Source organism: Sphaeramia orbicularis, chromosome 11 (assembly GCF_902148855.1).
Source record: "Sphaeramia orbicularis chromosome 11, fSphaOr1.1, whole genome shotgun sequence".
NCBI classification, from domain to species: Eukaryota; Metazoa; Chordata; class Actinopteri; order Kurtiformes; family Apogonidae; genus Sphaeramia; species Sphaeramia orbicularis.
Window position 1 is genome coordinate 9,914,692 of NC_043967.1, and position 144,179 is coordinate 10,058,870.

General features: G+C 38.6%; 3 protein-coding genes across 3 annotated transcripts; 1 reads left to right on the top strand and 2 right to left on the bottom strand.

The window, feature by feature from the left end:
- Nucleotides 1–5,114: 5,114 nt before the first annotated feature.
- On the bottom strand, nt 5,115–78,412 carry LOC115428835 (A.superbus venom factor 2-like). The gene is made up of 42 exons (XM_030148059.1): nt 78,321–78,412; nt 77,956–77,994; nt 75,926–76,115; nt 67,982–68,147; nt 64,366–64,436; nt 64,116–64,207; nt 63,216–63,298; nt 63,038–63,125; nt 62,671–62,773; nt 60,826–60,940; nt 56,856–56,971; nt 56,560–56,709; nt 52,940–53,155; nt 46,458–46,658; nt 45,047–45,202; nt 39,532–39,661; nt 38,489–38,557; nt 37,169–37,483; nt 36,098–36,347; nt 34,306–34,391; nt 32,069–32,208; nt 31,674–31,883; nt 28,684–28,744; nt 26,382–26,465; nt 26,098–26,301; nt 25,098–25,173; nt 23,849–24,011; nt 22,909–23,022; nt 20,260–20,413; nt 19,201–19,364; nt 18,005–18,160; nt 16,322–16,384; nt 14,234–14,324; nt 13,115–13,166; nt 12,944–13,031; nt 12,240–12,329; nt 12,016–12,121; nt 8,899–8,988; nt 8,697–8,780; nt 7,526–7,606; nt 5,415–5,562; nt 5,115–5,259 (listed from the first exon to the last, which is right to left on the bottom strand). The coding sequence occupies exons 1-42, from the start codon at nt 78,410–78,412 to the stop codon at nt 5,115–5,117; spliced, it is 5,292 nt and encodes a 1,763-aa protein (XP_030003919.1).
- Nucleotides 78,413–88,604: 10,192 nt separating this feature from the next.
- Nucleotides 88,605–93,689, top strand: cfap300 (cilia and flagella associated protein 300). The gene is given in 7 exon segments (XM_030148060.1): nt 88,605–88,726; nt 91,267–91,348; nt 92,005–92,074; nt 92,187–92,365; nt 92,450–92,628; nt 92,723–92,789; nt 93,558–93,689. Coding segments are annotated over 7 exon segments (819 nt in total). The 5' UTR covers nt 88,605–88,616.
- Nucleotides 93,690–94,193: 504 nt separating this feature from the next.
- LOC115427982 (potassium voltage-gated channel subfamily KQT member 4) lies at nt 94,194–123,352 on the bottom strand. Its single transcript, XM_030146742.1, has 13 exons — nt 123,263–123,352; nt 120,367–120,493; nt 120,070–120,245; nt 117,888–118,013; nt 116,210–116,320; nt 116,011–116,106; nt 115,830–115,918; nt 114,435–114,560; nt 108,761–108,990; nt 108,577–108,676; nt 100,616–100,747; nt 99,863–100,001; nt 94,194–98,952 (listed from the first exon to the last, which is right to left on the bottom strand). The coding sequence occupies exons 2-13, from the start codon at nt 120,482–120,484 to the stop codon at nt 98,749–98,751; spliced, it is 1,647 nt and encodes a 548-aa protein (XP_030002602.1). The 5' UTR covers nt 120,485–120,493; nt 123,263–123,352; the 3' UTR covers nt 94,194–98,748.
- Nucleotides 123,353–144,179: the final 20,827 nt, after the last annotated feature.

Consider the following 144,179-nt stretch of genomic DNA (forward strand, 5'->3'; position numbering starts at 1 on the left):
CAGATGTTGCAGCTCTTTCATAATTCATAGTTTGAGTTATTGTTTGTTTGTTCAGTATTAATTGTCAGCCGTGTAAATCCAAGCTGGACTGACTGGACATATCCTGACCAAGGAAAATAAAATCCTCACTTTGTGCAGTAATCTACACCTGGCTTTTCTGCCTCCGTCCATAATAATATACATTATATAGACTAAATGTTGTCTAAAATTAACGTTTATTTGCAACATAGTGGAGCAAACTATCATATGATCAAAAACAAATAAATTTTAGCAAAAAAATGTCTCAGTTTTGAATGTCTAGGGTCACCAGAAATGTGTGATATTAAAAGGGGTCATGAACCATAACAGGTTGGGAACCACTGGTTTAGTGAGTTGTATTCATGACATTCACATGTAATGTTTTTCCCGCCAGCAGTTGGCGCTGTCTGGAAATGTTCATCTGGAAGATATTTTTACTGAGTTATAAGTTATAAAGATCAGACTTAAGTTTTGGATGGTCAATAACCTTCAGTTTTCAGAGAATAAGTCAGTCTGTGTTCATAGAGTTTGTGTGTTAATGAGGCCAGAGTTCATTACAGATCATCCATCTGTGATCTTATGTTTGGTCCAGTCCTATTGACGACTGTTTTAACATTTAGGGTGTCACTGTGGGGTCATGAAGTCAGTGTAAGTCCATGTACATCACATGGCTCAGGAGATGATGGCGTGTGGCAAAACCCCTGGTGGGACGAGGTTATGGTGGAGCATGTTTGTGAATTTGACAGGATGACAATTCAGTTCAGTAAGTTGGAGTTAAGACAGACGCATTGGCTGATGCTGCTTTATGATACTTGATGAAGCGGTTGACAACAGTGGACTCAGAGAAGGCTTTAGTCTGTCAGGAAGTTTAGCAGCAACATCAGTTTAATAACTGAAGTTAAGTTAAGTGTTGCTTATGGTTTTTTAAGTGAATTCTTTCTACTCTCTATATTTCACACCTCCATCTCCAAATGTGTCAAACGTCTGATAGGGAATATCTGTAGAAGGTGTAGAAGACGCTGAAGACCGAGGAACACTCAGCCTCTCTGGATGTATTATAATATAGGAACAAGTTCCTGCTCGCTACAGGAAACTGAATCTAGTTCACTGTCCAAAGTTGTGCCGTACAAATATTAGATGGTCGTAACTGGTCATATAATACAAATACACCTATAACTTAGTTCTGTACCAAACCTTAAGGAAAACATAACAGCTGACACATATGCACCTTCCTCCAGGTCCAGGAGACACAAGCAGATAGTTTAGGCTAAATCTGTCTATGAACATTGGACTGTAGACATCTGGTCTGCAGATCCACATGGAGGACAGCACACAGGGCAGAGTATGGAGACAACAGCACATGATGGCCTCACAGCGAAGATGGAGGAAACTAGGAATTATGTTAGAATTTCACTAACAGATACCTCTTTTTTGTTTGAGAGACAAACACAAGATACAGAAGACAACCATTGAACTTTTTTTTTTTGACACTTAGTTTTTATTAGTTATTTATAGAGATGCACTGATCCGATACCAGTATCAGACATCAGTTCCAATACTCAGTGTGTGTACTCGTAAAAGTAATCAGATACAAATGCACCGATACCACTTATGGCCGTGTGACATTCACAGTTCAGTGCAGCAGGTAAGCGACAGTGGAATAATGTGTGGGGAGTGTGAAGAGTGTGGAGATTTTTCAAAATAAATGACGGTGATAAAAGTAACACTGACTGCAAGTAACATTAAAGACACAGACAGATACGGACGCAGCGTTCTGTCCGTCCTCTGCGTACATTCCATCCGTTTACCAGGTGCTGGTGGATGCGTACCCAGACAGAGAATACCAGCGGGAACCGTGGAGGTAAAGGATCTGTTCAAAGAGCCACTGTGTGAGTTAGAGAAAAACTACTGACACATTTAGGACAACTACCCAGGGCTGGGCCGGTTTCCATCCTACTTATAATACTATGGGGGTACGGAGCGGGGCGGACCACTGCCAGCGGAAGTGAAAACCAAACTTATCACTCATTTCTCTTTTCTCTACCTGCTGAAGCTGAGCTTTTAAACCTTACCAGCGAAAACGCTGCAATATTAGTATCGCATTAGTGTTACCTCTGTCGTCTCCATGTTTGTCATTACTGACTTTCTTCTTCTCATAAAACTTTACTCTTCTTTGTGCTATTTGTCCAGTATGGTTAATTAAGAGCAGCGCCCCCTGGTGGATTAATTGAGAAATGCTCATTCCAGCACATTAAATGTCAGTAGCGGCACCTTGTTCCAGTCAGACTAATGACAACAACAGTAAAGCACATTTACAAAAGGAACGAAGAATTGGAATGGGATTATTAAGTACTCGTATCGGTACTTGGTATCGGCAAATAGTCAAATGTAAGTACTTGTACTCGTACTGCAAAAAAGTGGTATCGGTGCATCCCTAGTTATTTAGAATTTTTTCGTACAGAACATAACATATAGCATAACAAACAACCATCGGCAACAGATATAAACACAATCTAATAGTAAAGACAATCCAGGTTACATTCATGAAATAGTAATCAAGTTACACAATAAAATTCTTAGAGCAGCAGCCCATACAGCACTTCACAGGACCATGAGACAAACCACACATCCCCAAATGAAACAAGGAACATTTTTAAAGAAAAGTGTGTATGTATGTGTGTGTGTATGCATGCGCGCATCTGTATCTGTGTGTTTTAACTGATGACTTCAGGTCAATTTTGTGGAACGGAATGGATAAATCCAATATATCAAATATGGGACAATCCCCTAAAAATGTTTATACCCCCTGATATTATCAAACTGTAGTAGTTAATAATGCTAATAACTAGCCAACAGTTAGCTACGTATAGTCAGTTAACTTTGAATACACTCTAGTAATGTTATATCCTCTTGCACTAAATATATAAGATTGTACGTGGTATATGCAAGAATTTCAACAAAATGAACAGTTCACCAAAGAAAACTGATCACTGATTACCTTTCAACATGTGCGCTAGAAAAGAAGCAAGGAAGTTTGGACAACTGATGAAAGTCAATGTCACACCATTGCCATCTAGTGGTCAGTTATGGTAAATCAAAAAATCCTTAATGAAAAAACTATCTTCAAGAGTGTGTTCCATATCATACATGTCATACCAGGGGCCATTCTAGGATCAGAGGTTTAGGGGGGCTGAGCACCCAGAGTGCTGCCTGGTCAGGCAAGAGAAATTTCCCTGTTTTGTACATTTTAACTCAGTTTCGGACCGTCATTCCTACATTTGTGAAAGAAAAGCATAACATTTTTTGGGTATGAGAAACTCTGTGACTGATCCATCAAATCTGATAAAAGTTATTTAAATGCTGAGCCACAGTAAAAGAGGAATGGACTGGAATCATAAAAGAAAAATACACTAACCCTAATTTCTGGTGGAAGACAATCCTCTTTTTTGATACAACAGCTCCTCAACATATACATGTACGAGAGAATGGGTTTAACTCCAGAGGAATATTAGTGTCAGAGCTACCAGATCTACTTCAAACAGTCTGTACATTACAAGACATGGACTGCACAGGTTCTATCAGTGGAACATTTATAAATCTGTTTATAAATGGACAGAAACCAACATACCATCATATACCGTCAAAACATTAGCAAACCAGTTTTGGTCATTTGTTTTCCAATTAATCTGATTAAAATACGTAACATTTAGCACATTTAATCTCTGAGGCAGATCATTTGTAAAAAAAAAAAAAAAAAATTGTAGACCAGTGTATATGTTAAGCGTCTCTCTGCTCTCCTCTCTCTCTTCGTGCTTGAACCAAAAGGCAAATAACCAAACAATGTGTTTTATATCTAATAAGAGATATAAACTGGTACATTTATTAATTTACAACATCATTGTAATAGAATATTTGGTTGCTGTGGAAAATGAGGTTACATGAGTTGATCTTAGAATCTTACCTGAATCTGGCTCTTTTTTTATTTTTAGAAAAAAACAAACAATTGTACGTCCATGATGAGGCTGGCTGTCTGCGTGCGCACACACACACACACACACACACACACACACCTACACACACACACACACACACACACACACACACACACACACACACACACACACACACACACACAATAGGAGTTAATGGACATCCAGTCAGATAAAGTCAGTAACACCTTGTCTTTAATATTAACACATGACACAACAGCAGCTTCTCTCAGTCCAGTTCAAACAGAGGACAGAGGTGGACTGAACCACATGGAACATTTCCTAGCTAGAAAAAACATCAGCTAACTCCCACCTAAGAGCATAAAAAGTGATCTACGTTTCAATGCAGCAAAAATAGGGACAGGTGATGATAATAATGTGCTGGTATTAAGTGGCTGAAGTAAAGAAATGTGTCACATGTCCTGGTTTACACCAGGTACTTACACTACTACCATATCCCAACTCTGGAAGGCAGCGCCTGTGCACTGCTCTATACAGGTGGAACGCTCAGAGTCTGAATCAAGGAAAGGGGGGAGGGACGGGGAGGATCAAACCATTTTCGAGGCAAGGTGGGGGGTGCTGTATTTTTGTTGCTAAAATATTACGTTTCAGCAATGTACTGCGTACGGTTTTGACATTTTTCTAGCATGTTAAGAATGGACATAAAGTAAACAAGAAAAAAGAAAAATTTCACATTCTTAAAATATTTTAGGGGTGCTGGGAATCAATTTAGGGATGCTTCAGCACCCCCAAAAATGGGCTAAATACGCCCATGTAAGACAGTGTAATTTTGACTGTTTTAGTTCAAAGAAGAAAACATAATGACACCATAATACAAATGTGAATAAACAATTAGCTTTCTACTTTATTCAATGACCAATACAGTCTGTGGAGATCCAGAATTAATTTGCTGATTTAAGATCGAGTAGGTCCTTTGTGTTGTATGTGATGTAAACTTGCCTCTGAACTGACCTCTGCCAGGGCAGTTCAGAGCTTTTTATTGCTTGCAGTGGTATTTATTTCCTTCTCATGATAAATATCACAGCAGAGTAAAAGCCACAGGATTCCTTAGTAATGAACAGCTGTACTTTAATTCACTTGAATTCTCTACAGTCTGCAAGCGTTGACAGACAGTTCATATGCAGCTTCGTCAAGATTAGTACACTTGATCATCAGGTTGGGATTACTTTCACAGTCTGCAGGCGAGGGCCAGCGCTCCACCCAGGTGTCCTTTCCTAACATGTACGTATATCTGACACACAAGGAATGAAGCAGATTAAGTCATTTTTAACCTTTATGTCACAGTGTTATTAATCCAAGAATCTGAAACCTCCACTTCACCAGACTTCCCATTGTTTTCTAACAAAAACTGATGTTTTTTGGTTTGGTTTGGTTTGCTGCTGTTACCTGTTAGTGGTACTGTCTATGTCCCACTTGTCCCGCTGGGGGCCGATGATGAGGTACAAGGACCCCTCCTGCAGGTTGAGTCCATCTCTGCAGCCTCCATGAGACATGAAAAACCTGGTTTGTCCTGTTTCAACTCCTGCCTCCTCACCTGGAAAGAAGAAATATAGCATCATCCAGGTGAGTCATATTAAAATAAAACAATAATGAACCATAAAAGAATTAATACACCAGGATGAAATCAGAGTTACAGGGCCTTTAAAAGAGGCCAACAAAACATAACTCTACTGAAGAAAATGCAAACAACAGTAGACATCCACTCAACTAACAGACCTGCCAGACTGAGACACTGGGGCAACATATGTACTAATGGATCAAACCACTGTTAACGTACAGGGGGAAATAAATAAACATTAACTAAGACTAACACAAAGACACCCACCCACCCCCACTCCCCCGATGTACAAGCTCTTGGTCTGGTCCATGGGAGGGAGCATAAAACCCAATTCCGCCCATAGCCCCACCTTTTGTCTCCAAGCAGGAAATGCCACCCAGCAGCCAGGTCACTCAAAGAAAAGAAAATGAATTAATAGTAGTGGTGGGCAGGTGAAGCCTCATGAAGCACTGAGGCTTTCATGACAAATGTACCGAAAAAGATCCAAAGACTCAAGGCTTCAGTGATGGTGACATCTGGTGGACAACTGAAGCCATAGCAACCTCTCAAGAGCATGACTGAAGCGCTGACACTGTTTCAATCCCATGTCAGCAATGAAAGTTCAGAAAAGACTGTGTGGTCATTCAAGTGTTTGGTTCATTCAGACCAAATAATGATTACATCATCATTACACACAAGTACAACTAAAATCTTTATTAAAAGGAAAAAAATAAATATGCAGACACTCTCACCCATACTCTAAAACACATTCCAGATTAACCCAAAGAATAAATCTAAATGATATGAAGGGTTAAATGTTGGTTTGGCTCAGAATGTATTGAAACACTGAGCCAATGAAACACACTGAAAGACTATGAGCCAATGAAAAGCTTCGAAACATTTTGAAGCAACAAAGCACGAAGTGATGCAGTGATGATGTTTGAAGCTTCAAACGTCATCGGTCACATGCCACTGGTGTTACATACAAGCTCCGACACAGTGTTTCAAATCACTCCGCTTCAGGAAGAGTGACACAAGCTCCAAAGCCTGGGTATCATTTGCCCATCACTAATTAATAGCAAAATGACAAACAATGTAAACTAAATGTGCATGCTCCATCTAGCAACAGTGTATTATCAAACTGCTAATAAACCAATTTTAAACAAAACAAACTATGAGTGTTGTGTGTAAGCCAAGTGACTGCAGCTCAACATAACTCAACATGTGGTGGTGGTGTTTGTGTATGTGACTGCTTATACCTTTTCTGTGGCAGTGGGCACGACCATCACATCCAGCCTCTTGAAGTCAATCTCCCCCATACACTAAGGTGTAACTTACAATTGTGTGCACAATGTGTTTTGGTGCTTGTTTTGTAAACATATATTTAATAGGGTTGTCCAAATTAACACATTAATGTGGATGAATCCATCATCATGATTAATCTGATTCAAAATTTGAATGCAATTAACCCATCTGCAATGCAGAATGACTCTGAATGTCTCTGCCAATACATTTGACGCAGTTAGTCCAAGTACAGTTAGTGTTACGCATGAACAAATTGGCAGTTGATCCAGTAGTGACAGGCAGAAGAACCAACCCATAAAGATGGAAGATGCTAAACAGCACATTGGCCTTCTGAACGGAAATACGAGTTCAAAAAACAAAGATGGAACAGTTGGTTTAAGTTGTTTTGTTGAAGGTGTTTAATAAACATGTTAAGTGCATATATATTCCTTTCTGTCTTGAATCTGTTTGCTCATGCAAAATGGAACGCGATTAATATAGATTAAAAATTAATATTTAATCATGACTAATCCAAATTAAGCCACAGCAACTTTGTGATTAATCTGATTAAAAACGTAATTGATAGCACTAGTATTTAGCATCAATCACACCCATTAAAACCAAATGCGAAAAGCCTTGTTTTGAGTTTGTCACACAAATCTCAGCAGACACTCACCCAACTTGATAACTTGCGTTATCTCCATCTCATACTTGTCGTAGTAACTCCTGCTGACATTCAACACCTTCACCTGGAAAACTGAAGCAAACAAATAAAAGTAATGGTACCCTTCTGTTCCCTTCAGCAGGTCTGCTGAAACTCTCAGTTCTTTAAAATGAAGGTTAAGGACTTTTTTTTTTTTACAGCTGCCTTTGATTAGAGTATTTTTTAATTTAATGTAATTTTTTATTTCTAATATCTGCACTGCAACTCACAATTTTAACTCTTTTGATTGATTTAACATTAAATTCCTAATTTTAATGAAGACTGTTTTTAGCTCTTGTTTTAACTGGCTCTTATTCTTGTTTTAATTTCTTTCTTTCCCCCACTCAGGTTTCAAAGTGTGTGGTGTACCAGGTTTAAAGGCGTTAGCAGGCAGTTCAGGATGCTGCCAGGGTGTCACAATTAGTGCAGGGGGAACAATCGGATTGGGTTTCAAGATTTTTCAGACCCATGACAGCAGGGTTAACCCGCTGTTCACACAGACGCTATTATAACAACCGGTTGAGCTTCTGGGATTCTTTGAGTCCCCGGGGGCGCAAGTAGAGAATTGTGCTTACGATGAGGCAGGTAACCCATGTGGTTTCTGTTGGAGTGGAGCATCTTTTCTGCACTTCCTTGTTGTTTCATGTTTTATTCTGCTATTGTCCTATGGCATTTTATATGCTACTATGCCTTTGTAAAGCACTTTGAATTGCCTTATGTATGAATGGTGCTATACAAATACATTTGCCTTGCCTTGCCTAAAATTGTTTACATGAGAAAAAGTAAGTTTTCAGATTATATGTTGTCAAAGAGCATAATAATTCATTATTTGAAAGTGTCATTTCAAAATGGACACATTAACATTGATGAACATATATATATAATATATCTATCTCTATCTATCTATCTATCTATCTATCTATCTATCTATATATATATCTATATCTATATATATATATATATATATATACACACACACACACACACACACACACACATACGTAATAAAATAAAACATGTACCAAGATGGAGCCAGAAAATACATCCACTGATGCTACTGATCCTATTGTTCAATGTTTTTTTTCTCAACTGTGTGTGCATGTGTGTGTGTGTGTGTGTAAGTGTGCGTGTGTGTGTTTTATACCATGGTGTAAGCTCATGCAGGCAAATGTCTCTCTCTCCTTATTAGGGAAGTTTTCACTGTCAGTTTTGGCAATGCAGCAGTCACCTGATACACATAGTAAATGAATAGATGACAAACAACAGACAACATTAACACACATACTCTACTGTTTACATTTGATTGATTGACTGTAGTTTTTAATGAATTGTGTTGCAGACTTTACCCTGTGTGCAGCGGCAGACGTTTTCCCTGCAGATCTGAGTGAGCTCCTCCTTATCCTCAGTGGGAGTGTATGTCCGACTGCAGCGATGGTCTGACACACACACACACACACACACACACACACACACACACACACACACACACACACACACACACACACACAGCATCCTTTAGCTTTTTAACATTTGCCTTTTCTATTTTCTTGTCTTTTTGAGGCACATTATAACTTGTAATGTACAATCAATTTGTACGTTATACCGTCCTCAGCACTGTGCTCGTTTGAACATGTAAAATGTTGAAAAAAAATGCAAGCATTCGAACATCATAGACCTTTGCGTTACTTACTGAGCTATCCATCCACATGTACTTTGGGGTGCAAATGTATACATCCCAAGGCTCTCATATCTCTTGTATTGGGAGGGCGATGAGGTGGGGGGGTGGGATTCTACTGTGTATGTGCTATTTATGACAAGAGTCTGTATGTAACTCAAAATAAATACAGGAATCATGTAACGCATTACAATTCTGAGGCAGTAATATTGTAAAGGAATTACTTTGAAATAACAAGTAATTTGTAATACATTACAGTTTGGAAGTTGTTTCCAGTACATGTACGTGGATGGAAGATATTTGGTCCAGTCAGATTTCAGTGTCTCTGTGTTGCTAGGCAGGATTACTCTAATCTGCCCTGGTTCTGGAACTGTAACTGTATAGCATCAGGACTGTTTCTTTACCAATCAGATTCTAGCAAGCTGGTCCTCAGTGTCGTCAGCATTTATCCTTCTTCTGATTGGATGGTAAGAGTAAAACTTTGTTGATATAGATTTGACAATATTCTTTTGGATTCATGGGAAAAACGTTTATTTTATTTCCGAGTGGACAGAGGAACCTCTCAGCCTTGTCCTCCATGGACATAAAAAAGGACTTATTGATAAAACTGACACCCATAGATCACCTCTATGACGGAGTCAGGGAAGGGTTCACAGAAAGGGGGTCAGATTTATATAGAAATAACGATCATCTCTGGTGAGTAGGATGTGATGTTTTTGATTGAAATGTTGTATGTTTTTGTCCTGTTATTAGATAAATATTGATTGTGAACTGCTCCAGAGGATGTCCATGGTCCAGTTGTGGTTGTAGTGTAAAGGTTTGGAGTTGTCTGAACTGGGTTTACAGCTGTACTCAAAATAGGATTCACTCTGAATATGGGAAATGTCTCTCTCTCTGTAATGTCCACGCCTTCTTATTTAGCATTTTTTGCATAATATTGATGGTGTCTATAATTGTGACATATCATACCATCATAGTGGTGGTATTAAGAGGTGGACTAAGTCCAGTAAGTCCCACTGAAGTACCAGGGACCAAATGCACAGCCTAATATTGCTATGGTCAAAGTCTTGCATTTTTCAGCCCCAGTAGGTTTAGCTTTTGGTGGAAAAACCCTGATTTCCTCCTGTCTTTTCCACCAGTCTTTCAAAACTGTTGATGTTTCATTCACTCTTTGGCTTTGTCTGAGGGATTGTGACCATCCATCTTCCTCTTTTATCATTCATGAGTTTTTCAGTCTGGTTCTGGTGTAGAAACTGGGAGTGGTTCAACACTAATTTAATGTATATAGATAGACCAATATCAAAAATCACAGATTCACCACAGATTCAGAGGGATTTTCAGTCTGCACAATACAACACCTTCTGTCCTTAGATGCTTAGTTCAAGTGAGGAGGGAAAAAAACTTTTAACCTGCTCTGGGCAAATTGTTTGTAGTGTGGAGTCATTTCAATGTAACACAAACCGATGGATTAGCCAATAGTAGAAGCTTCATTCATATGAAACCAAGTTATGATCAGAAAACAGCAAAGGTAAGATAATATTTGTCATCATCACTTCATAATGTGACCATTATTCTTGCACTTCTTTGGCTCATTCAGTGAGTTTTAGTAGTAAAGAAATAATATTTCTATTGTTGGATCTGCATGGTGTTAGCTTAGCGCTGCAAATTTTGTCACATTGGGCTTTTATTTTAGGAAATTCGTGACATATGCTGGTCATAGACTACTGACTTGCTTTAGATATGCCCATTGAAGTGTTGTTTGAATTGTGTTCAGTTGCCCAAAATTGTTTTTGTTGAGCTTTTAGCTGACATTTTTCTGGTTACATGGATGTTTAGCATGTGTGGCTGGCCAAAGGAAGGTTAACGTCTAGATCCAAAAATAAATCTAAAATCACCTTTGGAAGACTTATATATTTTGAAAGTACATTACTTCTAGTTTCCAGCACAAGTTTTATTTTTAAGAAAAATGTTTTTAAAATATTTAGATGGCATTATATTCAGTATAATGTCTGTTTACGTTCTTTGTCTATCAGTGGAATTCAAAACATAACTTTGATCCTCCTCTATTGGACCTATATTATATTTATGATAAGTTGTAAGGTCCATTTAAAAACCTTTTGCTACTCTTTTTACAGTGGTTGCAAATATCTAATAAACTGAGATATATATGTTAAAATGTATTAAATTAGTTTCTTAAGGTATCTGACCTTGCAGATTTTTATATGCAATGTATATGCTAATAAATATGCTGAATAAACCATTGAAGCTTGTAATTATTCTTCCTATTATTATTCTACCAAAACACTTAGCAAAACTCTTGCTATTTTATGCCCTTAAATATTGAAAAAGTACAAACTGTTTACTGTTTTGCAAAACAAACACCCTAGAGGACCAAGAGTAACGATTTGACAGTTTTATGAAAATTGGAACTGCACTTTAAGGTAGGTTTTATAAAGTGGTCATAAACAGATTTAATTAATTTTCTGTCCATCTGTTACCGAGGGGTTTTTACAAATTGAGGTATCATTCATCTTTCTACCATAAACAGTTGGGCAAACAAAAATGTAGTAAGGCTGTCCATCCATTAGCGCTTGGCCAGTCTCATGTGTATATGCTACAAGCGTTGCATAGCATTACCATGGAAACACATGCAAGCAGAGGACAAAGCATGCAGGAAAAGCCACAGAGAGATCCCTCCCCCAGGTCTCAGTAAGTCTTATAAGGACAGGTTCGGTGTGAATATATGTGAATATACAGTAGGTGCGATTTGGCGGTGAGTAGTTCATACCTGGGTTGTAATACTCATAGACAGTAACTGGTGACGGCTGGAGGAGGCCCACTCTGAAGCTCTGCTGAAGTCTGAAGATCAGGATCTCAGGTTCTTTGTGAGACACCTGAAAAGGCAGGTCAGTACGAGTCCATACGGTATATTCTCATGACTGTTACAGTCTTTTTCTTCAGTCTACTTGTGAATTTTAACATTTAAAACTACTTATTATCCACAGTTGTTACCTTGAACAGGTGGACGATCAGGGAGCCTCTGTCACTCAGGTTATCAACAATCTGGAAGTTACTGATATATCGATCCACAGAGTTGGACAACTACACAGACATTAAAAACAATAATAAGTTCTCTGCACAGGCCTGTTATGCTCTCAGAAGGTAAAACATGACTGAATATGAATATCAATAACATTTGGGAAGGACATGTGCATGATTTTATCTGTCATGTTGCTGATTCGGATCTTTTCGGTATTAAGATTCATTTTCATTTATTTGTTCAATTTATTTTCTACTGCATCTGACAATAAAGCTTGTGTGTGCATCCTAAAATAATTCACAGATGAACAGAACTTTTAACTGCAGCTATACTTTTGCAGACTTGAGCTTTACGTCAGTATTTTGTTTTTTACAGCTTTATACTTATACTCCATTATGTCGCAGAGGTCAATATTGTTATTTTAGTCCCACTTCTTTTTTGGTCAGCTTTAGTCGTTTCCTTCTTGGGGTGAGTTAAAAATTCTTCTTCTTAAGCTAAATAAACTCTGTAAAATCCCTTTAGGAGTTACTTAAAATGCATGGTGTTGAAGCTGATATTTTACTGATAGTTTAAATAAAGTACCTCTTCTTTTTATCCTTTTAATAACCCTAAATCATTCTATATGACTACATTCTCTGCGGTATGTGGAACAGCAGTGGAGCTGGAGGCTGATTACCCGCTCCAGGTCAGCGTTTTCTGGAGTGAAGCCAGTGGGGAGGCTGATATCCAGAACCACCATCCGCACATCTCTGGAGCCCAGAGCCCTGAGTGAAAATAAACCCTGAGTATCAGCCAAACAAAATCTGAGTAAATATATTAAAATGAATAAAATGTGACAATAACTCACCTGACTTTGATAGTGAACTCATAAGACTTCTCAACATCTGCTGGAGGTTTTTCTATCACAATGAGAAAAAAATATGATATAATAATCATTTTATGTTACTGTTAATTGTATACTTATTTTATAAATGTTTTTCACACAGTGAGGTGTGATAGACAGTTAAGTGTCTGTTTTACTTTAGAACATGATATTTTATTACATTTTAGATTACATAACTACATAAATTACATTAACTTATTTTATTTTATTGCATCATATTAATGTACTGGTTTAGTGATCCACCCCAATATGTACTGTTTTAAATAGTATTTAAAATCATGTCTAATTGGATTATAAAATCAGAGATAAATAACATTTCCAATGACAACTCAAGTCCTTCAAATCCTTCTAAAGTATTAAAGTTATGTAAATAATCTAATTTTAATTCTTACCATTCAGATACCAGATAAACTGTACTCTAAGGGTGAAGACACACCAACCCGACGGCCAGTCATCGTCAGTAAAGGTAGCCCGACTGATCAGTTGGCTCCCGTCTCTCCGACATGGTCAAAAAAGTATGAACAACACACCAAATCGACTACCAACTGGCGTGTACGTTCTGTGCTTGTGCAAGACATAAAACCGGAAATGACGGAACATCTTTCTAGACCAGAACACAGAGCTCGCTGTCGTCAGTCATTGTCAGCAGAGAGTGTTGAGTAGTCAAGAAGGGTTGGTGTTGTACTTGTTGAAAGGATGGATAGTAATAAGAAGATACCGGCGTTGTCAGCTCTTGGGCTTCTTCTTGCGGAAGAAGAAAGATATCACAGGCAAAAACTAAGGAGAAATTGCACTATGCTAATAATGCTAACTTCTGAATTAGGTATTCAGAGTCTATTATTTTTTAATTCTGAGTGATACAGTGTAGGCAAGTAATGCCTTTTTCCTTCTAAAATGATGAGTGTAGAGGTGTTGTGAAGTCATGGTTTTTCCAGATTGGAGAACAGGGAGATGGTGTACGTTTTATAGCTTTAAAAGTAGATGACATCTTCTCAAAAGGACTAAAAACAACAGCATCTTCCAGATCGTTTGTAAAGACTTGGATAAAACCCTGATGTGATGCAGAACGACAGCTGTACTTACCACTGGATTCTGCAATGGAGACGTTGAGCTCAAAGTTGTTGCAGGGCATTTGCTCATCCACCTCAGGCAGCTGGTTGTAATGGGTCACGACCTTGGGTCAAAGGTCAGGAAACAGGAACAGACGTGAGAGAGGAAACACTAATGATTAGAGATAAAGCAGTATAGTTCCACATACGGTTTTAGACATTTACTCACTGCAAAAAATGTTACATATCTATATCATAATACTGGAAGGTCTCAGGACATCTGTGTGTGTGTGTGTGTGTGTGTGTGTGTGTGTGTGTGTGTGTGTATCTGCACGGTTCTGAGAAATTGAGATGTTTTTCACTGGCCAATTTGCTACCTGCAGTTGAGGAATAGTCTCATCTCCACATTGAATATCTCGGCAAGGTGATTGAACCAATATTTGGGGACATATTAGTAATTTTGGAATACAATAGCCTTACAATTACATTGCTATGGCTATGATGGTTGAAAGGAAGTGCAGTACCACACTGCATGACGGGAAATGAAGTTAAAACAAGGAATGACGCATTTACTGACTTCAGTCCCTAGATATCGGTATTAATATACCTGCTAGTATTACAGGGTGGGGAAGCAAAATTTACAATATTTTGAGGCAGGGATTGAAAGACAGTGTATGACCAATTAGTTTATTGAAAGTCATGAGAATTTATTTGCCACAAGAAAATTTACATAATAGAAAATGTTTTTATGCTATGTGTCCTCCTTCTTTCTCAATAACTGCCTTCACACGCTTCCTGAAACTTGCGCAAGTGTTCCTCAAATATTCAGGTGACAACTTCTCCCGTTCTTCTTTAATAGTATCTTCCAGACTTTCTCGTAATAGTTTTGCTCATAGTCATTCTCTTCTTTACATTATAAACAGTCTTTATGGACACTCCAACTATTTTTGAAATCTCCTTTGGTGTGACGAGTGCATTCAGCAAATCACACACTCTTTGACATTTGCTTTCCTGATTACTCATATGGGCAAAAGTTTCTGAAAAGGTATGGATAATAGTGTTAGGTATGATTATGACATCAATATGTTTGGTTTCAAAACAATTGACGTAGTGCCTGCTGAGAAAAAACAACTAAATGTTCATTGTAAATTTTGCTTCCCCACCCTGTACATATATATTTCCAAAATTCAGTCTGGACAAAAAAACAAAAGAGTCCAACAGTAATGTTTTGTTTTGGGACCTTAAAGTTAGATTAAGTTTGTTATGCCTACACAACACATTTATTTCCATCCATAGCTTCTTGTATTGATGATAGAGCATTGGACCACTGTGTAAAGTCCTCTTTCTAAATGGCGTTCAGGTCTGGACTCTGTGGCGTGAAAATGACGTCTCATGCTCCTTAACCATTCATTCACTGTCTGATCCTGATGAATCCTCATATTGTGTTCTTGGAATACGTTTGTGTCGTCAGTGAATAAAAAAAATCCACTGATGTTCAGACCTGGTTATTCAGTTTATTCAGGTTCAGCTGAACTCATGTTATGGACACATAACGTTGTGAACCTAGACCAGAACCAACTGAACCAACCCCAGATCATAACACTACCCCCACAGGCTTGTACTGTAGGCACAAGGCATGATGGGTAAACCCTTCATTCACCCACCACTGTGGAACAGGTTCAATTTGGACTCATCAGACCACATGACCTTTATCCATTCAAACACAGTCCAGTCTTTATTCTCAATCGAACTGATGGTTGTTTCAGAAATGAGAAGCTCCTCACTGCACCGATTAAAGGGTTAAAGAACTTGTTGCAGCTGAAACATATTAATTGCTGCTGTAATTATCCAGTGGAAGGATCTGAACTATTTACTGAGTTGAATCCAGGTGGAGACTGTTTTTGTCCAGGCTGTGTGTATTTTAATATGTAATAAGTTTTTGTTTCATATCATCCAGCCTGTACAGGGTCGAGACTGAACACCAGTATGTGATGAGTGGGGAATGAGAGCTGGTGTGATTTGCTGATCATTGAACCTCATATAACACATAGTCCCGTTAAATTAAAAGAATTTAGGAATTTCATTTTGTTATATCTGTGAGAGGTGCATTCATCCACCGTACCTCCAGTATTCCCTGTCCATTTCCTCGAGCCTGTACTGCAAGATCTGCATTAAGGGCAGGTAACTACAAAGAAAGCACCAGAGAAGAAGAAGGAGGAGGAGGAGAAGGAGAAGACCAAGAAAAGGAAGAAGAAGAAAATAAGAAGAAGAAAAAGAAAGAGAAGGAGGAGAAGAAGAAGAAAAAGAAGGAAAAGAAGAAAAAGATGGAGGGAGAAGGAGGAGGAGAAGAAGAAGAAGTTAGTGATGTCTGTGCATCTGAATGTACGCAGAAGGACTTTGAAAACTCTGATGACAGTCTTTGACAGTGTTTCATAGTGAGTCCATCTTCTCCAGAGGTAACTATAGTAACAACAGTGACTCCAGAGGTAGCTATAGTAACTACAGTGACTCCAGAAGTAACTATAGTGACTCCAGAGGTAACTACAGTGACTCCAGAAGTAACTACAGCGACTCCAGAGGTATCTACAGTGACTCCAAGGGTATCTACAGCGACTCCAGAGGTAACTACAGTGACTCCAGAGGTAACTACAGTGACTCCAGAAGTAACTACAGTGACTCCCGAGGTATCTACAGTGACTCCAGAGGTAACTACAGTGACTCCAGAGGTAACTACAGTGACTCCAGAGGTAACTACAGTGACGCCAGAGGTAACTATAGTGACTCCAGAGGTAACTATAGTGACTCCAGAGGAACCTATAGTGACTTCAGAGGAAACTATAGTGACTCCAGAGGTAACTACAGTGACTCCAGAGGTAACTATAGTAACAACAGTGACTCCAGAGGTAGCTATAGTAACTACAGTGACTCCAGAAGTAACTACAGTGACTCCCGAGGTATCTACAGTGACTCCAGAGGTAACTACAGTGACTCCAGAGGTATCTACAGTGACTCCAGAGGTAACTACAGTGACTCCAGAGGTAACTACAGTGATGCCAGAGGTAACTTTAGTGACTCCAGAGGCAACTATAGTGACTCCAGAGGAACCTATAGTGACTCCAGAGGAAACTATAGTGACTCCAGAGGTAACTACAGTGACTCCAGAGGTAACTATAGTAACAACAGTGACTCCAGAGGTAGCTATAGTAACTACAGTGACTCCAGAAGTAACTATAGTGACTCCAGAGGTAACTATAGTGACTGCAGAGGTAACTACACTGACTCCAGAAGTAACTACAGTGACTCCAGAGGTAACTACAGTGACTCTAGAAGTAACTACAGTGACTCCAGAGGTATCTACAGTGACTACAAGGGTATCTACAGTGACTCCAGAGGTGACTACAATGACTCCAGAGGTAACTACAGTGACTCCAGAAGTAACTATAGTGACTCCCGAGGTGTCTACAGTGACTCCAGAGGTAACTACAGTGACTCCCGAGGTATCTATAGTGACTCCAGAGGAACCTATAGTGACGCCAGAGGAAACTATAGTGACTCCAGAGGAACCTATAGTGACTCCAGAGGAAACTATAGTGACGCCAGAGGAAACTATAGTGACTCCAGAGGAACCTATAGTGACTCCAGAGGAAACTATAGTGACGCCAGAGGAAACTATAGTGACTCCAGAGGAAACTATAGTGACTCCAGAGGAAACTATAGTGACGCCAGAGGAAACTATAGTGACTCCAGAGGTAACTACAGTGACTCCAGAGGTAACTATAGTCAGCCTTGTGGTCCTGTTTCTCACCCTGGTGGAGCGAGCGGCGTAGGCGGTGCTGGGGTTGAAGTGGTAGCGGAGGCCGCTGCGTCCCACGATGTTGACGTCTACATCCAGTGTGAGATCCACAGGAGGAGGTCTGTGGATCATGTACTCAGACAGAGCATGGAGAACCACCATGGTGGGCTGGAAGGGAAAAGATGGGGATATATTCAGATCCAGGAAATTCACAACTTTATCCTGTTGTTTTTCAAAGACCAAACACCAGTACTTCCATTTTATTTAACTTTAAAATCATACTACATTACATCTTAAGTTGTGCTTTTTATTTCTCTATAGTTCCTTTTCAAAACACAGTCTTTTCTTCCAAAACAGCAGATACTGAAGGTATTTTTAAATACAGCTACAGAAGAATCACAGAGAGGATATTTTCATGAAAGAAAAATAAGGTAAAAGTTCCAGAAACAACTTAAGCTGCCAAAAAGTCAAAATTCCATAATCAGAGTCTTCAGAAAATACTTCATCAGTTATGAAGTTGGTGAAGGTGTGTCTGAACAGTCTACTTTATTTTTTTAAATGACAATAAAGAAAGAAAGAAAGAAAGAGAGAGAGAAAGAAAGAAAGAAAGAAAGAAAGAAAAGAAAAGAATGGATGTAAAGAAAGAGAAACAAACATAGAACAGACAGTAGTACAGAGCTGACAGGGACCAGTACTAGTTCTCTATTGTGTGCGTAATTTATTTTACGTATCACAGCTTGTGAGTATTTTTTTCTTGAAATACCAGTGAGTTTCATACTTGCCACCACTAGTGGGTTCTGAACTGACCCCAACAGAATCAGCCTCCGCTCACTCACTTCACGAGTTCATCTTATTGACGATCACGATCGTCTATATCTTTTGCACTTTCTTTTATTATGTTTCTATAATTGCTATTCTCTTTCTAACTGCACTCTGTTTTAAAACCCCTTAAAAATAATTTGGGATGTTTTTTGGGGGTTGGAGCTGATCAACTATGTTTCAATTAATTTCAATGGGAAAAACAAGTAAAACTTGTAAAATAAGTAAATCACAAAACAAGCTCAGTGCTGGTACAAATTGAATTCATACTGCGAGGTTCTACTGTAAGTACTTTTACCTTTAAAGTCTGACTTCACCTTTGTTCTTCACCCACTACATGACCAGACAGAATGAACAAGAAGGAGAACACCACCCTTGAATCCTTTTACCTGAGTGGACCCAAAGCCGCCGCCCCTCCTCCGCTGGCCGTTCAACCAAAGGAAGGGTGCCGAAGCCTCATCCATCCGTCCCTGCTTCACCAAGGCCAACAGGGCGTAGCCTGTGGCCTCCAGGCTGTACAGTGTGTTGTCGCTGTCGGCCCAGTGGCTGCCATCTGAAAGAAAGAGACCAAACCAGCTCCTGAGTGAATGGATGAGATGACGTCATATCCTCCTGTACTGTGACTCAGTCCATGTGTCTATAAAACCCCTCTGGGTGTACTTTCTGTGTTTGGTACTGTGCAGAATGATGGAAGCAGTGTTTGAATGTTAATGAACCTGTGCTGCTCATTAGAACTTTGCACTAGTTTAAGTAAAACCACTTCCTGTGCTCCTCAACCCTCAAAGACCAAACTTCCAGTCCTTCCTCCCTACCACACTACAATATGTTTGAACACAGACAGTGATTGAGGGAATCCCACACAGTCAAACACAGGCCTATACCTCTACTGGATCCTGTTGGTTCTCATCTTAAATGATTTGAAATGTAATGGAATTCAATACCATAACTGAGTCCAACCTTATTAAAATTAACTCTTTGCTTTGGTTCATAAATTGATCACATTAGTGAGGTTCAATTGGATTAATTTTTATTCTTGTATGATAATTTTTTTAAAAAAATATAAAGTTTTATGTGATTTGAAGCATTTATAATGTTAATTTGGCTTTGCCTTGCTCCTTGAACCCCCACCGGGGCTCCAACCCTGGACCCTACCATCCTCCTGCCCCCCCCTTCCATTTTTTCTGGATCCACCACTGCCAACCATTGTGTTAATTTACCTTTGAATGGACTGATTATTTCTACAGGTAGAGCGTATTCCTGTCATCTTACTACAGTAGGTCTTCAGCTTCTCTTTCCTCTTTTTTTGGTTTTATAGCAGGTTGCATTCAGTGTCAGTGTACATTAGTGTCTTCTATGTCTGGGTAAAAAAAATCTAGCATTTTTTAATGAGGTTGCTGACTTCATAAAATCCTCTATACTGTAACAGTAAAATATATTATTGAGGATACCTGGAGCTGCAGCTTTCATTAAAGCTGGTGTAGAGTCGAAGGGGTACGTAGTTCTCATCAGAGCCAGTGCATAGGAAGCGATGGCCACTGTGTACGGCCTCCTGGGGATCTGCAGCGCCCTCTTCAGATAATCTGCTGTCTTACGCATTGCTGACTACAACAAAGACAGCAGGTATTTTCAGGTACAGAGGAATCCTAACATACACAAGCAGAACCATTATCATTAAAGAGAGAAAGGCCAAAATTCCATGATCAGGGTCTTCAGAAAATACTTCATCAGTTATGAAGTTAGTGAAGGTGTGTCTGAACAGTCGACTTTATTTCAATGACAAAAAGGAAAGAAAGAAAGAAAGAAAGAAAGAAAGAAAGACTACAATGAACAATCCACTAAAACAAATGTGTTTTTCATTCCTCCTAAAATATTAATGGTTTATAGTGAACAAGAATAAAATCAGGCCTTTCCTGTTTTCTGTTCAACATCCTCCATCCTGTCATGTTACTCAACCTTTTCAGCCCCTAAATATACCTCAATATGAAAACTAACAGTAAAACAAATTTTTTAAAAAATCTGTTGTGCAAAATAAAAATAAACTTCTTATGCATTTGTAAAAGTAACAAAAACTTAAGTGAAATGAAAGCAGTCAGACTAAATAAAAACCACTGAAAAATTCAATAATACAGGGTTATTCAAAAAGAATGAACTTATTGCATGACACATTGCTTCAGTTCTCAAGCATCATCATGGAGTGACCATTTGAAAGAGGAGTTTTGTAAGTTTTGAATGGCTGCCATATAAATATATATATATATATATATATATATATATATATATATATATATATATATATATATATATATATATATACACACACACACATATATATACACACACACACATATATACACACATATATATATATATACACACACACACACATACATATATATATATATATATACACACACACACACACATACATACATATATATATATATATATATATATATCTATATATATATATATTCAGTTGGGATTCTTGCACAGCGCTTTTTACTTTTTTGTGTGTGAATTGAAACACATTTTTTTAGTGACCAGACATAGTTTGATTTACATATGGCAAAAATGACAAAAAAAAAAACACAGAAATATCCTTAACTTTTTGTTTGTGGTCTATATATTATCCTTGGGCAATCAGCCAGCTAAGTGTCTAAGTAAGGCCCACTGGCAGTCGATACCAGTGGTTCCCAAACTTTTTTGGCTCTTGACCTCATTTGAACATCACATTTCTGGCGACGGCACACATTAAAAAACCGAGACATTTTTTTGCTCAAATTAATTTGTTTTTGATCATGTAATTGTTTGCTAGTCTATGTTGCAAATAAATGTTAATTTTAGACAACATTTAGGCTATATAATGTATATAATGCACCTTTTTGGTTTCTACTTCTCAGTTTCTCTTGGAGATGTCTTAGTGGAGCCAGGCGGGCAAAGAAATCTTTCCATTCTCTGTTCAGTCTGGTTTTCTGACTGCAACTGTGTCTGGGCAGGTTGAAGCGTAGTAATGCACACAGTCACATGATCAGGTCAATCAAGATATGCCCTCTTAGATATTATACCCTGCATTTTATTTGAACTTGATTTTTATTAGGAAAAGTGTGTGATGTTTTAATTACAAGGAAATATTTATTGAATCATTAAAAAAAAAAATTTATTAGTGATTTTTTTTTTTTTTTTGATCAGTTACTAGAAATTTCAGGCAACCCCATTTGAATTTCAGGCAACCCCAAGGTTGAAAAAGCACTGGTCTATACCGTCCCTAACCCTGTACAATGTAAGTATGTGTGCAAAGTGTCTGAATTGTGCATTCTATAGAATGTTTTCTTGACTCACAGATTTTATTGGCTGTTTTATTTATTGCTCTTCTTGTTTTTATTTCTTTTTTTTTACCCTTTTGCACTGAAGAGGGGAAGCTTTACACAGTTTCGTTGTATAGCCATTGTACATTAAAATATATTCTATTCTATTCTATTCTATATAGCTGTTTCATTGCTGCATCCTGGTCCAATGGTTCATGTGATCTGATAAGACTGACTTTTTCCTCTGTTTCATGAAAAAAGACATCTCAGTCAGTTTAGATGGAAAACAACATTCTCTGTCATTAAAGCCATCACCTACTACTCCAAACCAGTTTATGGAGGTGCACAATCTGTAGTTTTGTTTTTGCAAATTTTTCAGAACTCACAAACTTTGCTCCAAATTGACATTTTACGGAAACAGCCACTGTGCGAGTAAGAGTAAGTAATGGAGAAAACATTTAACAGCCTCTTTCCTCTCCAGAGTTGAACTTTCTGAAGAATATGCACTAATGTGAAAAAAAATGGCAGTAAAATGATTATGTAACCAAAAATATATGATATGAGAAAAGGCTGACAGTCCAAGAAAAAGCAGGACGTGTTAAGGTTGTGGAGATGTTTTGAATAAAAAGATGACTGTGAAGTGAGAGATAAATAAAACAAAAAAAGGGAAAGTAGATCCTCTACATTTATCCAAACATGTAACAGGAAAGAATATTTTGCAAAAGATGAGAGATATCATTTTGATCTGGTAATATCTCCAAACAATGCCACTTCTGGTGCTCCTTCTGTTACCTCCACATTCACGTCTGGGCTGTTGCACTGGATCCCCGCCTGCTTCGCCTCCGCGAGTGCTATGAAGACGAAGGCCGTCAGGGTCGTCTTAGGGTCGTCACCACGGAGACCACCCTGTAAAGAAGCACAAAAAAAAGAGGTCTTTATTGAAATGAAACTAATGTTAGGATAAAAGTTAACAGTGAGCCATCACCTCATTCACTTTAAGGTTTGAGACACTAAAGGTCTTTTACTTGATGATTTGAACAGTAGTTGTCATTCTTTTGTGAGGAACTCAGAAAGCATGAATATATGCATTCTGATTTACTAAAAATATCTGTACTGAATCAGGCATCAGTTCATTTGTTATATGAACACCTGACATGCAGACCTGGTGACTAGTTCATAAAACCTTAGATAAAATATATTTTGACTGGTGCATTGACCGGGTCCCAGATCCTGGACTTCATTATTGTCAACACCGAGGGCGGGATGTGAAAAGGGGGGGTGTTTTTAAAATCCACATCCCCACCCTAAAGGCCAACATCCCGGTCCCCCAGCATGGATATGTGTTGTGTATTCAGGTATGCTGTTCTGCATTCGTCCAGCAGTCACCACCAAAGCGTTCACATGATTCTGGGCATAGCAACATGATTATAAGGCTACTGTATTCCAAAATTATCTCCCATAATTATTTCCCAAAATATTGGTCCTATTAATTTGCAGTTTTTTTCTAGTCTCTTCCTTGACCAAAAATATGTAAGTATGCCAAACTGCAGCAGTCAGCTCTTTACAGATCATGTGTGATGCCCGAGACACACACACAAACAGAGGTCACTTCCCTTTTAAAATATAGATTGAAAAGACAGCTGAGTTTTTGTTACTCTGTAGAATCTAAAGGAAAACATGCCTAGTGGAGGAAGGAAGGAACAACACTGACTGCATTGAAAAGTGTTCTTACAGTCATGGTGGTGTCGTAGACTGGATTATCCTCTACGAAGTTCCCCTCAGAGGCTCGGTGTTTGTTCTTCAGCAGGTAAAGCAGAGGCTCGCACACCTGCTGCTCATTGATGCCAATAATGGAATGAGCCATGGAGAAAACCTTCACCACGTAAGCTGTGATCCTGACATTCAGTTAGACAGTTATTAATCTCAGGCCACTTTAAGAAACACATGAAACTTTAAAAACACACTTCATAGAACAACAAAGTACACACTGCTCTTGAATATTTCCTGTTCGGCATATGACTCAGACTCAGCTTTATTGTCATTTGATCACAGAAATGATCAGAACAAAACACCATTTCCCAGGTCTCAGTGTGCAGCATGAATGAACAGGATAAAAAAAAAGAATAATATAAATAATAATAATAAATAATACACAACAATAGGTAAAAATAGATTTAAAAAAAGGTTAAAACAAAAGAATAAAAACCACAATTAAAACCACCCAAATAAATATAAAAAACTCTGAATCTGCACAATATACAGTAGCAATGACAGCTTAAGGTGGTGGTGTATGTACAGCAGCAACATGAGAATGGTAAAATATCTAGAATTAATTAAATGTATTTGTTTCTGAATGATATGAAAAATGCCACAGTCATAACATGACGTTTAGTGCTTGTTTTGCCGTCACTCTTAGTAATTATGACAGTAATGAAGTCTGGCTGGATGAATGGATGAACCTAACTGAAGACAATGAAATAATACCAAAAAAAGATTGATAATATACACAGTGGGATGGACATAGTTTGGTTTGGCAAAGTTTAATGTGCAATCATCCACTGTGCTGCAAACAATTTATAATTAGAATTAAAGTAGTAGCACAAAAAATATGCACCTGAAACAAAATCATGCAGTGGAATAGAGCCTTTGTATGGCTCCATAATACTACTGTTGTTTTATTTTAGTTTAATATATTTGTATTATTAACCATAAAATAATAATACAAATCATCATAAATGATACTGTTTACTTAGTCTTTGCTAATACTGCAGATAACTTAAAAAAAAAATGAAAATACCTTCCACTCCACTGGAAATAAAATAACTGCACCTGTGCTTTTTGACTGTATCTTTGTACTAATCGGGCCACGTGTTTTAGGGAAAAGCCTTTTTAAACTTTTCTTTGTCTGTAACTATAATAACGAGCTGTTGTAGCAGTTAAAGATGTAAACTAAAGTAGATATAATTTAGTTTTGACAATACCATGTACTTGCACCTTCTTTGCTATAGGGGGGGTAAGAGCCGTCACTCTTTCTGTACACCAGCTGTTTCTCATATCCTGGAAACAAAAAACGAGACATGTTCTGTACATGAATCTATGATTTATACAATAAAATGTCACTTAACAAACCTGTGTTTTATTCAAATCTGTCTGTTTTACCTATCATCTATCATCTGTTACCAGTATTTTACAATCATTAAATTATCACACTTTCAATGTCATGTCCACTTCCTCAAAACTCTTCACTCTGTGCAGGACATTTACTGGAACATTCCCATTCCCTTAAACATTCAAGAAAACAGGAAAGGTAAGCAGCTAAGCAGCTGTCCAAACACTAACAACCCTTTTGGTCAATGGTTTTGTCTGTTACTTTACCACAGATATTCTCCTGGTTGGGGTAAACTGCAGTAAATGTACTTACATTCTTGGGTCATTTAGTCCATTTCAATTCCTTTAACATATACAACAGTAAGAGTGGAAAATTAGAGACAAGAAAAGCTATATTTGCATTTGTAATAATTAGTAATTGTTTCTATTTGTTTTCTTTTTTCCCTTCGCTGATGCTGCTTAACTACAGTCCCTACAGTCAGTACACACACTTACATACACACTTACTTACACAGTAACAGGGTTGACCTCACCTCCTTACTGAGCTAAAGGTTTGGTCCTTTTGCTCCTGACTTCTTGTTTCACATTTTTAGATTCCTGTTATTCTAAGAATGCTCAGACTTCATTCAGCCTCCGTCCATGTCAGGGGTGTCCAATCCTGGTCCTCGAGGGCTGGTATCCTGCATGTTTTAAATGTATCCCTCTTCCAACACAACTGATTCAAATGATAAGCCTATCGTCAAGTTCTGTAGAAGCCTGATAACGGCTGTCAGGTGTGCTGGAAGAGGGAAACATCTAAAACATGCAGGATACCGGCCCTTGAGGACCAGAGTTGGACATCCCTGGGCCATGTCGTCTCTCCTTCTGACTCACCTCTCCGGATGTATCGCAAAGCTTCGGCCTTACGCTGCACCCCCACGCTCTCCCAGTCATTGGTTCGATCCAGGTAGAGTGTGGCGATGAGGGGCAGAGTGATGGACGCTAAGTTCTGCTCCACACATCCCCCAGGCATCCGGATCAGAGACGCCAGAGAGTCCTCACTGATAGAGTTATCGATGCTGTCTGCCAACACGTTGCCTGGATACAAAACGAGGAGAGGAATCGACATCTACACATTCTTTTTCATTTTTTTATATATTATTCTGCTTTGAACTGACCTCTGATATTGAGGAAAGTCTCTGGAACAGAGTTCGGAACAACTGATCTTAGTTCAATCTTGCCCATATGAACATTCTGCGTTCCTGCGGTGAAAAAAACACAACTATGGAATTAAAATTACTTCCTTCAAAACACTCATCCAGTCATAAAAATCTAACACACACCTCAATAGATGAATTTAAGTCCAGAAGACCAGCATTGTCTGACTATTTTAAATGCCATTCCAATGCCATTCCACCAAATGGGCGCTATTTCCAGCCCATGACAATACATGTACAAAAATTAACAACACAATACATTTAATTCTGTTATTAAGCAAGGTATCAAGCATATTAAAAAGTTAAATCTAGATAACTAAAATAAAACCTTCATGAAACCTACCTTGAACACGCCCTCTAATAAACCATGAAATATAGCAATTAATATCTTTCAGAAATCTCATTTTTATATCCCGAAATCGACTTTTCGGGGATATAATGGTTTAACCCCAAATGCCGCCACCACTGCCGCTGACGGATCTCCTAGGTGTGAAGCAAGGTAATAATCGTTCTGGATTTTTCTTTGAAGTTTACTTTTATTTAGTTTTGACTATTTTTTTCTCTAATTCAGTTAGTTTTAATTAGTTTTTAGAGCAGGCTTGCTAATTTTTATTAGTTTTCGTTTTTTCCTACATGCTTAGTTTTAGTTTTTTCATATCTTTTATCTTCCTTGCTGTCGTATTCACAGAAATCCCATACAGGATTCTGGTGCTTTCTCCCAACTTTAGTCTCCATGTTGCCAGATAGAGTGGGGGTGAGAAGCTGACTCTAAACGACAAGTGACAAGAAGTGACGGACCGTGAAGTGCCGTATGCTGCTGCCACCTAAAATTGCACAAATGAAATAAATTGATTTCATATCAATCCGATATTGACAAAGACGAAAACAAAGGGAATTTTATCCATAATTTTTATAAGTTTTAGTTTGTTTTGTAAGCACACGATACAGTTTGTTAGTTTTCGTTTTTTTCTTTTAATTATAGTTTTAATTTGTTTCAGTTAACGAAAATGTTGTTCTCAATTCTAGTTTTTGTTAATGATAATAACCTTGGTTTGAAGGGAATAACTAGGACAGATATGGTTGGATTTCTTCTTCCCTGATAACCAACATAGTGGACCCCTAGTGGAAGAACCCTATCGATTTCAGCTTCTCAAAGAGTATTATAAGTCATCCAAATGGGGGCGCTTTAGTTGAAAATCAGTTTTTTGGACATAAATCAAGCAATCATAGGCCGTTTGAGATAAAATTTGGTCCATATTTATCGTCTTACAAATGTCCATTTCCTAGCTACCATCCAGAGTTCATATGGTGTCATTTTCATTCACAAGGTAGAGTTCTGTGGGGAAAAATTGGTTCTCTTATTATTATCATTATTCTGCCACTATCAGGTTGACATAGCTCAAATTGAGTTCATATCGACTGTCTAACAATTATCGTGGATAAGTTTATATACAGCTGAGGATTGGGGGGATTTCAGGGATTCGGGGTGTTGTTTTTTAATTCTATTTCCAATTTTAACTATTTATCACTATTCAACAATTTAACTGTTTTCCATTACAAATCCACAATATTTCAGTTTACATGTACATTTTAACAGTGTCCTGGAGTTTTCACTAAGTACTGTTCCCCTAACACATTCTCCACTCTAAAGCATTTAAAACTTTCCATAAGTAGCATGTTCAGACAGAGGTCACATCACCATGGTCCTCTGAAGGTCATGGGGAGATGAAATGTCAATTTTCTCAATTTCTAGTCTGTATTTTTGATTAATTTTTCATCTATGACTTAGACCTCTTTTTATTGTCTCTTTTTAGAGACAAGTTAAATTCTAACCAGAAAAGCAGATTGAGAAAGAGAAGGAGGAGTCAAGAAGGAGTCAACGCCGCAACATTTCCATCAACAGCTGCACCTCCCATAACACCTAATGGTGTTCCACAAGGCTCGGTGCTTGGTCCTCTTCTGTTTATCCAGAAGATATTTGGTCATGTCATATGCTACGCTACTACACTGATGATACCCAGGTCTATAACCATGACCTTTCTTCCTACCTTTCTCTCCACCCCCACAAACTGCCTCACCGATTTAAAAACCTGGATGACCAGAAACTTCCTACTGCATTATTATCATTATTATTTATTATATAGAATTAGATGGTGCATCAAATATAAGCAGAATTATTTCATATTAGAGTATAGGTTGGAAAAGAACATGAAATCTGCCAAAAATGTGCCAGGAACATGAACATCTCATGCATTTCTCTTACCTCCTTCAGCGGTAGGGTTTAAAACTGTACTCCAGACTTCAGTCTTCTGCACACCCTCCAGCTGTTTGGATTACAACATACAAGTACATCACAAACATTTTTAGAGTAAAAAAAAGTAAATTCTAAACAGTTAAGTGGATTTGTACAAAGTTAATCCAGCACAAATTCTATAGTTTTTTGATATTACAAACAAATTTGTCCATCTTGTCTCAAAGTATCAGAATCCTGGGCATTTTGAAGCCAGTAGAGAACTTATTTAGACAAAAGAAGTGGAACTGCTGGAGTGCAAGGGGTCATGGGTATGCTACTGCTTAATACCCCTTTACTGACCTGTGAAAAACTGTAAACTTATACAAGGCTTGCTTCACAAAGTCACTTTACAGTTCTGTTAGTGGAATGTATTGACCATAACTACAGCTGAGCTGTCAGGAAAAACTGGCAGATGGTCAAGTGGCCATACATTCCTCCTGCACCTAAAAATCACAAATCTAATTATGGGAAAAATGTGAACATGAACCACTTATTAGAGTGGTCCAAATAAATTAAATCAGAAACAATGCCTGGAAACATATTTATGACTCAGGATTTTTGGTTAAAAAAAAAGTCAATTTTAAGTCGTGCAAGGGCTTTTTTAAGCATCAAGTGGCCATCAGAAGTGTTACAACTTTAATATGCCTCAGTATTGGCTTCAGTTTGGAGCCAAGATCCTTGCTCCTTGGATCATGTCATGCCACTGTCTCTGATGCTATTCTGTTTGATTTATCCACATGGAAGGGCAGGGAGGTGTGCATTTCTTTCTGTCTGCAATCCATGTATATGCATTCAAAACCAGGAAGGTCCTGGGAAAGCGACATGCTGCCAAATATAGTTTACTTTAAACTGAGAAAAAGAATATTGAGTAAAGCTGTCCTGACTGATCTGCAGTTGTGTTGGAACTATACAAGTCACCAGTTCAATTCCCTGGACAGGCAGAGAGTTGTTGGCTGATGTGCCCTTGAGCAAGGCACATAACACCCCCCCCCCCCCCCCCCCATTTGCTCCCCAGGCACCCGATATGGTGAGCCCACTGCTCCTACTATGCAGCGTGTGATGCATACATGCATGATCTAGTGATGGGTTAAAGGCAGAAGGCATATTTTGGTGTGGTGCATGTGCATCTTTACGTGTGTGAGCTCCTACTGACAAAATAAAGATTCTTAGGTTCTTAATCAGAATAATTATCTTTACATGTTCCAGCTCCTGCAAATTTTCAATCCTGGTGGTATTTGTTCAAGTTTTAACATATCTTATCATATTGTGCTATATTACAGTTCTTTTATGATGAAATGAAAACAGCAAGTACCAAGTTACCATCCTCCTGTCTCTGCAATCAGTCCTACAAAAGCCTGCTTCTCTGTTTGCTAATGTTAAGCACAGCCTTTAAGCTCTAATGCGTATTTGACATTATGACAATGTATGCGTATGAATAATTTCGGATTAATTTCAACTGTGTAAAATATTGTAAACATCTTTAACTTTAGCATTAGTTATATGTACTAGTATTAGCTTGTGTTGCATTAGCACTAAACACTGGCTGATTGTATTAGTAATTTAGCATGGGATACTGTCAGTTCTCTGAATGCTACGTTTTACTTTACATGAGTAACAACTGAGGTTGTTTAGTTCAAGCATATAATTCATTCTATTAATCTTCCATGGGTATAAGTGTGTACATTGGTGATGTTGTTTTATACCTTTCTTTCAGTTTTGACTCCGTCTTTTGACTAGCATGTGGAAAGTTCATGAAGGAGAACTCTTCTGATGTGTCATCAGTGGAAGAGTTAAAGTTTTTACCTCCTCCGGAAGAACAGAGAAATCTGTTTGTTTTCTCAAGGTGGCAAGAACAAGAACAAAGTTTGTTTAGCCAAGACATTTCATAATTCACGAGAAACTCAAAGGCAGAACTCCTGAGAAGTCCTCCACTTTTCCTCATTAACCACACCCACTTCAAATTTATGACCAATCACACAATAGTTGTCAGATACTACATAAGAAAAAAGTTCTGCCTAGATGATGTGTTGAGAGAAGGCTGTAAGAAAAAAATGATGTTGTTCTTTTCCCCCAGCCCTGGAACAGACAACAAATTTGTCTGTTCTTTCAGAGTATGTACAAACCTTTAGGGTTAGCCATCTCCAGAGCTACGTCCAGGTAAGCAGTGAGGGAAGAATATGTTTCATGGCCAATACAGACAATATTAATTCTGTAATTTTCAGCTGATTCAGACTTCATAACCATTAGAAATCTTTCAAAGCTATCTCTTAAAAGTTATCTGCTTAACTGATTTCTATTTTGGTTTAAATTATTGTTTGTTTGCTAGAATATCATTTTGAGATATGTAAATTCATAATTCATATTGGTGGGAATATTACTTAGTTCATCACTGTGAAGTGCATTTGTTCATTGGACCACTAGGTGGAGTGCAGTTAAAGCATGCAATGTGCATCACTTGACATGTGCATTTCCTCATTAGGAGACAGTCAGGTGTGGAGAGATACAGTTTTTCTGACCAACCACCATCAATTATGACCAGGGAAAAGCTTGAATTGTTACCTCCGCCAAGGAGGTTATGTTTTTGTCAGTGTTGGTTTGTCTGTTTGTTTCTCTGTCTGTGTGCAAGATAACTCAAAAAGTTATGGACGGATTTGGAAGAAAATTTCAGGAAATGTTGACACTGGCACAAGGAACAAATGATTAAATTTTGGTGGTGATCGGGGGGGGGGGGGGGGGGGGGGGGCACTGATCTGCCTTGGCAGAGGTCTGCGCTGTCCGAATGCTTTTCTAGTTGATTCTATATTTTTTGTATCTGAACACATTTATAATGAAAACCTTTTGAATGAAGAACCTTGAGTTTTGGGAATTGTGTCGCATCAGACTGGTTTCAAGACACCAGCTCCGTTAGTGGTGTACAGAGGTAGAAGAAGTTGCCACTACAGCCATTAAAAGTGACTAACCACCACCCGAAGTAACTTCTGGATGCGGTCTTGTCCTGTCATGTCCCTGTTCACCACCATCACCTCAATAGGAAGCTTCCCCACCACCTGAGGTACGATGGTGTAAGGCACGGCTACAGATGAACGGGCTGGAACTGATATTTCCTGTGTGTGTCGGTCTTTAAAGGCGATGCTGCACATGTCGTTTGTCTTCATCAGCACCACCCTCACCTGATAAGAAACCCAACACAAACGTACCTCAATACATACCTCAGTAATATTCAGCCACTAATTCATTGGTTTTAACAAAGGTTACTCAAGTTGTTTCTGTTGTAGATGAAGTATTTTGGTTTCATCCATTTTCTCCACTAAGAAGAAAACAGCCGTATTGACCAGAGTGGAAGTGAATCTCTTACATGCAGGTCCATGTCCAGGTAGTTGTGCACCACTGCTTTTATCTCCACTTGTTCATTCCTTGCGACCGAATACGGCAGCTTCAGGTCCACAAAGAATTTCTTCACCGCTTTGACGTTGTAAGGGTCAGCAACACAAAAACCTGCAGACATGACCATCAAAACAATGGGTAACTCTTTGAGACTTGCCTACTTTTTTTAGGTTTTGAAGGAAACTGGTTAACATATTTAGGATAAATATTATGCCATAATTTAAAACATAACTTGAAAATAAAGCTTTGAAAGCTCGAAATCGAAAAAAAAATAATAGAGTTAAGTTTTGAGGGCTTAATAATATTCTAACAGGCTTAACATTACATACATGTTTAAGCATTAGTCTGTACTTGAGTTTTCGTAACATTTGTTGCTTTTCTTCTGCTCTGAAAAAATCTTGCAAATTATGAAATTTTTAAAACTGGTCCTGAAGCATTGGAACTTGAGTTTTGAAAGGAGAATCTTTAGGAAATCTTTTGAAAATTCCGCTGATGTAAATTTGTACTCATATTGTACAGTGTACTTTCACAACTAACTTTACAACACTCATTTTTGTTGACAGCTGTGAGGTTGTGGGCCATGTTTTTTTAGGCCTTATTTTTGTAGGGAGGCAAACTCCTGCTCCATGGAACCTCATTCCCGGAAAAACAACATGTATTACAGTAAATCATGAGAGCCAGTCATTCTTGTCATCTTATTTACTTGTTGACTTATATGATGTTTGCCATTTAATAAGATAATTTTACAAGTAAAGGGGGGGGTAGATAAATCCGCCAGGTTTACCCTAACCTTTTCAGTAGCTTCACTTTTCTTTAACCTGGCCTTTTCTGCTCCACCTGGCCTCGTCCTGCCCCCCATCACCACCCACTGACTCGCACTACCACTTCAGAAAAGACGACTCGTGGACCAAACCAATTTAAACATTTGGGAAGGAAGAATTCCCTCAGATGGTAAAACCCATCGAATCTACTGCAACGTAGGGGCTGCGCTGTCAGATGACTAGAAAATGAATGCACAGTTATATGGAGAATGAATGCAAGAAGAAGTGACAGATAAGTGTTTTTTCCATCCAACCGGCCCAAAGTCCAGGTTGACATGTGCCGGCCCATCGGGAATCCTCCCGAATCTCCCAATTAGCCACTCTGCCATTGCTCTCCACGATCTGGTCAGACTCGCTGAAAATATATGACCAGACTGCAGAGATTTTTGACTCTGTCGCTCTTTTACTTGCTTGTGTTACATACAGTGATCAGTCATATCAATATGACAGGTAAAGTGGTATTAAGGTTGATTATGTCATTATAATGGGACATATCAGTAGGTGGGATATCTTAGACAGCAAGTGAACATAGCCCTTGAAGTCGATGTGATGGAAACATCAAAATGGGCAAGAGCAGGGATCTGACTGTGACAAGGGAGAAATTGTGATGTCCAAATTCCTGGGTCAGGGCATCTCCAGATGTTGTTGTTCAGTTCCAAAGTAAAGTGTTTAGTACCAACCAAAAGTATCTGAAAACCAAGCAAATCTCAACCAATCCAGCATCTATGGGACCAGAACATGATTCCCACCATTCTAATATAATGTAGAATGTATGTTTTCCACAAAAACAGCTTTCACCTTAGGCCCAGACTCCACCAGATCACTGCAGGTGTGTGTGGTATCTAGACCAAGATGTTGGCAGCAGATCCCTGAAGTCCTAGAAGTAGACAGGTGGACTTCCATGGATCGGATCTATTTGTCCAACACCTCCCACAGATGATCAATTGTCCTGAGATTGGGGCGTCTTTACTTAGTCCCTTTTTGGTCGGTACTAACCAAACTAACCAGACCAGGAACACCCAACTAGACCTGCAGTTGTGGAGATGCTCTGACCCAGTCAACACCATTACAATATGGACCTGGTCAAAGTCACTCACTTCCTCATGTTATTCATTTTGCTGCTTCCAACACACCACATCAGCAACTAAATGTTCACTTGCTGCCTCATATATTCAACCTAAGGTAAAGGTACCATCATAATGAAATGATCAATATTTTGACCACTTATCCCGTCAGTCACAATGTGATTCCTGCTCGGTGTACATGAGGTTTTAGATGTAATTTTTGTGTATTTTTCTATGTCATTGTGTTAGGTTAAACCAAAAAGACACTGAAAACCATCATGAATTACATCCTCCCACCTCAGCACTAGTACTCTTTTTCTCACCTGTATGAGGGGATGAACTAACAGCCAGAATCCCCCACTCTGTGATGCTGTCAGGTAAGGGGTGGTCCACAGTCTTAGACGCCAACCTGTTCATCACATTCATGTTAGGGATTTTCTCCAACTCCTTTCCAACAGATGCAGTATACATTCAATCAGGGCTATTTGATCAGCATTATGGGCCCCCGCACAAAGCAGTGTACTGGGGCCCCTACGATAACTACTCACAGGAATTATTATTGGCTTGAAATAAATGGTCTTCAGGATTTCATTTTCTATGCACATAAGCAAAAGCCAGTTCAAATGATGCTGCCCCATTGGGCTACAAGTTTCAGTCTTGAAAAACAACGTTTTCCTGTTCAGATGGTCACCTTCATACACATGAACACTCTGAGTAACATTTCAACATCTGGGAATACAGATTTCAAATTGTCGGAAAGGATTTTTCTGTACAAATTCTAGTACAAATTTTTTTTTTTTAAAAATCTGTGAAAAAAAAAAAGATTGAAAAATAGTTAAGTCAAATATGAACATGGGGTAGACAGTGACAAAGGCTCAGGTCTGATTCAAATACATTCAGAACGCAAACATGGATGTGACATTTACACAGACATCTGCATCAGAACAGGTACATGTCCACACTCTCAAGCTCAGCCTAATATTGGTGTTTGTTTAAAGTGGTGACAGTGCTGTTTATTCAGGGCTTATCACTAATCAAACACAATGATCATGATGGAACCTGGGAATGTACAGAGGTCTGATCCCACATAATAACATGGAGTCTGACCTTTGAAACATCACCAACATCAGTGGTTCCCCAGTTATTTTAAACATAGTTTTCTATTCTATTCTATTCTGTTCTATTCTACCTTGATATCCAAAATGATGAATTTCTTTAAATTTGTAAAATTCACAAATTGCCACAATATTTACATTTTTACTGGTTCTTTCATTGTTCCAAATTTGTTTGTTTACATCTTTTAAGTCATTTTTGGGTTGTTGCAACAGTTTTACTGCATTTTCATCTTGTTCCATCTTTTATGGTGTGTGTTTTTTTCCTTTTTTTTTCACACGCTGTTTTTTTCCCATATTTTTTCCAGAATTTTTCCCGCATTTTCATCTTGTTACATCTTTTATGTAGCTTTAATCTGTTTTCATGTGTTTTTAACATGTCTTTCCATCACTTTTTACTTCTTGTATCTATGTTTTCTCTTATTGTCTTTTTCTTTTTCATGATCACTTTCATGATGTTGCAACTTTTATATTTTCATGTTTTTTTTCCAGCACTTTGGACTATTTTCCTTCATTTTTGTGTCTTTTACATTGTTTTAGTTATGTCTTTTTTCCATGATATTTCCTTGTATGCCATCTTGTTGCATCTTTTTTTTCATAATTTTTATGTGTTTTTTAACATAATTTTTAAATATAATTTGTCCATCATTTTGTTTAGTTGTGTTTTTTTCCATCATCTTCATCTTTTACATAGTGTTAATCCCTTTTTATCTGTTTTTTAACTTAATTTTTTACATAATTTTTGTTTTTTGTCCTGTTTAAAAATTTTTCTATTGTCTTGTTTTGTCTTATAAATCATTTTCCTTTTTTTGCCTTTTCAACTCAGGCCTCTCCTCTGCTTTTCATATGATGTTGATAAGGTCAACTTTTTAAAAACTCATCTGGAGAATAGTCTTGGAACATTTTTTAAGGAAAATCAGTTCTAAGGTTACCATAAAACGGATGTATGAATGGAAACAATGAGAATAATCCATGAAACAAATGTGATGATGACAATACTCACCCATCTCTGTCAACAGTATTGGGCAGGTCAACATCCATCCACAGCCAAGACTCATAAAACTTGGAACGTAGATACACCTGAGTCTCATCCATGTCCTCCCACTCTTCCTCTTCTTCTTCCTCCTCCTCCTCTTCCACCTCCTCCTCCTTAAAAGAATGAATCTCAACACGCTCTACAGGCTTGTTGTACATACGGTAGCTTTCTTCTTTTAAGGGGACTTCTGCCATTCCAAGGAGTCTAGGTTCCAGGCCTATGTGAAGGTATTCAGATGATTATAAGTTGTTTACCTTTTATTACATTAAATCTGTCAGGTGACAAAATTAAATTCAACTATTATTATGGAAGCATTTTAGCACAGATGCTAAAATATAGCTAATCTTCAAGTGCTTAAAGTGTTAAGACTATTCCTGAACATGCACTGAAACTGTGGGGGAAAATAAATAAATAAATAAATAAATAAATAAATAAATAAATAAATAAATAAATAAATAAATAAATAAATAAATGAATGAATGAATAAATAAATAAATAAATAAATAAACTAGAAAAGCACTCGGAGAGCGCAGACCTCCGCCAAGCACAAAAAATTCCCCACATAATCGGTGATACAAATCCTACATTTATTTTTTAAAATAAAATCCGCCTTCTGGATCAGATCCGGATCAGCCTTTGAAATGTGATAGAGGACCCCATTGTCAATTCCTGAGTTAAATTTCATGAGTTTTGGTCAATAATTAAGTGAGATATTGGGAAACGAAAATTTTGGCCCCATTTACCACAATGTTAACGAAAATTTCAAAGTGATCCAGAATCCAGGATTTCTTCCAGATCACCCCCAAAAGTTAATCATTTCTTCCTTATCCCATTTCCAACAAACCCTGAAAATTTCATTAAAATCTGTCCATAACTTTTTGAGTTATGCTGCACACTAACGGACAGACAAACAAACAGACAAACAAACCCTGGCAAAAACATAACCTCCTTGGCGGAGGTAATAAATAAATATATGAAAACCCTGCTAACTCAGAAATAGACATGATAGTCAAGGCTGAAGTGAAGTGCAGTATTTACCAAAGCGTGCAAAGTTAACTCGTGGAGCTATGTCCATTGGACTGAAACTAAACATGCGTCGTCTGCTTGTGGTGGTGGGTGCTGAGGTGGTGGGTGCTGGGGTGGTGGGTGCTGGGGTGGTGGGTGGAGGGGTGGTTGGGATTTCAGTGTCAAACACTTGGTCCCGGTAGGTGGCGCAGCAATAACGGAATGCCCGGATGCATTCCCATCCCTCTGTAATGTAGAGGGAGCGTCGTGTGCAGGAGTACGGCATGGGGATTTCTCTGAGGCCATCCTTACAGCAGCGACGCTGCAGCTTTTCCGTATAGAGACTCTCTGGAGGTAGAAAAATACAACCAAGACAAACTGGACTAAAGGATCTGAATCTTAAAGAAGGTATGTTCTAAACACCAAGGGGAAGACGTGTATCAGAAAAGGCTTTGATGATGTTGAAATAGACTGAGTTAAATTGACACAAAGGCCTAGATGACCACTAGAGGGAGTAGTGAGTCATTCTGCCTGTCTCTCACAGAACCATTAAGACACAACTTTTATAGTCAAAGAAAAGAAGTAATATAAACTAGAATCACTGTTGTTTCTGCACTGGACTCAGCTGTCAATGTACAGAATGCAGTTGGATGGTGAAATGTCAGTGTTTCTCCTACACAGGTGAGTTTGATTATGAGGCTTATGAAGGTATAAAGTTATTATGGCATCTTCTTATCTTTGCTAAGTTGTCATTTGCTGATCCATAGTTCAGACTAAACTGTGACAGTTCTGACCTTGTTTGCTGAATTCCAAACAGATCTTTAGTTCAGTTATTGACAACACAAACCGAACAGAAAACGGAGGTGATTTGTGGTTTTACTGTGGTTTTCAGTCTGAAAACAAACCTAAGCTAACAGAGCTAAGCTAACAGACCTAAGTTAATAGGCCTAAGCTAACAGAGCTAAGCTAATAGACCTGAGTTAATAGACCTAAGATAACAGAGCTAAGATAACAGAGCTATAATGTAAACTATCAGCTGACGCAGCACGTTAACATTATGAGACAGTGTTTGTTTAGTGACTGTTAAAATAAGCGTCTGTTAGTTTTAATTTGATAAAGGAAACTTGATGATCCCATAATACAGATGTGGAAACACTGAGCTTTATACTTTATTCAATGACTGATACAGTCTGTGGATACATAGGGTTGATTTGTTGGTGGTTTTGGTACCCGACTGACCTCTGTCAGTGAGAGTTTGGAAAACCAATATTAAGCATCTAATACATGAAATGTATATTTATATATTTATATATTCATAATTTGGTCTTTTAATCATGACCATTATCAACTGACCTAACTGGGCTTTACGTTGCAGCAGATCCACAGAACGCCTCCTTCTGGTACTTCCTGGACACTGCAGGACTGTAAAGACAAGAAAATCATTCATTCATTTAGTTTGTCTGTCTGTACAATAACAACCAAGATTAATACAGTAAAGGCTGACATATCTGACAAAGTCAATATCATAAAAAGTGAAATAATTCTAACCTAATATTTAGACAGTATATGAAAGCCTTCTAATTCTAAACTGGCTTCACAGCTGAATTCTTTTTTTTCTCTCCTTAGATTATTTCCATACAGAGACATACCACTTTTGAAACAGCACAACCATGAATAATAATGGATTGGATTTATGTCGCACTTTTCTATTTGGTGCACTCAAAGTGCTTACAATACAACCATTATTCATTCACTGGCAATAGTAAGCTACATCTGTAGCCACTGACAAAAATGTGGCTGCCAATCTGCACCAACAGACTCTCTGACCACCACCAAACATTCATACACACTAGTGTGAGTGGCACTGAAGGCAAACAACATACGACTGGGATAGAGCAGGATTTGAACCAACAAACACCTGGTTATTGGATGTCCTGCTCTACCGCCTGAACCACAGCTGCTCATTATTTTACCTTCAGTGTTTACTACTTCAGTGGCACTGATAGTTTCAGTTGGTCTTATCATCAAATGCTGTCAGGTCCATAAGTATTTGAAATGAAATAATGAAATTGTGACTGAAGTGTGGATTTTCAACTTTAATTAAAGGGTTTTAACAAAAATATTGCATTAACCAGGAATCAAAACCATTTTAAACAAAGTCTCAAAAGTAATTATAGATAGATAGATAGATAGATAGATAGATAGATAGATAGATAGATAGATAGATAGATAGATAGATAGATAGATAGATAGATAGATAGATAGATACGATGAGTTTCTTCACTGTCAAACATGTCAAATACACAATGAAACACTCCCAACCTAATTCACTTCGTATGTCTCTACCTGTATGTACCCTGGGTTAGGTTTAGGTTAGGTTACTGTTTGTACTGTACCCTGCCTGCTTGGTGTTTTAAACCCAGAACTGGAGTCGTAGAGCAGTCCTGCATCGGTGAAAACCCTCCTGGCATCTCGGCCTCCACCTCGGGTGCAGCCGAAGTCTCTGTGCTCCACAACATCCCAAATCTGACAAAAAGTAAAAAGAGTACATGAAGAGTTAGTGTGTCAGTGCAGCACTTAAGATATTTTTTTTTCAATCAGAAAATACAATTTTATCCACACTGTAAAATATGACAAGTTGATCTTACTTAATGGAATCTAGGAAACCGGTACACTCAAAAAACACAAGTAAACATGATCATTAGTCTTAAGTTCAGTTTACTTCATATCTACTAGTGAAGTTTATTTAATTTACTTAAAAATATCAAGTATAATTAATTATTTTTATTCAAACAAAATACCATAACAGCAACACACATACATGCCAGCAGTACATGGGTAATTTTATACAGTTAGGCAAGAATGAAGGTAGGAAGGAAGTGAAGGGAATAGGACAATTAAATAGTTTTAATGTAACTTGGAATGGATCTCTATTTAGTTTTGAGTTTGTCTTTTTCACAAGAGGCTCTCATCAAGGGAGATGAGAGAGGAGGGTTTTCCCCAAGGGAGAGGCCAAAAGGTCTAGGATGAGTAGGATTTCTACATTAGAATGAGCGGTTCCACACTGACTCATGGTGTTTCAAAATGGCCACCCCAAGGTGTTCTGGCGGATGACACCTTCAACCACATTGGTGGAAGAGCTTAAACACACCTGTGGAGCCTGATTTCTCTGTGAAACTTAAAGTAAGGAACCTTGACATGTAAGCAGTGGTTCAAATCAGTGTCTTTGTGCACGTTACAGCACAACACTGTAGTACGTGTTTGTTTACTTCTGGGCTTCCTCAGAATCCTAATGCTTCTTTCTGTCTAAAACTACCTTCCACGTTGCCTCAGAAAACTTCAGTGCTCCTCTCCAGTTCATGGACAGTCACTAACTAAGCGCCTCCTGTCTTCTTCTTCTGTGGCATTTTTTATGGTTGGCAAACCTCCTTAAAGGTGCTTAAAGAAGTAAATTAACGCCACCAACTGGACTGGAGTGTGATCCAAGAGGGTGTTCAATATATGAACATAAAGTTTCAAGTCCAGTTTTCTCAGACGAACATTATACACTGTAAGCTCAGATATCAAATATACTTAAAAAATATATATATATTACAATGCACTTAAAAATATCACTAGAAAATATTAAGTATAGTCAACTCATTTGTAGATATAGTCAAATGTGTGAATAAATGAACTTTTTAAGTATATTTAACTTAAAATCTTTTGTAATATCAACTGCTTTGGGTAGTTATTATTACTAAATATTTTTAGTTAAATCAACTTAGACTTCAGTGCATTAAACTTGATTATTTAAGTGTAATAACTATGCCAAGAAGTTGATACTACAAAAGATTTTAAGGTAAATGTACTTCAAAAGTTCATTAATAATTACTTTACTAATTTTTTTTAAGGCAACCACTTTTCTCAATTTTTTAAATAAACTCATCTTATTCGGGCTTACACTGTACTTCTTTAGGCGAAAATTAGTGAATACATTAGTTAAATGAACAAGATAGTGAGAAATAAGTAACACGCTTCTGTCAGTCTGCCCCAGGGCAGCTGTGGCTACAGATGTAGTTTACCACCACCAGAGGGAGAATGTGAGCGCGAATGAATAATGGGTCAATACTGTAAAGCGCTTTGGGTGTCTAGAAAGGCGCTATATAAATCCAATCCATTATTATTATTAAGTAAAATATCCTAATATGATTTAAGCAACTACAAGTATTACCTTTTAGACTGCAGCACTTCGTGACATGAACACAAATGCAATCTAGTTGTGTTTTTCTGTTCATTTTACATCACTGGTATTACAGAGGAGTAGTAGGGCCAAAAATAATACATTTTTGTAATAAAGTCATAATAGTTTGACAAAAGGGTCATGATATGATGATGATTATACAATTGTACTTAACACAATATTATGTATGTATGAAAAAGATATAAGGAAAAGGCATCACCACCTAGATTTAACAACAAAGTTTGGTGTAAAGAGGTTTAACAAACTGATAAAATCAGTTCCTTTTCATTTCTTAAACACCCATCAGTTTGTAGAGAGAATAAAGGATGGACTGTGATTCAATGGATGAAGGTCATGTGGTCTGATGAGTCCAGATGGACCCTGTTCCAGAGTGATGGATGCATCAGGGTGAGAAGAGAGGCAGATAAAATGATTACCCATCATGCCTACTGCCTACAGGACAAGGCTGTGGGGTCAGGGTTATGATCTGAGGCTGCACGAGTCGGTCAGGTCAAGGTTCAGTAACCTTATGTGTCCATAAAATGACAAAAATAAATGTTGTGATATTGCGTAAGCTTATTGAAACAATGTCACTGTGAATGTGTGTTAGAATTCAAGCTACAGGCTAAATAAAGCTAAAGCTAAATGTTACACTGTGGAACTTTGTGTTTTGGCCAAACTGTATATAACATCTGATTAGATTACATAAAAAGTAGGTTTGTACTAAATATTCAGATAGTTGATCTACCTACATATTGTGTTTGGTCACCTGGAAATATTTCTAATGATTCATGATTTTTTTTTTCCTCTCAAAACATTACAACTTTATTGTCATGATATTTTGAGTTTGGTCTTGAAATATTATGACTATTATTGTGTTTCAGATTATTGATTTTGCTGTTTATTTATTTTATTTTTATTTCTTTATTTTTATTCATTTATTATTATTATTGTTATTATTATTATTATTATTTATTTTTTATTTACTTGTATTTTTATTTATCTATTTTCTTTTCCCCCTAAGCTTCTTTCTATACTATTATTTCAAACCTTTTTCTGATTTCTCGCTTCTGTATACCCATATCCTTTAACGTTTACTTATTAGACTGGCAATTTTTTTCTCATTCTCACTTCTGTTTCCACCTGGATATGCAAAACCCACACAAAAGGAAAAAAATATATCATAACCATATATATATATATATATATATATATATATATATATATATATATACACACACACACACACACACACATATATATATATATATATATATATATATACTTATGTCACAGTAGAGATTGAAATCCAGTAGGATTCCTAATTCTACTAGGACAGATTGAAATTTTAGTTTGTCCTAGGACAAACTGAAATCCTACAAGACATTAGGATCTGAAGATTGGAATTCCAATCTGTCCTAGGAGAATTTGCAATCCTACTAGGACAGATTGTAATTCTATTTGGAAGTGGGATCTGAAGATTGGAAAAATATGGCAAAAAATATAAGAATTCTGTCAGGACAATCTCGAATTCTATTAGGAGAATGTCAGATTATATCAAAATGTATGGAAAATAGACTGAATCATTTCACAGCCAAAATTCCAGTCAATTTCAGCATAGGTAAGCATACAATTTCGCCATCACTATTCCAGCTGAATTATTTTCATATCTTTCATATCTATATCAGTGTAAGGGAAAACCTTTGTAGTATTACTTGTTTGAAATTTTGAAGTTAGCTGTAGACTAACGTTAGTGTCACTATTGAGTAGTATGTAGCACATTTAAGTATTAGAAAAATAACTGATAAAACCTCTGTAGTATTACTTGTTTGAAATTTTGAAGTTAGCTATAGACTAAGTTCATTGTCACTATTGAGTAGTATGTAGCACCTTTAAGTATTAGAAAAAAACAACTGACAAAACCTCTATAGTATTACTTGTTTGAAATTTTGAAGTTAGTACTATAGACTAAGGTTATTGTCACTTAACTAGTGAGTAGTATGCAGCACATTTAAGTCTTAGAAAAAGTCTTTGAAGCTTAGCTATAGAATATTAGATTCAAAGTCTGTGTAAATTCTGAATAAAATCACGGTTTGTAAGAATATTGTTGTTTCTATAGAACATTAGATTCAAAGTCTGTGTAAATTCTGAATAAAATGATGGTTTTTTAAGAATATTGTTGTTTCTATAGAATATTAGATTCAAAGTCTGTGTAAATTCTGAATAAAATCATGGTTTGTAAGAATATTGTTGTTTCTATAGAATATTAGATTCAAAGTCTGTCTAAATTCTGAATAAAATCATGGTTTGTAAGAATATTGTTGTTTCTTTTACTTTTAACCCTACCATCTAGACCAGGGGGCAGCAAAATGCCAACTTTAACATTGTACATTTTCTGAATGGCTTGGCAACAATTAGATAATAATAAAATAGTATGTTGCCATGGCAACGGGTTGTTTACAGGTACGTTTTTCAAATTCTACCGATTTCTGAATACAAATGTGTCTCATTTACATACCAATGACAGTTACAAACGGCCATTGAATAAGGTTGGACCAGATAGGACAGCTGGCATCCTGGTTACAATGTGTATTGACCTAAGGGCCATATACTGTATCTAAGATATGAAAATAATTCAGCTGGAATGGTGATGGCGAAATTGTAGGACAAACTGAAATTCCAAAATTCCAATCTTCAGATCCCACTTCCAAATAGAATTACAATCTGTCCTAGGAGGATTGTAAATTCTCCTAGGACAGATAGGAATTCCAATCTTCAGATCCTAATTTCTTGTAGGATTTCAGTTTGTCCTAGGACAAACTGAAATTTCAATCTGTCCTAGTAGGATTACTAATCCTACTAGGACAGATTGAAATTTTAGTTTGTCCTAGGACAAACTACAATTACTATCTGTCCTAGTAGGATTAGGAATCCTACTGGATTTCAATCTCTACTGTGACATATATATAAAAAGAAATATGACTTTACCCTGGTAATAGTGTGAGATTTTTGTCTCTTGAAATCTGAAAGTCCCCAAATGAGGATTAGGCGCCATTTATAGACAACAAACACTGGAAAAATAAGTTGTTGTTTTCCTTTTAGGCTTCATAAAAATAGCATAGATTTAAAATTTTTGACTTCACTACTGTGTTACGGTGCCAGTCACAATGTGTGATTATCTTAAGGCACTTAATATGTTAAGGATAAGGCTTTAAAATATTAAACAGAAAAGAAACCCAATTAAACCTCTGAGAGAAAACACATGGCAGAACCACAGAGAGAATCGAGCTATGAGGAAATGCAATCTAACCCACTAGTTAAAGCGAGCGGACAGATTGACATAGATAACTAAATGTCCAAAGCGCATTACTGAACTATAAGAAGAAATGAGTGATAATAACAGGTAAAAGTAGAATTTAAGTGCCTTATGGTGACAGTTATACAACAAGGTGACATCACTAAGAGAGGACCAGTCAGATGTCAGTGTAAGATCATGTGGAAATAGCGTTGATTTCTGTTAAATTCATCCAGATGTTATTGCACAGATAATGGAGACGATTATCATTATAATGCAAATGTTATAATCTGATAAATCCCAATAATTGCAATAATCCATTTACATAATAATCGACAATTTATAAAAAAAATATACAAGTACATTTCCTGAACTCTTTGTCATTTACACACACCTTTTTCTGTGTAAGTCTGTCATTTTTCAGCAGATACACGGCGTTGTCCACTGCCACCAGGCTGACCTTTGACCCCGGATCTCCTCTGAGTTTAAAACCGAAGCTGCGCCCAGGGCTGTAGTCTCTACCTATGCCATCCACTGGACCCACACTCAGCTGTTAGAGAGAAAGTATAAGGATGTGTTTGGGATGACAACATTTAGAACTCAAAATTTAGGAGAAAAAAAAATAAAAAAAGGAACTAGGACACCCTTGAAAAAGAGATGGTGCATCTCAAGGGACTATCCTTAATAAAACTGAAAACAAGATTGAACAACTGAAGAAGAGGAAAAAAAAAAAACAATCACTGATCAGGTTGGTAAAATATTTAAAATGCTTCATCAAAGATCAGAACAGATGAGTTAATGTGGGTGTTACTGTCTATCAACCTTAAGCCAATTTTTTCAAGAACACTGAAATTTTGACAAGTTGTATACAGATAAATTAAATCATCCAATGAGTGGTGTCAGTTTGAACTGGACCGAGACTACCTCTTTTAGTTGGACCAAAGACCAGCTATCAGGCCCATGCTGTGGTCCAGGACAGATTTCACATTTGCTAATTTGGGTTGAATCAAAGTAACTCTGGTACAAAAAAAGTAAGAAGAGCAGAACAGTAAAAACTGTACTAAACAAAATAAAACTAACACTACTTTATTGTAAAATGAATCTGAACCCAAAAATAACACTGTGTCTTATAATCTTCATGTGTTGGATCAGCTGATAGTTTACATTATAGCTCTGTTAGCTTAGCTTTGTTTTTAGAATGAAAACAGCCACAGTAAAAACACAAATCACCTGTGTTTTCTGTTCAGTTTGTGTTGTCAGTAGCTGAACAAAAGATCTGTTTGGAATCCAACAAACAAAGTCAGAACTGTCACAGTTTAGTCTGAACTGTACATCAACAAATGACAACTTAGCAAAGATAAAAATATCCCATAATAACTTTATATCTTCATAAACCTCAAAATTGAACTCATCCATGTAGAAAGAACACTGACATTTCAGCATCAAACTCCATTCTTTACATTTATGGCTGAGTCCAGTGGAGAAAACAACAGTAGTTCCAACTTTTATCACTCACTTTCTTTGAATCTAAAAGTTGTTTCTTTATGGTTCTCATCCAGTCACCTTCTGATGCTTTGCTTGAAGGTCCTGTGCCGTTAGTTTTCTTTGCTACAGTAAACTGACAGAATGACTCACTACTCCCTCTAGTGGTCACATAAATCCCCCAGCCGTCACTGTGAATAAATTCAGTTCGTATCAATACAATCCAATACATTGGCAGAACTTTAGCGCTCTTTATTCTAAACACTCCAATGGTAATTTTAGCCCCTGTTCCTTGTGATAGTAGTTTGTTGTGGACCACTCACCCCTCCAACACAGGTATCAGACACATCCACCCAGATGGAGTCTGCCACGACCTCCTCACCCCTGGTCCAAGGAATGGTGTAAAAAGCTACAAACCGAAATGATGGCATCATCTGAGGGGTGACCATCAGTGTGACTCTGGTGAACACCTGACCAGTCACATCCACACGTTCAGCACTGACCATTTTGCCTTTGCTGAGCACCTGAAAGAGTTCAACGCATCAAGACACACATCAGTTTTGTTCTTTTTTTATTTCAAATATTCCATTCCTTTTTTTTGTAACTTTCTCTTTATTGAAAACCACAGGTTATTACATGACCCTTAATTACAATCTGACAAAAAAGAAAAAAATATATATACAGTGGCATAACACAGTTGTTGTTGTTGTTGTTGTACAAGACCGTATAAAGAATAGATTGGTTGACACAATAACCATAATCCCATAAAGAGAATTCCAATGAATTACATTAGGATTAATTAAATAAATGTAAATATATATATATATATATATATATATTGAAGCATTTGCGCATGCGTGGCGTCTGTCAAACCGCCGGCGGATCTACTCCTAGAAATCCAGCCTTTTAACTACTTATTTCTTGCCTTTCAACGCTTACTCACTTGAACCTAACCTCTTAACCGTGTCTTTTTAACTTGACGCCATCAATCCAAACCTTCATCAGGACAGGTTAGTATTGTCAGTGGATCCTTACCTCTGGTTGTCACCCATCGCTTCCCGCGCTCTGCCCGGTATCTCGCTGTTTCCACCATGGCGTCATCCTCATCAGCCGGAGATAGTCCTCTTGTCGAAGCCAACAAAACCCTGGTAAAGGCTTACCAAACTATCGCGGATCTCAAAGAGGAAATACTGCGCCTCTCCGCAGAACTCGAGGAGAAAAATGCCCAGCTCTGTGGTTTCTCCAGCCGCCTTCCCACACTGTCCAGTCTGTTTCTGAAAAGCGCAGAGAAGCCCAAAGCCTCCTGTGATGATACGGTGTTATGGGATCCTTCCTCTGCCTGTTCTCGCCCCCCGTGTTCTACACCCTGGTCTGAAGTGGTGATTCGTGGCCGCAAAAAGAACACCAGCAAAGACTCACCACCGCCGACCATCAGCACATCAAACCGCTTCGCCGTCCTGTCCGTGGAGGACGCTCCGGCTCCTCCCCCCGCGGCTGGTGTGCCCCCCATCCCACCTGGCTCTGTCCCGGAACCGGCTCCTGCTGACTCCGTGGCTGCCACCGAGCTGATTACCGGCGACGGTCCTAAAGCCGGTCCTCCTGTGAAGCCGTCGAACAAGGGTCCCCGCTCCTCGGTCCGCTCCTCTGCCCGGCGCCGCCTCCTCCGAGAGGCCGTCCGCCGTCACTCCGACGGTCCACCCGTGGAATGTCCACCTAGAGAGACCAGGAACCCTTCACCTTCAACACTGTCTCCTCGACCACTTTTCCCTCCGACCACCGCTATCCTCGGGGACTCCATCATCCGTCACGTCCGTTTCTTTAACGCCATAACCAGGTGTTTTCCTGGTTCCACCGTCACCTCCATCCTCCATGAACTCCCTCAGCTGCTGCTCTCACTGCCGTCCACCGTTACCCGGATCATAGTTCACGTGGGCTTCAATGACACTTCTCTTCAACAGTCCGAAGTGACGAAGGTTCATTTTAAAAACCTCTTTGATAAACTGAAAAGATCCGGGAAGGCTGTTTTCATTTCCGGGCCCCTCCCCTCCTTTGCCCGTGGTGTGGGCCGTTTCAGCCGCCTCCTCAGCCTGAACACCTGGCTCCAGTCCGCCTCTGCTCTGAACGGCTTCAGTTTTATTGATAACTTTAATCTGTTCTGGAACCGCTCCTCCTTCTACAAGTCCGATGGCGTCCACCCCTCTACACTAGGCAGCAGCGTCCTGGCTCAAAACATTCAACACGCTGTCCAGACTAAAACCACTCCCACACCTATGTGACTACGCTCCCCGTCTTCTGCTGCAGTCACCTGCTCCCCCTGCTGGTCACATCAAACATCACCACGTTCAGAGTCTCCTGTACAGTCTGTAGTCAGACTGAATACCACCCCAGCTGATCTCTCCTCCTCTCCCAGCCCCTCACTAATGACAGTTACACCCCTCACTCACACCAGCTCACCTTTGAGGAACAATCTCTCTACTGGTCACCATCCTATTCCTGTTATTTTCAGTTCACGTATGGGGTTTCACACTGCTAAAAGGCATCGTAATATCACCAATCTCCGCCCATTAATATACACCGCAGTCATTGGTGCGTCCTTCTCTATAGGGTTATGGAATTGCCAATCTGCAGTGAACAAAGCAGATTTTATTGCTGCCTATGCCAACCATCACACACTGGACATCCTGGCTCTCACTGAAACCTGGATTACGCCTGAAAACAATGCAACCCCAGCCGCACTTTCTATCAGCCACACATTCTCTCATACCTCTCGTCCATCTGGACGAGGAGGTGGTGTGGGTCTGTTAATTTCCAACAAATGGAAACACAATCAACTCCTACCTTCAGTCAAATACAACTCCTTTGAATACCATGCCATCCTAGTGACAGCACCAGTCAAACTTTACATAATTGTCATTTATCGTCCACCAGGGCAACTGGGTGATTTTCCTGATGAGCTTGACACTCTGCTTTCCTCCATCCCAGAGCATGACTGCCCCATGCTAGTCCTCGGTGACATGAACATCCACTTAGACAATCCCAGCTTCTCAGATTTCATGTCACTAATACTCTCTTTTGAGCTACAGCGGGTTTGCAGTCCTCCAACCCACAAAGCTGGTAAAGAGCTCGATCTCATTTTCACCCGAAACTGCATCACAGATGCCCTCACAGTCACACCTTTACACCTGTCTGACCACTATTTCATTCAGTTCAGTGTGTCTCTCCCTGAAAAACACTCTGCTCCCTCCCCCATGGTCTCTTTCCGCCGCAACCTCCGCAATTTGTCCCCCACCCACTTCTCCACTGTCGTAGCCTCCGCTCTCCCTCCCCCCAGCACTTTTTCCTCCTTAGAGGTTAACGATGCCACTGAGTCTCTGTGCTCTACACTTAGCTCCTGTCTGGATAATCTGTGCCCTCTATCTACTAGACCCGCTCGATCCTCCCAGTCCCACCCATGGCTCAATGATAACCTCCGGTCGCTGCGTACCAACCTCAGAGCCGCAGAGAGAAAATGGCACAAAACAAAAAGCTCTTCTGACCTGATCACATTCCAGTCACTATTGGTATCCTTCTCATCCAGTGTCACTGCTGCGAAGAAGGCTTACTATAATAACAAAATTCATTCTGCCACCGACACCAAGAAACTATTCTCAACCTTTAAAACACTACTCAACCCTCCACCTCCACCGCCCACTACTAATCTGACAGCAGACAATTTTGCTTCATTTTTCACAAATAAAGTGTCTACTATCAGCAGTCAGTTCACTGATCCACCCATAGACTGCACGCCTCCTTCTTCAACATCATCATCATCACACACTGCTTCCTCTCCCCTGACTATGGCTACTACTAACTCAACTGATAAAAGCCCAACTGCGTCATTCCCCTCATTTACTCCCCTCACAGAGAACGAGGTGTCTAAACTCCTTTCCTCTAGCCGTCCTACAACATGCTTGTTGGACCCTATTCCATCCAACCTCTTACAGTCTGTTGCCCCTACTATCACAGCACCAATCACACATGTGATTAATGCTTCACTGACTTCAGGAACATTTCCTACAGTATTTAAACAAGCGCAGGTGACACCACTACTCAAAAAACCTTCCCTCACCCCCACTCAAGTGGAGAATTATCGACCAGTCTCACTCCTCCCATACCTTTCTAAGATCATCGAAAGGGCTGTTTTCAAACAGGTCACAGAATTCCTCTCCCAAAATAACCTCCTGGACATCAACCAATCTGGCTTCAAAATCGGCCACTCCACTGAAACGGCTCTGTTGTCTGTGACAGAAGCCTTGAAAGAGGCTAGAGCAGCAGCCAAGTCTTCAGTACTCATTCTACTGGACTTATCAGCAGCATTTGACACTGTCAATCATGATATCCTGTTATCCATACTCTGGAACATGGGCATCACAGGCCACGCACACTCCTGGTTTCAATCTTACCTTACTGGTCGGTCCTTCAGTGTGTCCTGGCTAGGGCACACATCAGCAGTTCACCGCCTCACCACGGGGGTCCCCCAAGGCTCTGTGTTGGGCCCCCTCCTTTTTGCCATATACACCACCTCACTCGGTCAGATCATCCACTCACACGGCTTCTCATATCATTGCTATGCTGATGATACCCAGCTCTATCTGTCATTCCCACCTGATGACTCCACAGTCTCAGTGCGGATCTCAGATTGTCTCTCTGACATATCTGCATGGATGAAAGCCCATCACCTTCAGCTGAACCTGTCCAAAACTGAACTGCTGGTCTTCCCAGCTAAGCCAACCATACAGCTGGACATCTCCATCACTATTGACTCCATACCTCTGGCTCCTACCAGTGTAGTACGTAACTTGGGAGTCATGATTGATAATCAGTTGACCTTCACGGATCACGTTGCCTCTGTCACCCGATCATGCCGTTTCACTCTGTTCAACCTAAGAAAGATCAGGCCATACCTAACCGAACAGGCCACCCAGCTCCTGGTGCAGACTATGGTTATCTCCCGTCTTGACTACTGCAATGCTCTTCTAACGGGCCTCCCAGCTTGTGTTGTCAAACCACTACAGATGGTCCAGAATGCAGCAGCGCGTCTGGTCTTCAATCAGCCTAAAAGGGCACATGTCACCCCCTTACTCATTGAGTTACACTGGCTACCCATAGCTGCCCGCATCAAATTCAAATCTTTAATCCTAGCCTACAAAATTCTCCGTGGGTCTGCTCCTGTCTACTTAGGTGCACTAATAAAAGCTTATGTCGCCCCACGACCACTCCGCTCGTCTGGGGAACGTAGTCTGGTGGTCCCCAGACCTTGTACAAGACAATCCAGGCTCTTTTCATGGGTCGTTCCACGTTGGTGGAACGCTCTACCAAGTGCTACAAGAACAGAGTCATCCCTGCCTATCTTCAAGAAGCTCCTGAAGACCCAGCTCTTCCGAGAGCACCTCCTGTCCTAGCACTTTCAAACATTCCATTTTAAATATTCTAATAAGGTTTTTCCCAGGACAACCACAGATTCTTTCACGATTATCTCTGGACCTGCTGCGGTGGTCCGGCCTCTTCCCTGCCCTCATCATCACCACTCACTTATCCTCAACCGCCTCCATGTGTCTCCCCCTACTCCCCCCTTCTCCCCCTCTCCCCCAGTCCCTATCTCTATCGCTCTCTCTTTTTCCCCTTCTCTACTCTCTCTCTTTAACCCCAACTGGTCAAGGCAGACGGCCATCCTCCAGGAGTCTGGGTCTGCTCGAGGTTTCTGCCTGTTAAAGGGAAGTTTTTCCTCGCCACTGTCACCAGTCACAAGTGTTTGCTCCTGGAGGATTCTGTTGGGTTTCTGTAAATTGGCTTAGAGTCTGGTTTTGACCAACTCTATATATAAAATGTCAAGAGATAACTTTCTTGTGATCTGGCGCTATATAAATAAAATTTGATTGATTGAGTGATTTAATTGGTTTTCCCCTGTAAGTCGCTTTGGAAAAAAGCGTCTGCCAAATGCGTAAACATAAACATAAACATAAATATAAAACAGTCAAAGGTAAGCATTACTATGAACAGAGGTTAGGTGATGTATATGTTTCTAAAATTCCAGGATATTGCCATTGTATATCTTCTTGCAGCCTGATTACCTAAAGTATCTACGTACGAGCACATCCTTTTAACTTAGATCTGGCCACATGTATTGCCACACCATAAATCTTATTGAGAGAAAAAAAAAAAAAGATTCAAATAAACAAATGAATAAAAAAGTAAAGATATTTGACTCTTTTCCAAACTATCAACTGTATGGGCATGCTGGAAAAACCCAGCTGACCTTATAACCTCATAGGTTAGTTATCTCTTTTTTCTCTTTTTTTTATACAATAAAACAGTGGTTCTCAACCGGGGGGGCATGGACACTCTCCCAGGGCAAGAACAGGACAGGAGGAGGAAAAAAAACTCACAAAAAAATCACAGAGTCACTGGCTATTAGTACAAAGGAGATGCAGCAGATTCCCCCCATATCAGTGGCAGTACCCCCGTGTAGGCTCTGATGTATAACAGAGGCACATACTCCGCCCCTCCTCCCTTACGGATTTAGGTCTATTGTGTAATAAAGGCATATCCACTCCCATCTGATTTCAGCCATTTTTTGGTTATCGCCTTCTTACTTCCCACCACCATTGTCCTCCATATGTACTTGTCTGCCGTACTTGTTACTATCATGGTCAATTTGGCCGAGTGCAACATCTCAATAGAGAATGGGACCATGATCCCCAGTTCTTTCTCTATGCACTTCCTGAGCTCATGCTTTTTTTATTGTTAACTTTTCCTTTGGTCTCACCATATAGGTAATGTGTTGGATGAAGTCCCTGTGGCTCTGGTCTGCAGTATTGATGGTCAGCGTCACAGACAGTTGGTCTCCCACGGACACTCTGTTGACCCCCGTGGAGATGTACAGGTAGTTTTGTTGCTGGCGGTTAAAGGTCATGTATGGTACAACACTGATCTGCTTTTGGGCCTGTTGGTCTTGTCTAAGGCCAGCCTCAGTGGTCACAACCTAGGACACAATTTTTAAAAGTAAATGCAGTTTTTAACAGAAATGCTGTAAAGAGTCACATAGAAAAAGACAAATGATTTATACATAGATATTAAAGTTCATCATGGAGGATTTGTATGTGCCTGTGACATGTTCTTTCAAAAAATCTAATGTGGATATTTTACAAAACATATTTTTTAGATGTTTGGACCTCTCATCCACACTGTTTTAGGTCACAAAAACTATCATTTTTAAAACTACAAAGGGTAGAAAGAAAAATCCAAGGCACTCTCTTTAAACATTAAAATGCCTTGGATTTTTCTTCCAGTTTGATATCTACTTTTTGAATCCCTTTTTCCAAAGAGCACCTCGAACAAACCCTTTTTTGGTCTGAGAAGCATTCCTTCCCATGAATATTTGAATTTTTTTTTTTACAAAGGGTAGGATTTTTAAACTCCAGTTTGTGTGTATTCATGTATGAGAATAGAAAACAATGGCATCCATATACCATTTTACTCATGTCTATTATTTCTTTGTGTAATGAAGCTATACCTGAAACATCAAATCCAGGTGCATACATATGACCTGCATGGATACCTGTGGACCTTTAGGAGATGGACCGGATCAGCATTATGGACAAATCCACATCATGCAAAGAATACATTGATTGACATTGACTCTTATACTCATGCAGTAGTAGTGCACATCAACACCACCATTGACAGTGTTACCACTGAGAAACAGATCACCACATACCCCAACCAGAAGCCTTGGATGAACAGGGAAGTGCAACTCCTACTGAAAGCACGTAATAACGCGTTCAGATCAGGAGATGCACTCGCTTACAGTGCATCCAGAGCAGAACTGAAAAGGGGCATCAAAAAGGCCAAGCATGAACATAAGCTCAAGGTGGAGGAACACTTTGTGAACTCCGACCCTCGTCGCATGTGGGAGGGCATCCAGGCCATCACAGATTACAAGAACAGCAACACCTCATCAGCAACCATAGATATGTCCTTTCTAAATGAACTGAATGACTTTTATGCCCGTTTCGACAAGGACAATAAAGAAAAGGTCATAAAGCTCACACCCTCTGAAGACCTTCAGCCACTCACCCTCTCACACACAGACGTCCAGATCGCACTAAGCCGTATCAACGCACGCAAGGCTGCTGGCCCTGATGGTATTCCAGGACGTGTGCTCAGGGCTTGTGCTGAGCAGCTCTCAGGAATATTCACGGACATTTTCAACCTGTCCCTGGCCCAAGCAGTAGTACCGGCGTGCTTCAAAACCACATCCATTGTACCGGTGCCAAAACTCTCCTTTCCAAAGTGCCTGAATGACTACCGCCCTGTGGCACTGACTCCCATAGTGATGAAGTGCTTCGAGCGGCTGGTCCTGACACACCTCAAAGATTGTCTGCCCCCCACACTCGACCCACACCAATATGCCTACCGCAGCAACAGGAGTACAGAGGATGCAGTCTCCACAGCGCTGCACTGTGTACTCTCACACCTGGACAATAAAAACACTTATGCAAGAATGCTGTTTGTAGACTTCAGCTCTGCATTCAACACTGTCATCCCCGCCAAGCTAATCACTAAACTCACAGACCTTGGAATCAGCACCTCCCTCTGCAACTGGATCATGGACTTTCTGACCAACAGACCACAGCATGTTAGGTCAGACCACATCACATCCTCCACCCTCACACTCATCACTGGTACTCCACAAGGTTGTGTGATGAGCCCCTTCATCTACTCCCTCTTCACCCACGACTGCAGACCTATGTATGAATCCAACTCCATCATAAAGTTCGCAGATGACACCACTGTGATCGGACTAATCAGCGACAATGACGAGTCGGCATACAGAGCAGAGGTCAAACACCTTGCTGCTTGGTGTGCGAACAACAACCTACTCCTCAACACCAGCAAACAAAAGAAATCATCGTGGACTTCAGGAAGGAGAAAGGAGGCACCCACACCCCCCTCCACATCAACGGCATGGAGGTGGAGCGTGTCTCCAGCTTCAAATTCCTGGGGACCCACATCACAGAAAACCTGACCTGGTCCACCAACACCTCCCACCTGATTATGAAGGCCCATCAGCGTCTCTTCTTCCTGAGAACACTGAAGAGGAACCAGCTGTCTGCTGTCATCCTGGGCAACTTCTACCGCTGCGCAATAGAAAGCATCCTGACTAACTGTATAACAGTGTGGTATGGTAACTGCTCTGCTGCGGACCGCAAAGCACTCCAGAGGGCGGTGAAAACTGCCCGATGCATCATTGGTGCCCCACTTCCGGACATTGAGAGAGTCTACAAGAAGAGATGTGTGCGCCAGGCGCGTAGCATCCTCAGAGACTCTTTTCACCCAGCCAACAGACTCTTTCAACTCCTCCCCTCCAGGAAGCGATTCAGGAGTCTGCTGACCAGAACAAGTAGATACAGGAACAGCTTCTTCCCCACAGCCGTCACCCTACTGAACTCTGCCAGCAGATGACTCCACACCCTCCTCCTACCTGTGTTGACTCTTGGCGCACAAATGCACTGATAACTACACATCTGGTTCCATAGCTGTACACATTCATCAATACTCCTTACTGTTAAATCTATATCACACAACCAATATTACATGTGTGTGTATATATGTATATGCTTACATCCACACTTAAGCTTTGTGTGCATGCATAGGTGTATATATGTATGTATGTATATGTGTATATTCTGTAATGAACATCCTATTTATTCAACTGTATATTCAACTGCACATTCAATATTTAATTTAACCACCTTATTTGCACTAGTTGTACATAACTGCACTTATCTGTACATATTACTTACCTGTACATATGATATTTAACGGTATTATACTGCACTTCTGCTGTTTTGCACTTCTGATTGGATGCTAACTGCATTTCGTTACCCTGTATACTGAGTAATGACAATAAAGTTGAATCTAATCTAATCTAATCTAAAATACACTTCCACAACCACAACCAACACTTAGGGAAAATTAAGTTTAGAACTGAACTTCTTGTTGCTGCTTCCCCTTCATGACAGATTAAAGCTTCCTTGTCTGCTACGCCCACAATTACCCATGTTGTCCACAGGTTGAACAACACTAATTATGGTTTATCTGAGCATTTGGACAAGTTTTGGAGTGATGTTTTGCTCTGTTTGTGATATTTTGTAAAGTTAAGGTCATGCGGACATAAAAAAATAATTAAAAAATGGAGGAAGAAAACATTTGTTTAGAAAACTATCAATGTTAGTGTGGACAGGATATTAGAGAGTCCTTTTATTGTGACGTTAGATGTGATATTCTACTTTTCATCCATCCACATAATGTTCTGGATCCTTCTGGAGAAAACAAGTGAAACCCTTCACATTCATACACTGTACTGGCTTTGATCATACTTACTTTGATGACTTGGGGGCGCTGGATGTTGGGCATATTGATGGAGGCTCTTGTCGTCCCTGAAGTGACCACCAGGGGCAGGACAGTCGCCTGTACAGTCAACTTGATTGGGACGTTTCTGGCTGGGGAACCATCGTGGTGACTTACCTGGATCTGATATGTGATGTTACACATTTCATTTCACTGACAGCAACTCAACTGAACTCAGAAATACATTAGAGTATGAGGAAATAATAATGATGTAAAATATTTGTACAGTTTCACGATACAAATGCAATGCAATAAAAGATGTTTCTTACCGTAAAGTCAAAGGGTAGGCCAGGTTTAAAGTACTCTGGCATGTCTCTGAATGACACAACATAAGGAGACTCCACAACTTTAATGCCAGTCTTTTCAGCTTCAACCAGGTCACTGCCTGTGAAGGGTCACAAGTCTGAACATCAATCCCCATCATTGTTGAAACCACTATCAAATCAGAATTTACCGTAATTTCCGGACTATAAGCTGCAACTTTATTCACACACTTTGAACCTTGCAGCTTAAACAATGATGCGGCTAATTTACTGTAAATCAAACGCACTCACACTAAATTCACATCAGTAATTTTGCGCATTATGCACACACCCTCGTCATGGCAAACACATGAAGAAATGCATATGAGGCAGCTTTCAAGTTAAAGGTGATCGATCTGGCTGTCGAAGAAGGAAACAGAGCTGCTGTACATAAGCTTGGCATCAATGAATCGATGGTGAGATGTTGGAGACAGCAGCGTGCGGCTTATATTCAGGTGCACTCAATAGTCCGGAAATTACGATACTTCTAAATAAAGGTATGTAGGTTTCTTTTACCATTAAAAAATAAATCATTCAATGTATCTACATAAATAATAACTTCAGCTTTACTGCTTTCATTTTTGTAGATACCTGTTATCAAAAGATATCAGATAAATGAATGATTCATGCTGCATGAAAGGGTCATTTGTAAACTAAAAAATTCACCACAAACCATTTCTTCTATTTCAAACACAGAGGGCTTGTGATAGTATCAGTCTTATGTGAATCATCATCTCTGTGATTTCATGTAATTTGTAACATCTTTTTCCTCAGCACATTCATTCAGCCTGTATCCTGAATGACGAAAAGGAGGCTTTACCTGTCATAAATCCAAAAGACTCAACACTTACCAGCAAGTGGTTGCCTAACAAACAGCAAGCTTTGTCTTCAGGATTGAGCAATAATTTCAGAAAAACTGAGTAAAAATAGACCTATTTTATCTCGTCAAATGGGCTGTTGACTCATGTTAGAGCAATACTTCCCATCCTGATTGATAGTCTTTGAATATTTATAATAAGCAGCTTACAGACAGGACATGAATCACACCTTTTGCAATATTTGTACTGAAATTAAACAGCTTCTGAAGGCAAACGTACAGACAGTGCTAATAAATATTTTACAGCAGTATCGAAATGTTTGCTGAAATAATTAAATGTTCTGGTTTTTGCACATTTATTTTTGAAACTCAACCCATCGATCACACTCTGTATACGTGGTGCAATTTAAACTATTCCAACGGCAAAATGTTCCGCTCATTTAGGACATTAGGGCTATTATCTTTAACACTTCTGCCTGATATACTTTTTGAAATATTAAGCATTATTTTGTCCCACTGAAAATTAATAACATAAGACACGATACAATACAATATGATACAATATGATAAGACTTCATTCATCCCACCATCATTGGTCCATCAGGGCCAAGGCCTTCTCTAAACGTTTCATCTGAAACACTGACCTACATTTACAACCTAAATCCTAATATTTGATCCATTAAATTGTATTCATTTATTCCTGATAGACTATTCTCTTCATTTCTTAGTGTTTCTTGTGGCTGCTCTGTTTCCAGTACATGTATGTGGATGTTAGATATTTGGTCCAATCAGATTTCAGTGTCTCTGTGTTGCCGGGGTTAATCTAATCTGCCCTAGTCCTTCAGAATCAGTAGTGAAGGCTCATGGAACTGTAACTGTACAGCATCAGGACTGTTTCTGTAACCAATCAGATTCCTGCTAGCTGGCCCTCAGTGTTGTCAGCATTTATCCTTCCTCTGATTGGATGGTCAAAGCAAAACTTATTTGAAATAGATTTGGCAATATTCTTTGTAATTAATGTCAATAAAGGTCATTTCACTGAATTGAATTGAACTATTAATACATTTGAGGTAGATGTTTTTCTGCCCACAACGGCTGACAGAGGAGAGGAAAATGATTTGGATTGGGACAAAAACTTATACATCCATTTTCTAGGCAGACTTTTTCAGAAAGGCCAGACATGGTGAGGAGAGGTGTTCCAACCCCGATGCAAGCTAGCTGGTGGAGTGGACATTGTGTGTCCTCCAGAGAATCGAAACTTATGTGAGGAATCCGAGTGGACAGAGGAGACTCTCAGCCTTGGCCTCCATGGACATAAAAAAGGACTTATTGATAAAACTGACACCCACAGATCACCTCTATGACGGAGTCAGGGAAGGGTCCACAGAAAGGGGGTCAGATTTATATAGAAATAATGATCATCTCTGATGAGTAGGATGTGATGTTTTTGATTTAAATGCTGTATGTTTTTGTCCTGTTATTAGATAAATATTGATTGTGAACTGCTCCAGAGGATGTCCATGGTCCAGTTGTGGTTGTAGTGTAAAGGTTTGGAGTTGTCTGAACTGGGTTTACAGCTGTACTCAAAATGGGATTCACCCTGAATATGGGAAATGTTTCTCTCTCTGTAATGTCCACGCCTTGTTTTTTTGTGGTTTTTGTATAGTATTTATGATTTCTAGAATTGTGACGTCATAGTGGTGGTATTAAGAGGTGGATTAAGTCCAGTACGTCCCACTGAAGGACCAGGGACCAAATGCACAGCCCATCACTGCATCCCACCATGGGGAAATCACACAGCTGACAGCAGCAAACACAAAATAGAGTGCAGGGAAGACAGGAAACAGAAAATATACAGAGTAATATTTTATAAATCTAAAAATAATAATGGAGAGTGTTAAGAGTGGTGATGTCACACACACTCTAGCTTTCAGTGGCTCGGCTTTCAACAAAACTTTCTCACTGAAACTTTTATACCTTTCATAAATTGTACTTATTCAGCATAAAAACTTAGAGAAATGTGTGCAATTTCAGGAAGGGCCAAGTTTAAAGCTTCATACTTGTAGAGATTTCATTAAGCCCAAAGCAACAAGCAGTGCTCACGTCTGTTTCCCCTGTGCTCACACACAAGTTTCATTGGCTGATTACACTGCACACGCTCACAGACTTCAGCTCAAACACACACCCACACACCCACCTAAGTTCTCAGAGTAAATCCAATGGTTAGTATATCAAACCAAGACGACTGAAGCGAAAGTGACTTTTTTCAGCTTTCAACCGAATGTAATGCATCCACTGTCATTGATCCAACTCCATGGGTTTTACTAGTGAATCAGTGTTGTAGAAGATGATGGTGTTTCCATGGTAACTACCGAGCCTCTGAATATCCAAATGGGTCATATCTGCTGACCATGAAAAGATGACAAACTGTATTTTACTTCAGGTATTAATAAGATCAGTGGTTCAAATGTTATTATACGCTTCAGATCAGTAGCTGCTTTTGGTAGTTGTTCAGACCTTTAAGGATTAAACAGGAGCACCCCCCCCCCCCCATTTATCTAAACATGTGACGCAAGAAACAAACATGTTAAGTTTGTCCAGAGGTTTAAAGGGCATATTGAGTCATCTGGCATTGGAATATCTTACAGATAGTGGAGTCCAATTGCAACATATAGAACGTCGTTTTCAAAGTAAAACAAATACAACTTCCAGAGCATCAGCTGAACCTCATGATTATCAGCAGCAACACAAGACAAGGTCTGGCCATTGTTTGTCTATTTTAGAACGATTACTGCTGGGATCTGATGGTGATTTAAAAGTTCTAGTCTTATTCCTCAATTACAGACTGTTTCCTCCAATGTATTATTATGGTTAAGGGACATGTCACCATTCCTTAAATTACAAAAATAAACTTCACAGCCAAGGCCAACTTGACAACTTTCAATCAGAAATGGGGCTGGGTTTGAAAAACAACGGAAAAAGTAAAATATGGGGAACAGTTGTGAATTGATGTTGCATGTATATAATGTTTTTTTTTTCCTCAATAAAAATATATATTTTTCAAATTTTAAAGTTTCTGGTTGCAGTACCATTGATAAATCTGGTGTAATATTTACTTACCTGACGTAGTGAGAACTGATGCTTTAACATACAAAGAGTGTCCCACCAATTGTCTGATATTAGGATAAGCTGCTTTTATCTCCTCCATACTCAGTGTGACAACTCCTCCATCCAGCTGCAGCACAACAACAAAACAAAAATAAATTAAGAAAAAGGCTAATTTGCACATTTTAACAGAGTCAAGGCATTTAAATTTGAAAACAAATTGGAAATACTGTACATTTCTTTGAAAAAATCATGAGTTACTAATTTTAAAATTAATCTTCTTCAATATGATGGCGTTGAGGTCTGAATAAAAGATTCAGAAACCCAGTCCAGTCCAAAAGACAAAATAAACAGCAAAGTTTTTCAGGCAATACGATGACAACTTCTAAAACTGTGTTCTAACCAATTACATCAGAAGCTGATCAAAAGAAAAACGTTCAAGAGGTTCTTCTTGGTAGTTCTTCTATGTTCAACTGGACTGGTCTTGCTCTTTGAAACGTTTCATCTCTCATGAAGTCTCTCATCCAAGAGACTTCTTCAGACTAAGTAGTGAGGGAATCTATATTATAAAAGCCAAGTGGCCTCTGTGTGTGTGCGTGTGTGTGTGTGTGTGTGTGTGTGTGTGTGTGTGTGTGTGTGTATGTGTCTGGGGATTCATACAAATTCCAGAAAGAGCTGACTGCTTCAGTTTGGCATTTGTTTGTATTTTTAGTCAAGGAAGAGACTAGTGAAAACAGCAAGTTGATAGGACCAGTATTTTGGGAGATATTAGTTATTTTGGAATACAATAGCCATAAAATCATGTTGCTGTGGCCAGAATGCTTTGGCAGTGACTGTTGGACAAATGTGGTACAGTAAACATGAATACACAACAGCATAAAAACCACCACATCTAGAACCTGTGGATCCCAACGGGTCAACGCGCTAGTTGGACTTATAAACCTGCAGGGGGAGTGGTCTGTATAGGTGTTAATCCAGATGCTAATGAACTTAAAGCTGCATAGGACTTTTGTAACCAATTTTTCATCATATCTGTAAAACTCCAGTCATAGCCTTAGTATCACGAATCTGTAAGTCTTTCCGTGATTACTGACCTGAATCTCTTCCCTCACGGTGAACAATTTCGAAATGTACTCCACCATTAATAATCCATTTTTTACAAACAAAGCTGGTAGGTCAGTCAAGCATTTTCAGTACGTACATTGTGGGAAGTGGAGCTCCACGCAGCTGCATTATGGCCTCAGCGCCGACAAACAGAAACAGCTTTATTGCCTTTTGTTACTGCAGCTGCGTGGAGCTCCACTTCCCACAATGCACGTTGCGACAGATTTCCAAAAATGCCCAAGTGACCTACCAGCTTATGAAGGTATAAAGTTATTATGGGATGTTCTAATCTTTGCTAAGTCATCATTTGTTGAATCACGGTTCAGACTAAACAGTGACAGCTCTGACCTTGTTTGTTGGATTCCAAACAGATCTTCAGTGCAACAACTGATAACACAGACCGCATGGAAAACAGTAGTGATTTGTGGTTTTATTGCTGCTGTTTTCAGTCTAAAAACACGGCTAAGCTAACAGAGCTAAGCTAACAGAACTAAAATGTAAACTGTTAGCTGACACATAATACAGATGTGTGTAAACGGTGAGCTTTAAACAACTACTACTGCTACTATAATAATAATAATAATAATTATAATAATACTCATAATCATAATAATAATCATAATAATGGGTTGGATTTATTTAGCGCTTTTCTTTTGTACAAACTTAAATCACTTAGATTTTATACAATGAGTGACACAGTCTTCATAGAACCCATTTAAAGGCCTTTCAACATATTCAGACTGAGCAGTGACTTACATCTGACACCTGCTTCACTGTAGGTAACCTCCTCATGTCTTTGTTGATCTTTACTCCAAACACCACATAGGCCTTCCCCTGGACCGGCTCCCCGAACAGATACCTGATCACACAGGTTTACATCATTCAGGTTATTCATAGTTAGCAGCAGTATAGTATTAGCTGTATTATTTACTTAACAAAAATGAAGCTGAAACAGAGAAGCAGTGCATGAAAAATAATGAACACATATGTAAACATTTTGTTTTTGGATAGTCAAATCAGATAAAATTTGACCTGAACAGTAGTAGGATGGACTTAAGATATTTTTCAGCTCCTAACTGTTGAAGAGGCCGATTTGTGTGTGAACAGCTGTTTTCAGTCTGACCTGGCTGAAACCTCTACTTCCAGTTGGTTGTCCTCCAGGTTGAGGAAGGACTGCCTGGGCGTCAAGGTGACGTTGAAGGCAGGAAGCACTGAAACACAGCACCAAAGAGTGTAACAGTAACCCATACAACAAATTCAGAGAACTTGGACTCATATTAGCACAGTTTAACCCAACGTACCATATTTTTTCACCTCAAAGTGGGAGGTGAATGTGTTTTGCTGCCAGTGGTCAAACTTTGCAATCACTGTCCATGTTCCTTCACTGATAAAGACATGAGGAAAAACAGGAAAGATTGCTTTTTAGATGCTTGAAAAATGTAAAAAATTATGACAAATTAATTCTGATGTTGTTGTACCTTAGAAGGTGAATAAGGTAAAGAAAGAAACGTCTATTACTGCCGTTAAACGACCTCGATGTAGTATTTCATTTTACTACTAGAAAAGCACTCAAAGAGCGCAGACCTCTGCAAAGGCAGATCAGCTTATGTACAAGACATCTGCAGCACAAACAAATTTAATGTCAAACTAACATGGAGATCATTAACCCTTTAAGACCTATAACTATTTTTGTGGCTTCCAAATTAATTTTTCTCCACATTTCATCTTCCTTAAGTGATAATAATATTATGCAATGTATTTTGCATTTGTTTGTGAAAAGCAGGTATTTTTCAATATTTAAATTACTGTAGACACTTATGAATTGATAGGATCAATGGTACAGAAGGTATTAAACATTAGAGATCAGTAGTTGCGTTTGTTTGCTTGTGGCTGTTTGGATGTTGCAGGGTTAAAACAGTAAATGACTTCCCCCATATTTGGTGTTGAAGTTGGACTTGAATAGACATTTTTACTGCGGCAAAACAATTCCTAATCACAGTGTTTCCTCATTTGATCCATTTCATACACCATACAAATAACTAAGATGAGGACATTAGACATTTTGTTTTGTTTGACCAACAATCCAAACCTCTAATTTTCCTAAAACATTTTCAACTTTAAAATTTCCAGTAATCCATTCAATGAGTACATAGATCTCTGCAGCTCTACTCAAATAGTTTTCTGTTGATTACTCTTCTTACTTGACAATGTCAGACAGTGGAAAAGTGTCTGAGAAGATGCCATTGACAGCTCTCATCCTGGAGGTTTGTTTAACCACAACATCGTCAGGATTCTAAAAAACACAGGATCGTTTTAGACATTATTTATCAGCAGAGCTGAAAAAAAAAAAAAAAAACTATGATAGCAATCAGCTGTCTGGGTTGAGTGAGTGTTGAGTAAGTGTTTATGGATTTATCTGCACCTGTAATAGTGTAATAATTATCAGTTTACCTTGATATCAACAGTGATGGTGCTGTCAAAAGCCTTAAAAGACGGATCGGACACGAAGGCTCGGACACGAACTACAGAGGAGCAAAAAGACAGAAAAGAATCACTTGTGAAAAAAAAAAAAGTTTATATATATATATATATATATATATATATATATATATATATATATATATATATATATATATAGGGTGGGGAAGCAAAATTTACAATGAACATTTAGTTGTTTTTTCTCAGCAGGCACTACATCCATTGTTTTGAAACCAAACATATATTGATGTCATAATCATACCTAACACTATTATCCATACCTTTTCAGAAACTTTTGCCCATATGAGTAATCAGGAAAGCAAACGTCAAAGAGTGTGCGATTTGCTGAATGCACTCGTCACACCAAAGGAGATTTCAAAAATAGTTGGAGTGTCCATAAAGACTGTTTATAATGTAAAGAAGAGAATGACTATGAGCAAAACTATTACGAGAAAGTCTGGAAGATACTATTAAAGAAGAACGGGAGAAGTTGTCACCCGAATATTTGAGGAACACTTGCGCAAGTTTCAGGAAGCGTGTGAAGGCAGTTATTGAGAAAGAAGGAGGACACATAGAATAAGAAAATTTTCTATTATGTAAATTTTCTTGTGGCAAATAAATTCTCATGACTTTCCATAAACTAATTGGTCATACACTGTCTTTCAATCCCTGCCTCAAAATATTGTACATTTTGCTTCCCCACCCTGTATATATATATGTATATATATATATATATATATATATATATATATATATATATATATATATATACATACATACATACACACACATATATACGTGTGTGTGTGTGTGTGTGTGTCGAAGAGCCTCTTAAACTGACATTTTTTAATGCTGTTGGATGAGTCAGTTATTTTGTTATCTCAAAAATAACAAAACTTGTTTCATCATCATTATGCAGAATATACAGCATCATCGATCTATCTTTGTTGTTATGATGTTCATGAAAACTAATAAGTAAAATGTAAAACAAATTAAATGCTTGTCGATTTCAGGAAGAATGCCCCAGTTCCTTCCCCTGTTATTACAGGATTATAACGATAGAGGCAGTGAACCAGTGCAAATTCCTCAGCACTGTTATTGATGAGAAACTCGATTATGCCATGTGTGAACCGGATGTTCTCTCTTAGGAAACCAAAAAATTTAAACGCTGACCAGATATTTATCAGAATGTTCTATTGTTGTTTTATGGAAAGTATTATTTCCCTTTCATTTGTGTGTTGGTATGAAGCCCTCTCTGTTAAAGTATGAATAGACTGCAGACTCCTCAGGAGGGAGAGCAGGTGGACCAATAACCAGAGGGTTGGCAGGTCGAATCATGTGCTGTTGTGTCCTTGGGTAAGACACTTGACGCAGTTTGCCTTCAGTACTACTCACACCAGTAATGTGTAGTCTGCCTCCCCTGTCATCATGAACAGAAAAAAAAACAAATAATGATAAAAAATAAAATAAATGTTGATATTTGTCTGCTGCTCTGTTCTGTAAAAGTATTTTCCGTGCGATTTCAATAATTTTGATTAGTTTTCAATTCAAAATTGCAGAATTTCCACATTTCCCATTCAAGTGGCTACAGCGAAGAGATGCAGAGGAGACTGTAATTGTATGGCATCCCATGTAATTAGAGTGTTTCTGCCTCTGTATATCACCAATAAAGTAGCTTCAAACACTCTGATTCTATACCCTGACTTTCCATAGTCTGGATAATGTATAAATGTATGTGTGTAACATGTTCAGTCGATCAGATCAATCATAAAACCACATAAAAAAAGGCACTCAATGAGGCAGCGAGTACTCCTGCCTCATGGCAGAGGGCGCTACTGAGCACACAGGGTCAGTGTTGCCAACTTGGCGACTTTCTCGCTAAATCTGCCAACTTTTTTAATCTTCTTGCTGGCTTTTTTTTTTTTTTTTTTTTCAAAAGTGACTAATGGCAAATCTTGTAACTTTTTGTGGTGCTACTGGAGACTTTTCTCATGTTTTGGAGACTGATGGGAATGTACGTATCCGCATCGTTGTGCGGTTACTGTCCTCAACTAATAGCAGGTGCTGCCGTAAGCCCCTCCCCATCCCAAATAGGTGGTCAGTCTCACAGTAGCCTCATGCAGCAGTCTGAGCAGACCCACACCACTCCACGTCCACACTGGTAATGAACAGCGCGTGTGCAAAGCCACGCTGATCCCGCTTTCACAGAGAGAGATGTACATGTAAATGTTTCTCCACTGTGACACTAAAATAAATCACTGCATTTGAGGAGGGGGGTCTGAAAACAACAATGAACCTAAATTAGGGCCAGACCAGTTACCACCATTTCTCACATTTTCATTGACAGTGACTCTTTTTGGACCATTTAGATTATTATTGTTGTGAAGTTAAAACTGTTCATACAAAAAAATGTTACAAATGTTATAGTTTTGGCAAAAAATGTTCATATTTTACTGTGACTTGTTGTAGGCTCCTAAGTGCAGCATAAGGTTAGAAACTAAACCAAAGTTAAGAAAACAAAAACCCTAAGTAACTCTGCTAGAGGGTCTCTTTTGGGTCACTTTCCTGGCCCTAACGCCAGATAGAGGGTGAGGGTTAGACATAGAGCTAGCATTTACACCTCACATAACAGACTTTTGATTAAATTTGATATTCTAACATATAACAATGCAGGACAAATTGATTTAAGGAATGTGGGTCTAAACAAAGCATTAGTCATAAAATTATTTGAGAAGTGATGGCCTTTTTAATGGCAAAATTAAAAAAAAAAAAAAAAAAAAAAAAAAAAAAATACAAGAATCAACAGAAGAAAGTTCATTTGTAGTTCTAAACATATTTAGGGTGTTTTTCACTCACTTTTTGTCCCTCCCACGATGTTATTCCTACAGCATCCATTACTATTACATGCAAATGTTCGGTTATGCAAATTTGGCAATGACATCATTCTAGTGACTTTAAGGACAGCCAATAGCTACTTTCCTTACTGAAGAGTTGACAACACTGCACAGGGTCTTCTTGCTAATGTGCGAGCTAAAGTGTACTGTCAAGTGCAGTGACTGGTCTATTTTTCCCTCTGGCCTTCATCTCAGAATGGAAGATTACATATCCAACATCCAATCCAATTTGACTGAAAATTAAATTTTGACTATAAATGAAATATACATATGTGTAAAGAATACAGATATAAGATATGAAACATAACCTGTTAACTGTTGACAGTCAAATGGTGAATCAGATCCTCTGATGGGATCATATATTTGTAGATCTGACTCTGAAAGACTCAGTGTCTCAGCAGTTGTGAAATGAAACTCACCACACGTCACTGACTTACACTGGCGTGTGTGTGTGTGCGTGCGTGTGAATATTTGGTGGTGGGCCATGCTTCCCTCAGCCCAGGGCAGCTGTGGACACACATGTCATTTACCACCACCACAGTGAATGTGTGAGTGAATGAATAATGGATTCAATGTAGGCGCTTTAGCGTAAATAGAAAATATAAGTCTAATCCATCGTTATGGCTGCACAGGGAATGATAATGATGAGAATGATAATAAAGATTCCTGAACTTGAACTTATATCCAGTTCTCACCTGTATCCCCAGGATTGTAAATGGGTTTGTCTGTCTGGATGAAGATGTACCCAGAGTGGAAGGACACCATCAGCACCCTTTCCTCTGAGTAGTGGCCCTCAAAGTCTACCTTCAGATACACAAACTTATTCTTCTTCTCTTCTCGATTCAAATCATCTGAAGGTAACTGAAATAAAGACAGAGATGGAGACGATGACTATGAGAATTAGAGCTGGTCGATGACAAATTATTCCTAACGTCTTGTCATTCTTCATACTTGTCTTGATGAAAAATTGTCCTCTGACCCAGACAGGTTTTTGCAGCAGTGAAGCGACTTTCAACATCCTTTATTTAACAGAGCTGTGTAAGTAGTCTGCTACAAATAAAAGTACATCTCACTTTACAAAAGACTTGACGTTACAGTCGTTAGTGTCACCTTTACATTTTGCACACTTTGCAGCTGCTCTCACTGTGCAATGACAATAAAGCTTATCCTGTTCCATTCTATGCTATTCTATTCTATTCTATTCTATTCTATTCTATTTAGTCACCATCACTTTGTTACATTCTGGTGAATGTGACAAGTTACAGATGGGCCTGGTCAAGGGGAGGTACGAGGGCTGTTCAATAAGTTCATGGCCTCACCCAGAACAGAACAACACAGACTGATAATTTATATTATATTTTTCAACATAATCTCCATTTACAGCAATGCACTTGGTCCATCGATGTTCAAGCATCACTATCCCATCACGAAAGAATGTAACATCCTGTATTATAACAACCAGTATTTCTGGGCGAGGCCATGAACTTATTGAACGGCCCTCGTATATATGTGTGGTAAAAAATAGATTATTATTATTGCAGCTCTATTTTAGCAAATGTTGTCTAGTTTTTGGATCTGTTTTTGTTTCTGAAAAATTCCTGTTGACAAAAAAGTTGCAGCCATATGAAGACGGGCATATCTGCTCGGTAAAAGCACATCTCAGAATTGCAGTTTTCTATTTTTTTTTTTTTTAAATATTGTAAAAATTTTAAAAATGTATATGAAGGCCTTTTTTCCATATTTTACTTTTTATGTGAATCCAACATACTGTGTTGAGATTTTTATACTACCTTTTCAAAAAAGTAATTTTTATTGTGTGTAAAGTTCTGGGCCTGGAGAAATTAGTGCTTTTTTTTATGGTTTTACTTGGAACTACAAAATGAAAATTACAGAAAATAAAGATATTTATACCTACTTTAAGGTACCTTATACATTTTTTAAATTTTTTTATGAATTATAGATAAGTATATGAATTTTGCGTGTCTCTGTTTGGTCTGTTACCAGTGATTATTATACTTGCATTAAAGGTGCAGGAGACTTTCGTGACGAATTTTTCATCAAATCTGTAAACCTCAGTCATAGCCTAAGTATCATGAATCTGTAAGTCTTTCTGTGGTTACTCACCTGAATCTCTTGCATTACGGTGAGCAATTTCGAAGTGCCATCCACCATAAACAAACCCGTGTGTTTACATTCAGAACCAGAAGGTAACTCGGGCATCTTCGGAATTTTTTTGTCGCAACGTGCATTGTAGGAAACGGAGGCTCACACTGCCACTGCAGCAGAGTCCTGCACGGGTCCACTTTTCCAAACCTGCACCCGCCCGTACCCGCAAAGCTGTTTAACACAACCTGAACCGCTAACGGCATTTTTTTTCATGTCCAATCCACACCCGCCCGTACCCGTGTATATTAGGCCCTAAACTCGACCCGACCCGTGATTAAACATATTGGGCCGGATCTACTAAGATCCCAGTTTGCGTGTACTATTTTGCATGCGCAATCTAGAATTTTGCGTATGGGGTTGAACCACTGTTTGCGGGTGATTTACTCAGATCGCTTGCACAAATGTCAACAGGTGCAAAGTCTTGCAAACCGTCCTATTTAAATTAGGATTTTGCGTGTGCTAAACTGCTCTGGGATACGCCAGCACTAACAGGGCGCAGAATGATATAGATGCACGGAAATGTACCGTTGGAGGAGTTTTGTCATAGAGGGTATGGCATGATTCATTTATTTTTCATTTTAAAAAGTGTGTGTGTGTGTGTGGGGTGGATTGAATGACTGTCAGGCGCACAGAATTTAGTCCCACTGTAACCTAATGTCTGCGTATTTTTAAGTGGAGGGGAAAAGAGTCCCATAAAGTGTGTGTGTGTGTGTGTGTGTGTGTGTGGGGGGGGTGGGGGGTGGGGGGGGGGTGGGGGGGCATATGTCCCAATTACAGTCTACTCTCGTTAAACCGCCCGCCGTTATACCGCCATTTCCGCTTATCGCCATCCGCCAGCCCAGTTCCATGCACAAACAACACTTATACCATTGATTTCCCGACCGTTATACCGCCAGCGTCGCGGCACGGCACCTCCGAGGTGCGCCGCGAGGTGCGGCTCCCAGTGTTGTCTTTTCCGTGGAAACCGGGTCGAAATGGCTCTTTGAGTGTTAAAGGTTGCCGATCCCTGCCTTACAACATAACAGAATCAAGATTTATTCAGAAACGCAATTAGAACGGGTTAACGGAGGCAGCATAGACATCATATAGTAAAGACATGCACATTATGGACGCAACCCGTTGTAACGCCATTTTCGCTATACCGCCAATTTGGCCGTGAACGGAAGTTGGCGGTATAGCGAGAGTAGACTGTATTTTTTCGTCACTCCAAAAATGTTCACACGAAGGTGCACCTCCTTTTGAGACGTGGTCAATATAGATGCAGCTTCTATGAGCAAAATTACTTTCGGGTTTGATAAATTTCTTTGTGTGTGCTAAATTAATATATTTACATTTTCTCCTCCCAGCACACGTACAACTGCGTGTAAATGCCCCATATTGCATATTCATTATGGTAAACGTACTAACTGGATATAGATGTGCTATTTTGCACCTTTGAAGGACGCAACCCTTAGTGCACACTGTTAGTAAATCAGTTTGTACATTTTTTTGCATGTGCAATGAGTTTGCATACGTTTTAATATACGCAAACCTTTAGTAGATCCAGCCCATCATCTACACAATAACTCACTTTTAAGGGCTTATTTCTGGCTAAAACGCATGCCATTAATAAATGTCTAATATGTTACATATATATCGTTCACAAACCAGAGCAAGCACGCACTTGGCAAGAAAAACATTTTAAAAAAAGCCCAAGTGGCGATACACAGTCCAAAAGTGCAACAATAAAGGAAAAGAAAAACTGTCGGTCTCCATCAACACATTTTGTCAAAGAACAGTGCGCTAATTACAGAGGGAACACTGTCAGTGTTCAGGATTGAATCAGAACAAAAAACATCCTTCTTGTGATTGAATGACATAACCTATATGCAGCAGCAGCCTACCTGCCTCCTAAACATCCGACTTGGCCTTCGAGAATGGATTGTCCACAATTGTATATTCGTCGCTGGTTATCTTTGTCTTTATATCATCCATTGTGATGCTCTGGCTCTGAGTCACAACCTCCTCAGTGCTTTTATTTTTCACCTCCAGTACAGACTACCTGTCTGCGCTGCTCAATGACGTCGTTGGCCGGATGTAAATAAAGGTGAAGTTCTCTTCAAAATAAAACAAACCAGATCAGATGATCATCATCATTAAATGTCCTGCACATTGTTTTCATCCATGAATATTCTTTTATTTTTTCACTTCCTTCCTTCCTTTATTCACTTCGCTACCCACCCGCACTTCGTGTAATTTTACCCGTGCTCGTACCTGTGAAAATTCTTCTTATTTTTTTTATTCACCCCCACATGTTTTTGTAGGTTACCCATCAGGTATCCGTGGATACCCGACCCGGTGCAGGACTCTGCGCTACAGGGAGGTTCGCACAGCCGCCTGCAGTGGCAGCGGCAGCACAAGCCTCCGTTTCCCACAATGCACGTTGCGACAAAAAAATTCCGAAGGTGCCCGAGTTACCTCCTGGCTCTGAGTGTAAACACACGTGTTTGTTTATGGTGGATGGCACTTCGAAATTGTTCACCATAAAGCAAGAAATTCAGGTGAGTATTCACAGAAAGACTTACAGATTCGTGATACTTAGGCTATGGCTGAAGTTTTACAGATTTGATGAAAAATTCGTCACAAAAGTCTCCTGCACCTTTAAATTGTATAATAACACGCCATCCTGCGCACATGGTTACTAAAATTTAAGCTCATCAAGTGTGGACAAATATGAATTAACATCAACTTATGTATTGATGAGGAACAGCGTGTGTCAGAATTAGTCAAATACATTTCCTTTTTAGAATTTATTAAGTATATGTAACAAAAACATTGGGTGCATGTCCAACAGAAATTTTGGTTCAAGTGAATTATCTAGAATTTTTTTACCCAGTTTATATAAAAATGCCCTCACAAGAATACCTTCATGATTTATTCTGTGATATGATTTCATGGCCTTTTAGGTACGTACAGGAAGTAGTGGTTTCATTATTCATCGTTCGTCACACTCCTACCAAATGAGGTAGAGAATTGGGTGGAGGCTTCTATGTCTGACTTTATCTGATCTACTGAATGTTTGAGTTCCCTCTTGAGGATATGATAAGTGAGTTTGAAGTTCCAGCAGAATGCACATACATTTTGTTAACAATGTATGATAAAAGAATGACATCAAGATACTCAGTTTAATTACATACAGTTACTTGTTCCTGGCTATGTTGTACATAATAAAGTTGTAACTGGAAACTTACGTTTGTTTTCTTCAAAAAAAAAAAAAACAGTCTGTGCTTTTGAGACTATAGTCTGTTTTGATCCATTACTTTTTTAGCCCCTAACGAATTTTTAATTTTGGCACATTTTTGCTACAAAACTTAACTGTTGTTATAGAAACACATATTAGTTAACACATTTAATTATATTCTATGTGAAGTGTTGTCGGGAACAGGGTATTTTAGCCATTTGCGTAAGTTTGAAAAAAATGTTCTTAATTTTTTATCTGTTACCAGGCTTATTTTACCATTTTTTACCACAAATATATCATTTAAGTAAGTCATCATTCTTACCATATAAAAGTACTTATAAATACCTACCAATATATGTTTTATAAGTTACTTAATGTTATTTAGTTGAAACAATATACCCAATTGAACAGCAATTTTTTGGACCAGTTACCGCTTGACCAGGCCCAGATGTATTATCAGCAAAATGTTCCTAAAATATGAACATTTTAAAGTATTAACAAGTTTGTTCATAAAGTTGTCACAGTGCAGGGTTTAGAAAATCTACACTTTGGGAAGCATTTTTAAACATAATGTGCTGCGCACTTTTAATACCCCTCAGCAAAATATAGTGTAAGATTCTGTGCAGAATCAGAATCAGAAAAGCTGTATTGTCTATTGTGACAGAAATGAGTGACGTCTTAGACGTCACTTATGCAACAAACAGCACAACACAGAAACATACAATTCCTAAAAACCTAGTGAGATAAAAGAATACTGAAGCATAAACAATTTATAGAGTTCAAGTAAAACTCTAAAATGTGCAACTTGGTGAAGTGCATGTACTGGAGATTATTTATGAGCTATTGTTTGTTTAGAATATTGTAAGTTGAAAGTTACTGCCCTAGAATTTAGATTAAAATGTCTTTGTGTAAAACTTATTACATACATATTTATATTTGAAAGCAGTCAGATTTTATAACCGCACAAGGCCATTGGACCTTGAAAAAGTAGGTCAAGGTCACCTATTTTCTATCGGCTTCTTCTCCGTGCCACGATGCATCCACAGCATAAATTTGGTGCAGATATGTCACTGTACATTATGTATGTACATTATGAAAACCATCATCTGCAATTATCCCTAAAAAATGTGAATAACATGAACAACCTAAAATGTGTACAACACATTTTAACAATATTCTGCCTCAGTTTATCGTTTCCACATGTGCATTACAACATACAAATCACAATGGATCTACAAATACATCAAACTAATAACAGAATAGTGCACTGACTTCTCTTCAGACATTTCAGGTTTTTCATATTTATTACTGTAAGTCACAGTTTTTTGTTAAAGGACAGTTTATAAATGTAAAGATTTTACGTCACTTGAGTTTTTTTGTTTTACACCAAAACAAAGAGTTACTTATTATTCCATATCGCATACCTATTACTTATTATTACTTACTATTATTGTACAGTATTTCAGGAGTTTGAGCTTCATTGAGGAACAATATAACTGTGCAATACAGATCCTTTAACGATGGTTTTTATTACTGATCATAGTTTTTATCACTGAAGCATAGTTTTTTTATATTTGACACATAGATTTTATATGCATATTTATTTGATCTTGTATATACAGTATAGTGTCTGTTTTATGCTGGCTCCTGACCTAATTGCATTGAAATGTCATTTTTATTTTAGGTGTTGTCCCAGTTTGCTTTGCTGCTGTCTCCTCCCTGACCCTGCCTCCTCGTCACTAACATTGGTTTCACCTGGGACTCCTGTCTGCCATCCTCTCCCTCACCATTCCACACCTAATCAGGCAAGCCCATTCCACCTGTCTGTCCCAGCTGTGCCCAGTCAGCAAACCAGTATTTATACAGCACAGATTCACCCACCCAGGGCCAGATTGTCGTTGTATCCTGCCAGACTTTCCAGCATTCATCCTAATCCTGCTTTCCTGTTTCCAAACCTGCCAGATTTTGACCACCTCTCTTTGTCTCAGCTCTGGTAACCTGACCTGTTTTCAGTCTGTGACCTGAGTCCTGTGATTCTGGATTTTCCTGGTTTTGACTACCTGGCCCGACCACATCGCTTTGCCTTAGCCCCGGTAACCCAACCCACCACACTGTCTGTGACCACGATTCTGGATTTCCTGAGCCTTATGTCTGCAGTCGCAATTCCATTGACCCTCAAATTGCCTAATATAACTTGCGCGTAAAAATTTACCTAAGGAAAAAACAACTCTCATTTTTCGATCAAAAGTTTTTACACTGGCAAGAGGGGGGTTTTCGGGTGTAGCGCAATGAGTGTATCATGCAAAACTGCAATGGAAAGACTATTTTTCCACAACTAGAGTCATGTGAACAAAAAAAAATCAATCTTGATGAACATTACAACAAGTGGAGAAGAGTTTTAAAAGTAACATGGCACAGTATGCGTGGACACACCAGGAAACCAAATCAAGTTTAGCAAGGGATAGAGGGATGATGATAATAATAACAATAATAATAATAATAATAATAATAATAATAATAATAATTTACAGTTATTATTAACACAATATTTACATTCGTTGCCATGTTCATGGAATGACTTCCTGTCTCATCTCACGATAATAAATAAGAAATCATCACATTTGTGCTTTAATAGAAAAAACAACTATACAAACTCCTGTTTTTTCAACATTTAGTAAATATCAATAAAGTTTTACTAATGTCTAATGGAAAAGTGTCTTGTGACTACATGACATTTCGCCAATCACACAGCTGTTCCAAGGTGAGCCACTGACCCAGTGCTTCCATTTTGCCTAGTGGTAACGACAGCGGTGGTCACATCTGAGCTTCGGGTTCGGGTCCAGGCAGCGCACCTGAGTTACACTGTTCCAGAGCTCTACCCATGTCTAAGACTGTCAGTCTACATTTGAGCTTTTGTCTGCCCTCATATTAAGACCTTTTTTTAAATAAATCTACCTCTAAACTACAAACAACTGTGCTGCATTCAGGTCCTAACCCCGCCCCCGTAACAGGTGTAAGTCTGAAATGACAAAGTCTGTGTTACTGGTCTGACCCACTTCATTTCACATTTGTCTGCATGTGGATCCTGAACTAAAATTATTTTGGTACAGTTGATTAACATCTTCAGTGTAATTTTTGCATTTCTCAAATTCATCCTCTAAGCTGGTTTTGGCCGTCAGGCTGTATGTATGTGAACTTGCTTGATGAAACGCTGTGTGCTGGTCTAACGTTGCCTCAGATCGTGGTCAGTCACCTGGATGGTCTTGAGGGTGTGGAAGCCATTCTCCTGACTGAGTGTGACGGACTCCAGGAGGAGGGGGATGTTGGAACTGAAGGGGCGGATGGAGATGGCGACGGTAACCGGGTTGGACAGACCGTCAGCCTGCAGATAGATGTTCTCTGGACTGTCGGTCCTCAGCAGATCTGGAGCCAAGAGAGTGAACCTGTAGGGTTCAACAGTACCATCAGTATCCCCATTAGTACGACTGACGCACTTCCACACACCTCTGTGACCTCTGTTTCAAATACTGTCACGTCTCATCTAATTCTATAGTGTAAAGCCTAATAATTCTAATTTTGTGTACATGACCATGACATGACAAATTACAGACAAACTGAAATGTCATCAGATAAGAGTTCAATTACTCACAAAATATAGTATCTTATAACGCAACCTGATCAATATATGTGTGTGTGTGTGTGTGTGTGTGTGTGTGTGTGTGTGTATGCAGGGTGTCCCAAAAAAATGTATACATACTTTAAATAATTGTAAAGTAGGTGTTTATTACAATTCATTTAATTTTCAAAATGTAACAGAATTTACAAACATTATTTTATTGTTTTGTCACTGCCTGTTCTCAAACTGACGTCCATACTGGTCCAGACACTGCTGACAAAGCGAAGCAATGGAATCGCACACACAATGAAACAATTCCGTTGGCATTTACGTGCATTCACGTTCCATGGGTGCTCTCAATTCAGCGACTGTTGTAGGTCTCATAGTGTAGACTTTGTCTTTTAGGTATCCCCATAAAAAAGTCTAGTGGTGTGAGGTCTGCTGAACTTGCCAACAGGTGGATTGGATGGAGGAGTTTATAGATGGATACATTTTCTTTATTCCTTTGAAAACATAATTTTAATATGCTGTATTTGGGCCAGCTGTTCTTGCAGAGACTGCTGTCCACTACAGAAAACTGAAATGCTGTTTCTCTTTCATCTAAGTAATAAATGGCATGCAATTTAAAAAAAAAAATATCAAAAAGAATAACAATAAATGAAGTGGTGTAAAAGATTAAACAGAATATAGAAGATATAAATTACACCTATTTACAATAGTGGTGCTGGTCCAAATACAGTAACACTAACGGAGGGTGAAGAGGTGCATAATAAAACAGTTCATGAGACATATAGATAGTCATGTAAATAACCAGCAGCAGATTTGGCAAAAGTGTTCTGTGGTGAAACATGAGGCATGCTGCTTCTGTTGAACCCTCAAAGATCTGAACAACCATCAGTGACCAAAAGCATCTACTGATCTTAAAATATGTAATACCTGTTGATCCACCAACCCTATGTCAAATATGTCAACATGTCAATAACTGGTGTTAAATATCGGTTTGTCATCTTTTCATGATCATCAGATATTGACCCCTTTGGACATTCAGAGGCTCCATAGTTACCGTGGAAACACGTCACCATCTACAACATTGACTCACCAGTAAAACCCATGGGGTACACAAACATAAACAACTTTAAATAAACACATTTAACCCTTTGACTGAACAAATATGAGTCAAGTCCAAGTGTTGATACAGTGACAGGACTTTGACCTTTGTGTTGCAGTTTGACCCCAGTTCCTGCCTTGAACCCTGTGACTAATTTAGAATAGAATAGGAGAAGAGAAGACAAGAGAAGAGAATAAAATAGAATAGAATAAATAGAATCAAATAGAGTAGAACAAGATAAATAGGATAGACTAGAATAGAACAGGATAAATATAATCGAACAGAATAGAATAGAATAGGTCTTTATTGTCACTGTTACAGGAACAATGAAAATCAGTTTTGCAGCTCTGTTTCTGTTTCTTAATATAAAAATATCACACAAAACTATAGTGAAAATATAATCAGAAAAATGCTGGCAATATATAAAACTACAAATAAATTTGAAAACATACAAAAGGCCATATTTATACCACAGATAGAAGAAATATATACAACAATATATACAACATATAAAGGATATATTGAAGGTAAAATTAAAAACAAAATGCTGTAACTGTACCTTGGCGATGAACTTGTTGTGGGTTTAGAGGCCGGTGAGCTTAAAGAGCAAAACAAAAATGTATTAATGTTTATTCAGGAAACAAACAGTGCCAACCAGAGAAAAAACAAACAGGACAGATATAAAAAATACTGTACAGAGACTGGTGAACTCTCAAGCAGTTTCCATTCAACACTAAAAACAACTCATATAACTTGTGAAAACTACTCTTTATACTCTTTATATAAAGTTGTCAGAGATCTAAAATTAAAACATGTATTCTTTTTATTTTACACATTCTTGTCTCACCATGGGTGGTTTGTGAAGAACACAACTTCATTTTATTTACACAGTCAGAAGGAAAGAGGTGAAATAACCCAGCTTACCGTCTTCCAAAGGTTTTTAAAATGGTAAATTGTCCCTCAGAGACGCAGAGAAACATGAACAATAAAATCCTGCATAACATCCCCTGACCCATGTTGACGAACAGGGAGAACATTTGGATTGTGGACACAGAAGAAGCAGATGAGTATTATCACAGACCAGATACTTTAGTCAACAGGAAGAGCAGGGGCTGCTTCCTGATCAATAATAGTGACAGAAAATGAACTCAACTCACATTTCAACCAGTTTCAGTCTATTAGGACCCAAAAGTTCAACATAAGATACCATTAGCCATATTAACACTTGTCTCATTTTCTTCCTAAATACAAATATCAATTTTAGAGGTCATCTTTAAAAGCTATCCTTTTTTTTTTTTTTTTATTAATCTTTTTATTGAATTTTTTGCACACACACAGCAATATCTGGCATGTATAGTGTTTCCAGGTAATCTAGTTGAAAGGTAGTAGGGAGTTGTCTTACACAATGTATATTGAGAACAACAGTTTTAATCCAAGCCAGAACGGCTTCTATGAATGAACCATAATTAACGATTATCCATTCCCACCCACTATTAAGAGATAGAAGAAAATAAAACAATTTTATATATAAATAAAATAAAACACATTAAAACAAATAATTAAAATGAACAAGAGGAGGAGTGGGGGCATCTAGTCACACTGGGTGAATAGTAATTCTATCTAAATAGTCTATGAAGGGCTGCCAGGTTATGTTGTAAACATTACTCAGACCCGTTAGTAAAAATCTAACCTTCTCAAGTTTGATATGAGTTCGGACTTCTCTAAGCCAGCTACTGTGTGAAGGGGGCAGAATATGTTTCAACTTTAGCAAAATAAGGCGTCTGGCCAATAAAGTCGTGAAGGCCAGAACCTGGCACTTTGTCACAGGGAGAGTGGGTGTTTTAAAGTGGGGGAGAACCAAACAGGGCCACGTATGGCTCTGGACTAAGGTCCATATCAAGCACTATTGCAAGTATATCAAAAATGTGGCGCCAAAAGCCTGACAGATTCAGACAGGACCAGAACATGTGTGTGTGATTAGCAGGTGACCGCTTACACCTGCGTATTACAGCTGTCACTGGTGCCTGGGTAAGTCTTCACCAAGTGTTTGTGTAGTGCACCCTGAAAAGGACCTTACATTGTAATAAGCCATGCCTCACACACACGTACGACGAGTGAACTAACTGAAGTGTTTGGTCCCATTGGTTGTCTGATATTGGTACTCTTGTCTTCTCCTCCCAGGTCTGTGTCAGGTGAGTCATTTGGTCAGGGTTAAGGGAATCAAGGGAGTTGAAAATCACAGAGATGGAGCATTTCTGGGCAGGGTCAAGGGTGAGCAAGGAGTTAATCAGACCTGGACGGGTGGTTGGGAAAGTGAGGGTAGGTGGTTTGGACAAAATGCCTGACTTGAAGAAAATGGAAAAAATGAGAATGGATGGAAGCTCTGTAAAGTCAGTAAAAGTGTTTTCTTTCTAGAGGTCCTTGACATGTAGCATGTATTTGTTTCACCAGATATTAAAAGTAGGGTCTGACAGGGAAGTAGAAATAGATGGTTTTTAACAATCGGGGCTAAAGTTAAAGGTTCAATCAAGCTGTGTTTACGGAATTGTACCCAAATTTTCAGTGAACTGGCGACAACGGAGTTCTGAGTGCAATAAATTGGACACCATGCATCACTGGCTGTATTTCAACTGCAATTCATACCACTAGTGAAACTTTACTGTTCTTGTTAAATCAATTGATCTGCAGTAACATGTTTTAGTGTAAATCAGTTGCTAATTGTTCTTAGAGTGTAATTAACAGTTGTTTTTGTTTTTTTAATTGCATAATATCTCCATTAAGTGAGTATTAGAATATGTTAAAATGTGAGAAAACATAAGATTGGGAGCATTACAAATGTTTGATTGCATAGTCTTCCCACTGTATACCATTTTCTGTTGTTGTTAAATACACATTTCTTTGCTTCAATAGTTAAAAGTAAGGTGGACGTTTTGTAACGCCATGAAAAATAGGTTCATAGATAAAATATTAAAATAGCAATTGCATTGTTTTTACATGCCTAAAGAGGAACAAAAACACTCTGGAAAAAAGTCTTCACTAAGGTTCTCATAATTCATGCAAGAAAGGGTTAAAGGTGGGGTCTGAGATCTTAGAAAAACAGTTGGAGCAAACTACATTTTGAAAATACTCAGTTCAAAAGTCCAAACCCCTTTCTTCAGACATCCCCCCGAAACCACGCCTCCAGAGTACTGGCACGCACAATGCTTGTTCCCGAGGGTTCACGAGTGCTGCACAGCAACAATTTGCCAGCTGAGGCTCTGCTCCATCCCCAGCTCCATCCCCGTACGGCCCCAACTCGGGCTCCGACGCCAGCTACGGCCTTGACCCCAGCTGAGGCTATGTCCCCGGCTCGGGCTCCGATGCCGGCTATGGCCTCAGCCCCAGCTCCGACCCCGGCTGAGGCTCCGGCTCGCAGATCCATGCATACCTCGTTCAGTCTCCTCTAACCCCCCCGCTCTTACAGAACAGCCCCAGCTCATACCTATGTGACTAACGTTACATTTCCTACTGATTTATGCTGGTGACAAAAGTTTGCCGGTGAACTTTCCATCCTAATATAACTAATATAGCCAAGCTCTGGCTTCGCTTCCTGTACAAGTGCTTCAAGCCTCTGAGAACGCACGATTCATGCTCGAAGAGGGGTACGCGCAGAGGGGGGAAGGGGGGAGGGGCGAATGACAGTTGAGTTTGATTGACATATCACCGTTCAGTCATTTCGAGTGGGCGCTTAGGACGACGTATTAGGGCCACATAAGAAAAAAAAAAAACGTGTGTCACTACGAGAATAAAGTAGTTATTTAACGAGAATAAAGTCATAGTTTTAAAAAAGTCATTATTTAACGAGAATAAAGTTGTTAATTAACGAGAATAAAGTCGTACTTTTATTAGATTAAACTCGTAATATTTTGAAAATTTGTCAGTTTCCGGTTTTACAGCGAAGGCAACAAGCGAAGCAGCAGCTTTCCCTTCTGTTGGACTCCAAAACTCGGAGTAGAGTCCCCCAGTTTGTTCAGAAACAATAAACCCTCTGTGTTTAGTTCTCTGGTGTTTCCACTCATAGCCCTACAGCTGAACACTTCAGCAGTTTCTCCTCCACAAAAGAGGCAGTTTGCTACAAATCAGTTCGGTTCTTACAACAAACCCAAATGTGTGCAAACTCTCTTCGAAGTCCTTAAACTACAGTCTACTCTCGTTATACCGCCAACTTCCGTTCACGGCCAAATTGGCGGTATAGCGAAAATGGCGTTACAACAGGTTGCGTCCATAATGTGCATGTCTTTACTATATGATGTCTATGCTGCCTCCGTTAACCCGTTCTAATTGCGTTTCTAAATAAATCTTGATTCTGTTATGTTGTAAGGGATCATTTAAAGTGGAGAAACATTTTAAGCATTATTATACCGTGTCGGGAAATGACACCCCATCATCTTGAGGCTTTGGCTTAATCCCACGTCCTCTTCCCGACATCCTGACCTACTGAGTGTTCTGCGATAAATGAACGGTGGCCGTTCCGTAGACCTACTCGTAGCTTGTCGCGATCAGCGTCTGGCGCGTTTGTTTCAGTGCATTGTTAAAATGTATGTGTACTCGATGGCAATCACGCTGGCGGTATAACGGTCGGGAAATCAATGGTATAAGTGTTGTTTGTGCATGGAACTGGGCTGGCGGATGGCGATAGGCGGAAATGGCGGTAGCTAATGGGATAATGCATTGGGGATTTTTGTGCAATGGTTTTGGTCGGCGGTGAGCGAAAATGGCGGTATAACGGCGGGCGGTTTAACGAGAGTAGACTGTGATGTGTTAATGGGGGATAGACTCAGTATTTGGCCTTTGTGCGTAAACCCCAAATGAAAGGACAACTTCACAAAATGTTCCAAGTTCTACATCGATGAATGGGTACAACTTCTCATTATATTATGACTTTATTCTCGAAATATAATGACTTTACTGTCATTAAATAACTTTATACTCGTTAAATAGAGTTTTTTTTTAAACCACTACTTTATTCTCATTAAATAATGATTTTATTCTCGTTAAATAATTAGTTTTTTAAAACTTCGACTTTATTCTTGTTAAATAACAGCTTTATTCTCGTTAAATAATGACCTTATTCTCGTTAAATAACAACTTTATTCTCGTTAAATAACGACTTTATTCTCGTTAAATAACGACTTTATTCTCATAGTGACAAGCAGTTGTTTTTCTTTTTCTTTCTTTCTTTTTTTTTTTTTTTCTTATGTGGCCCTAATACGCCGTCGTAAAATGATTGGATGGTGTTTTTTCAGTCCTGTCCGTTCTAATTTGTCCTGTCCGGTGACTAATTTTTTTTTTTTTTAATTTTTGCGTTACAGCATTTAATTAATTAGTTGTAATCGGGGTGTGAAGGGGATTTTAAGCAATATAGTAAAAAATGCTCCAGGAAAACATCTCAGACCCCACCTTTAAGTTTTTTTCTCGGTCACAAAATCACTTGAAACTTTACAAAATGTGCCAAAATTGGTCTGAGGGCACCATAACAACATAAGCAACATGTACATATACTTTTCATGACTTTTAGGGGTCCACCAACCTGTTAACACAGGAGAAATAATGAGACGGGGTCAGTTAGCTTGTTTTCAGTTCAGCTCCACTCAGCAGAAAAAAGGACGTTTACAAAGTCCATGCGACAAGAGGGGTCCTCTGGGGAAGAGCTTGGCATCACTGCCCCCTAGCGACAAGCTGAGAATAACAACCAACAACTTTACATTGTTTTTATAGTCCTTGTAACCAACAAGATATTATTTGACCATTATAATCTATATAAATATTTCTTTTGAGGAAGTAACATCCCAAAAATAAAGCATAAATGTAACCATACATTTGTGTGTGTCACAATTACATGTTTTTTTATGACATAACCACTATGTACTTCATCTTGAATTTTGTTCAGAAAGGATGAAATATCGGATGTCAGTGCTCAAGTTGGTCTTCAGTGAATACCTTAACCTCAAAACCATGGGAATTGATGCCCTATTCATGTCTGTATGTACTCGGGGAGCTATGAAGAAGACTGATTTTCCCCGATTTCACGTCAGCCATTTTGAAAAAGCCGCTGTAATGCGACTCCATTCGACCTTGTTAAGTGTTAACATTGTGATTTCTAATCGTTATGATCCACCAAACAAAATACCACTCATGAAGGGTTCTGGGGGGGGTGCACGGTAACTTCTCTGGGCCCATGGACTAACTTGCTGGTCAGTCCTTACATGAAACCAGGCTCTCTTCCTTGGTGGATGCCACTGTAAAGAAAAAACCTTCCTCCTGTCTGAAAACCATCTTCCTGACTGTGACTATGGAGGCCCGACCTCGTCATATTTAATAATGTAAAAATGGCTCAATAAATTAATTCATGTGCCAATACATAATACAAAAGAATTTAAAAGGCATTTTCTATGAAGTTATCTGTTAAACATGACAAATGGTTATTTGTATTGTCATTTTTAAATGTTTAAATTTAATTTTGTGTTAAAAACCCAAGTTTTTAACACTTTAACATTTCATTTTCAGAACCATTTATTTATTTTATCCTTTTCTTGTATATATTTTTCCTTTTCCTTTTTTTCCTTTAATTTTTATCCCTGAATATCCCTGCAAAACTGGCATTTATTTCTTCTTTTTTTCAAGTAAAATTCCAAAAAATTTAATCAAACTAAAGATACCGGAAAACCCTCAGAACAGTTTTGAAGAAGTGACTTATGTCCCACCTCTGTATCCTTTTAAAACCAGAGTTCTCTCTCTCTCTTTCTTCGTAGGTAAAATGATTGACCCTCCGTTAGTTTTGTCATGACTTTTCTTCTCCTTTTTCATACAAAAAGCACTGCTGCTTTATCATGACCCCAGGCTGAACATACCGGATATTCTGGAAAATATCAGGGTGTCCCGAACTGCGATGTGGATCAAAAGACCCTGGAATGCTGAGAATAAAATGAGTATTTGAGCCAGGATGGAAAAGAATATTTGGGAGACTGGAAGGGACACATATTTGTCTTTTTTCTTCAGGTGCTCATGGTTGTAAAAAACGAGTTATATTTCAGTTCAATTAAATAAATTGAACCTCACCAGTTTGGTCCATAATCAATACTGCTTTCAGAGAGGATCAGATGAGTCCATTTAACATATAAACAGTAGTTTCAGTGAAGACAAAAATCATTACCCAATGAAATTTTGTATTGCTCTGAATACTCTCGGGCCAACACTTACCCAACATACTGTAGGTTATTTCTATAACTACTCTTGGTCAGAAATGCGCAAACGCAGGCTTGGGTTGTAATAGGCAAGCAGGCTGAGTTATGGGATTGACCCAAAATGCTTTTTTGTTTTGAGATACATGCACTAGAAACTGAAGATGATGATTTTTTTAGGATTGCATCTCCAGATCTAAGACCTTAACCCAGGGGCTGAATCAGTAAAACAACTCAACATTTTTTTAGGGTGGATGTTTACAAATATGTGCTTTTTCTACGTTTTCATCTAAATATCTCTACTTCCATAACAGGCTTATTCCTTTTAATTTCAATGCATTTGAGGGGAATCATCAATCGTTTTTAATTCCCAACATGAAGACTAATTTCAAGCTGAATCAACAGAACATTAAGACATACAGAAGATGATTCCTTGGCATGTCCGGTGGGGAATATCACAAAAAAATAGCAACATGGAATCCAGATAAAAGACAAAACAAGCGGTAACATACAAGAAAGTGAGACTGGATCACACAGAAAAGGAGTCACACTGTTTCCAGCTGACACTTAAAACAGGTTTGCATTTTGTAGCAAAGTTAATACTCATTATATGAAGGATACAGGTTTTTTATTTGATGTGAGAATGGTTTCATAGTCATCAGCTTGAGACAGAGTTGATCACACTGATTTGATTTGATCTTAATTATTTAAAATAGTTTTATGTTTTCCTGTATAATTTGTCTTTGTAAGCTTTGTTCACTGCTGTTTGGTTAACTGGGAACACACATACTGATCTGATTGTCCCGTTTGCTGTCAAAGCACTTTGTAAACTGCTATTTTAAAAAGTGCTATATGTGGGATTTTAAGACTGAAAATCACTGCTCTGAGACGAGGTGCTTGAAGAAAAAATGCTTAGTTTATTTCAGTGCCTTCTTTGTGCACAGATAAGAGCTCACACAGCAACTAAGGACAGTCGAGTGTGAGGAGAGATCTCTGCCGACCAACCAAAGGGATATTAGGACATTACACACATGATGACAATAACAATTCACACACAGGAGATGAAAATATCAACTGTTTAATAGGAATAACAATTAAACTACAAGACTAGGCAACACCACCATAACAGATTAAGACACTTATGTAAGACTAGTCAGAAATAAGAGCACAACAGGGACTTATTGATTTTTATAACACTATATAAATACAGATTATATATATTTTTTTTTATATTATGGGTATTAGTATTACTGTTATTGTTGTTGTTTTTATTATTAAATTATAGTCATATGATGTGATGTTGGGGCAGCTTTGCACAGAAACAGGCAAAAGAAAGTGCTTTCCTTTTTCTTGAATGTATGCATGTACACTACCAGTCAAAAGTTTGGACTCACCTTCAAATTTAAATGACATGAGATGGACCACAGATTAGCCAACAAGTGCTCAGCATGACTGGGAACTCCTTCAAGACTTGGAAAACATTTCAGGTGACCACCTCATGAAGCTCATTGAGAGAATGCCAAGAATGTGAAAAGCAGTAATAAAAGCAAAATGTGGCTTTTTTGAAGAATCTAAAATATAAAACATGCTTTGAGTTATGTCACACTTTTTTTTAACTACAGAATTCCATGTGTTTATACATAGTTTTGATGCCTTCAGTGAGAATCTACAATGTAAATAGTCATAAAAATAAGAAAAACCAGTTGAGTCCAAACTTTTGACTGGTAGTGTATGTATTTTTTGTGTACTTATTCTTTTTTTTTTCTGCCTTAAAGAAGTTGATTAGGTACTTCTACTCTTACATAAATCTTTTTTCACCCAGTCAGGCTAACCTGTTCTACAAAAGTATAACTAGTGTGTACTTTGACCACCTCTTTCCATAGAAAAACAAATTGAGTTAGAGGTTCAGAGTTTGAAGTATAGAAATAAATAAAGATGAGAGAAGGAATTACTGTAGTAGTGTAGGAAAAAGGTGAATATGAATATGAATATGAATATGAATAGGTATGAGTGAAATATCATGTGTAGTGGCTATTTGTCATCAAAATTAAATCAACTTAAAGGTGACTAAACTTAAGACTGTAACATAACTCATATAACCACTAGATGCACCATGGGTTTGTGGTTTACGCAGTCAAAAACACAATGTCCATATCATACATGTAGTTCAAGTGGTTTATTTTCAAGATTTTGCAGGTAAACAACAACTGAGGCCTTTTGTGCTTGTAGGTGCAGTTTCTTAAAACTCCGTTTTGTGTCCAGTTCTTGAGCTAGAGTCATTGACGCGAGACTTCTTTGAAAGTTTGAACTATTTACTGAAGAAAATGATTCACATTACAACAAAAATATTACAAAAAATAAACAATCTTTCATCCATTACTGGAGATCAGTAAAGCCTTGTAGTCACGGTCAAAAACTGTTGCACTCTGACCCCCCTAATGGCTGACACAGCTTACTGCTTTAACAAGTAAGAATGCAGATATTCATAACCAAGCATATTAAAGATTAATGCTACAAATTAGGAAACAGTTATTTCTTTGAACTTTCAACCTAAACATTGTACCTTATAAACTATTTTACACTAATTTGCATTATGGCTCTAACAGTGCTGTCTCTCCTGCTCATCATGTCTGACAAAAAACCATCGGCCCACCCAGGTGCATGCTGGTCTAACTTTGTGCTCCCTATTTATACCCAGGTGCCCACGGTCTAAACCAATAAGAAAATACAAAACAAAAAGGTGCTAAATACCAAAGAATGAAAACAATAACCATAAAAATAAATAAATATATTCTAAGTATTAACCCTTTCATGAACGAATTATGAGAACCTTAATCAAAATTTTTTCCTGAGTGTTTTTATTCCTCTTTAGGCATAAAAAAAACAATGCAATTGAAAAAATTCTTCTGAAAAATACATTAAAATACAATAAAATAAAATAAAAAATAAAAATAAGTAAAATAATAATAATAATAATAATAATAATAATAATAATAATAATAATAATGAAAAATACATTAAAAAAATAATAATGAAAAAAAAAATTCTTATGAACCTATATTTCATTAAGTTGCAAAAATTTCCACTCTGCTGGACACGACACGTTTAATTTTTGATGCACAGAAACATGAATTTAGTGATAAATTGTATGAAAACTATGGGGAGAGATTCTGGGGGTTTATGCTCAGGAGAGATTTACATCATTTTACCAATTCATGTCAGAAAAGATATGTAGTGACTTAAAACTTTAATAAAGATATGTGTAAAAAAACAAAAAACAAAAACAAAAAAACAACGAAAAGAACAACAAAATCCATGAATATACAAGAGAACAGCTATAGAATAGCTGTCCACTGTAGTGACCAGTATCCATGAAAGGGTTAAACAAAAAAAAAAAACAATTAGCAAAAAAAAAAAAAAAAAAAACTAAGTTAGTAAACAAAAAAGGTAAATTAACTTTAAACAAAAAAAATAAACCGACAAATAGCTCCTACATCATGTAAACACTGCAACACTTATTACAGTCTGTGAAGTGTGATGTCGCCCCCTGGTGGTTGTGAAGATACGCTCATCCGTTTGCCTCGTATTCTACATGGAATTAGTCTTTTTCTTTTTTTCTCGATGAGTTAAATATAGAAACCGACAATAAAGAAGCCCCTCAATAAAAGCTAAACCTGTTCGCCTCTAAAAAAAACACACAGTAAAACGCGTCTAACAGAACCGACGGTAGCTTCGTTTAGCAGGAAATATTCACAAGCTAGAATTTGTTAGCAGCCGTTGTCAAGGCAACCAGACGTACACGAAGCAGAGCTGGGGGCCAGAGCAGGAGGTGGACTGTGTTTTCAGTCACTGTATCCGGACCACACCGCTGTTTACGAGCACACCTGCCGATTACAGGTCTGTAAACAGAAGACAAACCTCCTGTTTTCCTTCCGTGAGTCGTTCCAGTTTTATAACTTTTGTTTTTGTTCCTGTTTTTAGAACTTCAACTGTCAGAAAAATGTCAGCAGAGACATGCGCGTTTGAAGAAACCTTCTCCTTCAGTTGTCTTCCGTCTAAGAAGTTGTCTTTCCTGCAGGACAGAGACACATTAGAGCTGCTCATGAAATGGTAAAGCAAACAACTGAAGGTGGAATGCTTGGAGACTTTGTTGTCTCCGTCAGTGGATGTGATGGGTGTGAGGGTTAAAACACAGCTGAGGGACTGTTTGAATGACCTTTACAGAGCTGGGAGATATATTTGACATTTTGGCTGTTTTCAGGCCTAAAATCAACATAACCAGAACACCACATGGCATTTTTACTGAAAGATTCTTCTAAATATCATATATACATTTGAGTCAAATTGAAATTGAAAGTTATTTATGTACAGGGTGGGGAAGCAAAATTTACAATATTTTGAGGCAGGGATTGAAAGACAGTGTATGACCAATTAGTTTATCGAAAGTCATGAGAATTTATTTGCCACAAGAAAATTTACATAATAGAAACTGTTTTTATTCTATGTGTCCTCCTTCTTTCTCAATAACTGCCTTCACACACTTCCTGAAACTTGCGCAAGTGTTCCTCAAATATTCGGGTGACAACTTCTCCCATTCTTCTTTAATAGTATCTTCCAGACTTTCTCGTAATAGTTTTGCTCATAGTCATTCTCTTCTTTACATTATAAACAGTCTTTATGGACACTCCAACTATTTTTGAAATCTCCTTTGGTGTGACGAGTGCATTCAGCAAATCACACACTCTTTGATGTTTGCTTTCCTGATTACTCATATGGGCAAAAGTTTCTGAAAAGGTATGGATAATAGTGTTAGGTATGATTATGACATCAATATATGTTTGGTTTCAAAACAATTGACGTAGTGCCTGCTGAGAAAAAACAACTAAATGTTCATTGTAAATTTTGCTTCCCCACCCTGTAGATATTGTAGTAAGACTGTTGACGTAAGAGTGCGATAAATACACACTTGACTCACACACTACTTTATATTAAATAACTGAGAAAGAGGAGAAAGAACATATCTTTGAGTCTTGCCAAAGTTTTCTTTAGGAGGAAATGACATCATGTGGAACAGGTCATGTGATTTACAAATAACACACTTCCTTGAGAGACACAGATACAATTTATTATTTTCCATATAAATGTGATATATTGGCAAAAAAAAAAAAAAAGATATCATGATTATCTCAACTTAATAAAAAGAACACAATCAAAACAATTTTTGAATAAGCTCATTTTATTATATTTTAGCTAATTAGAAGGTGATTGTTATTAAATTCAGACAATGATTTAGTTGACATTTTAATATATCCAGTCATTTAGTCATTATTTATTAGACATTTATTTAGTGATTGTTTCCATAATTAAAGAATTATGGACTTTTTAAAGGCATGATTATAGTGAACATAAAAAAACTGTTTTTTTTTTTTTTTTTTTAACAACTTTATTTATCATTTTTCCATTACAATTACATCTTTAAGGCATATCTTATGCAATTCTTAAACCCCCCCCCCCCCCCCCCCCCATTCAGGTGGCATCCCCACAAATACATCCATATAAACACACAGACAAACACAACACCAAAAACAAAAACAAAAAAGACTCAAACAAATTTATGTTGAGCATTTCGGTCATATCACCAACATTCTGGACCTAGGAAGGAAGATTTTAAAAAAAAAGTCCAAGCAGTCAGACTGTGGCCACTGAGAAGACTAGGATGGCAATAGAAGAGGAAGAAAGAAAAATGCATTAAATAAAAACAAGGAATCAGGAAAAAGGCAGATTCTTGATATGAATTATAAACTGTGACCAGGTTCTATCATATTTCTCCTCCAACCCGCAGACTGTATACCTAATTTTTTCCAGGTCCAATCCCAACATCACCTCTCTAATCCAATGAACAGAGGCAGGAGGGTTCTTCCCCTTCCAGTTCAGCAATATCAGACGGCGGGCATGCAACGATGCGAAGGCAATTGCATTTTTGTGGAGATGGGACAGGTTTAGATCATCACTAACTACACTGAAGATGCCTATCAAAGGGTCAGGCTGCAGTGTTTTGCCAGGTATCGCTGAAAGTGATTGGAAGATTGAAGACCAGAAACTAAACAAAGATGGACATGACCAAAACATGTGTCCCAAGGAAACAGGAGAATATTGACATCTAGGACAGTTTGGTGCTACATTAGGGTATAATTTAGACAGTCTGTCATTAGAATAGTGCAACCTGTGGACAACCTTAAACTGAATCAAACCATGTCTGATACAGAAAGAAGATGTATGTATATGCTGTATGGTATTTTTCCAGGTGTCTTCTGGTATTATTTCTCTAACTTCTCCTTCCCATGCTGCTTTGATTTTATCCCATGTTTGAGGACAGCTGTTCAGGATTAATGCATATATTTTTGATATTGCTCTTTTATTGAGTGGATTTACATTAAGGACTAAGTACAATAGGTCTTTAGAAGGTGGAGATGGATACTCTGGAAAAAATTTAGAGGCTGAAAAAACTGTTTTTTTGTTGTTGTTGTTGTTTGTTTGTTTTTCTTTTTCTTTTTTTTTTTTTTTTTACTTTTAATAAAGATGTATGCAAGATATATCCCATGGACTTCAAAAGTCGCTCACTTATATATTGACCCGTGTGTTCATTTCAGGTCCATGTTGGGGAGACTCTCAGCTCAGTCCTACAGCTTTGACCAGACCTTCTACCCCTACAACTGTGACAAGTTTGCACTGGTGAGACCCTAGTAACTCCTACTCAGCACCAAATTATGCATAAAACACACTGTGAATTAACCCATAAAGACCCAAACAGCCACAGGTGACCAAAAGCATCAACAGATCTAAAGTGTTTATTAACTGTTGATCCACTAATCCTATCAATACATTTAAATAATTAGTGTAAAATGCAGTTTGTCATCTTTTCATGTTCATCAGATATGACCCATTTGGATGTTCAGAGGGTCTGTAGTGAATGTGAAAACACCGTCATCTTCTACAACATTGATTTACCAGTAAAACCCATGGAGTTGGATCAATGACAGTAGATGGACACACTGGGTTTTATGCTTGGTTAATGAAATATTTTGCTTAAAAAGCGACTTTTTCCTCAGTTTTTGATGTTTCTGATATGATAACAATCAACTTGAATCTGAGCTTTAATAACCCTCTACACGATCAGAAATTAAATACAGGAAAATACCTGATTTTCACTGAAAAACACAAAATAAAGAGGATAATATTATAATAAGTGGTGATAAATCACTTAAGGAAGGTTAAATAGAGAGAAAAATTAATCTGGGAGCTGCCACATAAACAGCACTGGGTCTTTATGGGTTAATAGTTTGTATGTGATGATAAGCCCCGGTGTCACTGTAATGTATGTTCCTTAGTGTTTCTTTCAAGACCTTAATGTCGTGGCCAGTCTGAAGAAGCCTGAGGGCCAGACCTGGGTGCCTCTTGGTATGTCATGTCCCCCAGAAAGCCTTTTTGAAGGAAATTGATCTCATCTGCAGTATATTTCATATTTGCAGTCAGATCTGTGGAATGTTTTTGATGTGTGTGTTTTTCATAGACAGGCCAGTGGTGTCTGTAGATGTGGAGGTGGTCCCATGCACTAAGGTCTCCATGGAGATGTTTGACCCACTTTGCTCCAGTGGCGGCCCGCTGAGGCTGAGGCGCCCCGGTAAACATGTATGCACTTAAATACTTCCATGATGTCAAGTCTGCCCTGACTATGATGAACTCAGACAAGTGCCTCTCCTGTTGTTTGAGTTTCCTGTCTCAGTCTATCTTCTCTGACATGGACTCAGACTCACTGATCATGTGTTGGTCCAGATGCTGGAGGAAGAGGAGGAAGAGGAGGAGGACTACTGTGCTGTCAGGAAAGAGGAGCAGGAAGAGTTTCTGTTTCGCCTCTTCAAGCACCTGTGGCTCGGTGGAGAGCTGTGTCAGTATGATAACACCGCTGATCCTTACATCAGCACGACAAAGAAAATCTACAAAGATCTGATCAGGTGGGCACACGCACAGTTGGGTCTCAGTTCAGTTAATAGTCTTAAAATGAGGATGATGATGATGATGATGATAAGCGTAATTCTGTTGTTATAGTGTTCAGAAGGATCCAGAGACTAAAAAGATCAGTGTCATTTCCGCAGTTCTCAAAGTGTCTGCTTATGTAAGTAGATTTGGGGCGGGGGGGGGCTTAAACAGAAGTCTTTTTCGCGTCGTAACAAAATTCAAATTGACTGAATAATTCTGAATGAGTGACAGGATGAGCTTTGGAGGCTGGGGGCTTTCTGAAAGCCCTGTAACCCCTCACAAATGGTTGTAATATTATGTGGTATTACTGACCTTATTATTGAGGGACAATAGCGTGATCAACTAATTATTTAACCATCATAAAATTTTGGAATTACTTTCGGTTTGGTCTTAACAGTGTGTGAGCTGTAGTTACACTGCAAAAATCCAAATCTTACCAAGTGAATTTGTCTCATTTCTAGTCAAAGTATCTCATCACACTTAATATAAGACATAATCACCTAAAGAGTAACTTTTCAGTGAGATATAAGAACTTATTTTCAGACAATAGATCTTGAAAATCTTATTTCAAGAAATCTTACCAAGATCATTTTCATTTGTTCCATTGGCAGATTTTTTAGCTTGAATTAAGCAAAAAAAAAAAAAAAAAATCTTGAATTATGCAAAAAATCTGCCAATGGAACAAGTGAAAATTATCTTGGTAAGATTTCTTGAAATAAGATTTTCAAGATCTATTGCCTAAAAATAAGTTCTTATATTTCACTGAAAAGTTACTTTTTAGGTGATTATGTTTCATTTTAAGTGTGATGAGATATTTTGACTAGAAATGAGAAAAATACACCTGGTAAGATTTGGATTTTTGCTGTGTGCTTCTTCTTAAAACCAGGTTCTGTATTTGATGCAGGATGAGTCTGGGCTGTGTTACCCTGGGAGACGAGAGGACGGCCAGACGTTCGCCTACATGATCATTGACACCTTTAAAAGACATGTGACTTTATTTTATCACTTCTACGGAATAGGAAATTTCACATTTTGACAATGGACACATGAAGGATTGTAATGTTTGTGTATCTGGAGACAGAACATCACAGATTTTTCTGCCTTTAAGGCTCACTGATACTCGACTGAACACAGATGATTTCACAGTTCACTGATGGTTCATCTTCAACGTCTTTTATCTAAGTAATAAATCACTTCAAAATAATAACATTTGGTTTTGTCTGTATTATTCTCTAAACATGATAGATAGATAGATAGATAGATAGATAGATAGATAGATAGATAGATAGATAGATAGATAGATAGATAGATAGATAGATAGATAGATAGATAGATAGATAGATAGATAGGTGATTGAATGTCTTCTTGTTCAAAGATGTCATGATGGAGGAAAAAATGTAGTTAATTTTCAATGACGACTCCTTTGTTTTTGATACTCGTATAAAAACATCGATATAGACCAAGGAATTGATAGTGCATCCCTTTTATACACTGTTTCTGTTAATGCAGTTTAGAAACAAACAAGACAGCAAAGTCAACATACAGTCCAAAGAGCTTTATTGAAACAAATAAATTAATAAGTTAGTAGCTAATTTTATTCTCAGCAGATACACTTCTTTGTATTTCTCAAAGATCAAATAGAGGTGTACATGAAATTAGAAAGTAAGAACTTTTAAGAAGTGCCATATTTCATCAAGCTACATCAATTGGAATTGGAAGACTTTGTTTGGTGTGCATTTTCGCTTATTGCTTTTATCAGTTTGTGTTTCATTTCAACAACAGTTCTGACACCTACACGAGCGCAGTTAAAGGGCAACGAGCTGGAATGTCAAATGGCAGAAAGTCAGTGTGAGACGGTGGATGGGTGGGCAAGATGTTGTGACCGAAGAACGAAGTGGAAAAAAGAGAAAAGAGAACGTGCAGATTGAGTCTCATGCATAGCATTCAGTCAAGTTAGACGATCAGTTTACTGGTTTTCATACTTGGTTTTCCTAGACTAGCGCCCCCTAGTGGCCTCAGAGGTAGTTGTGTGGAAGCCATTCAGATTTGGGTGACATGCTTAATGAAAAGGACACATGCCTGTAGAGTTTCCATGTCCATGCCTCCAACTCCTCAGATCTGACGGGTGTTCAGAATACAGTAAGGGTGTCCTGGTAGAGTTACAATGATACATAAACATACATCTGAGAAAATATCAAAGGCTGCAGCAGTCATAAAAGACCTGACGATGATGAGTTCAGAAGATTTTGGGTGCATTTAGAGGGGGAAAAAAAGAACATGGTGTGACATCTGTGGGAGATTCTTTTCAAAGCAGCATTTATATTAATTTCTGTCGAGATAAAGTGGTCATGTGACACAGTTACAGAACAAGGACGAAGAAGGCACAGGTCATCCAGAAGACATCCTTAAGAGTATAAGTGTTTTTTTTTTTTCTTCTTCTTCTAATACTAGGGCCACCGCTAACAACAACATGCAATAACTGTGGTCTCACATACAATTAATGAAGCTCAACATTCCAGGTGACAATGAAGTGACAGCACTGTTCAATCAGTCTAAGAATTAATGCCTCTAATACATAAAGAGCTATCTCTAATTTAGGCTGAGGGATAAAGCTACCGAACACTTCTCTCAGTGGAACAAATGCCAAACGGATCGGAATAGGCTGAACGATGGGGTACATTCACTGTTTGAGGACAAAACTTGAATGGAAAAGTGCAGTACCTGAGTCAACTGGCTTGACTGGACCAAAAGGAACAAAGAGTCTTGTAGGGGACAGACCGAATGCTGAGTACAGCAGGGTGAAATGGGTTTTCTTTGTCAAAGCTGGCAGCAGTTTATCGGATGATGTTAAAAAAAAATAGGTGTACTGTGCGAACCTGATCAGCCGTGTGTCGTCAGTGATTCAACTTGACAAAAACAAAATGCTGCATTTATTAATCGAGATCATCTCTAACTCAATTAAATATGTTAACTTAAATCCTACATTTACTTCAATAACCAAAATCATTAAAAAAAAAAAAAACAACATACAAATTTGCCATATTTTACACAAAAATCAAGTGCATGAAAACTATTACAAATCAAAACAAAGAGACAATTAAACATGACAAGAACGTGTTACATTTATCAAGTGCCAAAGGTATTTAAGTAAAGGAATCTTAATTGTGTATGTGTGTGTGTATATACTGTATGTGTCTCCAGTTTTGCCCACTAGCACACAGAAAATCAGTGATGAAATCATCTACAAGAATTACCAGAAAAAGGGAACAAACAGCTGAGAGTAACCGGCAACAACAGTCAGTAACACCTTTAAAGTGGATCTGATTCCTAAGACACGTGCATTTATGAGGATTACAGTATGGCCTGGAAATCATGCGTTAGACCTGGATGCCTTACAGGTTGGTTATTTAAAACTCGCACCTCGCCGATCAGAGGGTTTCAGTATCGCCTCGGCGGCTGTAAAAAGTTAAGAAGTATCCTCTTTTTAAGAAAAGGTGGAGAAGTATTAGTACTGACTGCCCTGAACCAGCCGGTAAATCTGACCCTGAGGGCTTGATGTGAGCGCTGAGGAGCAGCAGTGCAGAAACATGTGACATGTGTCTGGATTCTGACTGAGAGGATCGGTGAGGTTTTATCTACAGGGACTGGTCTGAGGAACATGCAACGTCTGGAGGACGAAGGTGGGGCTGCAAGACAGAAAGGATTAGAAGACATCTTAAAAACACAGAGTTAGGAAACAATCAAAGAGGTAAAGTAGCCTTTAAAACATTTGCAAAGTATAGATTTTAGGACCTGTAAAGGGACAATGTGGCTCTCATAAATCCTAAATAAGTAGGAACATTTGAATACTAGCCAAATAGAGAGTAATGTTTCAATTTTTCCTTTTTTGCACATGGGCTTGTCTAGAACTTGGAGGTCAAAACAAACACAAATGTACACAGTCAGTCACTCTTAGAGGTTCATCCAGCTTGGTTTTCATGTGACGCATTTCGACAAATGAGAACTGAAGTCTCACCCTTTCAGTGCACCTCCATGGGACCAGATAGAAAAAATATGACCAGCAATTAATGGAGAGAAATATTTTTTTACAACTGTCTAAATCACGCCGTAAATTACATCTATAATGTTTGTCAATTTCATGGTACTTTTAAATTCCCAGCTTGCCACAAAACTGTTTATACATAACCTGGCCAAAAAAGTAAGTATTTCAGATCCTTCCATTGGACATTTACTGCAGTGGTTAACATATTTCAGCTGCAACAAGTTTTTTTTAACCCAAAATGATGCAGTAGATTCATTTCTTAAATAACCATCAGTTTGATATAGAGCATAAAGATTGGACTGTGTTTCATTGGATAAAGGTCATGTGGTCTAATGAGTCCAGATTGATCCTGTTCCAGAGTGATGGGTTCATCAAGGTGAGAGGAGAGGTGGATGAGATGAGTACCCATCATGCCTAGTGCCTACAGTACAAGCCTGTGGGGGCAGTGTTATGATCTGGGGTTGGTTCAGTTGATCAGGTCTTGGTTCAGTAACATTATGTGTTCATAAAATGAGGTCAGATGGACCTGAATAAACTGAATGAACAGGTCTGAACATCTGTGGAGTTTTGGTTTGCTGATGACATCGATATATTTGAAGATGACAACATCAGGATGAAAACTGTCAAAGAGTGGTTCAGGAGCATGAGACATCATTTTCACACATGGTCTGGCCACAGAGTCCAGACCTGAACCCCACTGAGAATATTTTGGGATGTGATGGAGGCTTAACGCAGTGGTCTGACTCTCCATCATCAAAATTAAAGCAACTCTGTACAGAAATAAATGTTGTGACCTTTATCGTGGCATAAGCACTGTGTGGCAGACACAATGCTGTGGTAAATGCATCCCAAAATCAAACCTAAAGGTGGCTTTTTTTGTCGTGGGCAGTGTTTGTAATTATAAAGGCAACACACCCAAAAGTCGAATGAGCGACTTCATTCTAACTCCCTGAAAATGTCTCTGCAGCTTCAACACAGTTAGTGATTTTGGATTTTAATACGTCCTCACCTGATTCTTGAAGAATGAATGTATCATGTAGGACAAGAGATGCAGTCCACTGATATATTCCATATAAATCTAAAGGGTTCTTTGCTATATTTATGTCAAACTATTACTTTGTTAACTTATATCAAACATCTTATATGTAAATGATAGCATGACTTAAAAAGAGTCAAAGAATGATTTTAGTCTCACCATCAGCCACCATTCACATTCTTTTCCTAAGTCAGGTCCCATGGGGTACAGCAGAAGATGCAGGACTTCGCTGCTCTATTAAAATAGTCATCCCTGCCCATGATTGGCTGTGCAGGAGGGTTCGTCTTGTACCACAGGGGTCCGTCCGTCCGGTGCTTTGGCGAGGGGGCCCAGTGTGACGTCCAGATCCCAGAGAGCAGATTAGGTCTGCTCTGTCAGTGCTTCTACAGTACAGATTTATCAGGTGGTATGAATGCAAAATTGCCGACAGGATTACATTCATCACAGTATTAAAAGTTGTGATGCCATTTCTAGACAGTGACTGGTAAAGGTACTGAACAAATAACCGGCATGGCACTCGCAAACTCTCAGAGTCTGTTGGATTCAAGTGGCCGAAGAAGAACAAAATGATGGTAATAAAAGATGAGATTTCTCCAAACATTTACAAAACTTTAAAGTCTGGTTATCTACAGTTGAAGCTTGAAGTAGGCATCAATATATATATATAGAGAGATATATATAGCATGAGGTGGTGAGAAGTGAAAGTGGTTCAGTAGTCAAGTTAGAGTTGTAGAGAGTACGTTTGTCCTCTCTGTCCTCGTCTCGTGGGTTGAGAGGCGTGTGTGCGGTGAGCAGCTTTGGCTGAGGCTCCTTGTCAGGTGGAGCCCTCTGGTGGCCTCTGGAGAAACATTCACTTAAGGAACAAGAAAAGTGAGAAGGACGTAGGAGACCAGAGACGAGGGCCACAAATCATCGCAGAGAGAAGAAGAAACGTGATGAGGAGAGACGTGACAGACGTTTCAGGTTGGTCTGTAAAGGGTTGGTGTCCATCTGTGTTTCCAACAGCCTCCGGTGCTGTCATTCCAAATTACCACTATCGGATTGGGAGATGTTGAGCGTATTAGCAGAGGGGAAGAGGTCTCTTTGGTCTGTGGGGCTCTGGTAGTCAGACGTTAGGTCTGGGTCCAGGATGGAGGAAAGGGTGAAATGGGATGAGCCTTTCTTCAGGCACTGGGAGTAGAAGTTGAGCAGGAGGTCGAGCTTGTTCTCTATGGACTGTACCTGAGTAAACACACACACACACACACACAGTCTTGTTTTTTGCTTGTCAGAGATGGCAAAAGTACACACATTGTTTACCCCCAAAGAAATACAGATATATGAGTAAAAAAAACCTAAAAACAACTGCAGTGAAAGTGACTTAACTCTTTCGGTGCCAGACAGTTAAGGGGCTAATAAGCCTTAAAAGCCTTAAAAGTGCCACAGAATTTTTCAGTATTTCGCGTCGTTTTTATAATATTTGAAGAATCCTGCAAGAAACCGCTCTGTCACATCCGGCGTGTTCTCCAAAGCCGATCTGATCGGCCCGTGGCACTTTAAAGGTTGTATTCATAAAGCCGATTTAATCGGCCCATGGCACTGAAAGAGTTAAAGAACTGGAAGTGTATAAAGCAGGCCTTTAAAGGACATTTCTATCTGCTGTTTATGTGCAAAGGCTGTCGGAGTTTCCTATTTGCCCTGATCACCTTATTGATGGATGAACCATTAGATCACTTATTAGGTCCAAGTAAAACAAATAAGACCTGAATGATGCCTCCTGGGAAAAATGACTGACTTTGTATTTTTCATTGTCTAAAGAGTCCATCAGTGGTATTAGAACGTTAAGATACTTCTGATTTAGCTTCATTTTGTAACCAAGTTCGTGACCCCATTCTTCCTGACCTTGACCTATGACCTTGACCAGTTAAAATATATGTATTTATTTGTAATGACTGTAATCAGGAACTCACACTCATTGTCCAGAATTGTGGATGCAGACAAAAAAAAACAAGCCCCGGTAAAATCATGGCAGGTGTAAACACCAACATACGCATTGCATCATAGTTGCTTCTATTAAATCTACCAAAGAAAACAATATATAAGACAAACTGCATTTACACTATTACTGTAAAAATAAAAAATACACCTTTACCTGCTTTTCCACCTTTACCACACGCCCCATCATGCTTAGTTCATCCAGTGGGTCCAGTTCTGGTGGCGTCTTCTCTCCTTTTTCGGAGCGCGCCTTCTTATCGGGCTGCACAGCCCCTCGTCCAATTATCTGGTCTACACTGTTAAAAAAGAAAAAAATATAATGAAAACCAACAGCTTTTTTCTATCCTCTAGATATCTCCTTCCTGTCCAATGACAACTGTGTATCTCCAAATGTGTAAACTCTGAATGTCTGTGATGAACTGAAGGCTGTGAAGTGTTTCCCTTATGGGTTGAATAATTGTCCTTGTTCTTAATATAAATAAACTCCTTAAAATCCTCTTGGATTTACTGGAAATTGCATTATTACAAAGCAAAACTATTTTCTGAGGTCATGAAAAGACTTTTCAGAGATACGTTATTGTGTACACAATGACACTAAAGTATAGGATGATCTTCCAGAAAATGATGCATTGCTGTAGATTAAAATACCAAAAGTTTATTAAGAAGTAAAAGTGATCTTAAATATGTACAGCAATGAACTGTAACCCACACATGAATGAAGCAGTGAAATGAAAAACATCAACTATAATAATAAAACCATCATATGGACCTTTTAACTACTACTAAATTTAAGGTTTAAATTCAGGGCATTATTAATGTTGCACTATTTTTATTGTGCTTTTGAGGATCTGTGCATTTCCTTCACTAGTACGAACCACTGGTGTGTGTGTAATGTGTGTGAGAAACCTACCGCGTCTGCAGGCTTTTAATGCGGCCCAGCATATCTAGGTGTCCGGCAGAGTACTGCTCTATAACATCCTTCACATCGTACGGACGCAATGTCTCCTTAAACTTTCTCTTGGCCACGAGGAACTTCAGAATTCTATACGTGCACAAAGACACAAACACACCAGATTTCACTGTTACTGTTATCACACTCACGGGCACCTTTAAAAAGCCTCACACTGCACATCCACATAGGATACGGATGTACAGTAAACCTTTAGAAAAATGCCTCTCCAAGACAGCTATCAAACGATGTGCAGGTCGCCCTGACAGTAACAAGATTAATTACAGTCACAGTGACCTTATCAGTGACAAACAGCCCCATAAAGAGGACCCCGTACTAAACCATGCAGATATATGGTGACAATGACAACATCTTCAGAAGACATTTGCTTATCAGTACTTGCTGTTTCAGCAATTAGCACAAATCTGCAGCTGTAGGGGCACACAACTCTATCAGTAGCCTCCCTTGTTTCTGCTCTTTTGTCAGTATGACGCCACTGTTGGAGCCACTGGTGAACCCCAGATATTCCCACTCCCAGTACATCATCACCACCCACCCGCATCCACAGTGTGGGGGGATTCACACTGAGGAATGTCGACCCAGCACTACTGGCTGTACCGGGCAAACACATCACTGATAAGATCCTCCCAGGAGTCGTTCTGGTTGGAAGTCCTGCCTGTGTATGTGTGTTTAAGTGTCAGTCTGGCTTTCTGTATGGTGTGGGTCTTTCAGTTCCTATCTTATCACTTACATGATAGACAGACCAGAGATGCTGGCTCCGCAAAAGAACCGGAAACCTCAAATGTAAAGTGAGACAAAATATACACACTCAAGCTGTCATCTCACACTGTGATGGATTGCACTACAAGTCAAGTTGGGAGAGACGAAGGAGGGAGGGCAAGGAGGCGAGATATTTTTTTTTACGAGGAAATCCTATCTCTCACACCCAGATGACTAAGTCCACTATAATACTCCCCGCTGCTTTGACAGAGGAAGAAAAGAAATCACATCAAACGGTCTGGAAAGCGGAAGATCAGAAACACTTACAAATATACACCAACGTTCACACATGCACAAAAACATAAAGCAGAACACCCACATAAGCTCCAAGAAATCTACACACTGACATAAGTGCATACGTGGGCTGAGCGGTGGCAGGTGAAATCTGAACTTTAGAGCAGGGGGTCAGTTTCTGAAATAACCACTGTAACCTTTGTTGAGGTCTGCAGAGCTTGCAATTCCCATAGCCAGGTAGAGCGCACACAGTCCGGAGCTGCAACAAAGAAGAAGAAGAAGAGAAGATGCAAGGGAAGGAGAAGAGGAGCGAGAGGAGGAGGAGTGGTGGTCTACAGCTGGTGCTGTAGCAGCCGTCAGCGCACTCTTCCCCTCATGCAGCACTCTGTTTCTTGATGACTCCTGCATTTGGGGTACTTTTGCATGCAGTCTTTTTCTTATTTTGCAGGTAGATGCAGATTTTTTTGCCAGGGTGGGTCTCAGGTGTGGGTAAAAGAAAAGGTTGGGGGAAAATGGGAGAGTGGGGACTTTTGATTTGGATCCTCCAAGGGTTTCTTTAAAATGCTGACTCTCTTTCTCAGTCGATAAATGGCTTTCATAATACATGGTCAGGTTTTGCTAGTTTTGCGTGTGGCGCCCTGCTCCCACCAGAAAACTTCAAACTACAGCCCAACAGTCACTGGCTATGGTAAGCTACAGCTGGCACAGCACACTGAAAGACATTCCTAATCTTAGGAAGTTGAGATATAAAAACACAGCGATGATTGGAGGGACAGGAAGTGTCATCTGTGCCCCCAAAATGCTTGCATAGCTAGTGCAAATATTTCTGCAATTCAGCAAACGTGGATTCCTGATAGTCTCCATGGCAAGGTTTTATCTGCGACTTAAAAAATGACTGTAATGCTGACACGTCTCCTAGGTGGGCCCAGAAGGGTGAGCTACTGCAGGGGCAAGACTGATTCTCCCCCAGATACCGTGAACAAACATTAACACACAAGCTACTGCATGTGTATTCAATCATTGAGAGAAATACACTGCGGAAATGTTACACAAGTTTAAAAATATTACAGCTCCATCGCAAACTCATTATTTATAGAAGTACGAGCTTCACCCAAGATTGCAATCGTGCAGAAATTCTGTGTTTTGTGCAGTATTGGATTTGCGCGCACAGGTATCAGGCCTCGTGTTCCCATCTTCTGTCTTCTTCTTCTTCTTCTCTCCTTCCTCTTCCTCCATACATAAACAGAACACTGTACGCCTTTTAAGGCACTGATAAACCACATGCATCTCTCCAAAGTGAAGTCTCAGCACTAAGGCTTGCTGCAAAAATTCTACCTCACAGACATCAATCATGAAGCTCGCTGAGACGCTGCGTGCGTATGTGTGTACGCCCGAACACAGCGAGGCACCTGCTGTTTACACACCTGCACTATCTATAGGAACTCCCTCTCTTCCATTGTCTACAGCACAGAGCAGCCGAGGTCAGAACTATCTGCTGAGTCAAGTGCAAATCTGAGGAGATTTCATATATACGCTATCAGTGACATGTAGATATCAAACAATAATTGATCATACTGTATGTCTGAAACGGAAAATATGTACTCACAGCTACTGAGGAGGAATGAAAGGCTCCTGACTGTTTGACTGTTGACAAAACACCACATTTAGACAGTTCACTACAACACCTGAAGTCACTGTGACAACAGAAAACTAAACCCTCCTGTAAAGTGTTAAGATGTACTGTAATATGACTGATTTTAATGTAAAATGGGGATCGCTGCACTACAAAGTACCAAAGACAAATGTAAACACACAAGTGTTTGTGACAACAGCTTCCAGTCTAACATGGCAGAGGTGTAGCTCTGCAGCTTACATACACACATATGTTGCAATAGAATGAACAGTTAGTTTTCACTTCTTACACTATACATTATTTGACAGGACCCAGGGGTAGAGACACAGGGATTAAAGGAAGCAAACAAATCTGTGGATCTTTTTGGGAGCCATCTTCAGTTGAAAATGGTGAAAAAGTAGTAGTTTTTGTGATGGAATTACATATTAGCTCGCAGTTCTTGTCATTAATTGAAAACACATCATGTATACTGAAAAGGTTCAGTCAGAAACAAAATTATCAGAAAAACACTTAAATTGAATTGAAAAACAAAAACAGATAAACATGACAAACAGCAATACAACAGATTTACTTGACCTTTTCTGGTCAGATGCTTGAACCTGACTGAAGCCTTGAAAACATTTTGTTCTGACTATTTTGAGGAGTCAATCTAATTTCAGAGTCCCTAATGTGATATAATCAGTTATCCATGCTTGTAAACACTTCATTTAAGCACCTCACAGACTGCATATAGAACAGACTGGCACACAAAGCCTTTCACCCACATGAAAAATGGTGCGAAGGTACAACGCTGTCACGGGGGACTGGAGACTCGTTATAATCTGCTCTCTGCTCTCATCATACCCCCCTGGAGACCAACGTGGCCCCAACACCAGATGTTTGCTGGTAATTGTAGTTTTTTCTGCCACCATCAGTGAAAAACTCTGCAGGTCTATGTGTGTGTGTGTGTGTGTGTGTGTGTGTGTGTGTGTGTGTGTGAATATGTCCACGTGACTGCATTAAACATAATGTTAGTAGCTCTGAATATTCAAATACTTTAACTGCGGATGTTCTTTTTTGTATTTTATGGAGTATTGTTAATTACTAGTTAAATATCATATAGTGTGTAAGTTAAAGAAGGCCTTGGTCACTCATCTAAATGTGTCTATTTTATCACACTACAAAATAAGGGATTTCAACAAAATAAAAAAGCTTCTGCATCTGGATGAAGAAAAAAATGTCATGCATGTTTACAAAGCATGTGGATAAAAACAATCACTGGAAGACAATATAGAGCATTTTAATAATAATATATTCCAGCCAATAGGGTGAGGAGCTCAGTCACAAGGGAGGAGCTCAGAGTAGAGCCGCTGCTCCTCCACATCCAGAGGGGCCAGCTGAGGTGGCTCGGACATCTGTTTCAGATGCCTCCTGGACTCCTCCCTGGGAGGTGTTTCGGGCATGTCCTGCTGGGAGGAGACCTCAGCGAAGATGTAGGACACGCTGGAGAGACTAATGCCGCGTTTCCACTATGTGGAACCGGCTCGACTCGACTCGGCTCAGCTGAGCTCAGCTCGGGTACCAGGTACTATTCCTGGAGACCATTTCCATCACAGGATACTACTGACTTTACAGTACCTGGATGTCATAGCGATGCAGCGCGTTACTTCCGTGTCGTCTGCTCCGAGAGTCGCTGATAAATTCACTTGTTGCGTGTTGGCTCGTCAAGCTCATGCTGAATTTTTACGTCTGAACCTCCTCAACCGACCATGGTGTAGTTTTACAGGCTGTCATCATGTGGATTAACCTACCGCTATATTTACTGTCAACTTCCACATCTGTTTTTTGTAAAACGGTGGGTCACAGAGACGACTCTCTGACCAATCAGTGGTCTGCAGTGTTTACACGTCACGTTTTAGTATCTGTTCCCCAGTCCTGGAACCTCGGTGGAGGTGATACCAAAAAACTAGTATCGGGTACCAGATTCCAGGTCCTTTTTCGTAACGGAAACACAAAAAGGCCAAGTCGAGTCGAGTCGAGTCGAGTCCAGCCAGTACCACATAGTGTCTATATGTCTCTCGGCTGGCCTGGGAACGCCTCGGGGTCCCCCCCCCCCCCCCCCCAAGAGCTGGAGGAGGTGTATGGGGAGAAGGAAGTCTGGGCATCCCTGCTTAGACTGTTGCCTTCGTGACCCGGCCCCAGGTAAGCGGCAGAAAATGGATGGATGGATGAATATTCCAGGTAATATTGAGCTAGATTTACGTTGCAATGGGTTACAACAATGCTTTGCATGATACCCTGACAGAAGAACAAGTTTTCCTTATTTTGAGTGTGATCACAAGTACAAATTCTCTCAGATGAAAACTGTCTATCTTTAATCATACTAAGGATTATTAAAACTCAGTCACTTTAATAACTGTCTTTAATGTTTTTTCTTGTATGTAATATTGATCAATTTGCCTAATTTTGGCTTTTTCTTTTTTTCTTTTAACTTAAAAATCCAACCTTTCCTTAAAGGTTCGGTGCGTAGATACCCTTCACTTACAAAGCATTAGATACACACTTAACGACAAACTTCCTCTTTTCTCACCTTATCAATGCTGTTTTCTTTTTATTTCGGAATGCTATATTGATATCAAAAATGAAGCATCATGGACCAATCAGGGGATCTCAAATCTGTACTATGATAAGACTTTGCAATAAAAATATCTGAAACAAAGGTTCAGTGTGTAATACTTAGTGACATCTACTGGCGAAGCTGCAGATTACACCCTCACACTGACTTACAGTCCGTCATTAGAGTTAGCGTTGGTTCTGACTGTTCTGGGTTTTTCAGTTCAGAAGACTCTGGTCCTCATTCACACATATCATCATTCACATGCATCTTTACAGCAGACTGCTACCTGCTTTAATACGGAAAAAAGAAGAAGAAAAAATGCTTTGTCACAGATAATGTAGAAATATGACAGACTGTGTTAACAGCAGCATCTTCCCTCTGTAGATATAAAGAGCTCATTCTAGTGTAAAATAAACACTGCAATTGTTGTTTAATGTGATTATGCATTAATGAAACTATAATAATAAATATTATGTTCTATTTCTAAATCATCAACCTTGAACCTTTAATACAGGACAATATGATTATATTTAAGAACATTTGGTGTCTGTCTCTCTGGGCTGTTTTTGCAATACATCTACCAGAAAGAGGTGAAACCCTTCCCTGCAGCTTCTTCCATCATGTACACTGATACAGTATAATGACATCAGAGTTTGGAATCCATGCAGCACAGTAAGAGATGACACAGTGACAGTAATCAGTGTCAGCAATGATCTTAATCAATTATGACATTTGTCCCAGTCTAAACTGTACAATATCATTTGTCACTGTATAATTATGTGATACTCCAGCTACACAGTACTTGTGTTTGAGTGTGTGTGTGTGTGTGTGTGTGTTCTCTGTAAGCCCGCCCTACACATGACCGGCCTGAATGAACCGGGTTTGCTGAGCGACAAGGTCACAGTGGGGAACTAACCCTGCCTGCAAGAGGGCTCAGTTACCTCTCCTAAGTGGACATTTCCACTCTGTCAGCTGAATCTGCACACACCAGCGCCTAAATGGAAAAGCAGCATGTTCATCTATTAATGCAGGCTGACGAAGCCGAGCGATGCTCCAGGTAAACATGCATAGGGTGTTTGTCTGACCAAAGTGACCTTATTCTATCAGTGACCAGGTGGAGCCGTGTGAGCAGAGCTGCAAACACAAGCTACTGTATGCTACTATTGGTTGACTTTATTTACCATTCTCTCCATCGTCTGCGTTCCTGGTGTGGTTTAACTCATTATTCTGCTCCTATTATTACTACTAACATTAACCTTTTTTTCTTTTTCTTTTAAACATATAGTTTCTGACACTAGGCATCTTTCAATAAAGATAATAATTAAAGTTATAGGAGTAATATCTGGTCTCATCACAAAATCTGACCTGAAATTATTACTCATAAGTAATAAATACATTTTATACACATTTTTGTTCATTGATGTACTATACATGTTATGTCTTAATTTGCTAGTTATTTATTAATTATAAAGAAAGACATGGGATTGACTAAAATACAAACTTGTTACAATTTGAACATTGTAGGAAATATTTGACATAATGCAAGTTCACAAGCAAACAAACCTTGTAACATTTAGTATTTTAGTGCAGGAATTGTAGATATTACAGCTTGAAGAATTAGTCCCATTAAGTATCAAGTACCCACTGTATGAGCTTTCATACACATTGCATGTTTCAGCCCAAAATAGCTTTCCACCAAAATATGACACAGTGTAAGGGGGTAGAACCATCCAGAAACCAGAGGGCTGGTGGTTTGATCCCCGGATCCCCTCGAAATATCTTATATTCTACACAAAAATGTGAATGTGATGAATTGTGAAGTGCTTTGGAAGCCATCAATGTAGAACAGAGCTAAATAAATGCAGTCCATTCACATACAAATCATGTACACTATTATGTGTTAATGTACTACAGTATTCACTGTAATTACATGTAAGACCTGACAGTGTGGCATATTTAGTGATATCAGCCTAAACAGCTACAGTAAAACCACAAAACCTCAGTTTTCTCAGTAGCTGAACTAAAGATCTGTTTGGAATCAAGGTCAAGTCAAGGTCCAGGTTACTTTATTTATACCCATAGGTAGATTTGTTTTGCAGTCTAGTCAATCGTCCAAAAAAGGTCAGATTTGTCACAGTTTAGTCTGAACTAGGGATCAACAAATGACAGCAATTATAATATCATAGCATAGTAGCTTTATATGGTCAAGAGCATTAACAGTGACAGAGAAATGAATAAATTCAGTGCTCTAACCAAACATCAGACCTGGTTTTTCATATACATGTTTCATTTTTGAATATTTTTAAGTAATAGTAATAGCTATAGCTTGCTAATTATATAAACACCCATAATCAGCACAGCCTTTTACTTTTAGTTTTTGCTCATTCTGCCTTGGCATCAGACTTTCACATCTACGAGGGCTGTTCAATAAGTTCATGGCCTCACCCAGAAATACTGGTTGTTATAATACAGGATGTTACATTCTTTCGTGATGGGATAGTGATGCTTGAACATCGATGGACCAAGTACATTGCTGTAAATGGAGATTATGTTGAAAAATAAAATATAAATTATCAGTCTGTGTTGTTCTGTTCTGGGTGAGGCCATGAATTTATTGAACGGCCCTTGTAAATATAGACATATAACCTGTTATAAATGTGCTGTAACTGCAGGACTCACCTGACAGCCCGTATGAGGGTCTTCACCGCTGGGATTACCTCATCCATGGCCACATCACAATATGGTTTTTCTTCCACGCTGTCCTCACCGACCCCTTCCACTGCACCCACAGGGAGGAAACCATTCAGAATGAGGCTTACAAGTGTGAATGAAAAGTGTTTGCTGTGTGTATGTATCTGCCTACCATCTGCAGGAGGACGTGGTTTCAGGCGCAGGGATGTGCGGAAGCGTGTGCGGTCGTTAAAGCTCCAGCTTTTCTGGACCTTCCCTGGGCTGGTGGCCTCAGGGACGTTCTCCTGGCTGGGGGAGCGGCGGACACCAGAGCCCGGGGGCAAAGGTGACGCCTTGTTCCGAATGGTTTGGGATGATCGGGAATTGTTCATCCTGATACGATCCCTGAAGCCCATTTTGCTGCTGACGGTGAGGACAAAACAGTTTAACAACTTGTGGAAATGGTGTTGTTTAAATAACTGACACTGGAGTTTTTCCCCTCATTGACCACAGTGATCATAACGGAAAACTAAGCTGTGTTTTCCTGGGAGCTTAGGGAAGCAGCAGAGCAGCAGTCTGGGCATTTTTAGGAAAGAGTCTGTTAGTAAAGACCTGTGCTTTTAGTAACACTTACTGAGAATCACAACAACAAACAGACACAACAACAGACACTTGTATTTTGTCTAAGTGAGACAAACACTGGCTGAATCCTGGAGGCAGCTTGACCACAGGGACCACTCTTTATTGCTACCACTGATTCTGCCATGAGGATTTGCTTATTTAACGTGCCTATCATAGTACCTGATTCAGCAAAACCAAACTGAAACCTGATTCAAGAGCAGTAGTGCTGGGATGGCAGAATGCATTCTACCTAACATCAGAATAAAGGCGCAGCTCCTTAATCTCTTCAACGCAGCAAAAAAGCATCAAAACACTGGCTTTAAAGCGCAGCCATACATGTGTCATTTAGTGCTCTAGAGCACTCACCACAACCTCAGGCAGGCCAGAATGTCAGGTCATCTATTTACAGGAGGAAAGCTATTTGGCAGCCATTCTTTCCATCAGATTGACTCCTAAAGTTATAGCACACTCCTGAGACCACTCCCTCTCCACAGCCACTTACATGTTACACACTGTCACGGATCCATCGGGCAATGCAAACGTCATGCACCACAGAGCAATTCCAGCCCGGTTGTTCACGCCGCGCAGTTTCTACGATGATATACTCTTTGTTGTGCGTGTGTTATGGCCAGCCATTTAAATTAAAATTTAAATAGTTAAGGGATGGTTGTGAAGAGAGCATTTCACATGAGCGAGCTGAAATGCTTCAGGTACGAACGGAAGGAAACAGGGAAGACAGAGTGAACCCTTTGCATGCTGTAGGTTAAGCAGGCAAATGATGTTTGGATGCATTCTGAGTTTCACTGAATCTTCCCCAAACTTTGACAAAGCACAGCATTCACTTAAAGGTTCAGTGTGTGATATTTAGTGATATCTAGTGGTGAATTTGCTGAATACCTCCCTTACCCAATACACAGTGACAGCAAAACATGTGAAAGTCCCTCATTGGACCCAGTGTTTTTGGTTCTGGGGTTTCAAGTTAAGAGCATATTAACTATAATCTACACTCATACAAGGTAGGTGATAGTAAACCCCCTTAACACTGGATGACATGTACTGTAAAATAATAAAAATAAGAACATAAAAGTCCATTCAGAGCTACTGTAGAAACATCCAGCACGGTGGGCTCAACGGACAGTGACCCACTTTGTGACCTATCCCTGGTTTGTTCTACACATGTGCAAAAAGGTTACTTCCTGTCATGTTTTCCTTTACTATCGATGATATACGATTATAGCAATGACAAATGTTCTTGTGTAAAGAGTGTCAAACATAAAGTGCTAATGAAACTTTCTTTAAGCCTAAAGATCAGTTACATTTTCTTTATTAATTAAATACTCTGGAGCTCTATCCATGAATATTCTGAAGCTTGCTGAATATGCTGAACCTTAAAAATGCATTTAATATGACCTTTACTTAGATTGTCATTTATCCTCAGTCTGAGCTGCAGTTAGCTGCATTTAGAAAAATATTTCTTATCTACTAAAAGCAAAGGAAACAATTAACTCATAGTTTTTTGCAACTACTTTAAATCATTTCAAATACTAGGGACAGTAGGTACTATTTTGCACATAAATAGAGCAAACCAGACTATAAATATAGTGACTCACTCCCTCTGTGGATACAGCATAAGTGAAACCTAGACAATGAAAATGTGATTCTCATTTTATGAGTACAAAGTAGTGAAAATATTATTATGAATATTATATTATGTATTAATATGATTAGATCCTCCTCAATCTCCTTAAATGTTACACACTGGAGCTTTAAAAACCTTTGTAAAAAAAACTATGCTATAAACATACTGATTTAGAGCAAAGTTTACATGACTGGAATTTGGCAGAAGAAAGCATGCTAAATTATTTAAGCCTTCTTTCTGTAAGAACATACAGTGAAAGAAAATATATTGAAAACATGAACCAAGCCAATTCCTTTGAATTCAGTAGTTTTTCATTTAAAAAAAAAAATTGTCCGTAAATATTTCATCTTTTGCATTACTTGATGAGATATTTATTGTTGGAAGGAAAAGGGAAAAAAAAGATTTGTCACATGTATAAACCATCAAGGACTTCTGTCGTGTTTTCCACACATGGTTTATATGACCTGGAAGCTAAAGCAAATCAGCACCAGTTTCTCCAGCACTTAGTCCAAGTTGGAGAAACATGCTCTTAATAAAATGGAGCATTTCTTCACAGTGAAGGAGTCATGAGTACATTTGTGGACCAGAGTGCGGCGCCTACTCAAAATACTTAATCTGAACGTGGGTGAAAATGTGATGCATGTTAGAAGCATCTCCCAATAAACGTCATAAATGAGCCTCACAAAGTGTGAGTGGTTTTGATGTCTGGAGAATAACTGCTCCGGTCCACAAAATGCAGAGTCAGGCAAGGTGAGTAGGATATGCATGTTAAAGGGGGGAGGAAGTAGAAATGGTGTTAGATATTTGTGACGTTCTAGCGTGCCCCGTGCACAGGCTTGTTGCCGTGGATACCTCTGCTTGCGGCCAGCGTGTATCCGGAAGAGACCCCGCTTTTTAGAAAGGAGTTGACTGGGGAGACACACAAGGCAGAGGGAGAAAGGGTGAGGGGGAAAAAGAGGAGAGGAAGAAGGGAGGGGCAGTGAAGGAAGACGAGAAGTTCTGGGACACAACCTGGGTATGTGGTGAACCCGTGAGGAGAAAACCAGGCAAAGGAAACCAGGGGCAGAGAAGTTGAGGAGGAGGAGGAGGAGGAGGAGGAGGAGGAGGAGGAGGTGACGTCTCAATAGTCCAAACAGCCCTTACATGTCCTGGTCTGGATAAACTACACTATTCAGGGCTGGGCGATAAAACTGAAAAATGAATGTCCCTATCGCAATACATTTTCATGTTGTATTTAAACCACAAGTATCAATGCTTTGTTGTTTTTTCACATTTCATCCATATTTTGAAGTTGAAAAAAATTCTGATTATATAATTGTTTTGAGGGTTGAGCCTTGAGATTTCAGAAATGTTCCACTGGTAAGCACCATGTTCTGATCAAGACAAGTTATTTAAAACTAAAAATAACAAACTTTTCACATTGTTTTCACTTGTAGAATGACTAGAAAAGAATGCAATCCTCATTTTTTATTTTTATGTAAGGTTTCATAATAAAGTAAACCAAAACTAATCAAATTAAATATAGGTTTAAGTCACTAATAGAAACTGTGCGATTTTGTGTTCTTATATACCTTGTACATATTTCTCATTGCTACATCTGCATCTCTTACAAATAATTATAACAATATAACAATAACCATCTGGTTTCTTCAATGTTCTCTCAGGATCAAAGTAGTAATGAAAATTAAATTAAAGTCCATTATTAAAATAAGTAGTAAATCACAAAATCAGAGACTAAGGTTAACCTCCTAACACCCAGCTATGGGTTTTCTGTCCACATTTGTGGACAAGAGTTTCACAACTTGATACAAAAAAAAAAGAAATGAAAACTGTCCACCACAAAGGACATTCCATAAAAATTTTAAAAACTACATCTGAAAAAACTGTTGCATCATGATGTTTCCAATATGGGCACTTATTTAATAAAAAACAAAAAAAGCTTGTACTTTGCTGACATTTCCTGGGTCTTGGGAGGTTAAATACATTTCTTGTACAAGTACTTCAAAACCACAAATAATCATTTGGTTTGTTCAAATTTACTCAGGACCAAAATGATAACAAAAATTTAAATGAAATAAATAAATAAATATGCACTAAATGTGCAGTAACTTCTGGGGTCAGAGACTACAGGGGTGATTTTGTGATTTTATATCTTGTACAATGCTCACATCTTTTTCATTTTGTCACATCTGTTGTGTGTTTTTTAATAATTAATTATAATCATGTGGTTTCTGCAAATTTTATTCAGAACCATGAATCTGCATTGAAACTTGAGATCATTTGTCATTTCAAGCTGCTGGAGGAAAAATCACATGGAAAAACATCAGAAATTGAAAACACACCTCATCCCTTTGCAGCTGTCTCCTCTGAGTCTAAATCCAAAAATACACATAAACTTGGAATCATTCCATAATGTTTACAGAAAAGTGAAACCATTTTTTGAATCTTCCAGGTTGCGACACAGAGTTGAGGAAGTAGAATTAATTTCAGGTTGCATCTGATGAATGGTATCTGATTAGCGATTGGCTATTATAGATATCAGTCACGTACTGAACCTCCCTACATGTCTGTAAAGGCCTGTGATTAGACATAGACAGAGTACATTTATACAACCTGAAAACAGAATTTTTTCTCAGACCACTGGATTGACAATGCACTAATGCCGACACTAAAAAAACCCTATCAAACACTACAGCTTTAAAGTGACAATAATAAACTGATGTAAACCTTTTTATCATGACAGTTTGAACAGTTTTGACCATATCACCCAGCCCTAACCCTACCTGAGGCTGTAAAATGTACAGTAAAGAGCAGGTTTGGATTATGGAGACACACTAGAGGGTTCATGGGAGTTTGCCCATAGTGAGGAGTGAGGAGTGAGGAGTTGGACTTGTCGTCAGGGTAAGATCATGCAAAGGTGGGACGTAAAGCTTCACCTGAGTATATTCATCAAAGACAGCCTTATTAATCATCATCGCAGCTCCTCGAATTCAAGACAGTTTTAATACGAATAATAACATTTATTATTCAGGTACACTAAAAATCTTGTTTCATTGATTGCATGCAACAGTCTGAAATAGCGTAAACCATTTACACAAACAGCACTTTTTTTCCCTGGGCTTTTATAATGCAGCGAATGCATCCTCACTGTGAATGCCATTAAAACAACGAGCACATCTTACGACTTGAAGAACAAACCTGCAGGGAACTTCTGCCTTCCTGAGAACACATGGAAGATGAAGGATGGATGGACGGCATGGAAAGGATGTAACAGAAATGAAGGAAAAGAAAGAAGAGGAGAACAGTGAGTGGACAGCGGGAGGTGCTGATGATGAGGCGAAAAGCAGGAGGGCCCGGGACAGACTTCTGAGGTCTCGATTCACGCAGCATTAGAGACATTTTGTTAGATACGTAACACCTCCATGCAGAGAGCAGCTCCAGAAGCAGTCAGTCTTCATTTTGTTGGTCAGTATTTCCTCTACTGCATGTCCCTGCTGTGATTGTTGTAGTGTTTGGGAATGTGTGTCAGCATGAGTGCAGATAAGAGTTTGGGTGTCCGTCTGAAATGTCTGCCTGTGAGGTTTGCGAGAGGTGGCGGAGTGCGTACCTGTCCCCTGACAGGTAGGGGGAGCTGTAGGGCCGAAGCCCAGACAGCAGCGCGTGGTAGGAGTTGTGGAGAACCTTCTTGGTGTTACGCTGTCGCTGGAGGTGACTGAACAGTAGCGTCAGTTCTCTGACACCCACGTGCACGAATAAATGAAAAAAACACATGACAAATGAACACAAAAAATAGCAATAATGAAGAACTCACAAAAAGGCCAAATGAATGGTCCAAACACTCAAAAGAAGAGGGATACTTGAGAGGAATTAGATGACAACTCAAATGTAAGATGTGGCAAAATGAAAAGTTTTATCTTGAAATGAATGTATTTGTGTTTCTCATGTTCCCCTCCTTTTAAGCAAATTGAAATTAGTCAAATTAATACATACAGTATATGCAAAATATAAGAAAACACTGCATGGAACAAAGTCAGGAAAATGTAATTGAACAGGGGTCATGATCAACTGTAAATAATCTTATAAAAATAAAGAGGGACAAATTTACACTGAGGGCATTTTCACACCTGAAAGTCCAAATGAAGGTTCAGGTTTTTGATATTTTTAGTGATTTATTTTACTTTCACATGCACTTTTGGAGACTTAGGCTATGTTCAGACTGCATGCAAATGTGGCCCAAATCTGATTTTTTTGCCCATATGTGGCCTGTATTCAATCTGTTAAAGACAGTTTGAACAGCACAATCCCATTTTTTACAAATCCGACCCAGGCCACTTTCATTCATAGTCGTAAATCCGAAACGTATCCGATATTTTGCAGGACCTCTTTTGTGCATGCTGGTCACTTCAGGGTCGTATTCAGCTCATACTCAAAACTGATAGAAGTTGCATTTAATGTATAATATTAACAAGCATACAAAACAAATCGGATTTCCCAAAAAAACCCAAATTGTGCTTTTAGACCTGCTGTCTGAATGTAGTCTAAGACATTCTGTTGTCATCATCATCATGTGTTTCTTATCCCTTTATAGACAGGCTGTGTCTAACAACAGCATATTGTTAATTTGACTAATTTTTTATCATCTTCTATTTGGTTTGTTTTTCTTCATTTATTTATTGTCAAGTATAGCCTTGTATAACTTTGTTGAATTCAACACCTCAGTTTGATCCACCTCAAGACCACCTCTTTTTTTTGTCTGAATAATTTTTCTGGGGCAGAATTGTCCAAATGAGTTAGGTGTGAAAGTGCTCTCCAACTACCATGAGTGTTGATGCAAATGTAAGAGAAGGTGCAAAACACAAATCTAAAATGCTGTCCACACAGTAAATTTAATATGTGCTCTCTCTGAGGCTGATCAAGACTCTAACTGCATTTTTCTTCCATCTCAAACAAAGGAGCAAAGTCAAGGCTGGTTTTCTGATGGATGACGGTTGTAAGCACCTACCTGAATGAAGGTAACATGCTGTCATAGAAGTACCATGTGGCTGTTAGATAGGAATGCTTGGCATCTGTGGAGTACAGACGCCATGCGGCCTAAAGACAGACACAATCACACAAAACACAAAATAAACACACAAGGCTGAGTGAATTTAATAAACACAAAAAAGGAGAAAAATAAGCGATACCTGTATGAGGTTGGCAGCGGGCATCCTCCTCTTCTCAAAGTGCTTCTGCCGGTGCTGCTCCTGAACCTTCAAAGCAAAGCCTGAGCCCAGGATTCCCTAAAGGTCAGAGGTCATTAACAGTCATCAGTTCAATTTTGACCATTGATGGCACTGATGGAACATTTTCAAGTATGTGTTTGTGTGAATAAAGAGACTTTACAGCAGGAAGGGCGAAGAAGGAGACGCCCAGAAGAGCAAAGCCAGCAGCCAGGAGACGCCCCTGCCAGGTACGAGGGGTCTTATCCCCATAGCCTATAGTGGTCAGAGTAATCTACAGACAAAAACACACACACACACACACACACACACACAGCACATCCACAAGTACAATAAGTCCATTACATGTAACCTGTTCATTCTTGAGGGTGTTGGTCTTACAGCTGATAATTTTAAATATCAGATATACAGGGTGAGTCAGAAAAAACGCTCTTTCCATTTAAAGAAATTGTACTGCTAAAACGGAAACACTGATTTTTCTTTTGACCATACAGTCATATTGATGTGGTTATTGAGCATGTCTGGTGATGTAGTCATAGATTTATTGCATTGCATAAGAGAGAGAAGGTCCATTGTTTATTGGGCACTGAAATACCTGCCAACACAATGTATGCCACAGTGAACAAACATGAAATTGACAACAATTACAGGAGTCGGGGCTTTGCTTTCACACTCAGGACATAGGCCTACATGACAGTGCCCAGGGAGTTTTCATCATGGCAAGACCACAGCGATTGCAGGTATTATTTCCTCATCGAGTTGTCTGTTTGGGTCAGGAGAGAGAGTGGCCACCTAGATCCCCGGACTTGACCCCCCTTGATTTTTTCTTGTGGGGGTATCTTAAAAACCGTGTGTATCAGACTGTTCCACAAACTCTTCAGGAACTCCGAAATCGCATCACGGCTGAAATCCAAGCCCTACGACGAACACGAATGGCGAGAAGAGCTGTGTTAGAGATGCGACAACGAGCACAGATTTGAACCAATCTGAATGGTAGCCAGGTTGAAGGTCGTGCCGGACGACTTCGTTGAGACAAAACATTTTGATGGCGAGTAAACATGCTGTAATGGTTGACAATTTCAATTTCATTCACGGTGGCATAAACTGTGTTGGCAGATATTTCGGTGCACAATAAACAATGGACATTCCCTCTGTTATGCTATGCCATAAATCAATGATTCAATCGCCAGACATGCTCAATAACCACATCAATATAACTGTATAATCAAAAGAAAAATAAGCATTTCCATTTCAGTGGTATAATTTCTTTAAATGAAAAGAGCGTTTTTTCTGACTCACCCTGTAATGTGGTAAACACTGGGTTTGATAAGTGTGATAGGTGGATAAAACCAGGTTCATTTTCTTCCTTTGGTTCCAGTGTTGATGCTAGGTTGAGATCACCACCTCCTATAACTTTATACTGAACAGACAAAGTTAAAACAGAAAGAAATCCTCTGCCCATAAAGATTTATCTGAAGTTGAAAGTCAAATGATTACAGAGGGGTGACATCCAAATACACTGCTTTGACATTAGGCCTTTGGATTGTTTTTTTTTTTTTTTAAATATACATATATGTAAGTCACTGTTGCTTTGCTTTTCACTGTGTGGGGATGAAATTGTCTTGATTAAGTCGTTAAAACAGAAACAATACTTATTATTATGGCTATCTATATTACCCTTCCACACTGATTGATGCAGGATAATTTCAGGTTTCACTGGAGCAGTTATACTTATTATAGGGCTCTTTATAACTGTAATGTCTGCTGCCCTCTTGCTTATACCAGAAAAGAAGAAAAAAACCTGAGAAATGCTGAGTGCGTGTGTATTATGCAGTACTCACAGTCCCCCACCAGAGGGAGTCTGCATAGGTGTTGAAGTCTGAGTTATTGTCTTTCTCTGCCAGGTAGACCAGGAAGGAGGCAAAGATCAGAACCAGGAAACCTATGTACCAAGCAGTAATCAGCTCCTGAGAGGGAGAGAGAGGAAGAGGAGGTGCATCAATCACAACTGTCAACAGCAGCAGCAGTAGCGTCTTTACTATCATAATCCCTGCTGTCATTACTGCTTCACTATCATCATTATTGGCTAAACCACCATCATCATCACTTTCGACTTCCATTATGACTCGGCTCCAGAGTGGTGTGAGGCTAGGCCATCAATTCATCATCATCATCTTTTCTCTGTCTAACTGTGTTCTGTTACCGGTGGGCATCAGCTGTTTAAGTCAGCACAAATACACAAACTAAGTGCCAAAAATGAGCAGTTAAAGAGGAGTTTGAGGGCGGTAAATGTAATTAGGTGGTATCTGGTCATCAGTAGACCTACTATGTACTATGTATGTTAGTAACTGTCACCACCACCTTCACCAGCCTTTGAATAATGCTCAAACTCTCAGCCTCCCTTCAGCTGTCACAATAATCCAGAATACTACACCTAGAATCATATTAACCTGACACAGTTATTACATCATCACATCATTGTTTGAGCTGTGATTATTTTGCATAATCATGATGATTGTCTCCATTCTCCCAAATAGGTTAAACTAACATGAATAACATATTTTATCAGTATTTCCACAAACTTTGCAATAGTCTGACAGGCAGCATCTTGTTGGGTTCTATTCAACAACTGTTCATTTCATGATATTATCACAGTATTTGAGCAACTGTGTTTCAACAGCCTTCACAGATTTAGACTTAATTACAGAGTTAAACTCCTTAGCACAGCTCTTATCCCATTTTTTGGGTTTTAAGGCAAAATAAAAGGGAGAACCTGGAAATTTATCAGCTTCAAAACAGAAAGACAGTCAAATCTCAAAGAGCACTTACAGATTCACCATCCACCTCAATCCACTGAGCTCAGAAACACAGTAGTCTAATGTTTCAGTAAAGTTACAGTTTCAGTAATGGGATTTGTATATTTCAGTCAGTTTGCATTAGCAAAAGGAAAACTGAAATATAATCTTATATGTTCCAAAATTCTATAATAATAATAAAGAACTCTTATAAGTATGTGCATAATTAAACTACCTCTAGACTTATAATACAGTGGTGGCATAAAGTTAACAGATTAAAAAATAATATTGTTAAATTTAATTATTTGTGTGACAGTTCAGATTAAAATATCATGACACTCCTGTTATCATCCAGAAGTAAAAGAGGAAGTAGGAAAAACCTGTTTTTGTAGCAGAGGTAAGTAGAGAAAAAGGAATTAGATTTTAGTCATTCCTAGGTAAAGTATGAAAAAATGAAAAGGCTTTTCCAGACTTTTGTCCTTATGCTGTTTACTAAAAAAAAAACAAATCAATTACACAAGTATTTTGGAGTCTGCAGCCGGCACAACCAAGATGTTTACCACTGTGTGAGAGCTCAGGTCAGAGCGAACTTGCTGTTGTCAAAAACAAGGCCAGAGGTATGACAACTGAACACACACTCCTGCTCCAAACTGCCTCTAGGAGCTACAGGACCTAGCTAATATTGCCTCCATAGGGTTTAAGCACAGCACCTCAAGCCATTCTGGACACCACGTAAAACAAATTAATATAAAATTCATTTAGAGAACAACTCCCTAAACAGTATGACATTTGCAGTGGAGCTTTAGCAAGTATTATCCTATCAGGTGTTTGTACACAAATATTTGAATAATTAAGCTGAGCCTAAGTCTTCCATAAACACAGACTTTTGAGTATAAGTATTAAATGTTGCCAAATTTCTTTCACAAATATAATGTAGTATGATATTGATCACAAACAACATGAAGACAAATAAAAATAGGTAGAAATTCAAAACTCAGACCTGGAACCCAAACATCATCAAAGCTCCTTGGAAAACCCTGAATCATTAATATTATTATTTGACAAAATAACAGCGTAGATAGAATGTTGTACATGTCAACAATTGCACTTCAAAACCATTTATTTACAAAAAATCCAAGAAGTCTTAAAATTGGTAAAAGTGGGGAGTTTTAGAAGGTAAAAAGTATAGGAACCCTGGGTGCTCTAGATAACAGCCTTTTCCTCCCACCTTGCTGTGAGCGTAAACCACTGAGCCCAGCAGTTTCCAGGTGCCTCCTCGTCTGTCCATACGAACCATACGCAAGATCTGCAGGAAGCGCATGCTGCGCAGGGCCGAGGTGGCGAAGATGTTGCCTTGCGTTCCTGCAGCAATGACTGCTAAGGATGCCACGAATACAATGAAGTCTGGAGAGAAAATGAAGAAGAAAGGAGATAATGGAGAAGAATGATGTACAGATCTCTACACATGAGCACACACATACACACACACACACACACACACTACAGCACATACACACTCACTGACCTATGACACAGAAGGGCTTTCTGGCAAACCTTAGCCGGCCTTGCCATCCTCGGTATCTGCAGCAACAGCCGGCCGCCCAGATCCTGATGAAGTACTCGAAACCAAACACCACAATCATCACAAACTCCTGTAATCAGAAAGACGAGCACTCATGTTAGTGACAGGTTCTGGTGAAGCACTTGAGATGTGTCTTAGGGGTCCTACAGGTTTCCACAAGTTAAATTTAAGACTTTTTAAGACCTGTGTAAGACTACTTAGAACAGAATTTAATGCCAATTTCAAGGCCTATTTCACAGCCATACTGGCAAAAATTTGTGACTCCTAGAATTAAGGAAAATGTATTTATTTACTCCAGCGCCTTAATTTCCACCGCTCCGAGTCATTTCTCACTGGGGGCTGCAAAGTTAGCTGTAATTGGTTCCTTATTTCAGTATTGTCAAGTTGGAATGGGTGGAACTGAGTCGACTAACGTTACTTTCTTTGCAGTATGGACATTTAACAGACACATTTAAACACAACACAGTGATCAAGTTTAAAGCAACATAACTTCAGACCTACCATATTAAATTGAGTACCTTTTAAAGGCTTTTTTAAGGTATTAAATGCAGTTTTGTAAATTCAAGACTTTTAAAACTTGTTTTGTTTTTTTTTGTTTTTTTCTTTTTAACTTGTCTTGTTCAGCGTCATATGGTGGTCTGGCTGCCTTGTTGCGCTGAACAAATTTGCTTTGTCAAGGGGAACTTCATAAAATATATGAGGCTCCCTTTGATATTCCACTGTCTTTATTTTGGGTTTTGTTGAACTACATTGTGATGCTGAACCTGACAGGAAGGAACAAGAGGAAGGGAAAGAAAGGGGGAAGAGAGAAGGAGAGAGCAAAGGGGGGAGAAAAAAAAGAAAAGAAAGGTGGCAAAGACCCTCACAAGAAAATATCAACAATGGTGACAATGACAACCATGGTGATAATTATGATGACAATAACTAGACCAAGGACTGAGTAAACTAAGCAAAAATAAATATCAGAAATAACAACAGCCCAAATAACAAGGGGCCTCCCCCGAGAGGCGAAAATGTGCACACCCCAGAGATGGCAGAGGAAGGCCCCAGCCGGAGGCCCCAGCCGAGCACAGCCCCCAGTGGGCCAGGGTCACTAGCCACCAAACCCCCAGCTGGGCGCCAGCCACCCAGGGGCAGGCAAGGCGCAGGTTCCCGAGCCCCACGGGCCCAGGCTGCCCCAGACAGCCACCCACTTTTAAGACCATGTGGGAACCCTGGTGTCTGATGCCTCATTCTGGAAATTATCTCACCCATTATCTTCATATCATATCATATCATATCATATCGTATCATATCATATCATATCATATCATATCATATCATATCATATCATATCATATCATATCATATCATATCATATCATATCATATCATATCATATCATATCATATCATATATATACATTGGTTGCTGTAATGCCTTTGTTGTGTATTATGCTGGGTTTGTGTTTGACTTCACCTTTCCTTACTCTTGATACTCTCTAGTCTCGATCATGACTTGGCCTTTGTTTAAGTGGTTTTGACAAAAACATTAATGACAGATACTGTTTGGGAGATCGTCTAATATCTGGAGCTCCACTGAAACAACAACCCTTGAAAGCATTTTAGTGTAATGACCATTGAATTTTCTGGAAAATTCTCAAAAATGTAATCTGATCTGATCTAAAACTATAAAATCCATGGCCACTCCACCCTGTCTGAATAACATCGTGGAATGAGAATATGTAACAGGCTGATGGACAAATGAACACCTTAACTCAAAGGCAGTAACAATCCTGACTTTTCCATTCATTTCCAAGACATTTCCAAAAAACAAAAGTGCAGGTCAAACCACTAGAAGAATAAAGAAAAGTCTGGGTCTCCTGACTCAAAGTGCAAAGGCACAGACACATATGTCCTTTATGACATTACCTTTATGTCCAACCATGATCCTTGTCCCAGCTGTTCTAGCCATTCTTTGCATTTTTAATCTTACTTTGATAAAACACTTGCCTTTTCTTTTTGTTTATTGTTACATAAACTTGTACTTGCAAATTTGCCATGATTCATAACTTGACCAAATTAATACATTTCCCTTTGCATCTATTTTCCTTCTCTGTCCTTTGTGATATGTTTTCTTTTCAATCACATTCATACATAAAACATTAAATGTTTCGCAAGGATGAGTGTAATAGTATTGGAAACAACTATTTCTTTTACAGTTATTGATTTGATGATGATTTCAAACTTTCAGGTGATAAAACTCACAGCCTTTCAATATGTGACTCTTGGCTCTGCCTTGTTGTTTTAGTTTAAGGTGCACTGACCTTATCCGTCATTAGAGGAAATGTTCGCGTGAGAAAAGTCTGCTAATGGCTGATTGCCTGCTAATGGTTGGGTGATTGATCCAAAGAGTGAACAGAGCTAACGTCAGTCCAGACTCAGACCATTAAATAACACGTATAGATGAGCAAGGTGGAAGGAGATGGTGGGAAGGGGGGGGTCTGAAGTCAGGTCAAGAAGGAGAACGCCAGTGTCCATTACCTTTCACTCAAGCAGCTGGAAAGCAGAGGAAGAGGGGAGATTATGGGATGGCTATTAGGATTAGTGGATCATGTCTGTGATTTCCTGCGTAGTCAACAACACCTGAATCCTCCCACCTGCTTACAAGGCTGTCTCTGCCTCCGCCGGCAAACAAAACAACACGTATGCAAGCACATACAGACACGCCGCAGTAAGTGAGATGGTGTCTAAGAAAAAGGACGACGTATGGACAGAAAATGGATGCTGAGTTGGTCATTGTACGTGTGTGTGTGTGTGTGTGTTCGTCTTTTTTGTGAGGGAGAAGGAAGTGGGTCTTACAAGGATGAACAGGCCTTGGTTGGCGAACTTCTGGTGTTCGGGGATGGTGGAGAAGACAGACAACACCAAGCAGCTGAACACCAGCAGAAAACTGAAACACAAACATAATGAAGCACAGGTCAGTAAACACATCACAAGGAACACACACATCAGAAATTAGAAAAAAATAACTCTGTCCCTTAAGAGAAAAAAACAAATGGACTTCGTAAATCTCATTAAAACGGGCTTTGCTCACTCTCTGAGTGATTAGCCAACAGAAAAACACAAAATTGCAAAGACGCAGGAGAAGATTTGTTGATCCATAACGTAACACAAGCAAAGCTGCAGAGTCATATGCTGTCTGCAGCAAAAGTCATGATGCTGGAACTAAATTTAGTAGATTTTCTCACCGGCCCTGAATAACGTAATGAAAATAAGATCACAGCACTATGATACTGCACATGTACAGTAGCTTCTGTTTTATTTGAGTGCTCATGTTCTTTAAATTTCTGATTATTCTGAAGAAATGTGTGTTGTATGAGGACTGGCATCACTGCATTGTAGTTCAAAAGAAGAACGAGACCCACTGGGACTTAGATTACTGTTTCACTGAAGTAATGGCCACTTCAGTTTGACAGCTACTCCACAATGAAATACAGCATTAATTCTGCTAATGTCTGGCATTCTTGGTGCTCTCATGTTAGTATAAACATTTCATCACTACTGTAGCAACACTGAAGAAGTGAGACGTCTCCACTCACTTGTCTGTGGTCAAATGTAGTTAATGACAGAGAAAGTGTGTTCTGTATCAACTTTTTTAACTATGAATTTATTACTGTAAAATCCCCTTAGGGCAGTTTTTTTACTTCCTTTAACCTATACCATATATCCCTCTTTTCATGTAATACCTTCCAATGCTAAGCAGATGACAAACATCTTGCTAAATGGTAAATATTCTTTAGTCTTAAAAAATGATGCTGCACTCTGAGGATGGTCATTGTATTCAAACTAAAAACATTTATGTTTATAAAGGTGTTCTGCTGAAAAGAAAAATGTTGGCACTTAAGTGTCACACTTAACTAGTGGAAAAAAGTTATTGTTAGATATTGTTTCAGTGGACCTGTCGACAGTGAGATTAAAAGGAGCTACAGCAGACATTGGGAGGCTGGTCTCAGACGGAGGTGGAAGATAAATGATATTTTGTGTTGTACTTTCTCTCCATTAGTTTGATTTACATCATTTCCTGATCATTATGTGTCGACATAAATGGAAAAAAAAACTCAAAAAGAACAAATAAAACGATCACACTCATTTAATAAATCTTAAGATTCTCTCTCTTATCTATTAAGTACATGTTATTTTATATCTTACTGTAAATAGTGTGACAGACCTTACTGTATGTGTGCTAAGTCATAAAGCCTTCACCATCTAGTTGCAGCTACTTTTGTAACTAGAATTGTGTCCATACAAAGTAAACATTGGGTGTTTATAATGTGGGGAGTACATTCATGTGCTGACATTGATATTAATCTAGAGATGGTGAAACCCTCTTATTGAGATGTGCAAATGTATCTAAAAGTAATGGCAGCAAACTGTCACAACTTCAGTTCATTTCATAGGCAACGACTAAGAATGCACCAATATATTGGCCAATATGAGTATGTAAGATGATAAATAAAAATATTATTTGTAGGCCTGACACAAAGTAAAGAGTGAATAACAATAAAAACAGAAATAATCAAATAATAAACAAAAGAAAATAGCATCACATCAGTTAGTTATCAAATTTTAATTTGATTTTAACTGAATTTCACAATTGATGCATCCTACTTATTACCTAATGGAGAGTAGAAGTCCCTCCCTTTCCACTGTGTCCAAGGGAACTTCAGAAAAAACATGAACAGTCCTGTCTGAAGTGTGTCATTATTTACACATATGATGTTATGATATATGTATACACACACACATATATGTGTGTATACATATATGTATGATATAATGTTTATGAGTTCAAGCAGTTATTTTATGAGCCAAGAAGTTGCTGAATCTGCAGAGACATCTTCAGCAGCTCCGAGTAAATTGTGGACATTTATGGTGACATCACCTCTGTGATGTTCGGTGCTGAGTCTTTTTATTTATGTATTTTCACAGTTCAATACTTTATATTCTAAGATGACACATGCCATATGTGTAAATGACGGAATAATTGAAACAAGATTTTTTTAAAAAAATCACTTTTACTGTTGCCTATAATATACTTAGTGCCATTAAAAATGCACTGGTCAGAATAATATGTATATTTGGAGATATATTAAATAAATTGGTTTGGGGTTACCTTCATATTAAAGAGGGAAGCATTGGTCATTAAAGAATGAATTGTGGACATATTGTGATTAACTTAACACATTTATTCAGTGCACTGAATACAGGTACTCAGAAATTGAAAGTGTCATCATTCAATATTGGGTGTGTCCACCTCTAGCTTCCAAACAAGCAGTGCAGCGACGACGCATGGAACTGTCCTGAGGGATCTGATCCGATCTAATCTGGCACCGATCTGGCACTCAGACAACTGACTGTACTGTGATGACAGCGCAGACAGCAAGCGACTTTAACACAGCTCAGACCTGCTCGTAACATGTCAATGTTCTCTCTGTTCTATCGTAAGTTGTGGGATTTTGAGTTGGCAAAAACATTTTGGGTTTTCTTTGCTGTCTTTATATAGACTACTGACCACACCTAAAGTTACCAGTGCAGTGTGGCTCTGTACAAGAGATTCAACTCAGTGTCCGACATTAAGGGATTAGTCCAAACGCCGACATCACACACATCAAGAATGAAAAAATACAGCTGTTAACTGCATTACTCATCTCGTGAGCAATATATACAAAATAGGCACCTGAGCAAATCATTTTCTGGAAATTACACCACATGTTTGGACCGTGTGTTTTTAATGTCATTAAGTATATATTTGAGCGCCATGACCAGAGCAGGCAGGACATCAGCTGTCTGGGATTAAATTCAGTTTTTAAGAATCACATTTACCAAATATAAGAAAATAAATAAATAAAAATAAATAACATCAACATCAATTACATTGAGATGACAGTGTAGATGGCAATAAATAAATATTTTATTTACCCAAGATCAAATATATGTACAGTAGTGGCAGAATGATGAGCTGATTTTCAACCAGAATAACAGCTCAGTACAATGGAAAATTACCTAGAACATTTAGAATTACTTCTATATTGAGTTTTAGATTTAGAGATTAATTACTTTGAGTTTCACTTTTTTGTTTAGGTATAAATGATTTTGACTCAGATGTAAAGTTCAACAGTTGTAGTTTCTAATAAAGCCAAAGATACTTCATTTCCAGTAATTTAATTTTTTCATGGTTGATAAGACCCCATTAATCAGCTATAATCATTTTCCTACTCCAAAATACCATTATTATATCAGCCTTTAAAAATCTACTATGAGTTGACCTCCATTATAGTGGCTGATAGTGAAATATACTGTAGCATTAGCGGGTTGTAATGTTTCCACTAAACGCACTAGAGTTCCACTCCATCACAGCAGTAGCTGCCGTCTTCCTGCCTGTCATGTGAACGCAGAACAGCGAGGCAGGATTAGCCAGGTGGCAGCTGCTGGTCCAGCTGGTCTAGATGCCAAAGACCAAAGTTAGAGAACACTTTGTTGGACGCCAAACCAATTCTCATGGACTAGCACAATGGTGCCCTTTCACAGCGATTAGTAATGCGATCAACAAGTCTGTGTGTGAAATGAAACAAAATGCACTTCACATTAAAAAACTGCTCAAATTTGTTCAGTTTAAGGGATGGGGGTCACCCACTGTACTGAAAAACAAACACATTTATGTAATTAATGCACAGAGGCTAGCAATAACTGATTGGTCACCGAATGTTGTGTGGTGATACATTTAATAGGAACAGGAAAAAAACACAGACCATAACCCTCATTGTCAAATCAGAACAGATGAACAGAGGAGGTTCGTCTGTGGGATCAGTTTCATAGATATGAAGGACAAACAGGGAGAGAGGATGAGAGGTCATATCAACTGAGTAATCAATTAGCTGTCAACCATTAAATTCACTGACAACTATTTCGATCGTCTGTCAGCGTAACCCATGCATTAGGGTCACATATTAGTGCATTTTCCCCCTGACTCTAAACTCTCAAATTTGAATATTATTGGACATTTGGAAACACTTGCAGGCATTTTTCTGTGTTTCTTGAAATTTTTATTGACCAAACAACTGAGCAATTAATCAGACAAATAATGGAGTGATTTACCAACTGTGAAAATACGTGATGAGGCTTAAATCATACATTGTATTCTGCTAATTATTTTCATCCTGTCAGTTATTTTAAATGATTCATTGTTTAATGAATCAAGTGTCAGAAAATGGGGGAAAATTGCATTCCAAAGCTGGCATTCTCAAATGCCTGGTTTAGGCCACAGCTTAAATATATTGAATTCCCAGTCGCAAAGAAGGAAAGAAATTGAAAAAGAAAATGGAGAGGTTGCGAATGGAGACTTGTGACTTTATTTTTCTCAAATAAGATGCATTATTTCACATACAAACATTATCCTCAGATCACATTCTCTGGTTTCAGTTTTAGTTTGGTATATAAACAAATGGACGGCTTGTGATGGGGTACACTTCAATGTTGTTCACTGCGAGGAAAGTGATTCAGGTGCGTTAGCAAGGAAAGACTTATGGATTAGTGATAAGGAGGCTATCACTCAGGTTTTACAAATTTGAAGAAAAATTCATGATGAAAGTCATATGCAACTTTAAGGAGTTTACCATTATAGGATCTATCATATGGTCAGGCCTGAAATCACATATTCTAACATCTCTTTTATCCTACATATACAACTGAAAGAATCGGTGAATGAGCAGGACAGTTTTTTCTTTTTTTTTTTTTTAGTCTGCCTGCCCAGTCACAGCTCTAGATGGTCAAGATACTACAAACAGGAAGACAAAGTAGATCTCAGACAGCTAGAGAGACACCGGACACCAGATGTGAATAAACAGACACCCCCCAGACTACTACTGTATATTCCTCAGGCCAGTGATCGGAGCACAGGGGGGTTTGTAACTCAACCATGGCACAGTTACTTTGGAAAAAAAAACCTGCTCAGATGACTCTTTGCAAACAATGCATTTTAGTCATTCATCAAGTGAGAAACATGCTGACTGTACTGTCTGTCTGTTTCCCCTCAATTAACTCAAACCGCTGTGTGTAATCCCATCAGGAGGAGATTAGTTGGAGCAGCATCTCAGGTGGGTTCTTTCATTGACTTGTGCCTCATGACAGGAAACAAGTTACAGCACAGATAGCAAGATCGACAGCTTGGATTTCCAAAAATGCAAACACAACATTCCCCTAGAAACAAGTTATGAAAACAACTCTGATTTACTATCCTTACATACGGTAACTCCAAAACACTGCAAGGAGCAACTTCCAATACAGCTGAATGTAATGAGGGTGGGTTTGTATAATCTAAAGGGTTCCTGCTAGGTGACACATAACAAACGTCACAGAAATCATTCAAGTCACAAGAGGAAGTTAAGACAGAATCCCTTTTGAAACGCGTACATGGCTGAAAAACACCACTTGAACTCCTCCCACCAAATAAACTTCCGGATGGCTTTTAATGCTGCTGTATTTATCATTTATGGAAGAAAATCCCAGATGCTTATTTGTTAGATCACATTTTGTCTTGAGTTCAACCATCAAGACAACACCTCTCCTCATAGATAGATTTTTCTGCCTTTAAGGCTCACTGATACTCGACTGAACACAGATGATTTCACAGTTCACTGATGGTTCATCTTCAACATCTTTTATCTAAGTAATAAATCACTTCAAAATAATAACATTTGGTTTTGTCTGTATTATTCTCTAAACATGATAGATAGATAGATAGATAGATAGATAGATAGATAGATAGATAGATAGATAGATAGATAGATAGATAGATAGATAGATAGATAGATAGATAGATAGATAGATAGATAGATAGATAGATAGATAGATAGATAGATAGATAGATAGATAGATAGATAGATAGACTCCAATATATTGAAGGAAATAAGTCAACCAAAAAAAGAAAAACAAACGTCACACAATCTATAGCTATTTCATTGTGGCTCTTTAACAATACTTTGTGTCTGAAAAGAAAGAAGCCAAGCTTATATTGTCCCATGTAAACAAACAAATGTATGGAGTATATTAACAATTTCATAAATAAATAAATACATAAATAAATTAAAAAGTCAAGGAGACGCGTGATGGAGATGGAGTCACATTTCTGCTGAGGACACACTTTCAGCCTCACCATCATCCACCCCGGTCCTGCTATCCACCTTCCCTCCCCTCCTTTTCAGGGAAATGTCAATTAAGAGCCAAGCATCAGTCGAAATCCACCAAATCAGCAGAGCTGTTCTCGAGGGGGACATCGAAAGAAAATCTGCTCTGCCCTGAGTGCTTTACAGTGTACAATGTCCTGCCTCAACAAAATATTATTGTACTAAAATATTTCAATAAAGATATCAGGAAAGGAATAACAAATTGAAGCTGAAGAGGAGAAAATGTATACAACCCTAAAGAAATATGGAATATATTTGTGTATCCTTCTCTGTATGTACTGTAGGATAATATATTTAAATATTTACATTTTAATAGTACTATGCAAAAATCAAAAGTTTCCTTACTGAGATACAAACAAAAATGTGTAGAATATGCGCTAAATCATAATGAAATGGCTTCTACAGGCAAATATCATTATGTAGTGTGATCTGTGCTTGTACTTGTACATCTTGAACTCTCTTAGATCGACTGTCTTGTGCTACATTATACCAAACTTCCCAGAGTTCTTCTTTCAACTTGAGCTATTTTTCTCTTCGTTCAGATGAGCTCATACAGCTTCAGGAATATCTTTACTGTTTTCTTAAATTATAGTTTTCGATGTTACTTACATATTGTGGCCCTGGGACTTTGGAATGCCCTGTCACTGGCACTTCACACTTTAAATTCGATTGAGTCTTTCAAAAAGCAACTGAAAACTTTCTTGTTTAGACATGCTTTTAATTGGGGGGGGGGGGGTATCACCATTTCCTTTTATGTTTTTATGCTTTTGTCTATGTATGTATCTGTGTGTTTTGTTGCCTATGTATTTTATTGTAAAACACAAAAATAAACTTTCTTCTTCTTCTTCTTCTTCTTCTTCTTCTTCTTCTTATTATTATTATTATTATTATTATTATTATTATTATTATTATTATTATATATACCCAGTATATTCCTGCTGTATGTAGAGACTGAGAAATGCATGTATGTGTTCATAGAGGTAGACAGTCCATTGAAATGAAAAGTGATTACTAAAATTATCTTTAATCTATATTATGGTGGAAACAATACAAAAGGACATTATTTGACATTTCACTTCATGAAATTAATGTTTTATTTTTCAAAATATAACCTTGTTTCAATTTTGAATTGAATAAAATACAATATCTTTATTGTCATCGTAATAAGTACAACACAATTTAAAAGAGCCATCCAATCAGTCCATTCATTCATTATTTTCTGAATCCACTTCATCCTCACTAGGGTCACAGGAATCGCTGGAGCCTATCCCAGCTACTTATGGGCGAAGGCGGTGTACACCCCGGACATGTTGCCTGTTCAATCTGTACATCATATACAAAATCTACTCTAAACATACATATAAAAGCAGCTAAAATAAATAGGTAAAAAAAACAAGCAGAAACCCGTCACTCACACACAAGCGTACATTCTGTTATTGCACTGATCCTTTCTAAAACATATTACACATCAGATGTGTTTTTAGTATTGAATGTGCTGACTGCTGTTTGGTAAAAACTGTTCTTATATCTTTTAGTCCTTGTCTTTATTGTTCTGCACTGTCTACCTGACAGCAACAGTTCAGAGTGTGTCCAGGGTGTGAACTGTCCTTGATAATGTTTGTGTGCTTTTTTGAGGCACACAACCCTTCCAACATATTACAAAAAAGAAAAAATATCAGACATTAAAGTACTATCTAGTGTCCATTTCTTTTCACAGCACTTAAAGACTTTCAGGAAGTGCTTCATGTTCCATTTTGTCTTATTCTTCTTGTAAACACGTCTTAAGGTGTTCATCAGTGCATGGTCTTTGACGTCACATTTTGTGTCTGAAGCTTCTCTTAAGGGGACACAGAATGGACTGCATCAGTCCAGTTCAGTACACGTACCCTCTGTTTCCTCCGCCAGGACTTTGGATTGTTTGCACAATGTGGTTTTACATTATCTCAGTGAAATATACGTGGACGCGCCTGGAAAAATTGTGGTCTTGAAGTCAGTATCTGTTGTCCCAAAATCTCAATGTACATTCCAGCTTTAAAACTGCAGTGTTTGAAGTTTTTCTGGGGAAGTATAATTATAGTTACCTTTCAGCATATGTGGTGTGACAGGAAACAAGAATCCTACCCCCCTCTGTGGACTAAAGATAATCTACGCTGTGCTCAGATGTTTGGAGAAGTGGGGTGAAACTTCTACCTCTATATTTAGCCTTTGGGTTTGGACTCAGAGGAGAGACCTGCAAAGGGAAAGTGGGTATTGTCAAATTCAGGAGTTCTTTGTCCACTGATGTCGGATCCTGAAATTCATCACACAAGTGCAAATGACCTTTGTAAGGGGAACTGAGGGCACGGGCACAAACGCAGACCATGACAGACCCTGGATTCTGGATGATCTTTTTTGTCTTCATTTGCATTCTGTCTTCAGGTTTTTTTTATATGGGAATTGTACACTTCTTTTTAATCATAGCATCTTTTTATAGAACACTGTTTACTTTTTAGCAGTACTTTTCACTGCCTTTTCGCTAACTTTCAGACTGGATGCTCAGTGTGTGTGATACTGCCTCATCTAATACAACTGGCTTTAACAAAGGGCCAGAGCAGGCGTTAGGTGACAATAAAGTGAAGCCTGTGACTAACTAACAGGCCTGTTCATTTTTTAATCAAAAAGAATGCCACGATGTAACGAAGAAAATAATTCATGAAAGTCAGCTGCTCAGGAGGATTTACTGTACGCCTGTCTGCATTACTAATTGCTCCAGAACTTTTAGAAAGAGAAATGCATGCTCTGCTATATACGGAGAATATCTGACTTTTCTCCAAAAGCCAACTGAGTGTAATTTGTCTCGTGGACACTGTGGAGAATCAAGAAAAATGCAAGCACAGTAAGACATAAAAAGAAAGAAAGAAAGAAAGAAAGAGAAGAGAAGAGAAGAGAAGAGAAGAGAAGAGAAGAGAAGAGAAGAGAAGAGAAGAGAAGAAGAGAAGAGAAGAGAAGAGAAGAGAAGAGAAGAGAAGAGAAGAGAAGAGAAGAGAAGAGAAGAGAAGAGAAGAGAAGAGAAGAGAAGAGAAGACCAGTCTTTGTGTGTTTGTCTAAACAATTCTGGTTCATTCACATCGCTGGTATCTCTCCCCTGAAACTCTAACCGATCACTGTTACACAATACAACCATCTGTATGTATAAAGTGCGCACAATTTGGCTCAGGGCCGGTAAAGCTCCAGAGGGCCGTTGGACCGCTGGTGGGGCAGACATCAAATAAATGTACAGCAGCTTACAGATTGCTTTTAATGGAGGCAGGGGCAGGGGGGGTGCTTTTACTGCTGTTTTCCTGTAAGCATACATAAGTGAAAAGATCTCATGTTACTTTGACACGACTGTGAAAATATTTGAGTGAGATGAATAGATGTTACTGCAGTTAATAAACACATGTGAGAATGTGTAGCACCGCGTTGCACGGCTATTGCATGCTAAAGCAGCAGGCTGAGGGTTACAAGGCCAGTAATGTTGTGGGGATGGAGTAAGACTCTCTGACAGTGATGTCAGAGGGCGAATGTTGTCTAAGATCAAGACAGTACTGGACAATTCCACTCATCCACTCCATGGCGTGCTGGTCAGTCACAAGAGCACGTTCAATGAGATACTGATTCCACCCAAAAGCACCACTGAACCACACAGGAAATAATTCCTGCCTGTGGCCGTCAAAGTGTTTAATTCTACTTTATAATTTCTTAATTATAATTACAAACAACTATATTTTTGCACACTTATATATATATTTTAAATTATCGTATTGATAACATATTGTCTAGTACATGTTGTAAAAACTGCTGTTCTAATTTTTTTTTGTGTGTGTGTGTATATATATTCAGAGCTATATATATATGTTTGTATATTTACAGCTTTAACTATTTTTTTCTTTTTCTGTTGTACTGATCATTTCTTCCCTGCTACTTTTTTTTACTATTACACTTGAATGGAGTGACAGTAACACCTGATGATTAAATATAATATTCTGATTCTGATGGGTGCATGTGAGGTTAGTGTTCTCAGCAGGAGAGAGGACCTTTGATTCAATCGCAGCTGGATGATAAAGCAGCTATCGGTATCACACAGCTGAGGAGGCCAAGGGTGAAGACAGGCCGGTAACAGGGAGGGAAGATACATGAATGATAGAGGTAAAATGATGAAAAGATAGATGGTTGATAAGATGACAAAAAGAAAAGAGCAGAGATGAGAAAAACAGCAGCTACAAGGTGAAGGTGGACATAAATCGAAAGGTGTCAGGGCAGATTTTTTCTACATGTACAGCTAACAGACACACGTGTGCGTACCTGTACAGGACATGAACAGGCCACCTGCGTGTGCATGCGGCGCCAGGTCTGATCGATGAGGGCCTGACAGCCGCTCTCAGGAATTGACCCGTGAAATGTTTGTGCGCGTGGGGCAGGTCCACAAACAAAAAGAGGAGCACTATTGAACAGAGCATGCGTGAGCAGTGCCACCGCTCACAAGGACACATGGGTAAACATAAAGACTAAACATACGCAAAGATGTTCAATTAGAACATGACATGTATTTATAGCAGAGGCTGACATGTATCGTGAACTGATGTCAAACATCACCTTGGAAATGTTGCCCCTCACAGTTTCAATAGACATCTATACACAACAGCAGTGGTCCACAGCGGCAGAATCAACCTCCATACTTCTACTCCAGTACTCAAACTCAAGTACAGGTTTGAGGTACTTGATGTTTACTTGAGTATTTCCATTTTATGCAACTTTCTACTGAAGCTCATAACATTTGAGAGACAAACATTAAATATTAAATGCATTTTTACGCCATTACTGACAGTTTTTCAACTTACATCTCAGGTTTTTCATCCCCTTCTTGTCCAATGAAAACCAAGTATCTCCAAAAGTATGTTGATGTTGAATGTTTGTTATAAACTGAAAGATGAAGCGCTACCTACAGTACATGGGTTGAGCTGAAAATTCTCCTCCTTACGCTACATAAACTCTTCAAAAATACTTTTGGATTTGCAGTAAAAACATTGTCACAAAACTGAAAACTGTTTTTCTGAACTCATGAAAAGTTGGATTTTCAGGGACACTTGGTTCTGATGGAAAAACCCAGGATTTGACATCTGCCACTATCCGACACTGCAGTATTACTACTTAAGTACGTTAACTCAAGTACTGTACTTAAGTACAAACTGAGATAGAAGTACTTGAGCATTTCCACTACATCTATGTGGTAACTATTATACTTTTACACTTTATTTGTCTGACAGATTTATTATTTTTCAGATTGTGTTTTTGCTTTGTGATCCTTTTTAGGTTCTTTCTAAGCTAAATAAATCTTGGATTTACTGTAAAATGCATCATCACAGAGCTGGAAAGCAGATCTGGTTTTCTGAGTTCATGAAAAGGTGACTTTTTAGAGAGTCATGGTTTTCACAAAGGAAACGCTACAAACAGACACTGGTATTATAGAATATGAGGGATTGTTGTGGATTGAAAAATCAACGCTTTATTAACACTATTAAAAGGCAACTTACACATTAAAACAGAAGTAGAATGAATCCAATCCACCTCATATGTAATAGTAAAAGGCTGACAAGGATCGTTTTACTGTATAACATCTATTTTAACTTTTCATCCTTTAAATATATTTTGCTGATGTACTTGCATACTATTTCTTCAGTAAGGTTTTGAATGCAGACGTTTGACATGTAGTAGTGTATTTCTACACCGTTGTATTGGTACATTACTTAAAATAATACAAGGATCTGATTACTTCTTCCAGTGCTGCTCCACAGAGAGGAGTAAGTGAGGAAACAGGAGAAAGGTGATGCTGTAGCAGAGAGTGAGAAGGAGGAGTGAGTGTCGTCAGCAGAGGAAGAGAAGGGAGGGAAGGAGAAAAAGAGGAGAAAGGTGGAAACAGTAGAAAGATATTAATAGCATTTCCCTCCCTTTAAATAGCGACTGCAGGCAAAATGTGCACAGGTAGGCTGCAGAGCACAGCTCAGAACAGGCCAGTCTATAGGCCCGCCAGCTACCCCTCCTCCTTCAGGGACAGCAAACTTTTCAAGGCAGGAACAAAAAAAAAATAACACACAAACAAATAGGAGATGAAAAGTGCTTTTTCACAGCAAAAGAAGCTGACTGAGCGATTTAGTGGCTCTAGTACTGGCGCTTGCCCTGAGAAGAGAGGAAGGGAGAAGGGAGGGGGAAAAAAAAAACCTGACATGAGAGTGTTGTGTTAAAACAAGAGGAATGTGTTTGTTTTCCTCTGAATGTTCAGGAATATTACGTGACTGCTAGATCAATTATTTACATAACTGAGAGAAACAGGGTTGTGTAATGAGTGGTGGTCACAATGCTCACAAAGGTGCAACCTTGGCAGTTTGTATCACGAGCAGCACTACCAGACACTTCCGTACAAATCATTTTTAAAATCCAAAAGCTCTTTACACACATACACCTAAAAGATCCAGCGGCTGCCACACTGTTCCACTGTCTGACGGCAGATGATGCATTTCAAACAGAGTGCCAATTAGACTGATACATTTTCCTCACTGGAGAATGTCACTCTCAGTCACAACAGCTATAAAAGTATCTGCTATCAACACACATGCAAACACACTGGGCCTGCACTCGCACTCAGCCAGTGTCACATCACGTCCTAATGGGATCCTTCGTTCCCTGTTTCTGATTCATTAAAACTAATCTTTTAATGTCAGGTAAACAGAACGCTTCTTCCTGTTACTGAATAATTGTTCTCTGCACTTAGTCGCAAACAAAATGATCTGATACGACACACTCTGACACGACTGGATTCAAGGTCCTGGAGCCTTTTTTTTTTTACCTGGTGTGAGGATATGGGCGATTTAAAAGCGTTTCTAACAGCAGCTCTTTTCAGTGACTCTTTTCCTGAGAATTCCTAGTAACCATATTTGAATGGTTTTCTTTTGGATCCAGCTTTTATAGGTCTGAGGCATAATTCCAAATTCATTTTGGAAAAAGGTGACCACAACTATGGAGAAAACACTTAGACGCGAGCTTGTTAAATTTATTTCTCTCACAAAATATGCTACTTAAAAAGCCATTTTGTCAACCATGGAGTCTTCAATGTGTGAAACATTTCACATTTGGTGCAGTCAGTTCAGTTATTCCCACTGCAAACAAGGCTACATGTTTTTTGTTTTACTTCCGTGGTCATGAGGCTCAGACATGGATGTATTATTAGAAACAGACCCCTTGCTTTTTTCCTCAGCAAGTGGCTCATAGAGTTCAGAAGGAAACAGATGATAAGAGCCTTCAGTCCAACATAGTAGGAGTGAAACTACTGCATCGCATTAAAAAGTGTTCAACATCAGCAACCTATGCCAATGGTGTAATGGCACAAAATCTAAGTTGTTTTTCATTAATAATAAGCAACATGACAACATGATGAACATAAAATTATGTTTGTTATAAATATACTAACAGAGCAAGAGTCTTACGAGCTGTGAACAGTTTACCGTTGGGCCAAAACTGGCAACCTAACAGTGATGCTCATGATCTAAATTACGTCCATTTACTACAAAATTCATGTGTTTATGATGACAAGAGGACACATGTCATATAGTCTCAAATAAAACTAAAACTCCACCAACAAAGCTACAACATGACATATTTGACCTTAGAGGTGTGCAAAAAAACCTAGATGAGGTCACATGTAAACAAAAATGTGGACATACTTTACTGTTTGTTAAGTCTGGTGTTTGGCTTCAAATAAAAACAATTTATACATTAACATTTTTACACTAGCACAACAATAACACACAGAACAGAAAAGAATAGAATCTTTTTCATTGGATATATGCGCAAAACTTGACCGATATTTACTAAATGTCAAAAAAAAAAAAAAAAACAGAAGCGCATAATGTTGGTTTTTCCATTAAATCACAAATGTGATTATTTGTTTATTTATTATTGTGAGATGACATGAGAAGTCGTGCCATAAACATGGCAATGAACATAAATATCACGTTGATTTACAGATATATTCATTATTATTATATATTACCCCTCTATCCCGTACTAAATTAAAAAATGATTGGGTTTCCTGGTGTGTCCACACATACCATGCTATGCTTCCTTTAAAACTCTTCTTCGTCACTTGTTGTAACGTCCGTCAACATCCGTTTTTTTTTTTTACTCATGTGACTCAAGTTGTGGAAAAAGGTTTTCACATTTCAGTTTTGTATGTTATACCATTTTCTCTATGCCCGAAATACCACCTCCTGACAGCTCAAAATTCAAATTTTAATCAAAAAATTAGAGTTTTGGCAAAATTGTTGTTTTTCCATTAGATACATTTTCATGCGCAAGTTATATTCACGCAATTTGAGGGTCAATGGAACAGCGACTATTGTCACTGTTGATTGGAACAATGAAAATCTGCTTAGCAGCAAACACAAGTGCAAAAAAGGCTATAGAAAAATATCACACAAAATACTGAGAAATATTGGCATATACAAGAAGTAGAGAGATAAAATATTAAATATACAAATACTACTAAAATACTACTAATTACTACTAAAATATACAAAAGCTAACTCTATACTACAGATAAAAAATATATACAAGGTAATAAAAGGAAGGTAAAAGGTAAAAATACAAAGTGCATGGGTGATGTAAGATAATGTAGAGAAAACAGCTAGCCTTCACTTCTTTGAGTGAATCAATTTCAGTCGTTTGACAAAAGAAAAAGCAAAGACTAAGAGGAGGTGTATAGATTTGAGGAAAAAGGCAACTTTTAAAGAGGTTTTGGAGAGCCACTTTCAGTCTAAAATGATGGAAAACTACCTCTGTTACTGTATGGTTCTGTTAAAAGACATATTACAGATATTAAAATGTCTTTTTAGGGATTTTCAGAAGGTTTAAGTCAAATAAACCTTCATGTTTTAAAAAGTGATAATGAACAGAGTAATTTATGACCTCGTTTGTAGTTGTTGCCCTGTCAGCAGTTTTACAGATGTCTCTTTTCACTGCCGTACCATAACTGGACACTGGGGGAACTGACGTCACATCACTGTACATCCATGAGCTCATCTCCTTATTCACCTCCTACTCACCTCACCACAGCATTTCTGATAAATGTAATTTCAAAAAAGAAGCAAACAGAACTGAGTGGAGAAATATAGTAAGGGACACAAAGGTCTCAGACTTATGTGAAACACCCCCTTCACATGTTTAATGTGTCTTAATTTAATGTGTTTTCATAGTAAAAATAATAATTCAGGACAAGTTTGACTAAAGAAATCAAACACATCAGAAATCACTGAGTGTAAATTATTACACTGGACATAATAGTAACGTTGAGCACTGTATACCATCTGAGAACACAATTCCCCACAGACAGACGACCTTTATGTTTTTATAGAAAGATACAGCTTTCACATTCAGGAATCTACTAAAAATGAAAATTAAAATATCTTGGAATGCAGTCGATTAAGAAACGTTGGAAAAAAACTTGGAAGTCTCCACATAACAACACAGGAATTATTCAAATATAAGATAAAGAAAACAAGAAAGACAAGGACAGATAATATAGATTTACAGAACATGGATGGACATAATATTAACACCAAACTAACTACAGCCTGCTTTGGCCTGTAACTGTACCTGCTGCTATTTCTGTGTTCCTCTTCTACATACTTCATCCTCAATGCTTGTTTCATTTGTCACCCAACGCTCTTTTCTTCTCATCAACCCCAACTCATGTAACAGATCGGTTTATGCATGATACTTGTGCAACCAGTTACCAAAAACATTCATTTCATTCCTTTAAATTCTCCCCCCAAAAAACCTCAAGAGTTTGTTTTGCAGTTATAATCTGCACAATATACACATAAATGTTGAAAAAAGTGTGTGCAGCACATGACATTCATAATATTTTCCTGTGTTTGACACTAGTGGTTTTGTGTGACTTAATGACATTTCTCTGTGCACATACAGTATGTGTTACAGATAGTTAGAGAGGGAAATATATGTGTGGTTACATATCTAGCAAATGGAGGGAAATGAAGCTGTAACCACAGAGGAGGCGTAAAATCATGATGTGAAAATGGTGTCTTGGTGTGTTTTCAGTATTATGTCTGTTGGGAACTAGATTAATAATAATTGCACACAATTTCTGGATGATTGGTGGTGATTTGACCTGATGGGAATATCAGTGAGGTTTATGACACGCAAGACAATTCAGTGTGAAATTGTTCGCATCATTTATAGAAAATTTATGTGATAATGGAAAAAGAGGGTGGGGAGAAAATGTAACTGTATGATTTATGTGCACAGCGTTGACATCACTTATTCACTAAACTGGAAGAAATGGGGACTATCATAAAGACCTGAATGGGCTTATAATGAGACGCACCAACCCATATATGGAGTCAGGTCTTCTTCTCGCAGTTAACCAGCAGCCAGGCTCTGCTTTCTCTAAATCGCCCTCTGCTTCCTGCTCTTTGCTGCTTATTGACTTGTCAGTAAAGTGCACAATCCACAGCTCAGAGATGCAACCGGGGTGAAGGAGCCCTGACATTTAGCTGTGGTATTGTTAGCACACACTACCCTAATTAGCACAGGCTCTACAAATCCTTCAGTAAGTACACAGGCTGTCACTTCACCATGTGTGTAACAGTGACATTTCACCGTTGCTTGCTCAACTTTTACACAACTGGATCACTGGAGTCAGGAAAAAGGAGGCACTGGGGCTGTGTAATATAACCAAATATAAGACCAATGGCTCTGTATCACACCGGCACGTTCTATCAAGAATCAATAACAACTTAGGCTGTCAGATTCTGGCGCTATGCTAGGGTCCTGTGGTCTTGATGCAGGAGATCAATCTCCCAATAGAAGTGGGTGGTTCTTTCACTGGAGGAGAACTCAGCTAATTAAATGAAAGTCCATATATGACTTCCTATCAGTGCTCAACAGTTACTAAATTGATATCTGTAACCATTTCCATTTTATAAGCCATCAAAATATGGTCCATTATAAGCAAAGGCACATTTTTAACATTTCAAAAATTCATAAAAAATTCAAAAATCAAAGCATCTCAAAACTGTGAACAAGCTTTGTAGACATTGTCCCAAGGAAGCTAAATTTTAAATGAATCCAACCAGTAGTTTCGTGAGAGAAGATGTTTGAAGAAATGGCTCATGAAAACGTTGATGGCGACAACGGCGAAGGCGAAGACGATGACAAAGAAAATGACACTGAAAACAAAGACGACGACAAACAAGATTATGACGAAGATGACGACAAAACGGCAATGTAAACGATGACAAAAATGACAACGAAGACGACAACGAAAACAAAGATGACAATGAAGATGTCTTTTTACTGCCTCTAATAGAGTTTCACGTATGGGTACTTCATTTCAGTATTTACATTTAAGATTTTACTCCCTATATTAAAAGAAAAGTATCTGTATTTTCTATTCCTAAAAATACAGGCTTATACTTTGGTTTTAAAGGTTCAATGTGTCATTTTTGTGACATCTAGTGGTGAAGTTGCAGGTTGCAGTCATTTGAATACCACTCCCACACTTTGCAAAAATAGTTTGGTATTAAGACAAATTCTTAACACTTTTACTGATTTTTTGCCTTATTCACTACAGAAATGAATCAGGGAGGGAATGTCACAATGTCAATCACAATCAAACCCAATCAAACACCAGGTCAGTAGAGTTTAATAGTCTTTGCATTAAATTACATGACAGAGGGTTTGGTCAGCTTTTTCCAAAATATACAGTACAAATGTTCCTCTATTTTTTTACTTTTTTACTTAGTACATTCCAGAACCCGTACCTTTTACACCTTTACCGTGGTGAAGAAGATGAATGTGTACTTCTACTTGAGTACAGAATTTAACCAATTCTAAAGGAGTTACTTGTGTCCCATGAGTGTAGTTTTGGTATGAAAAGTCTAATACAGACCAGAAAACTGAAACTTTGTATATTAGGCTTCAAACTGATTCCCACAACTGAATCAACCAGCACTAACCTCTTTTACCACCTGCACTAGAATCAGGTCAAACAGTACGGCAAAAATGAACAGACGAGCCACAAAAGTGCCATTGAGTGCTGAAGACAAAGCCCAGACTCAGACTTTTCCCCACAGCACACCATACGGCAAAGATAAGACTGGAACAAAATGAGATTTGATATTTCTCAGACAATAAACAGCTCAGAAAATATCAGTTTCATGATGTTCAGTACCAATCACTGACACCTATGAAAGTCTAAACACTTTTTTTGGTTTGTCAAAACATTCATTTAACACTGATGTAAGTATGTACTAAAAAATTACTGGGTAAAATAGGACAAGTTGGTTTTAACAAAAGAAACTCAATTATGCGATATGTGTGAGGTGTATATGTGTCATGAGTTGGTTAATCTGACTGAAAGGAGATGTGCACATAACATTTTCAGTTTACTTCCACTTTTTCTGTACCATAAATATGCAATTGTATGGGATAACTGGCTATTTTCATATTATAATAGTCTTGCTCACAGACTGTACTGATAATCCTGCCATTGCCTGTTTTAGTCTCAGTCTCCTCCTTTCTGCTATCTATGTGTATCTTGCTACATAAAACAATACCAACCTCTGAGATGTAGCTACAGTTTTTTTGGTCATTTTAATACCATGGCAAACTTGAAAATATAACAATGTTTCACCAAAAAAACTTCCCCCTGAACACCACTTTGTTGTTACGCTGTTACTGAGTCTTATGTTTTGCACTTTAAAAAAAAAGATGTCAGTATGAACAGGTCTCACATGAAAAAGGAATGAACAGTGGGTGCAAAAACACCAAATCAGGCATCATTATGTTCAAAACTGAAGTTAGGTACAATCATCGAATGTAGTGGATTTAGAATCCCATGAAAATGTACCCTCAGTGTGGGTTCAACTTCAACAAGAAATTGTTAGAATATTGTTATGCAGCGTGTGTCATTTCTTTCAGAGTACTAACTACTTTCAGGTGACAGTGTTTAAAACTTGCAGCTCATAATATGAAAGTTGCGAGTTAAGGTTTCTTCTGCTTTCCCCGCTCTATTAAAAACATGTATGTTAGGTTAATTCTCCAGTCAGTGTGCTTGACAAAGGAACCTACACAGATCTGTATTTGGTCGCTGGTGCCTTCGCAGGCAGCTCACTGCTCCCTGTTTCTGTACAAGGATCATTGGAATGCAGAGGTTGAATTTTCAAATGGAGAAAATGAAAGTAAGTTCTTGAATCCAAACCATGTTTTAGGAGCAAAAAGATATGGTAGAGACTTTCCTTGTGAAAAAATGTCAAGTCAAAATGTGTTTTAGTCTCTGAGTTACAGCTGCAAACACACAGACAGACAGACAGATTTGACTGAAATACCTTTGATGGGCCAAGGATACCAAATCTGGCTGAAATGTGGCTGTGCAAGAAAAGCTGTGCTGGCATTCAGCTGTTTTTATGTTTTTAAAAAACACCAGTTAAAACACTGGAAATTCAACTAAAGACACAAAATACTGCAAAACAGTTTTAACACTTGGGAGAATAAATACAATGGACAATCAGTCAGTCATCTTCTGAACCGCTTGATCCCCGAGAAGGTCGCGGGGTGCTGGAGCCTATCCCAGCTACCTATGGTCAAAGGCGGGTTCACCCTGGTCCAGGCCAGTTCATCTCAGGGCTGACATATAGAGACGAACAACCAACCACGCTCACATTCACACCTATGGACAATTTTAGGTCAGCCTATTAGTGCATATCTTTTGGACTGGGAGGAAACTGGAGTACCCAAAGAAAACCAAGACAAACATGTGGAGGACATGCAAACTCCACACAGAAAGGTCCCTGGTGTTGGAATCGAACCCACAGTGGAAAGTGATTTAACAAATAAATCTGGGTCTACACGTGTGGACAATGAAACAGATGCTTGAGTTAAGAAAAAGAAATACCATATTAGATGAAAAACAGCAAAGAAACAAGACTTCATACAAAGAGATCTAAAAACAACCTTTTGACAACCTGTCAAAGAGTTGGAAACAATGTTATATGGTCCAGACCAAAGGTTTGGTCCAAGGTTAACAGCTGTCAGCTGCCTGAGGTACGTCTATTAGTGCCTAAATCAACAGCTCAGAGTGGTTTTGGTAATGTATGAAATACTACTTTCACCAGCCATGATGATGATGATGATGATGATGATGATGATGATGATGATGATGATGATGATGATGATGACGACGATGAAGAAGACCCACCTCTTTATATTGGAAATGTACATAAATCTGGATTTCATTTTGCCAGTTTCCTGAAAATCTGCCAATCAAGACCACAGTACATCTTAAACACTACACTGCTGCAACTCTGGGCAAAGATTCACAAAAAGAAAAACAGACAGCTGCTATTGTAACTTACTGTCACTGAAAATCAAAACAATATAATCAATACATTTACAATAAATGTTGTCTATTGTGATATGTATCATGATTTGGATGTGAAATG

What these genes read in the sequence shown, in the direction of transcription:
- LOC115428835 (XM_030148059.1), bottom strand. Translation starts at nt 78,412, where the DNA reads ATGGGTCAGGGGATGTTATGCAGGATTTTATTGTTCATGTTTCTCTGC. An exon ending in GAAGTAGAGGTTTCAGCCAG is followed by an intron (nt 62,774 to 63,037) that starts GTCAGACTGAAA and finishes CTGTGTGATCAG; the next exon opens with GTATCTGTTCGGGGAGCCGG. An exon ending in ACGCCGCTCGCTCCACCAGG is followed by an intron (nt 16,385 to 18,004) that starts GTGAGAAACAGG and finishes CTTTCTTTGTAG; the next exon opens with TTACCTGCCCTTAATGCAGA.
- LOC115427982 (XM_030146742.1), bottom strand. Translation starts at nt 120,484, where the DNA reads ATGATTGTGGTGTTTGGTTTCGAGTACTTCATCAGGATCTGGGCGGCC. An exon ending in ACCCTCATACGGGCTGTCAG is followed by an intron (nt 100,748 to 108,576) that starts GTGAGTCCTGCA and finishes GTGCACGTATAG; the next exon opens with AATTCTGAAGTTCCTCGTGG. An exon ending in TGGTAAAGGTGGAAAAGCAG is followed by an intron (nt 98,953 to 99,862) that starts GTAAAGGTGTAT and finishes GTGTTTACTCAG; the next exon opens with GTACAGTCCATAGAGAACAA.